This window comes from Pseudophryne corroboree, chromosome 5, assembly GCF_028390025.1.
Source record: "Pseudophryne corroboree isolate aPseCor3 chromosome 5, aPseCor3.hap2, whole genome shotgun sequence".
Lineage (NCBI taxonomy): Eukaryota > Metazoa > Chordata > Amphibia > Anura > Myobatrachidae > Pseudophryne > Pseudophryne corroboree.
In genome coordinates, this window is record NC_086448.1 from 793523251 (window position 1) to 793667429 (window position 144179).

Genomic DNA, 144179 nt, shown 5'->3' on the forward strand with positions numbered 1-144179 from the left:
CTGTTAGTCACCAAAATGCTGCACTGTAATACTATATACACTGCTCACAAAAATGCCGCACAGGTATGGAATGGATTCTTGCAGTGACACAGAGCTGCAAGATACAGCAATGGCCTACTGTACTGTACTACTAATTATTAATTATATAGATGACAGATATAAAGTTACATTGTTGGGGAATCCAGTATACGTTCTGTCACCAGGTACCAGTGAATGGCCACATCATGTATATAGGTGACAGATATAAAGTTACATTGTGAGGGAATCCAGTACACGTTCTGTCACAAGGTACCAGTGAATGGCCACATCATGTATATAGGTGACAGATATAAAGTTACATTGTGAGGGAATACAGTATACGTTCTGTCACCAGGTACCAGTGAATGGCCACATCATGTATATACTTATACTGGTGGTCCCCAGTTCCCACAATGCAGCACACTGATCAGATATTTGCAGCACACTGAGCACAGATATGGAGCATGTTCAGGCAGAGAACGTAGATATTTTCAGCACACTAAGCACAGATTATTTGCAGCACACTGAGCACAGATATTTGCAGCACACTGAGCACAGATTACGGAGCTTTTCAGGGAGAGAACGCTGCCACGTCCTCTCCGTTCAATCTCCAATGCACGAGTGAAAATGGCGGCGACGCGCGGCTCCTTATATAGAATACGAATCTCGCAAGAATCCGACAGCGGGATGATGACGTTCGGGCGCGTTCTGGTTAACCGAGCAAGGCGGGAAGATCCGAGGCTGACTCGTAACCGTGTAAAATGGGTGAAGTTCGGGGGGTTTGGATCCTGAGGAACCGAACCCGCTCATCTCTAATTTTATTGTTATTATCCTTTATTTATATGGCACCACAAGAGTTCCACAACGCCGAAATAAGTATACGCACATCTCTGAACATAGTGGCACAATGTTGCCCATACTCAGCTAAGGGTCATGCAAGTGAGAAAAGTCACAGTATCCGCCTGCAAAATGGACTTGCATGGAGCTCTGGATAAGCTACAGTAAGTCTCTCATTTTTGTTTTTCATTATATTATTTTTAGAGATGTGCACCGGAAATTTTTTGGGTTTTGTGTTTTGGTTTTGGATTCGGTTCCGCGGACGTGTTTTGGATTCGGACGCGTTTTGGCAAAACCTCCCTGAAATTTTTTTGTCGGATTCGGGTGGTTTTTTTTTCCGTGGTTAAGTGGACATTGGGTACAAATGCATTTTTTAGGACACTGGTGAGTCTTTTTGTGACGTCTGTGTACATTCTCGGTATCGCCTGCCTAGAGAAGTGGAACCTATATAGTATTTGGTACCGGGGACACACTACCTCAAGAAATTCTCTAAGTCCCTGTGAACTAACGCTGGATACCGGATGCACGTCTAACATCAACACAGCTGCCAAGGCCTGAGTCATCCGCTTTGCAACAGGATGACTGCTGTGATATTTCATCTTCCTCGCAAAGGACTGTTGGACAGTCGATTGCTTACTGGAAGTAGTACAAGTGGTCTTCCGACTTCCCTTCTGGGATGACGATCGACTCCCAGCGGCAACAAGAGCAGCGCCAGCAGCAGTAGGCATTACACTGAAGGATCTATCGGAGGAATCCCAGTTAGGAGAGTACTCGTCAGACTTGCCAGTGACATGGCCTGCAGGACTATTGGCGTTCCTGTCTAAGGAGGAAATTGACACTGAGGGAGTTGGTGGTGTGGTTTGCACTGGGAGCTTGGGTACAAGAGGAAGAAGGGATTTAGTTGTCAGTGGACTGCTTCCGCTGTCACCCAAAGTTTTTGAACTTGTCAATGACTTCTGATGAATGCGCTCCAGGTGACGTATAAGGGAGGATGTTCCAAGGTGGATAACGTACTTACCCCTACTTATTACAGCTTGACAAAGGTGTTGAAATAATTCCACACCGAAGAGGTGATTTTTTGGGTATTTTGACCAGGCATGTCAATGGCCTTAGTCATCCCACGGACAACAGGTGTCTCCCCGGGTACCTGACTTAAACAAACCACCTCACCATCAGAATCCTCCTTGTCAATTTCCTCCTCAGCGCCAGCAACACCCATATCCTCATCCTGGTGTACTTCAACAGAGACATCTTCAATTTGACTATCAGGGACTGGACTGTGGGTGCTCCTTCCAGCACTTCCAGGGGGCGTGTAAATGGTGGAAGAAGCCACCTCTTCCCGTCCAGTTTTGGGAAGGTCAGGCATCGCAACCGACACAATTGGACTCTCCTTGGGGATTTGTGATTTAGAAGAACGCACAGTTCTTTGCTGTGCTTTTGCCATCTTAACTCTTTTCAGTTTTCTACTGAGTACTGAGCTCCAGCTTCCGGCTACCGCTGTGCAGGGAGATGGGCGCCCGCTGGTAACACAATCTCAGCAGGCGCCCATTATCTCCCTGTGCGGCGCCGGGGGGACGGGGGAGGGACGGAGGCCACAAACGACAGGGGGGGGCACGGGCCCGAGTGCCCCCACCCTGGATCCGCCACTGACTGTACTGTACAACTATATACTGTTGGTCACCAAAATGTAGCACACTGAGCACAGATATTTGCAGCACACTGAGCACAGATATGGAGCTTTTCAGGCAGAGAACGTAGATTTTTGCAGCACACTGAGCACAGATATGGAGCTTCTCAGGCAGAGAACGTAGATATTTGCAGCACACTGAGCACAGATATTTGCAAGCACATGAGCACAGATATTTGCAGCACACTGAGCACAGATATGGAGCTTTTCAGGCAGAGAACGTAGATATTTGCAGCACACTGAGCACAGATACTTGCAGCACACTGAGCACAGATATTTGCAGCACACTGAGCACAGATATGGAGCTTTTCAGGCAGAGTACGTAGCCACGTCCTCTCCGTTCAATCTCCAATGCACGAGTGAAAATGGCGGCAACGCATGGCTCTTTATATAGAATACGAATGTCGCGAGAATCCGACAGCGGGATGATGACGTTCGGCAGCGTTCGGGTTAACCGAGCAAGGCGGGAAGATCCGAGGCTGCTTCGGACCCGTGTAAAATAGGTGAAGTTCGGGGGGTTCGGATCTCGACGAACCGAACCCGCTCATCTCTAATTATTTTACATCAGAGCTGTGTGGATCTGTATATACAGTATGTGGTTTCATGAAGGCTTATGTTGAATTTTGTTAACAGTGTATGGCTCTTACTGTAGGTTATTTTCAGCCCACTTTAACCTACAGTAACATTAAAGTTGATTACCAGTCAATCACATCATTGGCTTCGATATACTGAAGCCGTGCGTCTTCGTGACCTTTGGTTCTGAAGTAATCACGTGACACTCACATCCAATTATGTGCCTGCCTTTCTGGCCAGGAGTGAGTGCTGCTTCAGTGTCTCAGAAGCGATGGTATTCCTTGGGTGTTGACCAGCCACTTTAATAGCTGCTCTTCAGTGTCACACTGGGCATGAAAGGCCCACCAGAGAATACAGTGCTAGGGGTTAAAGCTTAATTGATGTGGCCAGGAACCAGAGGGATGTGGCCAGCCACCACAGAGGGACTTAGCCAACCATTAGTGAGGACATGTAAGAACTGGGCCCCTGTATAAAAGGGGACGTATGTGACAGGTCCACCCACTTGGATTGGCAGTAGGGATAATCTTGGTATAGTTTCTATAGAAGCAAACCAGGCACTCATGTTCATCCATGATCCTGCTCCACCAAGCTACTGACCCATAGAGGAGGGGGTGGGGCCCTCAGGCAGGGGGGCACACTAGGTAGTTCCCTTGAATACTTGTTGACCAGTCCAACACTTCTAGTAGTTGAATCTAAATTCTAAGGGGCTGATATATCACCGTCCGCATCTGAGTATGCAGATGTGAGGTGATAACATTGACCCAATCCACAATGCGATTATTGATTACATCGCATGTGATGCCACTTTGCAGCACTATCGGGGTATTTTTCGTGAAAAATACCCCGAGTGTGTGATGCGCATGCACCACCCCTGACATCGCCTCTATGCCGCCGCTTTGTCAACCCCTCATCGTGACCACTTCCCCACGCGTTGCTACTCCCTACCCTGCATACTTACCCATTGATTGTTGCTCCGGTAATGTAATCTCTGGCTCCAGCACTGTGACCAGGTCATCTGATGGTGCAAACGGGTATAGTAGGGTATGCCGGCGGTCGGGCTCCCGGCGGCCAGCATACCGGCGCCGGAATCCCGACCGCCGGCATACCAACAGCTGGGCGAGCACAAATTAGCTCCTTGCGGGCTCGCTACACGTGCCACGCTATCTATTCTCCCTCCAGGGGGGTCGTGGACCCCCAAGAGGGAGAAAATGTGTCAGTATGCCGGCTGTCCGGATTCCGGCGGTGGTATACTGTGCGCCGGGATCCCGACAGCCGGTAAACTGAAGACCACCCAGTGCATACTGCTACAGATGCTGATTTACAGCGTCAGATGATCGGAGTCACAGTGCAGGAGCCGGAGATCACATGACCAGAGCCGGAGGAGAGCACCAATCACCATGGAATGTAGGTATATATGTCCATCGGACACACATACCTGATCACCAGAGCCAGGTTGCCCCACAGCTTTCTCTGCTTAGGGGCAGAGAAAGCTGTGCATAGGCTGCATATCACATTCGGCCAGTAAATATGGCCAAATTTACTAAAAAATATTTCGTAAATTTAGCCATATCGCATTTCCTATGTGGTTACTATAAATATGAGAATTAAAGGGTTTGGAGCCGGTTTTTAGGAAAACTGCTCCAAAAACCCTTTAATACATTCAAGTGAAACTAAAATAATGTGTTTACTTTTTTACATTATTTGAGTAAATTTTTTTTTGATAGATAGGCCCATAAACCCTAAAAGTCTAGACAGAGACTCACAGGGCCGATTGAGCTGCACAGACTCTGGAATGAGTTGAGCATTAATGACCAGTGACAGGAAGGTGTTTATGTAGACGCACAAAGATACTCCATGTTATGGACGGGTTATGGGGTGCCTCGCAGGAGTGGTTCAGAACCCACGCGCTAATCGTTTATATTGAAGCCATACTCTAATGGAGATTCTGCACCCAACATTAGGCTGGTTCAGAGCTGGCCCTAATCAATATGATGCCCTAGGCAAGATTTTGTCTGGTGCCCCCTAGCACCGCTGCTAGTTCCACATCTGACCCTGCACCCCCTACCAATCACCATCACCCCTCAGTCATAGCAGTCCTCGTTTTGGTGCGCCTACCTCCTATATTATAAATAGGAACAGTGTGCACATTCGGCGCGCAGTCCAAAAAGGGGCGTGTTTTTTTTGGGAAGGGGCATGGCCACACAGTAGTACCCCCAATTCATATTACGCCACACAGTAGTGCAACTTTGTTTACATTATATCATGTAATAGTGTCCCTTCTTCATGATACATTACACAGTAGTACCACTTTAACTTACATACATTATTAATCACAGTAGTGCCCCTTATTCACATTACATCACACTGAATTGATCCTTATTCACATGACACCACACTACTGTATATTGCTCTTAATTCACATTAGACCACACTGTAGTGCCCTTTCTATACATTACGCTACACAGTAGTGCATCTTATACACATAATGCCACACATTAGTAATACATTTATACACATAGTACCACACAGTAATGCCCCTTACACATGACACACATTATTAATGTCCTTATAAACATAATGCACCTTATACATTATGCCAACCTTTATTAATGCCCTTATACACATAATGACACACGTAATGCCCCTTACACATATCCCGCACATTATTAATGCATTTATACATGACACACATAATGCCCCTTACACATATGCCAAATACTATTACACAACCAACCCTCCCACACACAGCAATCACACGGCCGCTAACACTGTGACCTCTGCCTCTGCTTGGATACAGATGTGTCCTCATACATCTTGCCTCAATATGCCATGCAGCTCCCGTCCAGCTCTGCTAACATTGGGCGCCTTTTTTGCAGAAAATGCATCTTATTTTCATTGTTATGTGATTAGGACGCACAAGCAGCTTCTGCTGATTAAAATGATAATTAATTAGCATGCCTATATTCTGTGTGCGACTGTGGCTGTATCTGCATACAAAAATGCTACATTACAGTGATTTCCAGGAATACTCTGTAACGTAGCATTTCATATGCAGATACAACCGCAGTCACACACAGAATATAGGCATGCCACATATCATTTTAATCAGCAGACTTTGCTTGTGCCCCTAGGCATTCCAAAAGTCCTGGCATCAGTTACTGGTACAAGTCCTGATGATGCTTCTGATGGTTACGACTGCAGCCGCTCAAAGTGGGCGTCCAACCCTTCCGCATTCAGTCGTGCGGCTGTACACTAGAGGAAGGGCTTATACAAGCATTAATATACAGTCATAACTACGGCAAAAGATGCTAACGGGTCTCTGTGGCCTCAGAATCAGCCCCTTAGTGAGACAGAAACAATTTTATTCCTCTAAGTGGAAGCTCATGTTTAAATATATTTGATCTTTTTTGAGGCCATTGCTTTATGTATGTAGGTATTTATTTAAGCGAAAAAATAGAACGTTATTGAGTCTTCCCATAGGATTTTGAATGGTTTAATATTGTCCCAGAAGCAATCAACAATAATTATTTATATGCCTCAATTAAGACCTTATTGTTCTTTTGTTTTGTTTTTTATGTACGTTACATTTGCGAGTAACTTTTTTTTTTCAAGTTCTCTGCCTTGCGGTGCTAGATAATATGGCACCTTTTCTGTTAAGAAATTTGAGAATGTTATGAATGCTGTAAATAATTCATGACCACCGAAGATCAGAGGGAAGCATTAAACACCAAAGCAATGTTAGATTATGCTTTGATAGGAGCTTCTGAATAATTCAGCTAAATGTAAATCATTACATTGCTGGCGTTACTAACAATTGATTTGTCCACACGGGCTAACAAAGCGATTAAGTGTTGAATTCACTTTAGAACATGCATTAACTCACGCAACGCCGAATGTGAGGCGCGTGATCGCGGGAAGGCATTGCATCTGAACAGTGCGAGCGTGAATGGGCTACATTCTCGTGTAGAGAATTCTTCTACAAGTCTACTTCTATATACATATGTCACAGGGGGTTTTAGGGCACCAAAGATCTGGTAAGGGGAGCAGGGGTCGCAACTGCCCCTGGAAAACTCTTCTCTTCACATTTAAAGGTGATACGAACAATTAGTTTATTCATCATAAGTCTATGCAGTGCTATTTTTGTAGGAAAATAGGTTCAGGAACTGTGGATGGGGCAGAAGTGGGCAATGATATGGGTGGAGTTACTAAAGGGGCGGGATATCAGTTGGTGGACAAACTTTTCTTTTTAAACACATAATGCCACCAGTAGTGCCGTATATACACATAATGCCCCCAGTCATGCCAGTTACACATTGCCCCCAGTAGTGCCAGTTACATTGTCCCCCAGTATTGCATTACAAACTGCACCCAAGTATTGCCAGTTACACATTGTCCCTAGTAATGCCAGTTACACATTGCCCTCAGTAGTGCCAGTTACACATTGCCCCCAGTAGTGCCAGTTACACATTGCCCCCAGTAGTGCCAGTTACACATTGCCCCATGTATTGCCAATTACACATTGTACCCAGTAGAGCCAGTTACACATTGCCCCCAGTAGTGCCAGTTACATTGTTCCCCAGTATTGCCAGTTACACACTGCACCCAAGTATTGCCAGTTACACATTGCCCCCAGTAGTGCCAGTTACACTTTGCCCCCCCCCCGTATTGCCAATTACACATTGTACCCAGTAATGCTAGTTTCACATTGTCCCCCAGTAATGGCAGTTGCACATTGTCCCCCACTATTGCCAGTTACACATTGCCCCCCAGTAATGCCAGTTACACATAGCACCCAGTAATGCCAGTTACACATTGCCCCCAGTAAATGCCAGTTACACATTGCCCCCAGTAGTGCCAGTTACACATTGTTCCCCAGTAAATGCCAGTTACACATTGCCCCCCAGTAGTGCCAGCTGCACATTGTCCCCAGTATTGCCAGTTACACATTGCCCCCCGTAGTGCCAGTTGCACATTGTCCCCAGTAATGCCAGTTACAAATTGCCCCCAGTAGTGTCAGTTGTACATTGTCCCCCAGTATTGCCAGTTACACATTGCCCCCCAGTAATGCCAGTTACACATTGCCCCCCAGTAGTGCCAGTTACACATTGTCCCCCAGTAGTTTCAGGTACACATTGCCCCCCAGTATTGCCAGTTACATTTTGTCCCCAGTAATGCCAGTTACACATTGCCCCAGTAGTGCCAGTTACACATTGTCCCCAGTAATGCCAGTTACACATTGCCCCAGTAGTGTCAGTTGTACATTGTCCCCCAGTAGTGCCAGTTACACATTGTCCCCAGTAATGCCAGTTACACATTGCTCCCCAGTAAAGCCAGTTACACATTGCCCCAGTAGTTCCAGTTGTACATTGTCCCCCAGTAGTGCCAGTTACACATTGTCCCCAGTAATGCCAGTTACACATTGTCCCCAGTAATGCCAGTTACACATTGCTCCCCAGTAATGCCAGTTACACATTGCCCCAGTAGTTCCAGTTGTACATTGTCCCCTAGTAGTGCCAGTTACACATTGCCCCCCAGTAGTGCCACTTACACATTGTCCCCAGTAATGCCAGTTACAAATTGCCCCCAGTAGTGTCAGTTACACATTGTCCCCAGTAATGCCAGTTACACATTGCCCCAGTAGTTCCAGTTGTACATTGCCCCCCAGTAGTGCCAGTTACACATTGCCCCCAGTAGTGCCAGTTACACATTGCCCCCCAGTAGTGCCAGTTACACATTGCCCCAGTAGTGCCAGTTACACATTGCCCCCCAGTAGTGCCAGTTACACATTGCCCCCCAGTAGTGCCAGTTACACATTGTCCCCAGTAATGCCAGTTACACATTGCCCCAGTAGTTCCAGTTGTACATTGCCCCCCAGTAGTGCCAGTTGCACGTTGCCCCCCCAGTAGTGCCAGTTACTGCTTTCATCCCCTCAGGCTCAGACAGGGGATGCGCAGCGCCAAAGCAGAGGCAGCAGCAAGCACAGGCCAGACAGGGCCGGGCCGCAGATGTTCCAGAACGCTGTTCCTGGTGATGTCATTTTAGAAAAGAGCCTCAAGAACGCTGTTCCGGCCCAGAAATAACCCTGACTCTATGTACATTTGATGGGGAGCAAAAGTCATAACTGCTCCTACAATATGTCTCTAGTCTTGTACTGTATAGATATTCCAATGGGCTTTTAACCACCACAGTTTTGAGCATGTCCAATAAGAGGCTAGAGGAGTGAGCCAATCATAACTTGCTACCAGCCTTTTATTGATTTGGTGAAACTGCCTTGCCAATACTGGCTTGCACCAAAACTCGCCATGCAACGACTTGTGCCATCATACCGCACATGGGTGTGGTATAGAAGGTCAACAGTAACTAGGCTGACAGTAACTAGGTCGACCACTATTGGTCGACAGTAACTAGGTCGACAGGGTCTCTAGGTCGACATGGTCTAGATCGACAGGTCAAAAGATCGACATGAGTTTTGTTTTTTTTTGGTGTAGTTTTCTCCGTATAGTGACCGGGAATCCCAATTAGTGCACCGTGTCCCCTTGCACAGGTTACTATTCCAAATCGTAGTCCGTGTGGATCGTTAAGTATGAAAAAGTTCAAAAAAAATAAAAAAATTGGGCAAAACTCATGTCGACCTTTTGACCTGTCGACCTAGAACATGTTGACCTAGAGACCCTGTCGACCTAGTACCTGTCGACCAATAGTGGTCAACCTAGTTACTGTTGACCTAGTTACTGTCGTCCTAGAGACCGGATCCCACCGCAAATGCACAAGTAAGTGGAGAATTCTGAAGATCCCTCTCCAGCAGAAATGTAGTCTTTAGGCTACAGCATCTAATGCAGGCATGTCCAAACTGCGGCCCTCCAGCTGTTGTGAAACTACATATCCCAGCATGCCCTGACACAGTTTTACTATCAGAGAATGCTAAAGCTGTGTCAGTGCATGCTGGGATGTGTAGTTTCTCAACAGCTGGAGGGCCGCAGTTTGGACATGCCTGATCTAATGCCATCTAAAGATGGATTTAGCTAATGGAGCCAATCACCGAATAGCTAACAGGCCCATAGTTCCCATAGAATGGTATGGGGACTGTTCATGCAGCCTCATAATAAATGGCGCTGATAGTTACATAATGTAGCAATTCTCCAAGAATGGCTGTTTTCAGAGGGTTTACTCCAAGCATGAATTAATAAATATTCCCCATAGTCACACAAAATGAAATGACGTTGAAGCAGTCTTACGACTAGATGCTGTTGTCATCCAGCGGGCATACAGTATAATCAGGGTAAATTAAATTACTGCCCCTCCAAAACGACACTTGTGAAGTAGAACTCTCCATTGAAGGGACATTTTTTTTATAGACTAAATAAATAACACTTAATACAGTACCTTATATAAAAAAAAAAAACACTTAGAAATTATTCCTTTAGAATGTTTTCCTTAAAAGTTCATTGGATGTGTGTTATTTCACTGAATTAATTTCACTGTGTAATTTCACAAGTTAATAAATGGATGACCCACAAACCTGATGTCTGGCTTGTCGCTGGCGTGACCAGTATGAGTAAGTCAGCCCTGGGATAAATATATTAAGTAACATCATATTGAAACGCTAATACATAAGCATGGAAAATAACCATAGCGACAGAAGAGACAGAGATTTGAGAATGGGTCAATGGTAGGGAAAACCAGTAATTAAAAAGGAAGGTGAAACCATAAATAACCTCTAAAGGGAAAATTAGGTAAAGCACGTTATGCCCCCCGCAACAACTGTAGCAAACAACTAACATCCAATGGCAGTAGCACCAGCAAGTAACTGTAAATGTTGACGATAACAACTTCCAGCAGCCAAGGGATGAAACTCAGCAACCTGCTTCCAATTCAAACGAATATGTCTGTAATCCACTAAATCCACCATTAAAATGCCTAAGCAGCAACTGAACACAGCCTCAAGCTGATTCATGGTTGCTGGACACCACGCAACGATTGCATGTACCATGTTGGCAGATGGGCAAATGTCCAGGACCACATGAGCAAAGACTGTAACCAAACACATCATGCCCAACTTATGAATTTTGCATAAAAGTTCATCTTGTTGGAACATAGTAGGCCAGTAGATACTGACCCTTTAGCACATGCCACCTGCTTGCTAACATGCACGAAGGCTATGACATGTGGAAGTTGGCAACTTCAAAATCCTATTAAGACACCTGGTCTACCACATCGATCAGAGCCCTCAAAAGCTTCAGATTGATGGGTCTACACCAATCATCGACCACAGCCCACTCAAGTTACTAGCCCTTTGAAGCCCTCTATATCACAAACAATTTTGTGGGGTCAAATTGACCATGTAACTGCAAAAAATATGAAATCCAGGGTAGCTGGAGTCACTACCTTGGAGTTACCATGTCGATAGCAATCCAAGACAAAGACCCATAGGTACTGCTACCACATGTGCCACATCGTGGAATAGAACCCCAAGGTAGAATACATTTTTCTCCAGTCCCTCTATACCAGCCCCATAATATTCCAGACATTAGAAGGACAATATAAGCCAACGTGTCAAGCACTATGCGTAAGCGCACAAAACTTGTCCCAAATATAGTGAGACAATTCATTGTCCAATATTGGCTTCAAAACAATGAAAGACCAAGTGCCATTAAAAACCCTAACACCACGGATGAGGATACCTTGTGATTTTTATGGCCTACACCACTCCCAAATTGTCACATCAGAAAACAATGTACTGGTTATTCAATCGCTACCTCAATCAGGAAAAGGTCCAAAAGCAGTAGATTTGCCATAAGCACTAGACCTAGGATCAGCATGGCACTCCGCATCGAGGTAAACACCCCAAAACCAAGCAAACATGCATAACTCATCAGGGAAAAGCTACATAAGAGGGCTGGGGACTGGAGCAGGAGGCCAGATCCTCTCTATGTTCAATCCCAAATGACAACCAAACTGATAGACCATCTTTGATCTCTACAGAGAAATTAAGCTTCTGATGGGTCACAAATCACCCAGCGGTTGCCCTCTCTAGCAGAAAACCCATGCTAAGGGAATTATTCAACATTCAATATAAAATGACTAGAACCCAAGAGTGATCTGATGTATAGGCACCTTCTTGATCTGCTCCATGAAATGCTGCACTTAGTAGAGGCAAATGGCAACATCCTGCCACCATGCAGTATCAATCTCAATGCTCAAGTGATATAAACAAGACAAAGTTCCCTCGGACTTGTCATGTGCAATGAGAATGCCAAAACTACAGAAGTGCTCCTGAATTGAGACCGGCAAATGCTGCAACTTCCTAGACCCAAGATATGGAATTCATTCAAGTAGTGGCCAGTAGCAAGCAAAAGGCTGACTCGATATCTGCTTTTACAAGCCCTTTTCTGCCATTTACTTTGCCTTTACCATGCTACGTTATAGTCTTATCCCAGAAACACTATATGCACATAAAAGGACCTAAAAATTGCCACCTGAGGGCCTCATGTTTTGATGTCCACATACCGTGCCTGATGAAAATCTGACTCATACAGGTGCGTAACTTGGTGCATGTTGCAAGACATGTGACTCGGCATAGGGGCGTAATTAGGCCTTATGGGTGGTGTCAGGCCCAAGGCATTTAGGAATTTCCTTTAGACATATCAGAGAGGGAAGACTGCGGTAATATAGTGTATGATGTATTAGATTTTTGGAAGGTACTTAGGTTCATTACAGTTGGTTGATTTCCTGGTATTAGTTGGAGCTGAAAAGCCAGATGGTAGATGCCTCATGCTTGGATAGGCTCAGTTTGTAGTGATTGCGTTTTACATTTCTGGGGTTTTTGGTATGTCATAAAAGTACAGAACGAGCCCAGAAGGGAATTCCGGCAAGTAAGTATGTAAATGCTCCTCGCTAGTTCCTCTCAAACACATTCCCAAAAAAATCTACTTTATCTCACAACAATTCTGTATGGAAAGTTCCATGGAAGTGTGTATTGAAGAGGCTGCAGAATTTCTGGCATTTTTTTATTTCGCTGGTATTATAAATAACAGACGAAGTCACAGCAGCCAAAACCAGAGTCCTGCGGAGACTTGTTACGTCTTTCGCACATAACTGTGATACTATATGCATAGGTTATGCCTCCCAATTTTGTTAGGATTACATAAGAAATCTCTACTATATACTACAGTGTATAGCTAAAACTTAATTAAAGGTAAAACGCTCCCCCAAAAAGTAGGTGTGTATGGGTGTTAGGAATTCCCATGTGACCATAGGGTCACCATGTACGTGGGTAATACCAGCCCCTCTGAAGAACCCCAGGCTCTCTCCAGCTATTGATTCTCCTGAGATCTGCATGGTGAAATTGCGCTGTAATACAGGAGTAGTTTGTAGTAAGGTGCTATAGACAGACAAGAGTAGTTGGGGGCGTGATTTTCACCAATTAATGCATTTGGGATATGATAATTATGGGCAAACTCTCAAAGCATCAATAAACATTGCCACATGCATTTATTAAAGTTGGGTGGCCCAGACAGAGCTTCTGAAAAAGCTTTCTCCCCGCAAAGGGACAAATATTACCATTATCACTTTGCTTCCGGGTTCGAACCCAGTGCATGTACTGCACATGTGTGGCTGTCAGCTGATGCATCAGTAGGGGCCACTAGAGAGGGATCTGGAGGAACCTTTTTCAAAAACAGAGGCATAAAAGTATAATATACAGTAGGCTAATTTGGGCTACTGCCATCTGAAGGTGGTGAAAGCTGCTGAGGCCAAGTTTGGTAATTCTGTTTAGAGGACTATGGGAGCTGCTTTTGCAGCCAGACCACCGCAGATATCTGCTGCCGTTTCACTTTGTTACATCCAGGAGATACTTAACTTACTTAACTTTTTATGGGAATTTCCCGCAAAATAACTTTGGTAAATATGCCCCCCTTTGTGGGTATGAATTCACTGTGCATCCACACACTGGGGCAGATGTATTAAGCCTGGAGAAGTTATAAAGCTGTGATAAGAGCAAGGTGATAACGCTCCAGCCAATCAGCTCCTAACTGTGCATTTACATATTGGAGCTGATTGGCTGGTGCGTTGTCACCTTGTACTTATCACTGCTTTATCACTTCTTTAATATCAGCCAATCAGCTCCAAAATGCAAATTTACAGTTAGTAGCTGATTGGCATTTGCGTTATCACCTTGCTTTATTACTTCTCCAATACCTACTTCTCAGCCCTTCATACACTTAGATTTTGTTTACTAAAAATAATAATTCTTACTTCCTGGCTAGACTGCAGTCCAGGTGCTCAGACGTCTGATGCAGAACACTGTTCAGGCTTCACTGCTACCCAGGTGCAAATAAAGAATTTAAAATATTAGGTTTCAGAACAATACAAAACAAAAATATTGTCACAATAAGCCAGAAACACTTTTTGCAATGATTTGTATGAGTAAGGTCCATAAATTATACACTTGCTTAGAGGCACTGTAAAATGTCTACATAAACACTTAAAATATAAATAATTGAAAAAAAAATTATAGAAAGCTTTAAAATGTCTTCTTCATATTGTTACTAACCTAAGAACTGAGAATATTTTTGTAAAGCGATCCTCGGGATCCCTCTAATGTCCCCTCACTGGCACATTCACCGGCCAACGGCAACAAATGCAGGGCCGAATTAAGCCTCGGGGGTGCCCGGGGCACTTAAGACAGGGGGGGCCCCGGTTGAAGGTGGGGGATGTATATTAGATTGTGCATAACTCCCAACATGTCCAATTTCAGGAGGGACAAAATGGACTTCCGTATTAATATATGATGTCACCTGTGTTGAACCATTTAATTGATAAGAAAGGTGTTTCAATACAAGTGCTTGCAATCTCAAATTAAGAAGGAATTCCAGGTAGAAAGCATTTTGTCGCTCCTGGAATGGTTCATGGTGGGAGGTATAGATTGTGTATATTAAATTTAAACCAATGGTGTATATTAGTTTTACAGTAATAGTTTAATAATGCCTGGGTACTCTTTATACAGTAGCTCCACTTAATTGAAACACAACTATTTTATAAAATGTTCTTGTAGTGGAACAAAGACAACTTAAACAACCCTAATATACACCTAGAAAAATAAAATCATTTATCTTGTCACATGCAAGAATAGCAGCAGCCTCTGTACTACTTACACACTGGAACAGGACTCAGGAGGTCTCTGTGTGTGTCTATCTCTAGACTCAAATGGTTTTGTTGCATAAAAGTTTACACAGGACTCAGACACCCAGGCACTGAGGAGGAGAAGCTGAGATCCCTGTGTCTCTCCACCCTCCTATCTCTCCTCTGGTCAGAAAGCTCTGTCGGTAGCTTATGAAACATGATGTTCCTGTGTCTCTGCCTGCACTACATACTGTCCTGCTCGAATTCTGGCTCTCACATTAAGCGGGAAAGCTAGTGATATCATTGTGCTTTGCCCGGGGGTCCCTGACAAAGGGGGGCCCGGGGTACAGTATGCCCTGCATCCCCCTTAGTCTGGCTATGCACAAATGTACAGTAAGCCCACAGATGCCCAGAGATGCTTTCACTCTGCTGCCAGGTCTTGACAGGGACAGGCTCTTATCGTAGCCCGATTCCTGGCAAGAATTTATTGGTAGGGATGACCATTGACCACCAATGTTTGCAAACCATCGATGGTTGACAGCTGATGTCAGATAGTTTTGACATCAATGGTGTAAACCCAATAGTTACACCATTGATGGTACAGAGCCCCACTCAGCAATATATATATATTTTTTTATTAATGCGTGACACAAAGCCTAGCTCTGCCCCTGACACACCCATGAATCTCCCGGTTCTGATTGGCCAGCAGCCCAGCACGTCCTAGAGCAGGAATGACCATCGGTGGGTATAACCATCCATGCTTTCCCTGTGATCGGGTATTTACCATCGATGCTAGCTGTAGATTGTACCATCGATGGTTGACTCACCAATGACCATCCCTACTTATTGGTAAATTCCTGTGAAAATATTTCATAGTGCGAATTTAGGCAAAAATATATATCACATGCTCATTAAAAATGTGGATTGTGATAAATATGCCCCTGAGTGGGCATCCATGCAACACACAAACACAATCACACACATAGAAGACAACTTATACCTGTTTCCAGTTTAAGAACAATGTACAATATCACTAACAGAGAATAAAGTAAAGAAATTGATGTTTTCTATTGATTGTGTATCTTAGTGAAGTGCAATTAAATCCTCCTCCAAATAACTCCGTCTCACAGGCAAAGCTCTATCCCTGCTTTCACCTTGGGACATATTGTTCTTTAACACCAAACCTCAGGGACAGACGGTGTCACCGGAGGGTGTAACAGCAGGATGCCGAGAACCTGATGAAATAGTTTTCATTTAATTAAGGTATGGCCCATGGCCTCTGCTGGTATGCCATATGTCTGTAAAAATGTTAATCCCTTCAGCTCAAATACCTTTTCTCATTGTCGCTGCTTAAAACACAGGGTTTGGTAAGTCTACGCTATCACACTTAGAAAAGAACAGAAAGAGCTGTTGGTGTTTTCACATGTATTATACATAATAATTAAAACCTAAGCGGCTGGGCTTAATTACACCTTGTGGAAACCATAGATATTTTATTTTTCAAGGAATCAGGGCACACAAAATAAAAGCGGAGTTCAACAACTACAGAACCAAAGTGGAACAAGTGAATAATTAATCACTGAGATAATTAAGATGGCAAACAAAACAATTGTTAGAATATGACTGAAGGCTCATTTCTCAAATCAATTGAAGCTTAAATATAGAACTCAGAGCCTCGCTGAAGGATCCGCGGTAGCAGCTTCCACTAATTGTGTCAATTATTGTGGTTGACGTGAATGGTAGTTAGTTAGTTACATGACATTTCTACACCGAAAAGAACATCCTGAAGTATACGTACTTGTTAGCAGGCTGTCTACTAATTAGACGCAACAACACATTATCTCTTTAGCCTATATCGCCCGTAACCTCTTGCTCCTAAATTGTTTCTATTTTTACTGTTCAGACCCAGGGGGAGATGTCTCAAAGCTTGGAGAGAGAGAAAGTGGAGGGCTGCGATTGAAAACGACAGTAGCTGATTGGCTGGTACTTTATCTCTGTTCACTTTATTATACCCCTTTCACATCGCACAAATAACCCGGTACCGACACGGCATATTGCCGTGTCGAACCGGGTCAGTGTGCGATGTGAAAGCACACTGACGGAATTAGCGGGTCGCCTGACCCGGTAAATCAACCCGGTAAAAAAGAAGGGTTTTACCCGGGTTGATTACCGGGTCAGGTGCGGTGTGAATGGGAGCCGTGTCGATGCGACACGGTTTCCATTCACAAGATAGGGAGAGGCGGCGCTGGAGATGAGCTCATCCCCCGGCGGCGCCTCCACCCCCGCCCCTGCTGCTGCTGCGCCCCCCCCCCGCTGCTATGGCAACCGACCCGGTATATTGCCGGGTCGGAAAGCCAACAGAGGGGAGCAAATGCCGGATCCCACCCGGTAAGGACACGTTTGTCTTACCGGGTAGGATCCGGCATTTGCAGTCTGAAAGCAGCATTAGTCTCCAAGCTTTGATAAATGCCCACCTTGCAACCTAGAATCCCATTTGAATATAGCACCTAACTACTACAGTACTTTAATTAAAGTTAGATTCCCCTATAAATAGACTTAAAGGGGTCTATGTACTAAGCTGTGGAGAGAGATAGATAAAGTACCAGCCAATCAGCTCCTAAGTACCATGTTACGGGCTATGGCCCTGATTTATCAAGCCTTGGAGAGTGATAAATTGCACGCAGATAAAGGATATGCGGTTAGCATATCGATCGTTGGGGTCCTGGCGGTTACAATACAGATGCCGGGATCCCGATGGGGGCACCATACCGCCGCCGGTATACCGGCGTTGCAGGTAATTCCTTCTCTATGGGTGTACACGACACCCATAGAGGGAGAATAGAACCTGCATCACGCCACCGAGCCCGCACCGACCCCACAAGGGGCTTAGTAGTGCTCGAGATGCTGATGTCGGTATACTGACATTTGGCATCCCGTGCAGCAGTAAATCATACCGAACCTAGATAAAGTACCAGCCAATCAGCTCCTGACTGCCATGTTACAGGCTGTGTTTGAAAAATGACAGCTAGGAGCTAGTTGGTTGGCACTTTGGGGGACATGTACTATTCAGTGATAAAAGTGGAGAAGTGAGCCAGTGGAGACGTTGCCATGGAAACCAATCAGCTGCTCTGTATAAATTTATAGTATGCAAATTCTACATGTTACGTCAATGCTGATTGGTTGCCATGAGCAACTTCTCCACTGGCTCACTTCTCCACTTTTATCACTGCTTAGTACATGTCCTCCTTTATCTCTCTCCACTTTAGCTCTTTCCAGGGCTAAGTACATCTCTCTATACTGTATATATGATAAGCACCAGAATTTTGAAGTGTACAACAGAAAAGTGATGCTTAATCATTTTAATTGCAATAAATAAAGAATAATGAATTTGTTTTATGTTCATGTGCAAAATTTTGAAATAGGATATCATATGCAGATCTGTAATCTTCACATAGAAAAATGAATGGGGAGGGGGGGGGAGGTTGAGTATCGTGCAGTTTCCCAGATATTCTAGGAGAGTAGGGAGCATACAGTACCACTATATGGTTGCACATCATGAAACGTGTTACTTGTTAAGTTATCAAACCTGATCTTGTTAGAGCATTACCTGTATCATCCCCCTGTTTCAATAGAACTCAGTGGGGGTAATTCAAATGTTTGAAAAGTCGGTTGGGGTCTGTTTTTTCCTGTGTATTAGACTGGAAAAAAACAGACACCCAACTGACTTTTCAAACAATTGAATACCCCCCAATATGTTTGCTGGTACTTGGTTTTCTCCATGGCAATCTTAAGTAGGGAACTGGAAGATTTGCCTTGAAGGAGTGTTGGAGAACTCTTCCAGTAGGCTCCTGGACTTCATAAGAGAATAGGCAGCAGGGTTATTAAAACTGATGTTAAGCTTAAGTTACCAACAGTGGTGGAATCTTGATTCCATGTATTGGAGCTAGGAATTAATATCAACATCATAAATAACGTTTTCTGCATGAAGAGAGATTTGTAAAGGGTGTCATTGTCATGATTTAGTCATGTTGGCTCCTAATGAATTATCAGACTGCATTATTGTGTTCCTAAGGGGAAGATGCATCAAGCCTTGGAGAGAGATAAAGCAACCAATTATCTTCTGTCATTTATCTAGTCCAGTTTTTGAAATGACATTTAGTTGCTGATTGGTTGCTTTGGGCAAATAATCCACTTTACCTCTCTCCAAGCTTGATACATCCCACCCTATATGATGTCAAAGTGTGATGATTGAGGCATTGGTAGTGTAAAATACATGATAACGGTTTGGAGTCTGTGTAAGCATGCACTATCATACAAAGCTAAGAGACTTTAGGTTTTTTTTACTAAGCTTTGGAGAGAGATAAAGTGGACGGAGCCAACCAGCTCCTGTAATTTTTCCATCACAGCCTGTAGCTTGGCAGTTAGGAGCTGATTGGCTCATATTTTATCTCTGTCCACTTGGTCTCTCTCTAAAGCTTAGTGCATAAATCCCTAAGACAGTGTAATTTGTGTAATTGGAAAAATAAAATTATAATATAGGTTAAAAGAAATGTCCCAACATTAGGCAAAAATTTCCGAGTAAAAAGATGAGAAAATACAAGCTGTTGCAGTAAAACTATAAACTGGCGAAGCCGGGCAATTTCTCTCTAACGTTGTCTGGAGTGAGAGCTGAGAATGTCTTCAGGGAATGTCGTTTTCTTGTCAACAATAAGAATGTCGATAAACATTATATGCGCTATGGAAGGCAGGCGCCAGGATGTCGGCAAGCGGGAAATGCCACTCACAGAGATTTACACCCAGTAGCGGATCTTGCCACAGGCAAGCAGGACTTTTGCCCGGGGCGCCGCCTTCCGGAGGGCGCCGCACCATGGCAAGATCCGCTGCTGCTGTGCCCCCCGCTGTCCACTCTGTCCCGCTGCCCGCTGTGAAGGGAAACTAGATGCTATGCGCAGGGCCGGCTCTTGGGCGCTGTGCGCCCCGGGCGACAATAGGGGGCGTGGCTACATACAGGGGGCGTGTTCATTTACACCCCCTGTACAGACCGAAATGATGTGCGGTGCGCGATGACGTCATCGCGCACAGCAAAGGTCCTCTCCACGAAGGGAAACTAGAAGCGTACGCGTCTAGTTTCTCTTCACAGCGTCAGCGGGGGGCACAGCAGCAGCGGATCTTGCCCTGGTGCGGCGCCCTCCGGATGGTGCCCTGCGCCCTCCGGAAGGCGGCACCCGGGCAAAAGTCTTGCTTGCCCGTGGCAAGATCCGCTACTGGCTACGCGTCTAGTTTCGCTTCGTGGAGAGGACCTTTACTGTGCGGTGCGCGATGACGTCATCGCGCCCCGCACATCATTTCAGCGGCGCTACTACTGTACAGGGGGTGTAACTGACCATGCCCCCTGTATGAAGCCACGCCCCTATTGCCACCCGGGGCGCAAAAAGCCCCTGAACCGGCCCTGTTTACACCCGCCAGCAGCACAACTGAAAACATGATGAACTACCATAATGCTTACAGCTGTAGTGTTGAGGGATGTAACATGCTTTAACCAGCCTTTCACACTTCCTCATGGTGCCCTTTCCTTCTGGGGTACCTAGAATGTTTGTGGACATGCCGACGTGTCGATGAACCAAATGTATCCCGTCTTCAGTTAGGAAGTGTGTGGAATCCGTAGCAAATCAAATCATTATATTGTTCACAGTACTACTACAAAGTATTTTAGGGAACAGTTTTATTGGTTATGTTGTAAGAGAATAAATTAGAGAGAAAATGAGAGAGAGAGAGAGAGAGAGAGAGAGAAGGCATACCTCCCAACATGGGGGGTCATTCCGAGTTGTTCGCTAGCAGAAAATGTTCGCTAGCAGCGATGATGCAAAAAAACAGCACTTCTGCGCATGCTAAAAGCCAATCCTGGGAATCCCGGGATTGGCCATTTTTCAATCCCGATACCCAGGATTGAAAAAATGGCCCGGGATTACCTTCCCTAGTTAGTACATTTAAAAATGCATTAAAATCCCCGAAAATGGGTTGTTTACAGTATTTTTCCTTTAGTACATACCAGCCAGAGAGAGAACAGGATGTACTAAAAGGAAAATGTGGTAATGTGGTAAATGGGGTAATGCTAGCTTTTGCTGGCGTTACCCCATAGAGTCCTATGAGCTTCTCTCCGCTGCGCTGGTGGGAGGGGTCCAATTGGATGCCCCGCGGCCGCTCCGTCACTCTGTGCCATAAACCTGGAAGTCCAGGGTCTGCCGGAGATAGCGAAGCACAGCTCTTATTGAAAGAGCTGTCCATTGCAATGCTAATATGTAATTGCATATGCAATTAGCATCGCGGCGATTGGCAGCAATGGCCATTAGTACATCCCACCCAGAAAGAGTGAAGAAAATATGAGAAAGAGAGAGAGAGAGAGAGAGAGAGAGAGAGAAGGAAAAGTGAAAGAGAAAGAAATATAATGGCGGAAATAGACAGAAAAAATAGGAAATTAGAGGTGGAGAGAAAGATTTGAGAAAATTAATGAGCGAATGAGAGGGAAATAATGAGAGAAAAAAGAGAAGAAAGAGAGAGAGAGAGAGAGAAAGTATTCCATAAACTTGTAACATAATGTAATATTTCCAATTATCCAGCTTAGTGGTCCTCGTCATTAGTGCAGATAATCGGAGATCCACTATTGTGATTCATTATTATAAATTAGGACAGTTCAGAATCTGTATTTTTAAGCACAGTTGAAGTACGTTACCCCATCAAGAACACGGATTTACTGTAAGGCTAATTGAGGGCAGATTGATGCTTTAAATATACTTATGACACAGGACTGTACATACCCAATGATTTGCAATTAGGGGGAATGGAAATATGAAACACCAGTAAGCTCATTTACTGGATTTGCAAACGTATGACTAATTTCATTCTGCTAACTGGAACTTTAGTAAAACATACAGAGGCAGGTGGAAAATGCAGTCTGTTCACAGGGAACCTGAAAATGCTTACACAACTGAAAGACAAGGGTAAAGAGCAGAAACCGAATTACTGTAAGAAATTGCATCCTGGAACAGAGTGCCCCCAAAGGGGTCTGGGACTCAGGGTCGATAGCACAAAGGTCGACACACTTTAGGTCGACGCCAGTTTGTCGACACACCTTAGGTCGACATGGTCAAAAGGTCGACATGGTCAAAAGGTCGACAGGAACAAGGTCGACATGGAAAAAGGTCGTTTTCTTCGTAGAGTGACCGGGAACCCGAATTAGTGCACCGCGTCCCCACGCATGGCTCGCTTCGCTCCCCATGCTTCGGGCATGGTGCCTTCGCTTCGCTCGGCACACTTTACCGTTCCAATCGTAGTCCACGTGGATCGTTAAGTATGAAAAGGTTCAAAAAAAGAAAAAAAATCATGAAAAACTCATGTTGACCTTTTTCCATGTCGACCTTGTTCCTGTCGACCTTTTGGCCATGTCGACCTTTTGTCCATGTCGACCTAAGGTGTGTCGACCAATTGGCGTTGACCTAAAGTGTGTCGACCTTTGTGCTGTCGACCTGGAGTCCGGATACCCCCCAAAGTGGGGACCCACGCAAACTACCAAATGTTCTGCATTTCAAATCAATAATGGTATTTTCCAAAGTTGGGGAGCGATAAAGTGGAGTGAGATAAAGTACTAACCAATTAGCAGTGCCGTAACTAGGCATTTTAGCGCTGTGTGCAAGAACTGACATTGGCGCCCCCCCCCCCCGTACAAGATAGGCGCAGTGCGCGCCGTAGGCGCGTGAAAAATATATAGGGGCGTGGCTTCACGGGAAGGGGCGTGGCAACAAAATAATAGCAATTCATACTACGGTGCACAGTAGTCTCCATTATTCAAATTACGCTGCACAGTAGCGCCACTACACCAGGTAGAGCCCCTTTTATACATTACAGCAGACAGCATCCCCCTTTTTACACATTGCGGCAGCCAGGACCCCTTTTTACACATTGCGGCAGCCAGTCCCCCTTTTTACACATTGCGGCAGCCAGTCCCCCTTTTTACACATTGCGGCAGCCTGGACCCCTTTTTACACATTACGGCAGCCAGTCCCCCTTTTTACACATTGCGGCAGCCAGGACCCCTTTTTACACATTACGGCAGCCAGTCCCCCTTTTTACACATTGCGGCAGCCAGGACCACTTTTTACACATTGCGGCAGACGGGACCCCTTTTTACACATTGCGGCAGACGGGACCCCTTTTTACGCATTGCGGCAGATGGGACCCCTTTTTACGCATTGCGGCAGATGGGACCCCTTTTTACACATTGCAGCAGATGGGACCCCTTTTTACACATTGCGGCAGATGGGACCCCTTTTTACACATTGCGGCAGATGGGACCCCTTTTTACACATTGCAGCAGATGGGACCCCTTTTTACACATTGCGGCAGCCGGACCCCCTTTATACACATTGCGGCAGATGGGACCCCTTTTTACACATTGCAGCAGATGGGACCCCTTTTTACACATTGCAGCAGATGGGACCCCTTTTTACACATTGCAGGAGAGAGAGAGAGAGAGAGAGAGAGAGAGAGAGAGAGGGAGGGAGGGAGGGAGGGAGGGACATACTTACCTTCTCCCCGCTGACAGGCTCCTCATGCAGCTCCCTCTCGGTGCAGTCGTGTGAAGTCAGTTGAGAGGGAGGAGGAGGGAGGGGGAGCAGAGAGCCGCAGCAGCGCTATTTGATTGGTAGTAAGCGCTGCTGCAGCATCCCCCTCTCCTTCTGTATTGGCTGCCTGGCGCTGCTAAGGATGCTGGGATGCATCCATAGCAGCGCCAGGCAGCCAATACAGAAGGAGAGGGGGATGCTGCAGCAGCGCTTACTACCAATCAAATAGCGCTGCTGCGGCTCTCTGCTCCCCCTCCCTCCTCCTCCGCTGCCCGGCGCTCCTGTCTTCTCTCCTCCAGCGCGGCGCACGGCGCACACAGAGGCGGCATGTAATGAGTCAATTTGACTCATTACATGCCGCTGGCCGTTGCGCCCCCAGGGCAACTGCGCTGTGTGCCAAGCCCCCTTGGCACACACGTAGTTACGGCCCTGCCAATTAGCTTCTAACTGCTATGTTACAGGCTGTGTTTGAAAACTGTAAGTTGTAGCTGAGTGGTTGGTGTTTTACCTCTCTCCACTTTATGTCTCTCGCTTTGATTTATATCCCCCCCTTTTTTTTTCCACAGTGGCAGTTATTATTGTAAATATAAGTTTTGAACGGCTTTTCTTACCTGTTATCTCCAAAAACGTGATGTATCAAGGCAGAGGCGTCACCAGGTGTGGTGACACCTGGTGCACACTCTGCATTACTACACCCCTCCACTCACCCCGCCGGAGCCGCGGCCGCCCGAAATGGGGGCATGGTCTAATTTAAAGGGGCATGGCCTCACGGATCTCCACCTCTTCACTCCGGGGGCGTGTCCAGCTTCCCCGGAGATGCTGGCTGCCCCCGGAGACTCTGCAGCGAGCAGTGCCGGCTCCTTATCTGTGACAGGAGCCGAGTGCTGCAGAGGATTATTACACTGCAGCACTGGGCTCCTGCCACTGCAGAAGAGCCGGCACTTTGGTGTCACCTCTTCCAAGGGTGACACCTGGGTGCGGGCTGCACCCCCCACACCCGCCTCCTGACGCCACTGTATCAAGGTCATTTTGTACTAAAACCTCAGAAGAATTTCAGTCTTTTGAAGTTCTACCACATCTGTACACATCCCCATATGTAAGAACAGAGATCCCAACATATTTCTCCCACGGCACATCAGTCCCCATAGAATTGTATGGGGCTGCGATGTGTGTGCCGCAACCTCCAGAAAACAAAACTTTCCGAAGCTTGTCCAACTGCTAATGTGAACAATGTATGGTGTTAGCTATTGCAGCCTAATGGCTACAATTCCACAAAGTGTTCCGCATGGGCATTACATTACTTTGGTCATGATCCTGGAAGTGATGACGTCACCGGGACAACTGATTATCATGGAATTCTACAGGCAAGAAGATAATCAGGTAAGTAGGCAATGATGTCCTTTGTAAATGCGATCATTTATACATCTTGCCCTCAGTGTCGGACTGGGGCATGAAGGGCCCACTGGGGGAATGCAGTGGTAGGGGCCCATGTTTAGAGGTATGGCAGTCTCCAAAAGGGGTGTGGCCAGCCACCACATAGGTTTGGCTAACCATTAGAGTGCACGGTCTTGGCCCCTTGATAAATATATATAGCAAATACTGCTAGTCTATGCATGATAAAGTACCAGATATATCACTGCATTGCCCAATACCATAGTCCTGTGCACCGTAAGGTAACATATGTATAATGTATAATTCAAGTGCACAGTCTGGAATCTGATCCCTAGAGGGGCAGGTGGACCCCCCCTCCCCAGGCAGTGGGGCCCACCGGGGGTTTCCCCTGTGGGCCAGTCCAATCCTGCTTGCCCTGGTGTCTTTGTTGCAATGCCTTATCCTGGCATCTACTGATATCTATATTACTGGTAGCCAGAGATGGACTGGGTATACAGGGGAAAACCCCAGTGGGCTCTACTACCTGAGGGCCCCACCTCCTCTTCTAGATGTCTGGTTACAGACTGTGCACTCAAATTATACATTGTTACTCTTTTAGAGAGGGTCCGTTATCTGGTAAAGCTGGACCACCGATGAACATGGGTGCTTGGTTCGTAGAAACTACACCAAGATGCGCCTAATGATTAGTCAAGCCTCTATGCTGGCTGGCCACACCCTCTCTGATGGATGACCACACCCCTTAAGCATGGGTCCCTGCCACTGCATTACCCCAGTGAAGCCCTTCATTCCCCAGTCCGACTGCGCTGATAGTAACTGGTATTTATTAGGGATGAGCGGGTTCGGTTCCTCGGAATCCGAACCCGCCCGAACTTCATGTTTTTTTACACGGGGCCGAGCGACTCGGATCTTCCCGCCTTGCTCGGTTAACCCGAGCGCGCCCGAACGTCATCATCCCGCTGTCGGATTCTCGCGAGGCTCGGATTCTATCGCGAGACTCGGATTCTATATAAGGAGCCGCGCGTCGCCGCCATTTTCACACGTGCATTGAGATTCATAGGGAGAGGACGTGGCTGGCGTCCTCTCCGTTTATAGAGAAGAGAGTGAGACAGTAGAGAGAGACACAGTAGTAATTTTGGGGAGCATTAGGAGGAGTACTAGTTACTTGCTGAAGTGATAGATAGTGTGACTGTATATTATCTGACTTGTGGGGGAGACACTGACAGTGGGGAGCAGTTAGAGTCTGAGAGCAGGACTCAGGAGTACATATAACGTACAGTGCACACTTTTGCTGCCAGAGTGCCACACTGCCATTGTGACCACACTGACCACCAGTATAATATATATTGTGATTGTCTGCTTAGGAGTACTACTTGCAAGTTGCTGATAGTGTGACCAGTGACCTGACCACCAGTCACCACCAGTTTAATATATATATATATATATATATATATATATATAATTGTATATAATATATATATAATATTGTATACCACCTACCCGTGGTTTTTTTTTTTTCTTTCTTCTTTATACATACTACTATAGTAGCTTACTGTAGCAGTCTGCGGTGCTGCTGAGCTGACTGTGTCCAGCAGGTCCGTCATCAGTCATTACATAATAAATATATATACCTGTCCGGCTGCAGTACTAGTGATATTATATATATATATATATATATATATATTGATTTCATCTCATTATCATCCAGTCTATATTAGCAGCAGACACAGTACGGTAGTCCACGGCTGTAGCTACCTCTGTGTCGGCAGTCGCTCGTCCATCCATAATTGTATACCACCTACCCGTGTTTTTTTTTTTTCTTTCTTCTTTATACATACTACTATAGTAGCTTACTGTAGCAGTCTGCGGTGCTGCTGAGCTGACAGTGTCCAGCAGGTCCGTCATCAGTCATTACATAATAAATATATATACCTGTCCGGCTGCAGTACTAGTGATATTATATATATATATATATATATATATATATATATTAATTTCATCTCCTTATCATCCAGTCTATATTAGCAACAGACACAGTACGGTAGTCCACGGCTGTAGCTAGCTCTGTGTCGGCAGTCGCTCGTCCATCCATAATTGTATACCACCTACCCGTGGTTTTTTTTCTTTCTTTCTTCTTTATACATACTACTATAGTAGCTTACTGTAGCAGTCTGCGGTGCTGCTGAGCTGACAGTGTCCAGCAGGTCCGTCATCAGTCATTACATAATAAATATATATACATGTCCGGATGCAGTACTAGTGTGATATAATATATATTGATTTCATCTCATTATCATCCAGTCTATATTAGCAGCAGACACAGTACGGTAGTCCACGGCTGTAGCTACCTCTGTGTCGGCAGTCGCTCGTCCATCCATAATTGTATACCACCTACCCGTGGTTTTTTTTTTTCTTTCTTCTTTATACATACTACTATAGTAGCTTACTGTAGCAGTCTGCGGTGCTGCTGAGCTGACAGTGTCCAGCAGGTCCGTCATCAGTCATTACATAATAAATATATATACCTGTCCGGCTGCAGTACTAGTGATATTATATATATATATATTGATTTCATCTCATTATCATCCAGTCTATATTAGCAGCAGACACAGTACGGTAGTCCACGGCTGTAGCTACCTCTGTGTCGGCAGTCGCTCGTCCATCCATAATTGTATACCACCTACCCGTGGTTTTTTTTTTTCTTTCTTCTTTATACATACTACTATAGTAGCTTACTGTAGCAGTCTGCGGTGCTGCTGAGCTGACAGTGTCCAGCAGGTCCGTCATCAGTCATTACATAATAAATATATCTACCTGTCCGGCTGCAGGACTAGTGTGATATAATATATATTGATTTCATCTCATTATCATCCAGTCTATATTAGCAGCAGACACAGTACGGTAGTCCACGGCTGTAGCTACCTCTGTGTCGGCAGTCGCTCGTCCATCCATAATTGTATACCACCTACCCGTGTTTTTTTTTTCTTTCTTCTTTATACATACTACTATAGTAGCTTACTGTAGCAGTCTGCGGTGCTGCTGAGCTGACAGTGTCCAGCAGGTCCGTCATCAGTCATTACATAATAAATATATATACCTGTCCGGCTGCAGTACTAGTGATATTATATATATATATATTGATTTCATCTCATTATCATCCAGTCTATATTAGCAGCAGACACAGTACGGTAGTCCACGGCTGTAGCTACCTCTGTGTCGGCAGTAGCTCGTCCATCCATAAGTATACTAGTATCCATCCATCTCCATTGTTTACCTGAGGTGCCTTTTAGTTGTGCCTATTAAAATATGGAGAACAAAAATGTTGAGGTTCCAAAATTAGGGAAAGATCAAGATCCACTTCCACCTCGTGCTGAAGCTGCTGCCACTAGTCATGGCCGAGACGATGAAATGCCAGCAACGTCGTCTGCCAAGGCCGATGCCCAATGTCATAGTACAGAGCATGTCAAATCCAAAACACCAAATATCAGTAAAAAAAGGACTCCAAAATCTAAAATAAAATTGTCGGAGGAGAAGCGTAAACTTGCCAATATGCCATTTACCACACGGAGTGGCAAGGAACGGCTGAGGCCCTGGCCTATGTTCATGGCTAGTGGTTCAGCTTCACATGAGGATGGAAGCACTCAGCCTCTCGCTAGAAAAATGAAAAGACTCAAGCTGGCAAAAGCACAGCAAAGAACTGTGCGTTCTTCGAAATCCCAAATCCACAAGGAGAGTCCAATTGTGTCGGTTGCGATGCCTGACCTTCCCAACACTGGACGTGAAGAGCATGCGCCTTCCACCATTTGCACGCCCCCTGCAAGTGCTGGAAGGAGCACCCGCAGTCCAGTTCCTGATAGTCAGATTGAAGATGTCAGTGTTGAAGTACACCAGGATGAGGAGGATATGGGTGTTGCTGGCGCTGGGGAGGAAATTGACAAGGAGGATTCTGATGGTGAGGTGGTTTGTTTAAGTCAGGCACCCGGGGAGACACCTGTTGTCCATGGGAGGAATAGGGCCGTTGACATGCCTGGTGAAAATACCAAAAAAATCAGCTCTTCGGTGTGGAAGTATTTCAACAGAAATGCGGACAACATTTGTCAAGCCGTGTGTTGCCTTTGTCAAGCTGTAATAAGTAGGGGTAAGGACGTTAACCACCTCGGAACATCCTCCCTTATACGTCACCTGCAGCGCATTCATAATAAGTCAGTGACAAGTTCAAAAACTTTGGGCGACAGCGGAAGCAGTCCACTGACCAGTAAATCCCTTCCTCTTGTAACCAAGCTCACGCAAACCACCCCACCAACTCCCTCAGTGTCAATTTCCTCCTTCCCCAGGAATGCCAATAGTCCTGCATGCCATGTCACTGGCAATTCTGACGAGTCCTCTCCTGCCTGGGATTCCTCCGATGCATCCTTGCGTGTAACGCCTACTGCTGCTGGCGCTGCTGTTGTTGCTGCTGGGAGTCGATGGTCATCCCAGAGGGGAAGTCGTAAGCCCACTTTTACTACTTCCACCAAGCAAATGACTGTCCAACAGTCCTTTGCGAGGAAGATGAAATATCACAGCAGTCATCCTGTTGCAAAGCGGATAACTGAGGCCTTGACAACTATGTTGGTGTTAGACGTGCGTCCGGTATCCGCCGTTAGTTCACAGGGAACTAGACAATTTCTTGAGGCAGTGTGCCCCCGTTACCAAATACCATCTAGGTTCCACTTCTCTAGGCAGGCGATACCGAGAATGTACACGGACGTGCAGAGCCGGCCATAGGCATAGGCAAACTAGGCAATTGCCTAGGGCATTTGAAATGCCTAGGGGCATCAGCAGCTTCTGCTGATTAAAATGATATGCGGCATGCCTATATTCTATGTGTAGCATTTCATATGCAGATACAGCCACAGTCTCACACAGTATATAAGCATGCTGCATATCAGTTTAATCAGCAGAAGCTGCTTGTGTATCCTAGCCACATAGCAATGCAAATAAGATGCATTTTCATAAAAAAAGGTGCCTGACGTTAGTATTGAGGCAAGATTTATGAGGACACATCTGTATCCAAGCAGAGGCAGAGGTCACAGTGTTAGTGGCAGTGTGAGTGCTGTGTGCATGTGAGTGGGTTGGTTGTGCAGTAGTGTTCGGAATATGTGTAAGGAGCATTATGTGTATCATGTAAAAATGCATTAATAATGTGCAACATATGTGTAAAGGGGCACTATGTGTGTCATTATGTGTATAAGGGCATTAATAATGTGCGGCATATGTGTAACAGGGTACTACTGTATGTGTGTCATTATGTGTATAGGGGCACTAATAATGTGCAGCAAATATGTAGGGGTCACTATGTGTGTCATTATGTGTATAAGGGCATTAATAATGTGTGGCATATGTGTAAGGGACATTATGTGTAAAAGGGCATTAACAAAGGTTGTCATAATGTGTAAGGTGCATTATGTTTATAAGGGCATTAATAATGTGTCTCATAAGTGTAAGGGGCATTACTGTGTGCAATTGTGTATACATGCATTACTAATATGTGGCATTATGTGTATAAGGTGCTCTATTATGTGGCGTTGCGTATAGAAAGGGCACTACTGTGTCGTCTAATGTGAATAAAGAGCAATAAGGTGTGGTGTAATGTGAATGAGGAGCAATTCAGTGTGATGTAATGTGAATAAAGGGCTCTACTGTGAGGAGTAACGTTTATAAGGAAAAGTGATACTACTGTGGGATGTAATATGAATTATGAACACTATCACATGATCAAATGTGAATAAAGTTGCAGTAATGTGTGGCATAATTGGAAGTGGGGTTACTATTGTGTGGCCATGCCCCTTGCCAGCAAAAACACACCCCTTTTTGGGCTGTGCGCCAAATGTGCGAACTGTTCCTATTTAAAATATAGGGGGTACAAAGTACAAACACCAAAATAATGACTGCTTTTGGTGAGGGGTGATGGTGCTGGGAAAGAGGTGCAAGGTCAGAGGCGGAACTAGCGGTGGTGCTAGGGGGCACCAGCCAAAATCTTGCCTAGGGCATCATATTGGCAAGGGCCGGCTCTGCGGACGTCAGAAAAAGACTCACCAGTGTCCTAAAAAATGCAGTTGTACCCAATGTCCACTTAACCACGGACATGTGGACAAGTGGAGCAGGGCAGGGTCAGGACTATATGACTGTGACAGCCCACTGGGTAGATGTATGGACTCCCGCCGCAAGAACAGCAGCGGCGGCACCAGTAGCAGCATCTCGCAAACGCCAACTCTTTCCTAGGCAGGCTACGCTTTGTATCACCGGTTTCCAGAATACGCACACAGCTGAAAACCTCTTACGGCAACTGAGGAAGATCATCGCGGAATGGCTTACCCCAATTGGACTCTCCTGTGGATTTGTGGCATCGGACAACGCCAGCAATATTGTGTGTGCATTAAATATGGGCAAATTCCAGCACGTCCCATGTTTTGCACATACCTTGAATTTGGTGGTGCAGAATTTTTAAAAAAACGACAGGGGCGTGCAAGAGATGCTGTCGGTGGCCAGAAGAATTGCGGGACACTTTCGGCGTACAGGCACCACGTACAGAAGACTGGAGCACCACCAAAAACGCCTGAACCTGCCCTGCCATCATCTGAAGCAAGAAGTGGTAACGAGGTGGAATTCAACCCTCTATATGCTTCAGAGGTTGGAGGAGCAGCAAAAGGCCATTCAAGCCTATACAATTGAGCACGATATAGGAGGTGGAATGTACCTGTCTCAAGCGCAGTGGAGAATGATTTCAACGTTGTGCAAGGTTCTGCAACCTTTTGAACTTGCCACACGTGAAGTCAGTTCAGACACTGCCAGCCTGAGTCAGGTCATTCCCCTCATCAGGCTTTTGCAGAAGAAGCTGGAGGCATTGAAGGAGGAGCTAAAAGGGAGCGATTCCGCTAGGCATGTGGGACTTGTGGATGGAGCCCTTAATTCGCTTAACAAGGATTCACGGGTAGTCAATATGTTGAAATCAGAGCACTACATTTTGGCCACCGTGCTCGATCCTAGATTTAAAACCTACCTTGGATCTCTCTTTCCGGCAGACACAAGTCTGCTGGGGTTCAAAGACCTGCTGGTGACAAAATTGTCAAGTCAAGCGGAACGCGACCTGTCAACATCTCCTCCTTCACATTCTCCCGCAACTGGGGGTGCGAGGAAAAGGCTCAGAATTCCGAGCCCACCCGCTGGCGGTGATGCAGGGCAGTCTGGAGCGACTGCTGATGCTGACATCTGGTCCGGACTGAAGGACCTGACAACGATTACGGACATGTCGTCTACTGTCACTGCATATGATTCTCTCACCATTGAAAGAATGGTGGAGGATTATATGAGTGACCGCATCCAAGTAGGCACGTCAGACAGTCCGTACTTATACTGGCAGGAAAAAGAGGCAATTTGGAGGCCCTTGCACAAACTGGCTTTATTCTACCTAAGTTGCCCTCCCACAAGTGTGTACTCCGAAAGAGTGTTTAGTGCCGCCGCTCACCTTGTCAGCAATCTGCTTACGAGGTTACTTCCAGAAAATGTGGAGAAGATGATGTTCATTAAAATGAATTATAATCAATTCCTCCGTGGAGACATTGACCAGCAGCAATTGCCTCCACAAAGTACACAGGGAGCTGAGATGGTGGATTCCAGTGGGGACGAATTGATAATCTGTGAGGAGCGGGATGTACACGGTGATATATCGGAGGATGATGATGAGGTGGACATCTTGCCTCTGTAGAGCCAGTTTGTGCAAGGAGAGATTAATTGCTTCTTTTTCGGTGGGGGTCCAAACCAACCCGTCATTTCAGTCACAGTCGTGTGGCAGACCCTGTCACTGAAATGATGGGTTGGTTAAAGTGTGCATGTCCTGTTTATACAACATAAGGGTGGGTGGGAGGGCCCAAGGACAATTCCATCTTGCACCTCTTTTTTCTTTCATTTTTATTTGCGTCATGTGCTGTTTGGGGAGTGTTTTTTGGAAGGGCCATCCTGCGTGACACTGCAGTGCCACTCCTAGATGGGCCAGGTGTTTGTGTCGGCCACTAGGGTCGCTTAGCTTACTCACACAGCTACCTCATTGCGCCTCTTTTTTTCTTCTTTGCGTCATGTGCTGTTTGGGGAGTGTTTTTTGGAAGGGCCATCCTGCGTGACACTGCAGTGCCACTCCTAGATGGGCCAGGTGTTTGTGTCGGCCACTAGGGTCGCTTATCTTACTCACACAGCTACCTCATTGCGCCTCTTTTTTTCTTCTTTGCGTCATGTGCTGTTTGGGGAGTGTTTTTTGGAAGGGCCATCCTGCGTGACACTGCAGTGCCACTCCTAGATGGGCCAGGTGTTTGTGTCGGCAACTAGGGTCGCTTAGCTTACTCACACAGCTACCTCATTGCGCCTCTTTTTTTCTTCTTTGCGTCATGTGCTGTTTGGGGAGTGTTTTTTGGAAGGGCCATCCTGCGTGACACTGCAGTGACACTCCTAGATGGGCCAGGTGTTTGTGTCGGCCACTAGGGTCGCTTAGCTTAGTCATCCAGCGACCTCGGTGCAAATTTTAGGACTAAAAATAATATTGTGAGGTGTGAGGTATTCAGAATAGACTGAAAATGAGTGGAAATTATGGTTTTTGAGGTTAATAATACTTTGGGATCAAAATGACCCCCAAATTCTATGATTTAAGCTGTTTTTTAGGGTTTTTTGAAAAAAACACCCGAATCCAAAACACACCCGAATCCGACAAAAAAAATTCGGTGAGGTTTTGCCAAAACGCGGTCGAACCCAAAACACGGCCGCGGAACCGAACCCAAAACCAAAACACAAAACCCGAAAAATTTCAAGTGCACATCCCTAGTATTTATATACATTCCCTGAATACTGGTATAGTATTTAGCATTGGTTGCTTTAAAACCACTTAACTGCCATGGTCAGATTTCATGCAACTGCGCCGTCCCATCCTGCCCTTCCCCCCACCCACTCCACCCCCCATTTTTGACGAGGAGATCCGTTCTGCAGATGTTTATAATATAAGGTTTAAATATTTTAAAAAATACTTTTTCCAGTTTTTTGGCCAAATTGACAGATAAGGACAAAACTAATGACCTGGATAAGTTCCTAAGGTTGAATCCAGGAAGGAGTCCTCCAACGTCCTTTTATACACATTTATCAAAAGAACTATTGATTGGGATACTACTCTTTTGGGGTTGGCTAAATGGTCCATGGACTTCCCGTCTATTCCGATCGCGACTATACTTACTACTTTTAACCATTTGAATAAATATCTTATATCAGCCTCATATGCTGAAATGAACTATCAAATTCTACATCGCTCATATATCACTCCGAAACTACGGTTTCAATTGGGTTTATCGACAGATTCCAAATGCTTTAAATGTGGAGCGGTGGACACAGATATCTATCATTGTCTGTGGAGCTGCCCAGAGGTTATTAAATTCTGGAGTTCTGTTCAGTCCTTTATTACGGAAAAGTTAGGTATAAATATTGATGTTTCTCCTGAGTGGGCTTTTTGGAACGTCTACCCTACTCCCCACGCCCCCAAAATACCACTGGGGCAACGCACCTTATTAGCTAAAGTTGCTGCTGCTGGGAAGAAATCTATTCTGTCACAATGGATATCCACAGACACTCTATCTTTAGCTTTATTATTACCCCGCTTCAGGGGTGTATCTAGGGGTCTGAGCACCCCTGGCAAAGTAGGGCACTGGCGCCCCCCCCCCCCCCACACACACACACATTTTTTAAATAGGGGCGTAGCCACGCAATACTTACTGTCGTCAGATATATATTTCTAAAGACAAAGATGAAAGGAGAATGCGCTCATAGTGGAGATTATTTTTATTATTATAAAAGCAATATTACAATATTTCATGACAGGCCAACAGTATTAGCATTATAGTATTAGTATTATATGCTATATCAGCTGGATGACACCGGAGGCATCATGTGAATAGGTGGAGTGCCGGTAACTGCTCGTTTTATATATATATATATATATATATAGGTAGGAAAAAATGCTGGCACTCACAGAGACTTGCAAAGATGACACAAATGCTGTAGTTTAAGGTCAACGTTTCAGGACCTTGCCCTTTTATCAAGACTGACTATACAGACAAAAAAACATAAATTTATACATTACCGAGGACACCACATGTGCAGACGACCGCCGCTCACCGGGAGACCCGCTGACGTCATGGGCGCGCGCTGGCGCCGGCGACCCGGCGTCTCCAGGGGGCGTGGAACAAAGATGTGTAACCCATCACCATGGGAACAGATATACGGGGGCTGGAAAGGGACATAAGAGATAAACTTGCAAAAAGCACTTGACGGAGAGGCAGCGATACTGTACAGCAAATACAGATAAATAGTCAGCATAATAAATATAAGTGGCAGTCAATGCAGGTATCACTTAAGGAAGAAAAAGATTAATACAAGCTATGCAAGGAAAAACTATAAGACAACATTACTCCATTTATAAAAAACAGGTATATGACAGCATATCATTAAGGCCAAATGGTTTAACAGTTTGAAGGGTTCCCAGACAATGCCAGAGGGGGAAATCGGGGTCGCCTGTTACTACAGAGAGAAGCTCGATGGATCCACACCCTTCAAACTGTTAAACCATTTGGCCTTAATGATATGCTGTCATATACCTGTTTTTTATAAATGGAGTAATGTTGTCTTATAGTTTTTCCTTGCATAGCTTGTATTAATCTTTTTCTTCCTTAAGTGATACCTGCATTGACTGCCACTTATATTTATTATGCTGACTATTTATCTGTATTTGCTGTACAGTATCGCTGCCTCTCCGTCAAGTGCTTTTTGCAAGTTTATCTCTTATGTCCCTTTCCAGCCCCCGTATATCTGTTCCCATGGTGATGGGTTACACATCTTTGTTCCACGCCCCCTGGAGACGCCGGGTCGCCGGCGCCAGCGCGCGCCCATGACGTCAGCGGGTCTCCCGGTGAGCGGCGGTCGTCTGCACATGTGGTGTCCTCGGTAATGTATAAATTTATGTTTTTTTGTCTGTATAGTCAGTCTTGATAAAAGGGCAAGGCCCTGAAACGTTGACCTTAAACTACAGCATTTGTGTCATCTTTGCAAGTCTCTGTGAGTGCCAGCATTTTTTCCTACCTATATCCTGCAGCTGTGGCTGTCGCAGGGCACCGGAGCAAACTGCACACGTTCACTGGGAGTGCCATACAGTACTGGACTATATATATATATATATATATATATATATATGTACAGTGGTCGAAGTGGAAATTTTAAAGTGGGGGTATGGAAAAGTCAAGGACGTATCACCCAAAAGGGGGCGTGTCCAGTGTAGTAGAACCTCTTATACTATCTAGTACTGGTGCCCCTTTCGCCTTATAGCACACGGTACGAGCTGAAATTCACATTATAGCACACTGAATGAGCCGAAACTCACATTGTAGCACACTGAATGAGCCAAAATTCACATTGTAGCACACTGAATGAGCCGAAATTCACATTGTAGCACACTGAATGAGCCGAAATTCACATTATAGCACACTGAATGAGCCAAAATTCACATTGTAGCACAGTGAATGAGCCGAAACTCACATTGTAGCACACTGAATGAGCCAAAACTCACATTGTGGCACACTGAATGAGCCGAAATTCACATTGTAGCACACTGAATGAGCCGACATTCAAATTGTAGCACACTGAATGAGCCGAAATTCACATTGTAGCACACTGAATGAGCCGAAATGCACATTATAGCACACTGAATGAGACGAAATGCACATTGTAGCACACTGAATGAGCTGAAATTCACATTGTAGCACACTGAATGAGCCGATATTCACATTGTAGCACACTGAATGAGCCGAAATTCACATTGTAGCACACTGAATGAGCCGAAATGCACATTATAGCACACTGAATGAGACGAAATGCACATTGTAGCACACTGAATGAGCTGAAATTCACATTATAGCACACTGAATGAGCCAAAATTCACATTGTAGCACAGTGAATGAGCCGAAAATCACATTGTAGCACACTGAATGAGCCAAAACTCACATTGTGGCACACTGAATGAGCCGAAACTCACATTGTAGCACACTGAATGAGCCGAAATTCACATTGTAGCACACTGAATGAGCCGAAATTCACATTGTAGCACACTGAATGAGCTGAAATTCACATTGTAGCACACTGAATGAGCCGAAATTCACATTATAGCACACTGAATGAGCTGAAATTCACATTGTAGCACACTGAATGAGCCGAAATTCACATTGTAGCACACTGAATGAGCCAAAATTCACATTATAGCACACTGAATGAGCCAAAATTCACATTGTAGCACAGTGAATGAGCCGAAACTCACATTGTAGCACACTGAATGAGCCAAAACTCCCATTGTGGCACACTGAATGAGCCGAAATTCACATTGTAGCACACTGAATGAGCCGACATTCACATTGTAGCACACTGAATAAGCCGACATTCACATTGTAGCACACTGAATAAGCCGACATTCACATTGTAGCACACTGAGTGAGCCGAAATTCACATTGTAGCACACTGAATGAGCCGAAATGCACATTATAGCACACTGAATGAGACGAAATGCACATTATAGCACACTGAATGAGACGAAATTCACATTGTAGCACACTGAATGAGCCGAAATGCACATTATAGCACACTGAATGAGACGAAATTCACATTATAGCACACTGAATGAGCTGAAATTCACATTGTAGCACACTGAATGAGCCGAAATTCACATTATAGCACACTGAATGAGCTGAAATTCACATTGTGGCACACTGAATGAGCCGAAATTCACATTGTAGCACACTGAATGAGCCAAAATTCACATTATAGCACACTGAATGAGCCAAAATTCACATTGTAGCACAGTGAATGAGCAGAAACTCACATTGTAGCACACTGAATGAGCCAAAACTCACATTGTGACACACTGAATGAGCCGAAATTCACATTGTAGCACACTGAATGAGCCGACATTCACATTGTAGCACACTGAATAAGCCGACATTCACATTGTAGCACACTGAATAAGCCGAAATTAACATTGTAGCACACTGAATGAGCCGAAATGCACATTGTAGCACACTGAATGAGACGAAATTCACATTGTAGCACACTGAATGATCCGAAATTGTGACAGCAGGGATAGCCAGAGTGACAGCAGGGACAGGGAGAGAGAGTGACGATAGGGAGAGAGAGTGATGACAGGGAGAGAGAGAGTGAGGACAGTGACAGCAGGGAGAGAGTGACAGCAGGGAGAGAGAGAGTGACGACAGTGACAGCAGGGAGAGCGAGAGTGACAGTGGGGACAGGGAGAGAGGGTGACAGCAGGGGACCATTACCTGACTGTGGTCGACGGAGGCACCCATGGGCAGCGGCGGTGAAGTCCCTCTGACCATCATTTGTTGCAGGTGGCGGCAGGTGGCGGCAGGTGGCTGGCGGCGGTGAGCGGCTGGCACCGGTGAGCGGCTGGCACCGGTGAGCGGCTGTGAGCTAGTACAGCGCTGTACACAGCCACCGAGCAGGGACGGGAGTACCATGTGCAGCAGGATGGCCACTTCCCTAGCCTCCTGCTGCACTTTAATTTCCGGGTCAGTGGAAGAAGTGGCGGTATACCGCACCACTTCGACCACTGTTTATATATATATATACATATATATATATATATATACATACATATATAATATATATATATATATAATATATATATATATATATATACATAATGTATACATATATATATATATCTACATATGTATACATATATAATATATACATATATATATATTTGTTGTTGTTTTTTTATTATTTTTTCTCCTGTCTTATCCCCCTCCAGGCAGTTGCTCATCAGCAGCGGCGGCGGCATCCACTGTTCCTGATGCCGGTGTCCGTCCAACACTGCACCGCACTACAATCAAAAAACTCTGCAAAAACTACAGCTCCCAGCAGCCTTTGCGGCCGGGAGCTCTCAGCAATAAGGGCTGCTGCTGGGAGCTGTCGTTTCTACACATATTCTTGATTGTAGTGCGGTGCAAGTGACGGACACCAGCATCAAGAACAGTGGCTGCTGCTGCCGTGGTCACTTACTTCACTGCGGGTGAGGAGAGGATGAAGAGCGGAAGGGAAGGGGAGGGGAGGGAGGGGAGGGGGGGGGGCGCGGCGGCAGCAGGCAGGTGATCACGCAGCCTCTGCACAGTGAATCTACCCAATGTGTTATATGCTGCCGTGGTCACTTACTTCACTGAGGGTGAGGAGAAGATGGAGAGCGGGAGGGGGGGGGGGAGGGCGCAGCGGCAGCAGGCAGGTGATCACGCAGCCTCTGCACAGTGAATCTACCCAATGGCCGCGGATGGAACAGCTGGGCGGCGCCCCTCCTTGGCTGGCGCCCTTGGCAAGTGCCATCCCGGCCAATGGGTAGATACGCCCCTGCCCCGCTTGTCATATCTTTTTCATATGGAATGGTTAGAGATGGCAGTAAATAAAGAAAAAAGAATAGAGGGGTTCTCTGAGGTTTGGCTTCCGTATGTCAAGACGTTACATGATTCCATAAAAGACTCTTATAGATGGGTGGTAACTCTCACCTCTTGGTATAATCTTTTAAAAGTTTGTTGATTGTGATTTCTTTGTTCCACATGTATGATATGCTATGTACCTTCTTATGACAATGTCTGATTTAATTGTTATGTCTGTAAGTTGAATATACTTGCAAATTTGTATTTAGCGGTTGTCCTATAAAGCATTTTGAAAAAAATATATATATATACTTTTTCAACTTTATTAAATAAAATAAATTTTAAAAAACAATGCTGTTAACGCTTTTGAAGGGAAAAATCATCAGTTAAGGTTAATAATATGGTTTAAACAATCTATAATAGACCTCTTTAGCCGTTAACTTAATATCACATCATCTACAATCTTGCAGAGCGGCTGTTCACAGCCCCACACCATATCATTTCATAAAGAACCAATGTTTCCGTTTTAAACATCACTTCAGTCTAAAATATTTATTTCTGATCAAATGTGTTTTCACACATACTATTTGTGTATGGAAACACATGCTGGAAATTATAAAATCATATTTTGCCTCTAAATGTATTTATTTATTAAAAATGGTTTTGTTTATTTTTTTTTAATGGCTGGGTTGCAAAGTGGCATGTAGAGCCAGGAGATACAGAGAAGAACAATAAGCAGGATACAAATAACTCCTGAATGTTTAAATGTATACACCACAGGCAACACTTAGCTCCGGGGCACATTGTATCACTACGGTTTGCTGTAACGCAGCATATTTTTGTTTGCTGAGCACTATATTATTCTGCTAGGGGTATACACAGGCAACTAATTATCTCCTGAGAACTTGCTATAATTTTAAGGGTTATGCACAAGATGTTAATTAATCACACAGCTCCCAGATATTTGCAACATGCAGCGTGGATGTGAAGACGCATTTAAATGAGAACAAGGCAGGAGTACAGATGCGATGTTTGGGAGTGCTGCACAATAAGCAAAATACTATATTATTTTAAGCATGGTTCATATGTTGTGTTACATATACACCAAAAAAATATAAATATATATATATGCAGTTTTTAAAGGCGATGAAGATACTTTACAAACGTACCGTGTTGGAGCACATCTGACCTGATTTACCGAATGGAATAAAAATGGAGTATATATATTATAACATTTAAGGAAAATTAGGCAGTGTTATGGTTAGATAAACACAGGGCTATTTCTCCGGCGGAATGGTCCGGAATGCCATTCCTGAAACTCTTTTGAAAAATGACTTCATCAGTTTCGGCATTCCAGAACCTAACAAAGAGCATGAAGCCCCTGGCAATGAGAGACCCCCTGCAATGAGCATGAGACCCCTGGCAATGAGCATAAGACTACTGGCATCGAGCAGAAAACCCCTGACAATGAGCATGAAACCCTTGGCAATGAGCAGGAGACCCTGGCAATGAGCATGAAACCCTTGGCAATGAGCAGGAGACCCCTGGCAATGAGCATGAAACCCTTGGCAATGAGCAGAAGAGTACTGGCATCAAGCAGAAACCCCTGACAATGAGAATGAAACCCTTGGCAATGAGCAGGAGACCCCTGGCAATGAGCAGGAAACCCTGGCAACATACATGAGATCCCTGGAAATGAGCATGACATGAGACCCCTGGAAATGAGAGACCCCGCAATGAGCATGAGACCCTTGCTAATGAGCAGAAGACTACTGGCATCGAGCAGGAAATCCGTAACAATGAGCATGAAACCCTTGGCAATGAGCAGGAGACCCCTGGCAATGAGCAGGAAACCCCTGGCAATGAACATGAGACCCCTGGAAACTAGCATGACATGAGACTCCTGGCAATGAGCTTGGAACCCAGAACATGTAACCCCTGGCAACAAGCATGAAACACTTGGTAATGAGCATGAAGCATGTTCTTATTGGGTCTCCTCACAGCGTCTGCGTACTCCATGCTGACTGTATGAGCGATGTTTGTCCCCTTTCCTATAGATGTGGCATGTTCCTCAGAGTCCTGTCACCACTGACATCACAGAGATGAGCTATTCAAATAAGGCTTTCCTATAAAGACACCAATCTGATTGCAGCAAGCGGACAGAATATTAGGCTCACTTCCTTGCTCCAGCTACAGTACTTTGTGACTTCTGATTGTGTATGCTTAGCCGTGACCTCCCCGTGTTCTGATCTTGGCTCTGTTTGTGACTCTTCTTTGCACTATCCCTGTGGATCATCCATAATCTCAAGTGCACTAGACCTTGGGCTGATGAATTGTCTCAATCCATTTTTTAGCAGGAAAATGAACTGATCACAAAGCTAAACAAACAATGGAGTAGCTGTCAAACAGAATGTCATATAATGGTCCAGTGAAGTCTCAGGTCTCAATGCAACTGAGAATATGTGGCACTGAGGTGGGATAAGAAGCTAACCTGCTAGGAATGAATATGAAGGCTAAGGCCGGTATTCAATTATCAATGATTGTGGGTAATTGTGTCGCTGGGGGGCTATCCAATTCGCCCTGATAAGCCAGCGTTAGCCGTAGGTTATTGGTGAAACAAAATCCCCAAAAGTCCCGTTTTCAGCTGCCCAGGGCCCCACAATTCTAGGGGCATTCAAACTCAGATGTACTAAGCCTTGAAAAGTGATAACTTGCACTGTGACTACTGTCTAATTTGTTTTGTATCTTCTTCCAGAACTGTCAGCATGTTGTACTGACATCCGAAGAGGATACCGCAGCATCTCAGCACAGTTATATCTGTCCCCCTCCCCCCCCCTTCCTGCAGTGCACATGGTTTTGCCCAACTGCTAACAAATGTGCTGCCGTGATCAACTCTGAATTTTACCACCTTGGTCTCATACTTAGGTGATGATCTCAGTGATGTTTCGGTAAAGAGATTTCACATCCAAAGTATAACTGTTTTGAACATAAATGCATACTTGCCTACCTGACCCTCTCCATGAGGGAGAAAATGCTCTGTTCCTGAACTTTCCTGGTAATGTATGATTGCCATCACCTGTGGTGAAACACCTTTCTTATCAATTAACTGGCTCACCACAGGTGATGGCAATCATACATTACCAGGAAAGTCCAGGAACAGAGCATTTTCTTCCTCATGGAGAGGGTCAGGTAGGCAAGTATGCATAAATGTCATTTGTCCGGACGAATATAAGAAAGCTGCTGACATTACATAGAAACTACCATTGGTTTCTTGATTGATAGCAGGTGCAGCCGTACTCACTGTTACACGTACACTGTTGATGGAGCGGAGTTTGAGCAGAGTGGCGTCTCATACAGCTGAGTGTATTCTGCAAATGAGTAGCAGTGCATCGATACTGGAACAGCTTTAGTATTTCTCTCATAGGAGCTAAGCAGGAGACACAGTAAAAGACAAGATGCCTCTGCACAAGCTCAGTGGTGATCTCAGCGACCATATTAGGATAGGGTATGAAGCCTCCCTGAATGACAGGAAGATTGGAGTGCGCTGTAAAGCACTCTTCTTTCAACAAAATCCTGTAAAATGACAATTAAAACCGTAATTTTAGAATACAAGTTTTTTTTTTTCAATGTTTTGGTTACAGATAGCTGTATGTAATAAGATGGCACCGCAAAAATCATCACCAAACGTGGCAAAAAAATAATAATTGCCAAACAATAGAGCCGTCTCTGGACGGTGAGATACATCAAATTACACTCATGTGGGCTATTGGCACACAGGAAAAAGCCTATTAACACCCAGGAACAATCCTATGAAAACCTGGCCACAGGCCCTTTCAATTTAACGTTAACTAATGTCCAACTAGGAAGGCATTCATTTAATTATGGCTAAGGAAATTAGGATTTTTTTTTTCTTCCAAAACACACTTCTTTTTAGTCTCACATTAAAACGATCAATTATATTCGACACGTGGAACATATAAACTAGCATTTTTATGTTAAGGAAACCCCTAATCACCCAACCCTAGAGAGTATAATCTCCTGTGCTCTTCCCCGGTCCTCACACTCTTCTGGGTGGTGGTGTGGTGACTTGGCATAGTGATGAGTTGGCATGTAGTTAATATCCTGGCAGTCCGGATCCTGGAGGTTAGAATACAGACGCCGGGAACCTGATCACCGAGAACGCCAACAGCTGCACCAGGGCTATTCCCAGTCGTGGGTGTCCACGACACCCATAGAGGGGGAATAGAACCTGTGGCAAGCACAGCAAGTCCGCAAAGGGGCTTTCTAGTGTTCACTCCGCTGCCGGCATTCTGGCGTCCAGGATCCCAGCGTCGGTGTTCTGACTGCCGGGATCCCATCCCCAACCTTGCCCATTTAGGATCAAGCCGTCAAAATTCCAGTATTTTGTGCTACACTCATTGATCATCTGATAGGTGATGGACTTAGGGGTCTATTTACTAAGCCTTGGATGGAGGTAAAGTGGACAGAGATAAAGTACCAGCCAATCAGCTCCTAACTGCCATGTTACAGGCTTTTTGAAAAATGACAGGAGCTAGTTGGTTGGTTTAGTTTATCTCCATACAAGTGGTGGGTCTTGGATTTGCTAGGAGACTGGGGGAGATGACTCAATCCTTGGAGAGTGCTAGAGCTGAGTAGTTCCCCAAAGCAATCACTCAACGTCTAACTGTCATTTCAAAGACTTTGTTAGAAACATGACAGGTATCAGTTGCTTTGGGCAATATCTCCGCTTTATCTCTCTCTAAACATCTCCTGTCAAGGCTTGACACACACCCTGATTGGTTGTTATGGGCAACTTCTCAACTTCAGATCTCTCCAAGGTTTGATACATTTCCCACATGGACTGCATTTCCTGCGCTTTCTCTTGTTCAGGGCATTTACCTTGAACAAAGATCAGTACCATATGATGCCCTGCTGTTGGTGAGGATCCGTGTCCTGCTCTGTACGTTCGATTGGTTCGGAATAGATAGGCGAGAGTCCTATAAAAGTAAACACAAGTGTAAGTATCATATTTTCCTACAAAACATATTACCAAGAACATGCCTATTGGAAGGTCACGGAAATGGTCTAATTTCTTACATTTCAGCAGCACTCCCAGGAGAGCAGTATTCCCACCTTGATCATACCTAGTTCCCAAGTTTCTTAGATAGATGGTGGCTTGAAGACGATAATCACTGTAGTTGTCTTAAATTAGAGCCCAGTCCCAGTTGAGTAAAGACATCAATCACGGCATTAGACAATACTGTTTGGGCTCATGATGATGGCACAGATACATGTTTTCATATGCTTTATTTGAGAAATGGACTACATCAGTATAGTTCTGAGATGATGATAGGAGGACAGTCATTGTCCTCCTGAAATATGCACTACATAGCTTCCTCCTTCACCATCAGCGATGGACACCACATCCTACTGTTGCTGATAATTAGGGGGAACCCCTAAGGCTCCAGATTTGTTGAACATTTCCCTTTGAGAACTAGATCAATACTAGGAATCCACTTCTGAGTGGCCACTTAAATAATATTGGGGTGTCTGATTTCAGTTGGATCTCCTGCACCAGGTATCAGGCTTGTGCAAGTGTATGCTGACCGTACAAATCCATCGCAGTGAAACCATACCTCCCAACATGACCCTCTCCAGGAGGGACACAATGCTCTACTTCTGGACTTTTCTCTTAATTTATGATTGCCGGCACCTGTTTGGTACAGGTTAATGGATAAGAAAGGTGTTTCAGCACAGGTGATGGCTATCATAAATTAAGAGGGAAGTCCAGGAGCAGAGCATTCTGTCCCTCCTGGAGAGGGTCATGTTGGGAGGTATGGGTGAAACCAGATGTACAGCATCAGAGCGATGTATATACACCACATTCCCTGTGTAATGACCCCGACTGCCAAGGTAGACAGAAAGATACTGTACTAGTATAGAGCCATTTCCTTGTGTTAGATCTCACTCTTTTGTATTAATTAGCACAATTAGTTAGCAGCTGAATGATGTAGATCCACACAGCGGTTACTTGTCATCCACTCTCCAATAAACCAATTTCTAAAGTCTTCATTCACACTGAACAAATTATCCTGATCAGCGGGTAAGGAGCCGTCAGTACCTGACAATGTCTCTGCCTCCTCTGTAATGCTGAAATAATCACTCAGGGAAATTGCAGTATTTTCAGAACTGCTACGAAATAGGGACTGGCCAGACTGGGAGGGTTTTTTCAACATAAACAGCATACTGTAGACTGTAGAATGAACATTTTATTCTAGTAAAATGTATAATTTATCACCTGAAAAACTGATTAAGAGGGACATTTACTAAGCAGTGATAAGAGCGGAGAAGTGAGCCAGTGGAGAAGTTGCCCATGGCAACCAATCAGCATTGAAGTAACATCTATAATTGGCATACTATAAAATTATACAGAGCTGCTGATTGGTTGATGGAGCAACTTCTCCACTGGCTCACTTGTCCGCTATTATCACTGCTTAGTAAATGTCCCCGTTAGTTCCCATTTATAAAGTAGGACACGTCAACACATTACAAATGAGAGTTATTCATTGGTTCAGAAGGGTCTGCCGGGGGATTTTTGTTTATGTATATAATAAGGGGTCTATTTACTAAGCCTTGGATGGAGATACAGTGAAAGGAGATAAAGTCGCAGCCAAGCGGCTCCTAACTGTAATTTTTCAAACCCAGCCTGTGGAATGGCAGTTAGGAGCTGATTGGCTGGTACTTTATCTCTCTCCACTTTTTCTCCATCCAAGGCTTAGTAAATAGACCCCTTTGCATGTGCAGTGGGAGGCGGGGTGCCCACCGCCCCTTTTACGGCTTCCACCAGAAGGCTGGACAAGACACAGCAGCAGAGCTGGGGAGACAGACCTGGAGGTGGAGCAATGGAATGAAAGGGGGCAGGAATTAGTGAGGGGGAGGGGCTGAGGGGGCAGAGTGAAGTGACATAGGGCCTAAATCAGACCTGATCGTAGCCGTGAAAATTTTTACTCAGACATGTGGGGGGACCGCCAGCACAGGGTTAGTCCACCCCGCATGTCTGGCTCTGCCCCCCCCCCCCCCCGCACAGGTACAAAAGCATCGCACGGCCCCTTGATGAAGTCTGATGGACGAAACGCGTTGGGCGTACCTCAATTGACTCTCCATTTTAAGATAAGCATTCTTCTGTTATCTTAAGAATTTTTACGCTTTTAAATATTGTGTATGTTTCCAGCTTTATTTATATATGATTCTTAGCAATATCTTATGTCTTAATTGTTTAGGCCCGCCCTTTTTTATATACCATTTTTATATAATATTTTTTTTTACATATATACCTTCTATTGTATAAATAAATATCTTATCCATTTTTTATAAATACGTATCCTTTTAATTCTTCATATTTATATTTATAATTCGTAGACATTGTTGGTCGCTAGTACCCCTACCCCTCCTTTATATTTCTAAATTGCTAGGCAGCTTATCCCTGCCATTTCTTTGGGGGTCAACTGACACCTTACATTTGTAAAGGAGTGTCTACATTTGGGTTATTTTTAACTCCTATATTTATTCTACTCACATACACCTGTGGCGCCATGCTCTTATTACTCTCTCTCTCTCTCTCTCTCTCTCTCTCTCTCTCTATATATATATATATATATATATATATATATTTATTTAGAGATGTGCACCGGACATTTTTCGGGTTTTGTGTTTTGGTTTTGGATTCGGTTCTGCGGTCGTGTTATGGATTCGGACGCGTTTTGGCAAAACCTCCCTTTTTTATCGGATTCGGGTGTGTTTTGGATTCAGGTGTTTTTTTTCAAAAACCCCTCAAAAACAGCTTAAATCATAGAATTTGGGGATCATTTTGATCCCATAGTATTATTAACCTCAATAACCATAATTTCCACTCATTTCCAGTCTATTCTGAACACCTCACACCTCACAATATTATTTTAAGTCCTAAAATTTGCACTGAGGTCGCTGGAGGACTAAGCTAAGCGACCCAAGTGGCTAGCACAAACACCTGGCCATTCTAAGAGTGGCACTGCAGTGTCAGACAGGATGGCACTTAAAAAAATGATGTAAAGATAAATTAAAGAAAAAAGAGGTGCAAGATGGAATTGTCCTTGGGCCCTCCCACCCACCCTTATGTTGTATAAACAGGACATGCACACTTTAACAAACCCATCATTTCAGCGACAGGGTCTGCCACACAACTGTGACTGAAATGACTGGTTGGTTTGGGCCCCCACCAAAAAAGAAGCAATCAATCTCTCCTTGCACAAACTGGCTCTACAGAGTCCACCTCCTCCTCATCGTCTGATTCCTCACCCCTTTCACTGTGTACATCCCCGTCCTCACAGAGTATTAATTCGTCCCCACTGGAATCCACCATCACAGGTCCCTGTGTACTTTCTGGAGCAAATTGATGGTAAATGTCTCCACGGAGGAATTGATTATAATTCATTTTGATGAACATCATCTTCTCCACATTTTCTGGAAGTAACCTCCTACGTCGATCGCTGACAAGGTTACCGGCTGCACTAAACACTCTTTTGGAGTACACACTGGAGGGGGGGCAACTTAGGTAAAATAAAGCCAGTTTGTGCAAGGGCCTCCAAATTGCCTCTTTTTCCTGCCAGTATACGTACGGACTGTCTGACGTGCCTACTTGGATGCGGTCACTCATATAATCCTCCACCATTCTTTCAATGGTGACAGAATCATATGCAGTGACAGTAGACGACATGTCAGTAATCGTTGGCAGGTCCTTCAGTCCGGACCAGATATCAGCACTCGCTCCAGACTGCCGTGCATCACCGCCAGTGGGTGGGCTCGGAATTCTTAGCCTTTCCTCGCAGCCCCAGTTGCAGGAGAATGTGAAGGAGGAGCTGTTGACGGGTCACGTTACGCTTGACTTGACAAGTGTCTCACCAGCAGGTCTTTGCACCTCTGCAGACTTGTGTCTGCCAGAAAGAGAGATACAACGTAGGCTTTAAACCTAGGATCGAGCACGGTGGCCAAAATGTAGTGCTCTGATTTCAACAGATTGACCACCCGTGAATCCTGGTTAAGCGAATTAAGGGCTCCATCCACAAGTCCCAGATGCCTAGCGGAATCGCTCCATTTTAGCTCCTCCTTCAATCTCTCCAGCTTCTTCTGCAAAAGCCTGATGAGGGGAATGACCTGACTCAGGCTGGCAGTGTCTGAACTGACTTCACGTGTGGCAAGTTCAAAGGGTTGCAGAACCTTGCACAACGTTGAAATCATTCTCCACTGCGCTTGAGTCAGGTGCATTCCCCCTCCTTTGCCTATATCGTAGGCAGATGTATAGGCTTGAATGGCCTTTTGCTGCTCCTCCATCCTCTGAAGCATATAGAGGGTTGAATTCCACCTCGCTACCACCTCTTGCTTCAGATGATGGCGGGGCAGGTTCAGGAGTGTTTGCTGGTGCTCCAGCCTTCGGCACGCGGTGGCTGAATGCTGAAAGTGGCCCGCAATTCTTCGGCCCACTGACAGCATCTCTTGCACACCCCTGTCGTTTTAAAAAAAATTCTGCACCACCAAATTCAATGTATGTGCAAAACATGAGACGTGCTGGAATTTGCCCACATGTAATGCACGCACAATATTGCTGGCGTTGTCCGATGTCACAAATCCCCAGGAGAGTCCAATTGGGGTAAGCCATTCTGCGATGATGTTCCTCAGTTTCCATAAGAGGTTTTCAGCTGTGTGCCTCTTATGGAAAGCGGTGATACAAAGCGTAGCCTGCCTAGGAACGAGTTGGCGTTTGCAAGATGCTGCTACTGGTGCCGCCGCTGCTGTTCTTGCTGCGGGAGGCAATACATCTACCCAGTGGGCTGTCACAGTCATATAGTCCTGAGTCTGCCCTGCTCCACTTGTCCACATGTCCGTGGTTAAGTGGACATTGGGTACAACTGCATTTTTTAGGACACTGGTGACTCTTTTTCTGATGTCTGTGTACATTCTCGGTATCGCCTGCCTAGAGAAATGGAACCTAGATGGTATTTGGTACCGGGGACACAGTACCTCAACCAATTCTCGAATTCCCTGTGAATTAACGGTGGATATCGGACACACGTTTAACACCACCGCAGCTGCCAAGACCTGAGTTATCCGCTTTGCAGCAGGATGACTGCTGTAATATTTCATCTTCGTCGCAATGGACTGTTGGACAGTCAATTGCTTACTGGAAGTAGTACAAGTGGTCTTTCGACTTCCCCTCTGGGATGACGATCGACTCCCAGCAGCAACAACAGCAGCGCCAACAGCAGTAGGCATTACACTCAAGGATGCATCGGAGGAATCCCAGTCAGGAGAGGACTCGTCAGACTTGCCAGTGACATGGCTTGCAGGACTATTGGCTTTCCTGTCTAAGGAGGAAATTGACACTGAGGGAGTTGGTGGTGTGGTTTGCAGGAGCTTGGTTACAAGAGGAAGGGATTTAGTTGTCAGTGGACTGCTTCCCCTGTCACCCAAAGTTTTTGAACTTGTCAATGACTTCTGATGAATGTGCTCCAGGTGACGTATAAGGGAGGATGTTCCTAGGTGAATAACATCCTTACCCCTACTTATTACAGCTTGACAAAGGCAACACACGGCTTGACACCTGTTGTCCGCATTTCTGTTAAAATAATTCCACACCGAAGAGGTGATTTTTTTTGTAATTTGACCAGGCATGTCAATGGCCTCCCTGGGTGCCTGACTTAAACAAACCACCTCACCATCAGAATCCTCCTTGTCAATTTCCTCCTCAGCGCCAGCAACACCCATATCCTCATCCTGGTGTACTTCAACAGTGACATCTTCAATTTGACTATCAGGAACTTGACTGCGGGTGCTCCTTCCAGCACTTGCAGGGGGCGTGCAAATGGTGGAAGGCGCCACCTCTTCCCGTCCAGTGTTGGGAAGGTCAGGCATCGCAACCGACACAATTGGACTCTCCTTGGGGATTTGTGATTTACTAGAACGTACAGTTCTTTGCTGTGCTTTTGCCAGCTTAAGTCTTTTCATTTTTCTAGTGGGAGGATGAGTGCTTCCATCCTCATGTGAAGCTGAACCACTAGCCATGAACATAGGCCAGGGCCTCAGCCGTTCCATGTCACTCCGTGTCGTAAATGGCATATTGGCAAGTTTACGCTTCTCATCAGACGCTTTTAATTTAGATTTTTGGGTCATTTTACGGAACTTTTGTTTTTTGGATTTTACATGCTCTCTACTATGACATTGGGCATCGGCCTTGGCAGACGACGTTGATGGCATTTCATTGTCTCGGCCATGACTAGTGGCAGAAGCTTCAGCACGAGGTGGAAGTGGATCTTGATCTTTCCCTATTTTACCCTCCACATTTTTGTTCTCCATTTTTTAATGTGTGGAATTATATGCCAGTAATATATCAATAGCAATGGCCTACTGTACTGTACTATATATGTGTACTGTTGGTCACCAAAATGCTGCACTGTAATACTAGAAGCTATAGAAAAGTATATATATTATTGTATATATCAGTACAGAGCGGTGTAACTGTGACCCATGTGTCCTGACAAGCAGTATAGAAGCTATAGAAAAGTATATATATTATTGTATATATCAGTACGGAGCGGTGTAACTGTGACACATGTGTCCTGACAAGCAGTATAGAAGGTATAGAATAGTATATATTACTGTATATATATATATATATATATCAGTACAGAGCAGTATAACTGTGAATCATGTGTCCTGACAAGCAGTATAGAAACTATAGAATAGTATATATATTACTGTATATATATATATCAGTACAGAGTGGTGTAACTGTGAAACATGTGTCCTGACAAGCAGTATAGAAGCTATAGAATAGTATATATATTACTGTATATATATCTATCTATCAGTACACAGAGCGGTGTAACTGTGACACATGTGTCCTGACAAGCAGTATAGAAGAAATAGAATAGTATATATATTACTGTATATATATATATCAGTACAGAGTGGTGTAACTGTGAAACATGTGTCCTGACAAGCAGTATAGAAGCTATAGAATAGTATATATATTACTGTATATATATCTATCTATCAGTACACAGAGCGGTGTAACTGTGACACATGTGTCCTGACAAGCAGTATAGAAGCTATAGAATAGTATATATATTACTGTATATATATATATATATATATATATATCAGTACAGAGCGGTGTAATTGTGACACATGTGTCCTGACAAGCAGTATAGAAGCTATAGAATAGTATATATATTACTGTATATATATATATATATATATCAGTACAGTGCGGTGTAACTGTGACACATGTGTCCTGACAAGCAGTATAGATGCTATAGAATAGTATATATATTACTGTATATATATATATATATATATATATATATCAGTACAGAGCGGTGTAACTGTGACACATGTGTCCTGACAAGCAGTATAGAAGCTATAGAATAGTATATATATTACTGTATATATATATATCAGTACAGAGCGGTGTAACTGTGAAACATGTGTCCTGACAAGCAGTATAGAAGCTATAGAATAGTATATATATCACTGTATATTAGAGATGAGCGGGTTCGGTTCCTCTGAATCCGAACCCGCCCGAACTTCATGTTTTTTTACACGGGTCCGAGCGACTCGATCTTCCCGCCTTGCTCGGTTAACCCGAGCGCGCCCGAACGTCATCATCACGCTGTCGGATTCTCGCGAGGCTCGGATTCTATCGCGAGACTCGGATTCTATATAAAGAGCCGCGCGTCGCCGCCATTTTCACACGTGCATTGAGATTGATAGGGAGAGGACGTGGCTGGCGTCCTCTCCGTTTAGAAATAGATAGGAGAGTGAGACACTTCATTTACTGGAGCTTAGGAGGAGTACTCAGAGAGTGCAGAATTTTGCTGATAGTAGTTAGTTAGTTATACTAGTGACTGACCAGTGAGACCACCAGTGCAGTTTTATTATTATTTAATATAATCCGTTCTCTGCCTGAAAAAAACGATACACAGTGACTCAGTCACATACCATATCTGTGCTCAGCCCAGTGTGCTGCATCATCTATGTATAATATCTGACTGTGCTCACACAGCTTAATTGTGGGGGAGACTGGGGAGCAGTTATAGGTTATAGCAGGAGCCAGGAGTACATATTAAACAGTGCACACTTTTGCTGCCAGAGTGCCACTGCCAGTGTGACTGACCAGTGACCTGACCACACTGACCACCAGTATATTGTGATTGTCTGCCTGAAAAAGTTAAACACTCGTCGTGTGACTTGTGTGGTGTTTTTTTATTCTATAAAAAACTCATTCTGCTGACAGACAGTGTCCAGCTGGTCCGTCATTATATAATATATACCTGTCCGGCTGCAGTAGTGATATATATATATTTTTTATATCATTATTTATCATCCAGTCTATACTAGCAGCAGACACAGTACGGTAGTTCACGGCTGTAGCTACCTCTGTGTCGGCACTCGGCAGTCCATCCATAATTGTATACCACCTACCCGTGGTTTTTTTTTTCTTTCTTCTTTATACATACTACATCTCATTATCATCCAGTCTATATTAGCAGCAGACACAGTACAGTACGGTAGTCCACGGCTGTAGCTATCTCTGTGTCGGCACTCGGCAGTCCATCCATAATTGTATACCACCACCTACCCGTGGTTTTTTTTTTCTTTCTTCTTTATACATACTACATCTCATTATCATCCAGTCTATATTAGCAGCAGACACAGTACGGTAGTCCACGGCTGTAGCTACCTCTGTGTCGGCACTCGGCAGTCCATCCATAATTGTATACCACCTACCCGTGGTTTTTTTTTTCTTTCTTCTTTATACATACTACATCTCATTATCAACCAGTCTATATTAGCAGCAGACACAGTACGGTAGTCCACGGCTGTAGCTACCTCTGTGTCGGCACTCGGCAGTCCATCCATAATTGTATACCACCTACCCGTGGTTTTTTTTTTTCTTTCTTCTTTATACATACTACATCTCATTATCATCCAGTCTATATTAGCAGCAGACACAGTACGGTAGTCCACGGCTGTAGCTACCTCTGTGTCGGCACTCGGCAGTCCATCCATAATTGTATACCACCTACCCGTGGTTTTTTTTTCTTTCTTCTTTATACATACTACATCTCATTATCATCCAGTCTATATTAGCAGCAGACACAGTACGGTAGTCCACGGCTGTAGCTACCTCTGTGTCGGCACTCGGCAGTCCATCCATAATTGTATACCACCTACCCGTGGTTTTTTTTTTCTTTCTTCTTTATACATACTACATCTCATTATCATCCAGTCTATATTAGCAGCAGACACAGTACGGTAGTCCACGGCTGTAGCTACCTCTGTGTTGGCACTCGGCAGTCCATCCATAATTGTATACCACCTACCCGTGGTTTTTTTTTTCTTTCTTCTTTATACATACTACATCCCATTATCAACCAGTCTATATTAGCAGCAGACACAGTACGGTAGTCCACGGCTGTAGCTACCTCTGTGTCGGCACTCGGCAGTCCATCCATAATTGTATATCACCTACCCGTGGTTTTTTTTTTCTTCTTTATACATACTACATCTCATTATCAACCAGTCTATATTAGCAGCAGACACAGTACGGTAGTCCACGGCTGTAGCTACCTCTGTGTCGGCACTCGGCAGTCCATCCATAATTGTATACCACCTACCCGTGGTTTTTTCTTTCTTTCTTCTTTATACATACTACATCTCATTATCAACCAGTCTATATTAGCAGCAGACACAGTATGGTAGTCCACGGCTGTAGCTACCTCTGTGTCGGCACTCGGCAGTCCATCCATAATTGTATACCACCTACCCGTGGTTTTTTTTTTCTTTCTTCTTTATACATACTACATCTCATTATCAACCAGTCTATATTAGCAGCAGACACAGTACGGTAGTCCACGGCTGTAGCTACCTCTGTGTCGGCACTCGGCAGTCCATCCATAATTGTATACCACCTACCCGTGGTTTTTTTTTTCTTTCTTCTTTATACATACTACATCTCATTATCAACCAGTCTATATTAGCAGCAGACACAGTACGGTAGTCCACGGCTGTAGCTACCTCTGTGTCGGCACTCGGCAGTCCATCCATAATTGTATACTAGTATCCATCCATCTCCATTGTTTACTTGAGGTGCCTTTTAGTTGTGCCTATTAAAATATGGAGAACAAAAATGTTGAGGTTCCAAAATTAGGGAAAGATCAAGATCCACTTCCACCTCGTGCTGAAGCTGCTGCCACTAGTCATGGCCGAGACGATGAAATGCCAGCAACATCGTCTGCCAAGGCCGATGCCCAATGTCATAGTACAGAGCATGTCAAATCCAAAACACCAAATATCAGTAAAAAAAGGACTCCAAAACCTAAAAGAAAATTTTCGGAGGAGAAGCGTAAACTTGCCAATATGCCATTTACCACACGGAGTGGCAAGGAACGGCTGAGGCCCTGGCCTATGTTCATGGCTAGTGGTTCAGCTTCACATGAGGATGGAAGCACTCAGCCTCTCGCAAGAAAAATGAAAAGACTCAAGCTGGCAAAAGCAGTAGCACCGCAAAGAACTGTGCGTTCTTCGAAATCCCAAATCCACAAGGAGAGTCCAATTGTGTCGGTTGCGATGCCTGACCTTCCCAACACTGGACGTGAAGAGCATGCGCCTTCCACCATTTGCACGCCCCCTGCAATTGCTGGAAGGAGCACCCGCAGTCCAGTTCCTGATAGTCAGATTGAAGATGTCAGTGTTGAAGTACACCAGCATGAGGAGGATATGGGTGTTGCTGGCGCTGGGGAGGAAATTGACCAGGAGGATTCTGATGGTGAGGTGGTTTGTTTAAGTCAGGCACCCGGGGAGACACCTGTTGTCCGTGGGAGGAATATGGCCACTGACATGCCTGGTGAAAATACCAAAAAAATCAGCTCTTCGGTGTGGAAGTATTTCAACAGAAATGCGGACAACAGGTGTCAAGCCGTGTGTTGCCTTTGTCAAGCTGTAATAAGTAGGGGTAAGGACGTTAACCACCTCGGAACATCCTCCCTTATACGTCACCTGCAGCGCATTCATAATAAGTCAGTGACAAGTTCAAAAACTTTGGGCGACAGCGGAAGCAGTCCACTGACCAGTAAATCCCTTCCTCTTGTAACCAAGCTCACGCAAACCACCCCACCAACTCCCTCAGTGTCAATTTCCTCCTTCCCCAGGAATGCCAATAGTCCTGCAGGCCATGTCACTGGCAATTCTGATGATTCCTCTCCTGCCTGGGATTCCTCCGATGCATCCTTGCGTGTAACGCCTACTGCTGCTGGCGCTGCTGTTGTTGCTGCTGGGAGTCGATGGTCATCCCAGAGGGGAAGTCGTAAGCCCACTTGTAATACTTCCAGTAAGCAATTGACTGTTCAACAGTCCTTTGCGAGGAAGATGAAATATCACAGCAGTCATCCTGCTGCAAAGCGGATAACTGAGGCCTTGACAACTATGTTGGTGTTAGACGTGCATCCGGTATCCGCCGTTAGTTCACAGGGAACTAGACAATTTATTGAGGCAGTGTGCCCCCGTTACCAAATACCATCTAGGTTCCACTTCTCTAGGCAGGCGATACCGAGAATGTACACGGACGTCAGAAAAAGACTCACCAGTGTCCTAAAAAATGCAGTTGTACCCAATGTCCACTTAACCACGGACATGTGGACAAGTGGAGCAGGGCAGGGTCAGGACTATATGACTGTGACAGCCCACTGGGTAGATGTATGGACTCCCGCCGCAAGAACAGCAGCGGCGGCACCAGTAGCAGCATCTCGCAAACGCCAACTCTTTCCTAGGCAGGCTACGCTTTGTATCACCGCTTTCCAGAATATGCACACAGCTGAAAACCTCTTACGCCAACTGAGGAAGATCATCGCGGAATGGCTTACCCCAATTGGACTCTCCTGTGGATTTGTGGCATCGGACAATGCCAGCAATATTGTGTGTGCATTAAATATGGGCAAATTCCAGCACGTCCCATGTTTTGCACATACCTTGAATTTGGTGGTGCAGAATTTTTTAAAAAACGACAGGGGCGTGCAAGAGATGCTGTCGGTGGCCAGAAGAATTGCGGGACACTTTCGGCGTACAGGCACCACGTACAGAAGACTGGAGCACCACCAAAAACTACTGAACCTGCCCTGCCATCATCTGAAGCAAGAAGTGGTAACGAGGTGGAATTCAACCCTCTACATGCTTCAGAGGTTGGAGGAGCAGCAAAAGGCCATTCAAGCCTATACAATTGAGCACGATATAGGAGGTGGAATGCACCTGTCTCAAGCGCAGTGGAGAATGATTTCAATGTTGTGCAAGGTTCTGATGCCCTTTGAACTTGCCACACGTGAAGTCAGTTCAGACACTGCCAGCCTGAGTCAGGTCATTCCCCTCATCAGGCTTTTGCAGAAGAAGCTGGAGACATTGAAGGAGGAGCTAACACGGAGCGATTCCGCTAGGCATGTGGGACTTGTGGATGGAGCCCTTAATTCGCTTAACAAGGATTCACGGGTGGTCAATCTGTTGAAATCAGAGCACTACATTTTGGCCACCGTGCTCGATCCTAGATTTAAAGCCTACCTTGGATCTCTCTTTCCGGCAGACACAAGTCTGCTGGGGTTGAAAGACCTGCTGGTGAGAAAATTGTCAAGTCAAGCGGAACGCGACCTGTCAACATCTCCTCCTTCACATTCTCCCGCAACTGGGGGTGCGAGGAAAAGGCTCAGAATTCCGAGCCCACCCGCTGGCGGTGATGCAGGGCAGTCTGGAGCGACTGCTGATGCTGACATCTGGTCCGGACTGAAGGACCTGACAACGATTACGGACATGTCGTCTACTGTCACTGCATATGATTCTCTCAACATTGAAAGAATGGTGGAGGATTATATGAGTGACCGCATCCAAGTAGGCACGTCACACAGTCCGTACTTATACTGGCAGGAAAAAGAGGCAATTTGGAGGCCCTTGCACAAACTGGCTTTATTCTACCTAAGTTGCCCTCCCACAAGTGTGTACTCTGAAAGAGTGTTTAGTGCCGCCGCTCACCTTGTCAGCAATCGGCGTACGAGGTTACATCCAGAAAATGTGGAGAAGATGATGTTCATTAAAATGAATTATAATCAATTCCTCCGCGGAGACATTGACCAGCAGCAATTGCCTCCACAAAGTACACAGGGAGCTGAGATGGTGGATTCCAGTGGGGACGAATTGATAATCTGTGAGGAGGGGGATGTACACGGTGATATATCGGAGGATGATGATGAGGTGGACATCTTGCCTCTGTAGAGCCAGTTTGTGCAAGGAGAGATTAATTGCTTCTTTTTTGGTGGGGGTCCAAACCAACCCGTCATATCAGTCACAGTCGTGTGGCAGACCCTGTCACTGAAATGATGGGTTGGTTAAAGTGTGCATGTCCTGTTTATACAACATAAGGGTGGGTGGGAGGGCCCAAGGGCAATTCCATCTTGCACCTCTTTTTTCTTCAATTTTTCTTTGCGTCATGTGCTGTTTGGGGAGTGTTTTTTTGAAGGGCCATCCTGCGTGACACTGCAGTGCCACTCCTAGATGGGCCCGGTGTTTGTGTCGGCCACTAGGGTCGCTTATCTTACTCACACAGCTACCTCATTGCGCCTCTTTTTTTCTTTGCGTCATGTGCTGTTTGGGGAGGGTTTTTTGGAAGGGACATCCTGCGTGACACTGCAGTGCCACTCCTAGATGGGCCCGGTGTTTGTGTCGGCCACTAGGGTCGCTTATCTTACTCACACAGCTACCTCATTGCGCCTCTTTTTTTCTTTGCGTCATGTGCTGTTTGGGGAGTGTTTTTTGGAAGGGCCATCCTGCGTGACACTGCAGTGCCACTCCTAGATGGGCCCGGTGTTTGTGTCGGCCACTAGGGTCGCTTATCTTACTCACACAGCTACCTCATTGCGCCTCTTTTTTTCTTTGCGTCATGTGCTGTTTGGGGAGGGTTTTTTGGAAGGGACATCCTGCGTGACACTGCAGTGCCACTCCTAGATGGGCCCGGTGTTTGTGTCGGCCACTAGGGTCGCTTATCTTACTCACACAGCTACCTCATTGCGCCTCTTTTTTTCTTTGCGTCATGTGCTGTTTGGGGAGGGTTTTTTGGAAGGGACATCCTGCGTGACACTGCAGTGCCACTCCTAGATGGGCCAGGTGTTTGTGTCGGCCACTAGGGTCGCTTAGCTTAGTCATCCAGCGACCTCGGTGCAAATTTTAGGACTAAAAATAATATTGTGAGGTGTGAGGTATTCAGAATAGACTGAAAATGAGTGGAAATGATGGTTTTTGAGGTTAATAATACTTTGGGATCAAAATGACCCCCAAATTCTATGATTTAAGCTGTTTTTTAGGTTTTTTGGAAAAAAACACCCGAATCCAAAACACACCCGAATCCGACAAAAAAAATTCGGTTAGGTTTTGCCAAAACGCGGTCGAACCCAAAACACGGCCGCGGAACCGAACCCAAAACCAAAACACAAAACCCGAAAAATTTCCGGCGCTCATCTCTACTGTATATATATATCAGTACAGAGCGGTGTAACTGTGACACATGTGTCCTGACAAGCAGTATAGAAGCTATAGAATAGTATATATATTACTGTATATATATCAGTACAGAGCCGTGTAACTGTGACACATGTGTCCTTACAAGCAGTATAGAAGCTATAGCATAGTATATATATTACTGTATATATATATCAGTACAGAGTGGTGTAACTGTGAAACATGTGTCCTGACAAGCAGTATAGAAGCTATAGAATAGTATATATATTACTGTTTATATATGTCAGTACAGAGCGGTGGTACTGTGACACGTGTCCTGACAAGCAGTATAGAAGCTATAGAATAGTATATATATCACTGTATATATATATATATATATCAGTACACAGAGCGGTTTAACTGTGACACATGTGTCCTGACAAGCAGTATAGAAGCTATAGATAGTATATACACTGCTCAAAAAAATAAAGGGAATACTTAAACAACACAATATAACTCCAAGTCAATCACACTTCTGTGAAATCAAACTGTCCACTTAGGAAGCAACACTGATTGACAATCAATTTCACATGCTGTTGTGCAAATGGAATAGACAACAGGTGGAAATTATAGGCAATTAGCAAGACAGCCCCAATAAAGGAGTTGTTCTGCAGGTGGTGACCACAGACCACTTCTCAGCTCCTATGCTTTCTGGCTGATGTTTTGGTCACTTTTGAAAGCTGGCGGTGCCTTCACTCTAGTGGTAGCATGAGACGGAGTCTACAACCCACACAAGTGGCTCAGGTAGTGCAGCTCATCCAGGATGGCACATCAATGCGAGCTGTGGCAAGAAGGTTTGCTGTGTCTGTCAGCGTAGTGTCCAGAGCATGGAGGTGCTACCAGCAGACAGGCCAGTACATCAGGAGACGTGGAGTAGGCCGTAGGAGGGCAACAACCCAGCACAAGGACCGCTACCACCGCCTTTGTGCAAGGAGGAACAGGAGGAGCACTGCCAGAGCCCTGCAAAATGACCTCCAGCAAGCCACAAATGTGCATGTGTCTACTCAAACAATCAGAAACAGACTCCATGAGGGTAGTATGAGGGCCCGACGTCCACAGGTGGGGGTTGTGCTTACAGCCCAACACCGCACAGGACGTTTGGCATTTGCCAGAGAACACCAAGATTGGCAAATTCGCCACTGGTGCCCTGTGCTCTTCACAGATGAAAGCAGGTTCTCACTGAGCACATGTGACAGATGTGACAGAGTCTGGAGACGCCAAGGAGAACGTTCTGCTGCCTGCAACATCCTCCAGCATGACCGGTTTGGCAGTAGGTCAGTAATGGTGTGGGGTGGCATTTCTTTGGGGGGCCGCACCGCCCTCCATGTGCTCGCCAGAGGTAGCCTGACTGCCATTAGGTACCGAGATGAGATCCTCAGACCCCTTGTGAAACCATATGCTGGTGCGGTTGGCCCTGGGTTCCTCCTAATGCAAGACAATGCTAGACCTCATGTGGCTGGAGTGTGTCAGCAGTTCCTGCAAGACGAAGGCATTGATGCTATGGACTGGCCCACCCGTTCCCCAGACCTGAGTCCAATTGAGCACATCTGGGATATCATGTCTCACTCCATCCACCAACGCCACGTTGCACCACAGACTGTCCAGGAGTTGGCAGGTGCTTTAGTCCAGGTCTTGGAGGAGATCCCTCAGGAGACCATCCGCCACCTCATCAGGAGCATGCCCAGGCGTTGTAGGGAGGTCATACAGGCACTTGGAGGCCACACACACTACTGAGCCTCATTTTGACTTGTTTTAAGGACATTACATCAAAGTTGGATCAGCCTGTAGTGTGTTTTTCCACTTTAATTTTGAGTGTGACTCCAAATCCAGACCTCCATGGGTTAATAAATTTGATTTCCATTGATAATTTTTGTGTGATTTTGTTGTCAGCACATTCAACTATGTAAAGAACAAAGTATTTAATAAGAATATTTCATTCATTCAGGTCTAGGATGTGTTATTTTAGTGTTCCCCTTATTTTTTTGAGCACTGTATATTACTGTATATATATATCAGTACAGAGCGGTGTAACTGTGACACATGTGTCCTGACAAGCAGTATAGAAGCTATAGAATAGTATATATATTACTGTATATATATATCAGTACAGAGCGGTGTAACTGTGACACGTGTCCTGACAAGCAGTATAGAAGCTACAGAATAGTATATATATTACATTTACTGTATATATATATCAGTACAGAGCCGTGTAACTGTGACACATGTGTCCTGACAAGAAGTATAGAAGCTATAGAATAGTATATATTACTGGTGGTCCCCAGTCCCCACAATGCAGCACACTGAGCACAGAGATTTGCAGCACACTGAGCACAGATATGGAGCGTTTTCAGGCAGAGAACGTAGATATTTTCAGCACACTGAGCACAGATTATTTGCAGCACACTGAGCACAGATATTTTCAGCACACTGAGCACGGATTACGGAGCTTTTCAGGGGAGAGAACGCTGCCACGTCCTCTCCGTTCAATCTCCAATGCACGAGTGAAAATGGCGGCGACGCGCGGCTCCTTATATAGAATACGAATCTCGCGAGAATCCGACAGCGGGATGATGACGTTCGGGCGCGTTCTGGTAAACCAAGCAAGGCGGGAAGATCCAAGGCTGCCTCGGAACCCTGTAAAATGGGTGAAGTTCGCGGGGGTTCGGATCTCAACGAACCGAACCCGCTTATCTCTAATATATATATATATATATATATATATATATATATATAAAATGAGGGGGGGGGGGGGGTCAGCCATTACACCAAAGGGCAGGTTAAACAGCACCTGGCCATAGGTTAGTGACAAGTCTATCAGAATATTAAGTTTGCCTTTCCAGTGAAATATTAAAATAGCAATTGTAATTTTAATTACCTAATAAAAACATTTCCTCATTTTACAGCAGCCCAGGCTAGCACAATATTTATACAGTATCTTTGCCTGCGGGGGAATGGAAGTGAATGGCATGTAATATAGGGATGATTGTTCTCTGTGCATAACTGTGCAGCCCACTCACAGATGTGTACATGAAGCATTTACTATGAAGCTGCAAGCATTTGCATTGCTTAGAGTGCAATGCGAGAAAATATCTCATGCAAGGTTGTGATTTATTGATAAACCGGTTTGTAGCAGAATAACAGGTGTTTTTTGAAAACGTATTTTTATTTACTTCTGAAATTTGGTTAATTCCTCCGGTTAGAACATAAAGTGATAGAACAATGCATCACATTGGAGGAGCAGATGTCTATGCAGTCACTATTGGTTTTGGGTTTCACTCTCAAAAACCTAGATTTATGCAATGGATATAGGGGATTATTCAAAGATGGTCGCAGTTCGCTGCATACGCCCGGCACAGGGCAAAGTCGCCCAGCATATGTGTGGCACCGCCTCGCGATGCGTCCACAATGTAATTGTGTACACATCAAATTAAGGTTGACTCCTGCCTGATCACATAACCCTTCACCCCCCCCCGCCCGCCACATAACACACCCGACCCCTTACCATGAGCACTTTGGGTAGCTACGACCTCCCCTCCTCCCTGGAGTCAAGCTCTCCAGCTACGCTTGTTCTTTCAGTCATCAGCATATACCTTTATACTTGCCAGTGTTATGGGTCCGGTTTTTGTGAAAAACAAACCCACCGAATTTTGCATTACCTCGGGTTTTCCCACCATGCCCAGATTTCAAAACAAGGAAAAATGTTATCTTGGCAGCATCAGATTTTGCGTCTTTTGGAGTCAATAAAAGTGCCTCCCTCATGGTTCAGGCACCATTTCACACAGGAAACCCGAGGGTTAGGGTGGGCTGTGGGCTGCAGCACACAGCAAAGGGCTGTGAGGTGCAACTTAGCACTGCTGTGGCAGACTGTGAAGGGCTGTGGGCAGAGCCGGCCATACCCATTATGATGCCCTAGGCAAGATTTTGGCTGATGCCCCCTAGCACCAACGCTGACCCTGCTCCCCTTTCCCAGCACCATCACCCCTCACCCGTAGCAGTCCTTATTTTGGTTTTCCTACCCCCTGTAATTTAAATAAGAACAGTGTGCACATTCGGCGCACAGCCCAAAAAGGTATGTGTATTTGCTGGCAACGGGCATGGTAACACAATAGTACCCCCAATTCAAATTATGCCTCACAGTAGTGCAACTTTATTCACAATTTATCATGTGATAGTGTCCCTTATTCACCTTACATCACACAGTAGTACCAATTTACCTTATATACGCTACTCCTCACAGTAGTGCCCCTCATTCACATAACATCATATTGAATTGCTCCTCATTCACATTACACCACACCATATTGCTCTTTATTCTCATTACACCACACAGTAGTGCCCTTTCTATACGTTATGCCACACAGGAGAGCACCTTATACACATTAAATAATGCCACACATTAGTAATGCATTTATACACATAATACCACACAGTAATGCCCCTTACACATATGACACACATTATTAATGTCCTTATACACATGACACACATAATGTCCCTTACACCTATGCCACACATTAATAGTGCCCTTATACACATAATGACACACATAGTGCCCCTTACACATGTCACACATTACTAATGCCCTTATACACATAATGACACACATAGTGCCCTTTACACATTTGCAGCACATTATTAATGCATTTATACACATGAAATGCATAATGCCCCTTACACTTATACTGAACACTATTGCACAACCAACCTACTTAAACACACACACACACACACACACACACACACACACACACAGCACTCACACGGCCGCTAACACTGTGACTTCAGCCTCTGCTTGTATACAGATGTGTCCTCATAAATCTTGCCTCCATACACCATGCAGCAGGAGATGCCTGGCGCGAGTCAACTGGCAGCTCTGCTAACGTTGGGAGCCTATTTTTTATGAAAATGTATCTTATTTGCATTGCTATGTGGCAAGGATGCACAATCAGCTTCCGCTGATTAAAATGATATGTGGCATGCCTATATACTGTGTGTGACTGTGGCTGTATCTGCATACGAAATGCTACACAAAGAATATAGGCATGCTGCATATAATTTTAATCAGCAGAAGCTGCTTGTGCCCCTAGGCATACCAGATGCCTTAGGCAATTGCCTAGTTTGCCTATGCCTAGGGCCGACTCTGGCTGTGGGCTGCCTGCAGCACAAAGAAGACTCAGTGAAGGGCTGGGAGGTGCAAGCACTACTGTGGCTGTGGCAGAATGAAGGGCTTTGGGCTGCAGCGCAGAGAACACTGTGTCAGTGGGGGGATGTGGGGTACAAGCGCTACTATGGCACTGTGGCTGTGTCAAACTGTGAAGGGCTGTTAAATAAACTAATATAAAACTGTCAAAAATAACATTCATTAGGTGCCAGTGTGCCACCATTACTAGAAGCTCAGTGAGTCGCAGCAGTGTGTAAACAAAATAAAAATATGTGTCACGATCCGGGTATCTGGACGCCATTTCTTACCTATCAGATGCCTCCTAAGGCTGGCTCAGCGCTCCATGACCGGATCCCATCTGTTATCCTGATGTGCACATTCCCGCTTCCTCTCCTGTCTCTCTGGACGCAGTCACAGTAACGCCTTATACATCTGGCATGGCGTCTCCCGCGGCCTCCGCCGCCGTCCCTGAGCTTCTGCATTCAGAGTGGCGATTACGTCAGCCGCGGCCTCCGCTGTGTCCGCGTGGTCGGATGTGCATCTGTCAGCCTGGCGTCTCCTGTCTCCGGTGGCCGGCGCCGCCATTACTGTTTTCCAGACCACATGGATTACAATCCAAACTTCCCTCCAAGTGTCTGCATGGGCGCAGCCATCTTGGATTCTGTCAGCTGATCATTCCTACCAATCCGTTGTCAGTATTATTAATTTGCATAATTGCCTAGCCAATGCCTTCCTTGCTGCAGGTATAAATAGGTTGTGCCTGAGCAAGGAAGGCGTCAGTGCTTTGGTTGTCAAACCTAGTTCCAGTTTGTCTCTCTTCTGTGAATGTCTTCCAGGTTCCAGCTCCTGTCTCCAGACTTCTGCTATAGAGACCCGCACCAGCATTCCATCTGCGGTGTAGCCTGACTCTCCGATCCATTCTGGACTCACCTGTTTCCAGCTACAACATCACCTGCTTCCAGCTTAGCTTCCAGCAGTGTACAGCTTCTCTTAAAGGGCCGGTGTCCTTTCTGCAGTTTACCACTCTCCACCGGTATTATTATTTCTCCGCTCTCAAATTCTACATTTCATCTACATTGCATCGCTCTCAAGCTTTATTTATTATTTAACTGGTTCCAGCCAGTATCCACTCCGTGCCAACACCTGTCTGGTTCTAACCAGTACCCACAGCAGCATTTTATCTACAGCAGTCCAGCTTTCCCTGGAACACCAGCTGGTACGACCCTGGGCTTTCCTCATTGCTACAGTTGAGCCTGGTAAGGACTTTCCAACTTGCAGATAATAAGAACTGTCTCATACCACCAGAGCTCTGTGGCCCCTGCCACCCTGTAGTACCCAGGAACTGTATTATTATTTCTCTGCTGATTTTTATGTTACTTTTTACTGCTACTGTGATGCATGGAGTTTGTCATAAATAAATATCATTGACTTTTACTCAAGTTGTCGTGGTCACGCCTTCGGGCGGTTTCTCTTCATGTTACTTACATGTCCAGGGGTCTGATACAACCTCCCAGGTTCCGGTACATCTCAGCCCCTACAACTGAGGCTGCCTTCCGTCAGCTCAGGCCCTCAGTTGTGATAGTAAGCACTGACCAAATGAATCCAGCCGGAGACCAGGATCAAGCGGCCAGGCCGATGCAAGAACTGGCAGCCCGACTTGAACATCAGGAGGCTGCACAGGGCCACATCATCCGCTGTCTCCAGGATCTCTCTACTTGGCTGGATGGGATTCAGACAACTCTCCGTGGATCAGGCGCATCTGGGGCGTCAACCACAGTGACTCCAACTATAACCCCACCCACCTTACCCGTTTCTGCTCCACGTCTTCATCTTCCAACGCCAGCAAAATTTGACGGATCTCCAAGATTCTGCAGGGGATTTCTCAACCAGTGTGAGATTCAGTTTGAGCTACAACCTGGCAATTTTCCCAGTGACCGTACAAAAATTGCCTACATCATCTCACTTCTCAGTGGCTCAGCCCTTGACAGGGCATCACCGTTATGGGAGAGGTCCGACACCCTGCTATCTTCTTACACTGCATTCGTGTCAACATTCAGGCGCATCTTCGACGAGCCAGGCCGGGTAACTTCAGCTTCGTCTGAGATTCTCCGTTTACGCCAGGGATCACATACTGTAGGACAATATCTTATACAGTTCCAGATCCTGGCATCTGAACTGGCATGGAACGACGAGGCCCTGTATGCTGCATTCTGGCATGGTTTATCCGAGCGTATTAAAGATGAGTTAGCTACCAGAGACTTACCCTCCAAGTTACAGTAGATGAGCTAATCTCACTTTGTACAAAAGTTGACTTACGTTTCAGAGAGAGAGCAACTGAGCGTGGAAGATCATCTGCTCCAAAATCTTCTGCTCCTCCTCCTCGCCAACTGTCACCAACTAAAGATGAACCCATGCAAATTGGCCGTTCCCGTTTAACTCCTGCTGAGCGCCGAAGACGTCTCTCCGAGTCTCTCTGTCTTTATTGTGCAGCTCCGTCTCACACCATTAATGCCTGTCCCAAACGTCCGGGACTCCAAGTCCTAGCTCGTCAAGGAGAGGGCCGGCTAGGAGTAATGATCTCCTCTCCATCTCCTCAAGATTGTAATCTCCCAGTCTCGCTTCAAGTTGCTCAACGTTATCAGAACGTCATTGCCCTCCTGGATTCCGGAGCAGCTGGGAACTTTATTACCGAAGCCTATGTTAAACGGTGGTCCCTACCCACCGAGAGACTTCCTTCCTCCTTTTCCTTAACTGCCGTGGATGGCAGTAAAATTTTTGATACAGTTATTGCTCTAAGGACTCTACCAGTTCGTCTGAGAGTGGGAGTTCTTCATTCCGAACTTATTTCACTTTTAGTGATTCCAAGAGCCACACATCCTGTGGTCCTGGGCCTTCCATGGCTCCGTCTTCACAATCCTACAATTGATTGGACGACTACGCAAATCATGGCATGGGGTCCCTCCTGTGCTGAGACATGTTTGTTTAAAGTGTTGCCTGTCTGTTCTTCCTCCCCCAGGTCGTCTGATGTTCCACCTCCTCCATATCAAGATTTCACGGATGTGTTCAGTAAAGCTTCTGCTGATATCCTTCCTCCTCATAGAGAATGGGACTGCCCGATTGATCTCGTTCCAGGGAAGGTTCCACCTCGAGGCCGAACTTATCCGTTGTCTCTGCCCGAGACGCATTCTATGGAGGAATACATTAAAGAGAACCTAGCAAAGGGGTTCATTCGACCTTCTTCTTCTCCAGCCGGCGCAGGCTTCTTTTTTGTAAAAAAGAAAGATGGTGGTCTGCGGCCGTGCATCGACTACAGAGGTTTGAACGACATTACCATTAAGAACCGCTATCCTTTACCCCTGATTACTGAGCTCTTTGACAGAGTTAGCGGAGCTACCATCTTTACAAAGCTGGACTTGAGAGGTGCATACAATCTCATCCGGATCCGTGAGGGTGACGAGTGGAAGACCGCATTTAACACCCGTGACGGTCATTATGAGTACCTCGTCATGCCCTTCGGATTGAGCAATGCTCCAGCTGTCTTCCAGCATTTCGTCAATGAGATCTTCAGAGACATTCTATACCGTCATGTCGTGGTCTATCTAGACGATATCCTCATTTTTGCCAACAATTTAGAGGAACATCGTTTTTGGGTAAAGGAGGTTCTGTCCCGTCTCTGTGTCAATCATCTCTATTGCAAATTAGAGAAATGCGTCTTTGAAGTCAAGTCCATTCCGTTTCTAGGGTACATTGTGTCCGGTTCCGGACTAGAGATGGATCCTGAGAAACTACAAGCAATCCAGAATTGGCCGGTACCCTTAACCCTCAAAGGGGTCCAGAGGTTCTTAGGGTTCGCCAATTATTACCGAAAGTTTATACGAGACTTTTCCACCATTGTGGCGCCTATTACTGCTTTCACCAAGAAGGGTGCTAACCCGTCCAAGTGGTCTGAAGAAGCCATGCAAGCTTTTCATCTTTTAAAACAGAGGTTCATCTCTGCGCCTGTCCTGAAACAGCCTGACATCGACTCTCCTTTCATCCTAGAGGTGGATGCCTCCTCCGTTGGAGTAGGAGCGGTGTTATCTCAGAGGGCTAAAGATGGCCATTTACATCCTTGCAGTTTCTTCTCACGGAAGTTCTCCCCAGCGGAGCGCAACTATGCCATTGGCGACCAGGAGTTGCTAGCCATCAAGCTCGCTCTAGAGGAGTGGAGATATCTGTTGGAGGGAGCTTCTCATTCAATCACCATCCTTACAGACCACAAGAACCTTCTATATCTGAAAGGCGCACAATGTCTCAACCCTCGTCAGGCCAGATGGGCACTTTTCTTTTCCAGGTTCGACTTTAAACTCCAGTTCTGTCCGGGCTCTCAGAATCGCAAGGCCGATGCCCTTTCCCGCTCATGGGAGCAAGAAAATGAGTCAGAGTCTTCAGACAAGCATCCTATTATAAATCCGTTGGCATTCTCCACGGTAGGGATGGACTCTACGCCCCCATCAGGGAAAAGTTTTGTGAAGCCGACACTAAGGAAGAAGCTCATGCATTGGGCCCATGCTTCCCGCTTTGCCGGACATACAGGTATCCAAAAAACCCTGGAGTTTATCTCTAGGTCTTATTGGTGGCCAACTCTGAAAAAGGACGTTTTGGAGTTTATTGCATCTTGCCCAAAGTGTGCTCAACATAAAGTATCCCGCCAGTCGCCTGCGGGGCAACTGGTTCCACTATCTGTTCCACGTCGACCATGGACCCATTTGTCGATGGATTTTATTACAGATTTGCCCATGTGCAACAAGTTTAATACCATCTGGGTGGTAGTTGACCGGTTCACCAAGATGGCACACTTCATTCCTCTCACCGGTCTTCCGTCAGCTTCCAAGTTGGCTCAAGTATTCATACAAGAGATCTTTCGACTCCACGGTCTTCCAGAAGAAATTATCTCAGATCGAGGAGTTCAATTCACAGCCAAATTCTGGCGAAGTTTATGTCAAGCCCTCCAAGTCAAGCTAAAGTTTTCCACGGCTTACCATCCTCAGACCAATGGTCAAACTGAGAGGGTGAATCAGGACTTGGAGTCCTTCCTCCGCATCTATGTGTCCTCCTCTCAAGATGACTGGGTTCAATTACTTCCCTGGGCCGAGTTCTGTCATAACAACCAGTATCATTCTTCATCTTCTTCAACACCATTCTTCACCAACTTTGGATTCCACCCTAACGTCCCTGAGTTCCAACCGCTTCCAGCAACTTCTGTTCCCGCAGTGGATATCACCTTGCATCAGTTTGCCAATATCTGGAAGAGCGTACGATCAGCTCTGCTCAAGGCATCGTTCAGGTACAAGAAGTTTGCGGATAAGAAGCGTCGAGCAGTTCCTGCTCTCAAGGTGGGTGATCGGGTATGGTTATCCACGAAGAATTTGAGGTTAAGAGTTCCCAGTATGAAGTTTGCACCTCGCTACATCTGTCCTTTTAAAATTGATCAAGTCATCAATCCTGTTGCTTACAGACTCCAGTTGCCTCCCTTCTTAAAGATACCCAGGACATTCCATGTTTCCCTGTTGAAACCGCTAATCTTGAATCGGTTTCATTCCTCACTTCCTCCAACTCCGAAAGTTCAAACTCAACGAGGCGTTGAGTATGAAGTAGCCAAGATCCTGGACTCACGTCACCGTTACGGTCAACTTCAGTATCTTATTGACTGGAAGGGTTATGGCCCTGAGGAACGTTCATGGACCAATGCTTCTGATGTCCATGCTCCTGCCTTGGTCCGGAGATTCCATTCCAAGTTTCCTCAAAAGCCAAAGAAGTGTCCTGGGGCCACTCCTAAAGGGGGGGGTGCTGTCACGATCCGGGTATCTGGACGCCATTTCTTACCTATCAGATGCCTCCTAAGGCTGGCTCAGCGCTCCAGGACCGGATCCCATCTGTTATCCTGATGTGCACATTCCCGCATCCTCTCCTGTCTCTCTGGACGCAGTCACAGTAACGCCTTATACATCTGGCATGGCGTCTCCCGCGGCCTCCGCCGCCGTCCCTGAGCTTCTGCATTCAGAGTGGCGATTACGTCAGCCGCGGCCTCCGCTGTGTCCGCGTGGTCGGATGTGCATCTGTCAGCCTGGCGTCTCCTGTCTCCGGTGGCCGGCGCCGCCATTACTGTTTTCCAGACCACATGGATTACAATCCAAACTTCCCTCCAAGTGTCTGCATGGGCGCAGCCATCTTGGATTCTGTCAGCTGATCATTCCTACCAATCCGTTGTCAGTATTATTAATTTGCATAATTGCCTAGCCAATGCCTTCCTTGCTGCAGGTATAAATAGGTTGTGCCTGAGCAAGGAAGGCGTCAGTGCTTTGGTTGTCAAACCTAGTTCCAGTTTGTCTCTCTTCTGTGAATGTCTTCCAGGTTCCAGCTCCTGTCTCCAGACTTCTGCTATAGAGACCCGCACCAGCATTCCATCTGCGGTGTAGCCTGACTCTCCGATCCATTCTGGACTCACCTGTTTCCAGCTACAACATCACCTGCTTCCAGCTTAGCTTCCAGCAGTGTACAGCTTCTCTTAAAGGGCCGGTGTCCTTTCTGCAGTTTACCACTTTCCACCGGTATTATTATTTCTCCGCTCTCAAATTCTACATTTCATCTACATTGCATCGCTCTCAAGCTTTATTTATTATTTAACTGGTTCCAGCCAGTATCCACTCCGTGCCAACACCTGTCTGGTTCTAACCAGTACCCACAGCAGCATTTTATCTACAGCAGTCCAGCTTTCCCTGGAACACCAGCTGGTACGACCCTGGGCTTTCCTCATTGCTACAGTTGAGCCTGGTAAGGACTTTCCAACTTGCAGATAATAAGAACTGTCTCATACCACCAGAGCTCTGTGGCCCCTGCCACCCTGTAGTACCCAGGAACTGTATTATTATTTCTCTGCTGATTTTTATGTTACTTTTTACTGCTACTGTGATGCATGGAGTTTGTCATAAATAAATATCATTGACTTTTACTCAAGTTGTCGTGGTCACGCCTTCGGGCGGTTTCTCTTCATGTTACTTACATGTCCAGGGGTCTGATACAACCTCCCAGGTTCCGGTACATCTCAGCCCCTACAACTGAGGCTGCCTTCCGTCAGCTCAGGCCCTCAGTTGTGACAATATGTATGTGGATCAGTCGACAAAAGAGCAGGAGCAGCAACTCAGTACTAGTGCTGCAGCTGTTGCCAGTCATGATAGTGCTAAACCTCCTAATAGCTGAGGATTGTCCTGTCAATGCATCAATGATAAACAATCCATACTGTACCTTAATAAAATAAAGACACGGAGATATAAATTTGGCAGAAATTGTGAGCTGTATATTTAAATGAGCACTATCCTTTACTAGCTGTAAGAAATAAAGGTAAGGTAAGGCACAGAAAGAATGGCTGAATCAGCCGAAACTCAAAAACACTAATACCCATCAATCAAAACAATCCAAGACAAACTAAAACCACAAACGTATCCATTCAACCTTCTACCTTGACAACCCACCCAGAAGGGCTATGATGCTGCCCCAAGCAAGGTCATCCAGCAGATATAAACAGTCAACGAAGGTGACTACACCAGAAAACTAAGAACCAATTCAACTCCAACTGAGATCCGCACCAAAACAGGTAATCTGCCATTCTTTCCAACCTACAAAAGCCGACAAAAAAAACAAAATGAAACACAACCATACAAAAAAGGGGAGAAAGGGTGGGAAGACAAGAACAAAAGAAGCTGGCCCAGCCCCCTAACAATCCCTAAGTTAAAACTAAATCCACACCCTCCCAGCCTGTAGGACAAACTCTATCACCTGATGCCCTCCACAGGCCTGACCACAGCATCTGAGGTTTAACGCACTCAGGGGCAGATGTATTAACCTGGAGAAGGCATAAGGAAGTGATAAACCAGTGATAAGGGCAAGGGGATAAACGCACCAGCCAATCAACTCCAATATGCAAATTGACAGTTAGGAGCTGACTGTCATTTCGCTTCTACTTCAACATCTATCAAAGATATTCCAGGGGAAATAAAGCTTAAGAAAGGGCACCTGAAATCTATATATTCAATAATATTAAGGAAAACCACCTCTAATAATAAAGAGAATGTTTACTGCCAACATGCCATACACCCAGAGGTGTAGCCTGGAGACATGACACCTGGAGAAGGGTTATGTCACGGTGCCGATTCACACCCATATAGGCACAGACATACATAAACACACACTTATACAGATATATACACAGACATATACACATAAACACACACATATACACACACATAGGCCCTCATTCCGAGTTGATCGCTCGCTAGCTACTTTTTGCAGCCGTGCTAATGTATAGTCGCCGCCCACGGGGGAGTGTATTTTCGCTTAGCAAGTGTGCTATCGCATGAGCAGGCGAGCGGGACGAAAAAGTTTTTCGCAGTTTCTGAGTAGCTCTGAACTTACTCAGCCCTTACGATCACTTCAGCCTGTCCGGTCCCAGAATTGACGTCAGACACCCGCCCTGCAAACACCCGGACACGCCTGCGTTTTCACTACCACTCCCAGAAAACGGTCAGTTGACACCCACATATACCCTCTTTCTGTCAATCTCCTTGCGAACGGCTGTGCGAATGGAATCGTCGCTAGAAGCATTGCACAGCAACAATGCTGTTTGTACCTGTACGACGCGCGTGCGCATTGTGGTGCATATGCATGCACAGTAGTATCCTGATCGCTGCACTGCGAAAATCGGCAGCGTGTGATCAACTCGGAATGACCCCCATAAACACATACATATACACACAGATATACACAAACATACACATATACACACAGACATACATAAACACACACATATACTCACACATACTGTATACAAAGAAATATATACATAAACACAAATACACACAGACATAAATAAGCACACACATATATACAGACATACACATATACACATAAACACACACATATGCACACAGACATATACACACATATAAACACATTTACACACACAAACACACACATACATATACACATACATATACACATACATATACACATAAACACATATTATACACAGACATAAACACACAGTATTACACACACATATACACACAGTATACACACATAAATTCTCACCAAGAAGAGGGCAGCAGCTAGCTAGCATGGAGGGGTGGAGCTTCTATGTGATTGACAGGCTGGGCCTCTGTAGTTAAGAGGAAAGGACTGAGGAAAGGGAAGGGGTGGCCACCACACTGCCTGCATGTTCCAGATCACTGAATGCAGATACAGTACCTGACAGCTAGGAAGGTTCTTCTGACAAGCCTACAAACCTCCCCTCTTGCTTAACAACACGCCACACTGCACTGCACTTGATTCTCTGCATTGCAATCAGTGACATGGAACATGCAGGCAGTATGGTGGCCACCCCTTGCCTCTCTTCTAGTCATCTCCTCCTACCCTGAGTCCCGGCTCCCAGCTCTGTTTTTTACAATGTGCATATTACATATAAAACCACCACAAATACATTAAAATCTTTATTATACATAATAACTGGACTTAGATTAAGCTCACCTCCATTGTCACTGCACGTGGAAACCCCTTAATCACAATTACAAGCAACAACTAAAGTTGATGTTCTCATTTAATCCCCTTGGGGACACAATTTAAAGATCCACTGTGCCTCTCTTCTCAAGAGAATTTTATCACGATCACCCCCCCCCCCCCCTCATTAACACAGGGACGTGATCTATTAACAATCATACATCTCAACATAGCCACTGAATGTTTTTTCTGCAAAAAGTGTCTCGCCACAGGTTTATCACTGGATACCTCCTGTAATGCCTCCCTTATAGACCGTCTGTGATTTGCCATGTGTTCACAAAAATTCCTAATGGTCTTACCTACATAATAAAGTCCACAAAGACATAATAATATATAGATAACATAACTGGAAGTGCACGAGAGCCAGTGTTTAATCGGAATCTTGACCCCTGTGTGTGGGCGGAAAAATTCTTTACCTGCCAGCATGCAACTACACGTTGTGCATCCTGCGCATCAAAAGCATCCCACATTTCTCTTCCTTAACCATGATTTGGTCGTCTGTTTATCAAAATTCTTTGTAGGGCACATTAAAAGCTGTTTCAAATTTGGCCCCCTCTTAAAGGCCACCAATGTGCGTTTACTTAACCCCTCTAAGCTTTTATCCCCACTCACAATCGGCCAATGGTGGTCATTCCGAGTTAATCGCACCCAGCTACTTTTTGCTGCTGCGATCAACTAGTACACGCCTATGGGGGAGTGTATTTTAACTTAGCAGGCAGCGATCGTTTGTGCAGCCCTGCTAAGCTAAAAAAAATTCAAGCAGAACAAGCGATGCTGGGGCCGGCTTTGACGTCAGACATCCGCCCTCCGTTCTCCTGAACACGCCTGCGTTTTCTTCACCACTCCCCAAAAACGGCTGCCAACGGTCCGGTGACGCCCAGAAACACCTTTCTGTCAATCTTTTTGCGGTTGTTTCTGCGACCGCTTTCTTCGTTGTCCGCAACATAACCCAGTGACCCCTGCCGCCGGGCAATGATGCGCGTGTGCAGTGCGGCCGCCGCGCAAGTAAATTCCGGACACGTTCACACCGCAGCGACAAACCGATGCGTGCGAACAGGTCGGAATGACCCCCCCATGTTTCCTTACAGAATCAGCAAACACCATGGCTCTGGTATTAAACTGAGTGGTCACCACAAATGGTGTTCCTATCTTTGAATCTTTCATAATTTTTTCACTGTGGCAAATCTTCTGTGCCTTCACCAGGCAACGGTTCATCACCCTTGCAGTAAAACCGCTCTCAAGGAATCGCTCCCTCATTTCCTCAATCTGAATCAGTGCTAGATCGGATTCTGAATTGTTACGAATGACTCTAACAAACTGGGAGACTGGGAGACCCTCGACCAGAGCCCTAGGGTGATGACTTGTTTCAAATAACAATGTGTTCCTATCTGTCAATTTTCTAAAAAGGGTAGTACCAAGGGACTGTCCCTTCTTAAAAAGTATTATGTCCAAAAACTCTATTCTCTCACTCTGTAGGTTACTGGTGAATCCAAAAATATACTGGTAGGTTAATTGGCTCCCAACAAAATTAACCCCAACATGAATGTGTCTGTGTATACATGTGATAGGGAATATAGATTGTAAGCTCCACTGGGGCAGGGACAGATATGAATGAGCAAATATTCTCTGTAAAGCGCTGCGGAATATGTGTGCGCTATTTAAATAACTGGTAATACATTATAATGTCCTGATGAAAATGTTTTATCTATAACATTGAAACGTTGACTTTCTCCGTGACTCGGTCTCGTTTTATTCCCCGCTGAGGGAGCCGTGAGTGCCGCCGACTGTGTGTTTTATATATATATATATATATATATATATATATATATATGTATCTTGGACCATGCATACATCTACCACTACATTTCTGTTCGGCTGAATTCATCCTAAAATGTGAAATATTATGTGCTATAGACCTTCATCATTTCCTTGTGTGTGCCACAGTGTTTAATAATACCATACTGTCAATTTGTGGTTTGTAGAAGGATTAAAGATGCTGCACCTTTAGAATGAACCATGAAATGAAGTTTGCATAGCCTTAATATGAACCTATTCAACAGCTGAAGGAAGAATTCGAAGTAATTAGGTTTATCTACTAAGTGATTCATTTATTACTTTATAAGCAGCAAGATGAAATCTTTGGGGAGAAATATTTAAACTTGTAGATTGTCCTTAAATAACAGGTCACTACACTGAATTTACAAGGAATAAAGGAGAAATATAATGGTAATGCCTAGTTACATATAAAAGGAAAAAACAAATCTTTCTATCTAGAACCAATATTACAATATAGGACTGAATAATTTCCTTAGTGGTTTACAGAGTAATCGCAATATGAATGACAATGTAGGTTTCAGTAGGTCTCCCATAACCAAAGTGCTTGGGACCAGAAGTATTTTGGATTTTGGATTGTTCCATATTTTGTAATATTTGCAAGATATCTTGTGGATAAACACATTGCATTTATGTTTCATATACACCTTATACACATAGGACCTAATTCAGACAGGGCCGGTTCTGGGGCTCTGTGCCCCCCCCCGGCGCCAATACGGGGCGTGGCTTCGTACAGGGGGCGTGGTCATTTACGCCCCCTGTACAGACTACTGTAGCGCTGAAATGTGCGGTGCGCGATGACGTCATCGCGCACCGCACAGCAAAGGTCCTCTCCACGAAGGGAAACTAGACGCGTAGCGTCTAGTTTCCTTCGTGGAGTGGACCTTTGCTGTGCAGTGCGCGCTGACGTCATCGCGCACCGCACAGTAAAGGACCTCTCCACGAAGGGAAACTAGACGCGTACGCGTCTAGTTTCCCTTCACAGCGGCGGGCAGCGGGCAGCGGGGGGCACAGCAGCAGCGGATCTTGCCCTGGTGTGGCGCCCTCCGGATGGCGCCCTGCGCCCTCCGGGAGGCGGCGCCCCGGGCAAAAGTCCTGCTTGCCCGTAGCAAGATCCGCTACTGAATTCAGACCTGATCGCAGATGTGCTACGATCAGTCTTCAGACATGTGGGGGGACGCCCAGCATAGGACTAGTACCCCCCGCATGTCAGGCCCGACCCCCTCCCCCCAAGTACAAAAACATCGCACTCCGGTGATGCTTTTATACTGGAAGAGTAGCTCCCTGCCAGCACAGCTGGCAGGGAGCTAGTCGTCGCTGCCCGGGTCACAGCGGCTGCATGTGACATCACGCAGCCAGCACAGCCCGCCCCCCCAACGGTCTGGGCACACTTGCATTGCCCGGACTGCGCCCCCTAAATGGCGGACAAACGCCGCAGGAACGCCCCCTCCCACCCCGCAACCACCTCTGCCTGTCAATCAGGCAGAGGCAATCGCAGGGCTAAGACAGCCGTCGGCTGTCTGGCATGCGCCGGTGCACTGCGGCACTGGTGCATGCACAGTTAAGACCTGATCGTTACTGAAATAGCCCCGTAGGTTGAAGGTACTGTAATTGCATACAATATTTTGAATAATTTTGTGCATGTGTGATACCCTGAAACTGCAGCCCAAATCAACTGTGGCACTACAGGTGCCAGCATGACTTTAAAAAAAGTAAAATGTTTGCTGGAGTTACATAGCACTGTGCCAGCAGCCTACAGCTTGCAGCACAGAAGGAGTTAACAGCACAGCTCATAGCAATACAGATCAGTCTGCAAAATGCAAAGTGCATGACTCACCCATTTGCAGACTAAGAGCGGGAAATCCCAGATAGAATGTGTTCCTGGGAATGCAAAGTTATAAAAAGGTTGTCCTGCAGCAGCCTGCAGAACAGTGAGCTGAGGAGAGTGAGCAGGCAGTGAGGAGACTGAGAGAACAGTGAGCTGAGGAGATCGGGGCAGAGGCGGGAAGACAGAGAGAGAGGACCGCGGTGTGAGGGGAACGAAGAGAGCGCGCCCACATGCTGGAATCGCTGCTGCCTGCCACGGCCGGAGAGAAGGAACAACACCGCCGCGTGGACAAGAGAGGGAGGTGGCTCAGGTCACGGAGGCTTCCTGACACCTGCCCAACATCAAAGACGCCGCTGCACAAGGGCTCGAGATCCGGAAGGGGGGAAATCGCGTGGGAAGAGGATTCCCCTAATAACAGTCATACGGGAGAGGCTGCAGTGATTGGGAGCACGGCTGCAGACAGCAGGAGCAACGAATATACCGCAGGTACTCTCACTTATCCCCAATATCCCAGCTATCCGGGTTACAGGAACCCCAAGTACAGAAGTACTGTACCTGGGTCTTCATAGATGTTTCCACGTAAAGTAGAGGGTTATCATTAACTGCCGCCTGTCAGAAAGGGGGACGCCCCTAACCCTAAACAGCTCCGTCAAAGACTCTCCCTATGTAATAGCGCCTCCTAACGGGTCCATGTTATGACCTTCACACTTATACTGCACCCGGTTGTTACAACACAGTTCAACAAAAGGTAACAGGACTGTGCAAACCCCTGTTCTTACTGTGCAAGCCAGAACTGGTCTGTTTACTAGTTTATATCACTGGATGATAACTGACTTACCTTTCTGTGGATACAAATGCGGTTGGTACCGTGAGACATTACTGCTGTTCTGTATTATGGAGAAAGTGGTTTTGCATGCCTGTTTACAACTGTTTACCTTGCGTCCACTGACGCCTCCTTAGAAGTCCTCTGTTTCAGTATAAGCAGTCTATTAGAGAGACATTGGCTGCAAACGCCCCCCTCGTGGACAGTTTAGGGAGGGCTCCCGCGTTACTGCCAGGACAGACTTTACCCTAATAGGACATTATTCTCCAAAGGATTGGTAGTACGGGTGAAGTATTTGATTGTTTGATTTGGTCAAAGTTATACCTTCGAGGTGTTAAAACTGTGAATGCTGTTATAAGACAGGGAAAGACTCAGGATATTGTAATAATGTTCAACCAATGCAACTGTGTTTAATGAAAATTGAGTTACAGCGGTGACTGATATCGTCAGTGCAATAAATGGTTGTCAACGTCTCCATGTGTCGTGGTCCTTGAGCACATTGGGTTTGGGTTGCCCTTCCGGGGTTCTCCTGGTCCTTCTGCCCCAGCCTTACAGGTGAGGAGAAGAATAGACGCTGGCCAAGACATCGTTGAAGAGTGGATACGGCCGATTACGAGACCGACAGAGTTTCAGGTACGAACCCTTTTATAGAGATATTACACTTGGCGTCACGAACAGGATCGTTTCAAGATGTCGAACCCAGATGTTCCGGAGTCGTCCTCGGCACAGGGACAACCACCAGCGGCACCCGGAAATCCGACAGGGACAACGGCATCACCGATCACCATGCCATATTACTTTGGGGCCTCATGGTTGCCGACATATGCAGGAAAACAAGTCCCTGGCTCAAGTACTTTCAAGGCATTCAAAGACAAAATGCTCTCCATGTTCCGCCTATATACGCTCACGGAAGAACAAAAAGTAGAGATCCTGAAAGGGCAATTAACCGGCCCAGCACTGAGGGAGGTAGAAGCATGGGAGGATACGGAGAAGAAGAGTGCAGATTGTATACTCCAGAAATTGAGAAACATATTTGAATGCAGAACGGTAGCAGAACTAAAGAGCCGTCTGTACGCAAGAAAGCAACGACCAGGCGAATCTCTACGGGAGTTTGCACTAGGCCTACAGGAAGCCTTGAGGGCTGTACGAACACTAGATCCACTGGATGCCGGACTGACCGATGACACCCTAATTAATTTATTTATGGAAGGAGCACAAGGTGAAGCGATTCGGTCACAATTACGAATGTGGAAACGCCAAAAACCGGACAGTTCCTTCTCTGCATTTAAAGAAGATGTTCTACAGATCTTAGGAATGAATCAGGGCAACGAGGCTGAAGACGACGAGACACCAAGGAAAGTGGATGAAGAAAGCCTCCAGAGCATCCCTTCGTACAAAAATGTAGACACCACTACCCGAGCGGGGGCAGTCCTTCAGCAGGCACAGGCCCCAACAGGGCCAGACCCTATCGAAACCCTTAACCGACAGATGTCAGAAGTGACGCTCAGCCTGTCTCGGATGAGCCAGAAGCTGGAAGAACTCGGCAAAGAACCAAGTGGAAGCCGACGCAGAGAACGGCGTCAAGAACGCGGTGGAAGACGCCACCCTCGATGGGAGGTCACGAGGGAGTCAGGCCGAAGGCCTACCGATCGGTTTGACCCACAGGGTCGACCGATTTGTAGGGGATGTCACCAGAGCGGACACATCGAACGGAACTGCCCACTTGACCCTTTAAACAGGGGGACCCCGAGGCGAGGGACCGACCCTCGGAGGAGAACCACTGACAGGTCCGTCATCGCAGTATTGGTGGCCCCAGTATGTAGGAGAGTGCCCTCACCTGAACATCCGCATCAATGGGATCGAAATACCAGCTCTCTTAGATACGGGCTCACAAGTCTCTACAATCCGATTCACGGAGTTCCTCCAACACTGGGACGAAGCTACCATTGTGTCCCCACCCACTACATGGCTCCACTTGCTAGCCAGCAATGGACAACCCATCGCCTTCCAAGGCTACTGGGAAGCCGACGTGGAAGTAGGAAACGCCGCCTTGACCCGCCAAGGATACCTCATCACCACTGCGCCCAATGCACACTTGCCACCCGTGATCCTAGGTTTGAACATTCTGCGAAACTGTCCAGAGGAACTAGTAGAAGCCCTGCGACACGAGATGAAGACCGTGACCCCTAAGGAGCGAAAGGCCCTGCAACAGACCGTCAAAGTACTAGAGGGCCAAAGGAAATTCATTAATGGTCAGGGTGAGATTGGAAAAGCCTGAATCACCGACCGCCAACCTGTTCTGTTGAAACCGAATTCGGAGCAAGTGGTGTGGTGCAAAACGAGAATTGGTCTGGGGGGAAGAAACTACGAGGCTCTGGTGGAACCCTGTGACCGGGACGGACAACAGCCGTTCGCTGTGGCGAGGACACTAGCCAAGGTGGTACACGGGAGGGTACCAGTCCGTCTTCTGAACCCACACTCGTATGCCATCAGACTCTACAAGTATTGTCCGGTGGCGAAGGTCAGTTGGATCGACTTCCAAGACATCGTGAGACAGGGGGTAACCATGGCTCAATCAGGAGCGGCAGACGGCGAAAAGTCGGCGGCTGAGGAAGAACCCCCATGGTGGGCCGAGATCCAGATTGGCGATGTTGACACCCCCACTGACCAAAGAGATGGAATATTACAGCTGGTGCGACGCAATGTTGCTGCATTCAGCCAACACCCTTCGGATTTTGGTCAAGCGGATGAAGTGTATCATCACATTCCCACCGGGACAACCCCTCCTATCAAGGAACGCCACCGGCCCCTCCCCCCGACTATGTACCAGCCAGTGAGGAACATGATTGCGGAAATGAAAGAGGCTGGAGTCATCCGCGAAAGCCACAGCCCATGGGCCGCTCCACTGGTGATAGTGAAGAAGAAGGACGGTAGCCTGCGCTTCTGCGTAGATTATCGCAGGCTCAATGCTGCAACTCACAAGGACGCCTATCCGCTTCCCCGTATCGAAGAATCTCTGACAGCCTTGAAGACGGCGGCATATTTCTCCACACTGGACCTCACCAGCGGCTACTGGCAGGTCCAAATGGCCCCTGAAGACATTGAGAAGACGGCCTTCACTACGCCAATGGGCTTATTCGAATTCTTAAGTATGCCATTTGGACTCTGCAACGCCCCGGCCACCTTCCAACGTGTCATGGAGCATTGTCTCGGACACCGCAACTTCGAGATGGTCCTGCTGTACCTCGACGATGTGATAATCTTCTCCAGAAACTACGAGGACTATCTGCGACATTTGGAAGAAGTGTTCCAACAGTTGATCCACTGCGGCCTGAAGCTTAAACCGAGCAAATGTCACCTGCTCAAGCCCAAGGTCCAGTATCTGGGGCATGTCGTCAGCGCTGAGGGCGTGATGCCCGATCCGGAGAAGATCAGAGTCGTTCCGGACTGGCCAGTCCCCAAGACCGTCAGAGATGTCCGAAGCTATTTGGGATTTGTGGGGTACTATCGACGCTTCATTGAACAATTTGCCGCAGTGGCAGCCCCGTTGCACGAATTACTCAGAGGCCAATCGGGTCATGAGCGAAGAGGGTCGTCCCTGGTATGTTGGGGAGAGGAACAGCAGCGAGCCTTTCATCGGTTGAAGACGTCCTTAATCGAAGCCCCGTTGTTGGCCTATCCCGATTATGAACAACCATTTCAAGTTTACACAGACGCTAGTCACCGGGGTTTAGGGGCCGTACTCTCCCAGGTGCAGGACGGGCGGGAAAGAGTGATTGCATACGCCAGCCGGGGCCTCCGCAAGACCGAGCGTAACTGTGAGAATTACAGCGCATTTAAGCTAGAGTTACTCGCCCTCATCTGGGCCGTCACCGAGAAGTTTAAACACTATCTGGCCGCCACGCCGTTCGTCATCATGACGGACAATAACCCGCTGGCACATCTGTCCACTGCTAAGCTCGGAGCCCTGGAACAGAGATGGGTATCCCGATTAGCAAATTTCCAGTACACCGTATCCTACCGAAGTGGGAAGTCCAACGGGAACGCTGATGCCCTCTCCCGATTACCCACTGTGGACATTACAGAGGAAGATAGAGATGTGGATGAGGATGTCGAAACCCCGGTGTTTAAAGTCTCTCGAAAGGGACGAACGGTCACGTCAGACCCCCTATCCGTCACCGGACCTACACGAGTGGAGAATGCCCTACTGCAGTGGTTCTCAAACTCGGTCCTCAGGACCCCACACAGTGCATGTTTTGCAGGTAACCCAGCAGGTGCACAGGTGTATTAATTACTCACTGACACATTTTAAAAGGTCCAAAGGTGGAGCTAATTATTTCACTTGCGATTCTGTGAGGAGACCTGGAAAACATGCACTGTGTGGGGTCCTGAGGACCGAGTTTGAGAACCTGTGCCCTACTGGATGCTCCCACAGTCGACTGGCGCGAGAAGCAGCGGAAGAATCCAGTGCTGAGGGAACTTGTGGCCTTGTTGCACCAGCGGCGCCCATTGACCCGGCTCCAACGGGATAAAGCCGACCCGGAATTGATAAAGTTACTACGGCATAGGGACCGCATTCACTTGGAGGAGGGGATCCTAGTGCGTACCAGCATAGATCCAAGTACCCACCAACCAGTCACTCAGGTGGTTGTATCCAAAGATCAAGCTGCTCTTCTGCTCACGGCCTAAAATGACAAGTCCGGGCACTTCGGCACACAAAAGACTGAAGCTATCCTACGCACTCGGTATTTCTGGGTGGGCATGCGAGAAGATGTAGAAAGATGGTGCCGCGACTGTGTTCCATGCACAAGGAAAAGGCAGGCCGACATTACCCAAAAGGATCCTCTGCATCCCATTAAGAGTCAACATCCACTGCAAATTGTTGCCCTGGACCACGTGAAATTGGAGCCGAGCACCAATGGATATCTGTATGCCCTTACAATAACGGACCATTACAGTAAATTCCTAGTTGCCGTCCTGGCTAAAGACCTCACTGCAAAAACTACTGCTGAACTGTTTTTGAAGCACTTTGCCAGGCCCTATGGGTATCCAGACTGCATCTTGACCGACCAAGGCCCTGCCTTTGAGTCGCAGTTGTTTCACGAACTGTGTTCCTACTACGGCTGTCGGAAAGCTCGGACCACAGCCTATCACCCACAGGGGAATGGATTGTGCGAAAGAGCTAACCAGACCCTCATCGGGATGCTCCGGAGCCTGGTGGCAGAAGATCGCACCAAGTGGCCGACCGTACTCCCCGAATTAACCTATCTTTACAACAACACCGAACATTGCTCTACCGGCTTCACACCGTACTACCTCATGTTCGGCCGACGAGGCAAATTACCCCAGGACCTGGAATTGGCCCCTGCTGTGGTCCCTCCCATCGACCCAAAGACCGACTGGGTCCGTGAGCACCAGCGGAGGATAGAAGCTGCCCGAGAAATTGTAATAAAAAGAATTGAGCATGCCCAGCAGCGCCAAGAGATAAACTACAATGCCCACATCCGACCGGAGGCACTGAAGACTGGGGACCTTGTCTGGAAGAAACGGAATCACCGTACCAGCAAGCTTGACGCTATGTGGGAAAGTTGCCCGTACGTCGTGATCAGTGTTCCTGAGGGCGACCGACACACCTACAAGATCCGTAAGGGCCCGGAAGGTCCAGTCAGCGTGGTACCAAGGGACCAACTCAAGCTCTGCACCGTAGAGTTACCAATGAGAAGCGCAGATCCACCTGTGGCAGAGGGACGGGAGACCCTAGGGGGCATACCCTTACACGATCCCATGGAGCTCTTAGTGTTTATGGGTGAACTACCACCACCGCATTCAGCCCCACCCATAACGCCAAACCCGGTGTTCAATGGGCCTGTTGAAGACCAGGATCGGCCTAGCCTAATTACCGCTCCTGACGAGAGCGACATCCCTGGGGTTGAGACCAGAAGGTCGGGACGCAGCACCCAGGGCGTCCCGCCTTTAAGGTATAGGGAGTAAACTGTTAACCGTTTCCACTGTATACTTATTTCCGATTTGTTTACACCTGTTTATTGTTATGCTTAAATTGAGATTTATATTAGAGACTTTGGCCTGCTGCCATAGGCGTGAGGACACGCAAGATTTTAGCTGGGGTGCATGTGATACCCTGAAACTGCAGCCCAAATCAACTGTGGCACTACAGGTGCCAGCATGACTTTAAAAAAAGTAAAATGTTTGCTGGAGTTGCATAGCACTGTGCCAGCAGCCTACAGCTTGCAGCACAGAAGGAGTTAACAGCACAGCTCATAGCAATACAGATCAGTCTGCAAAATGCAAAGTGCATGACTCACCCATTTGCAGACTAAGAGCGGGAAATCCCAGATAGAATGTGTTCCTGGGAATGCAAAGTTATAAAAAGGTTGTCCTGCAGCAGCCTGCAGAACAGTGAGCTGAGGAGAGTGAGCAGGCAGTGAGGAGACTGAGAGAACAGTGAGCTGAAGAGATCGGGGCAGAGGCGGGAAGACGGAGAGAGAGAGGACCGCGGTGTGAGGGGAACGAAGAGAGCGCCCACCCGCTGGAATCGCTGCTGCCTGCCACGGCCGGAGAGAAGGAACAACACCGCCGCGTGGACAAGAGAGGGAGGTGGCTCAGGTCACGGAGGCTTCCTGACACCTGCCCAACATCAAAGACGCCGCGGCACAAGGGCTCGAGATCCGGAAAGGGGGAAATCGCGTGGGAAGAGGATTCCCCTAATAACAGTCATACGGGAGAGGCTGCAGTGATTGGGAGCACGGCTGCAGACAGCAGGAGCAACGAATATACCGCAGGTACTCTCACTTATCCCCAATATCCCAGCTATCCGGGTTACAGGAACCCCAAGTACAGAAGTACTGTACCTGGGTCTTCATAGATGTTTCCACGTAAAGTAGAGGGTTATCATTAACTGCCGCCTGTCAGAAAGGGGGACGCCCCTAACCCTAAACAGCTCCGTCAAAGACTCTCCCTATGTAATAGCGCCTCCTAACGTGTCCATGTTATGACCTTCACACTTATACTGCACCCGGTTGTTACAACACAGTTCAACAAAAGGTAACAGGACTGTGCAAACCCCTGTTCTTACTGTGCAAGCCAGAACTGGTCTGTTTACTAGTTTATATCACTGGATGATAACTGACTTACCTTTCTGTGGATACAAATGCGGTTGGTACCGTGAGACATTACTGCTGTTCTGTATTATGGAGAAAGTGGTTTTGCATGCCTGTTTACAACTGTTTACCTTGCGTCCACTGACGCCTCCTTAGAAGTCCTCTGTTTCAGTATAAGCAGTCTATTAGAGAGACATTGGCTGCAAACGCCCCCCTCGTGGACAGTTTAGGGAGGGCTCCCGCGTTACTGCCAGGACAGACTTTACCCTAATAGGACATTATTCTCCAAAGGATTGGTAGTACAGGTGAAGTATTTGATTGTTTGATTTGGTCAAAGTTATACCTTCGAGGTGTTAAAACTGTGAATGCTGTTATAAGACAGGGAAAGACTCAGGATATTGTAATAATGTTCAACCAATGCAACTGTGTTTAATGAAAATTGAGTTACAGCGGTGACTGATATCGTCAGTGCAATAAATGGTTGTCACCGTCTCCATGTGTCGTGGTCCTTGAGCACATTGGGTTTGGGTTGCCCTTCCGGGGTTCTCCTGGTCCTTCTGCCCCAGCCTTACAGGTGAGGAGAAGAATAGACGCTGGCCAAGACATCGTTGAAACATGGATACGGCCGATTACGAGACCGACAGAGTTTCAGGTACGAACCCTTTTATAGAGATATTACACATGAAACAAAGTTTATGTACTCTGAACCATCAGAAAGCAAATGTGTTACTATCCCAGTCGCGCTCCAAAAAATTAGAATTTTGGAATATTTTGAATATCGGAAACTTACACTGTGAATTTTTTTATGTGATTTTATTTTTAACAGTTTTACAATCAGTCAGCACTAAATACAAATACTTCTTAATGTTTTTATTAGAGATGTGCGGTTTGCGTCTTTAGAAATCCGAACTCACCTAAAAATTTTAAATCCAAACCAAACCAAGTCCCAGTTCGGATCTTCCCACGATCGGAATTCGGATTTTTAAATTCAAATTTCGCGTTTTTATCCATTTTCAAGAAATCCAAATCCCAAATTTCAGATTTTAAATCTGAATTCCGAAACAAAACACTTGAGCAACGGCGGCTGCAGCCCCTCAGCCACATAGTACAAGTACATGTTATGATGTATGTAATATATGTAATATATGTGCTGGCTGGTTCTTATGGGGATTGGCAGTGCTGTGTGACCATGGCTACATATGTATACGTTCATGTGATAGGAAATATATATGGTAAGATTTACTGCGGCAGGGACTGGTGTCTGGGGGTAATTCCAAGTTGATCGCAGCAGGAATTCTGTTAGCAATTGGGCAAAACCATGTGCACTGCAGGGGAGGCAGATATAACATGTGCAGAGAGAGTTAGATTTGGGTGTGGTGTGTTCAATCTGCAATCTAAATTGCAGTGTAAAATAAAGCAGCCAGTATTTACCCTGCACAGAAATAAAATAACCCACCCAAATCTAACTCTCTCTGCACATGTTATATCTGCCACACCTGCAGTGCACATGGTTTTGCCCAACTGCTAAAAAATTTCCTGCTGCGATCAACTTGGAATTACCCCCTCTGTAAAGCGCTCCTCTAATTGCTCATCCTGCCAGATGTAGCCCATGCAGTGCTCCCAACATGGCTGCCTCGGATGATTCTTTTTGAACCGTTGTGAACAACACGTGGATCTTTTCAAACAGTGCATATCATATTACAGGCATTCCAGTCACCCGTATATGTTTTATTTCCTCGTATGGCTTATCTCACACATTGTAACCTTTATAGCGTGCCCAAGATGGCTTCCTCTCGATGACAAATACTTAATCATTATGTAAGGGCTCTGTCTCTAGCTATAGTACATTGCAACTTCCCCACTTTGTGTATTATCTTCTAGGCATTGCCTGTTCTACCCAGGGTACTGTAACTTACATGTAGCACTCACAAAATTGCTTCCTCATCTGACACCTTTCGTGTGTGGGTTTTGTAACCTGTGGAACTTAATAATCAAAATGGCTGCATTATGCTCACTGTGCCCATTATGTTCACTATTTTTCGGTTTGCTTAGTTCATGTTGTAATGGTGTGGATCATTGGGTTGACCTGAAAAAGAATGACAGTGTCAAGGTCGACTCCAACAGGTTGACATGCACAAGTTCGACATAGGAAAAGTCCAAAACGGAAAAGGTTGAGACAGGAAAAGGTCAACCTCATTTTTATTTTTTTTAATTGGTGTCGTTTACTCTGTAAAATGACCGGGAACCCCAATTAGTGCACCACGTCCCCTCGCATGGTTCACTTTGTTATTCACAATTGTAGTCCACGTGGATAGTAAAATCTGAAAAAGTGGAAAATGAAAAAAAAAAAAAGTCAATTTTTTCCTGCTGGAAAAAAGCTCTATATAAATAAAATTATCATTATTATCCTGCATTATGGGGGTCATTCCGAGTTGATCGCTCGCTGACGTTTTTGGCTGCGCTGCAATCAGCTCAAAACTCAGCAAAACAGCGCATGCGTATGCACTGCAATGCGCAGGCGCATCGTACGGGTACAAAGCGTATCGTTGCTGAGCGATGGATTTAACGAAGAATCCATTCGCACAGCCGATCGCAAGGAGATTGACAGAAAGAGGGCGCTTATGGGTGTCAACCGACCGTTTTCTGGGAGTGGTAGGGAAAACGCAGGCGTGTCCAGGCGTTTGCAGGGCGGGTGTCTGACGTCAATTCCAGGACCGGACAGGCTGAAGTGATCGCAAGGGCTGAGTAAGTCCAGAGCTACTCAGAAACTGCACAAACTGTTTTTGCACAGCTCGGCTGCAAAGCCGTTCGCACACTTGCAAAGCAAAAATACACTCCCCCGTGGGCGGCGACTATGCGTTTGCACGGCTGCTAAAAGTAGCTAGCGAGCGATCAACTCGGAATGATGGCCTATGTTTATTGTTTTTATTTCTGTGTGGTTTCCTACTGCCCGTAACACTAAACCCTGTGTGTACTATGTGCTATGTTTTTGATTTCTGCAAAACGACTTTGATTCCTGCTGGAGAATAGCACTATATAAGTAAAATTATAATTATAGTATCAAATTTGTTAGGTTTTGCACCACAGGTAAGTCGCTCACATTTGTTGTTATTCCTACTGTATCATCTACTGTACCTAAACAGGAGATTAAACCTCATATAGTCTGAGGATTGTCCGTAACATAAACCATAACATCTTAACACTTAATTATAATAAATAAAGACACGGAGACTTGAATTTGGCAGAAAATGTTAGCTATTTATTTAAGTGAACCATTAACTGTGAATAATTAAACTAAAGTATGGTGGCCAGAAAGAACGGCTAAACAACCCTATCCCATAAACAAACTATCTTATAAAAAAGAACTGACGTAAACCTTCCAACAAACAATAGGTATCCGCTCAACCTCCATCCTGACTACCCACCCGTGAATGTGATGAGGCTGCCACCCGAGAAGGCGGTCCAGCAGATGTAAAACCAGTCAGCGAAGGAGAGCTCACCTAAAAATCAACCACCAAACAACCTCCAATCCACTCTTTAATACAACAAATGTTAACTTGCCGTTCTTTCCCGCCACAACCAAACCGTGACAACCCACATCACGAAAATAGCCAACGCAACAGCATAAAACAAACACCACCAGTAGGGAGGGAGGGTGGGACGACAAAAGCAGAAGAGGCTGACCCAGCCTCTTTCCCAGGCTTAAGAACCCATTCCACCTATCCCCAACATTCATTCCTATTGGCTAACCATAAAACTCCCATAATGCCTTACCGTCCTGCCCCCAGACTAGCTGAGTTTTAACCCACTCCTCTCCTATTCTGTCAATTCGTTCTCCAAATAGGAGAGACATTCTGTGAAATACCACGTTTAACTGCTGCAGGTGAAAGGTAGAGGGGCCGCATGTGGCCCTAGAACCGCCGGTTGCCCAGTCACTTCTATACAGTTTATGATACACTTTAGAAGGTAACAATTACAAATAATACATAATATTAAGACAAGAACTGCAACCAGAGATTCTGTAAAATATTGGATTTTAAGTATTTCCCTGAATAGCTTGCAAGATAAATTATGGAGATTGCGTGTAAAGTGTAGCAAAAAAATAATAATAAACAACACAAACACAAATACGTTAAACAGCAAAAATCATTAGAATTCTTTTTTGCTTTTTATATACAGTATTCCTACAAAAATAATCTCCGTGGGATCCAATCCGCTCTACAAATGAAGCCAACTACTATGTTATTCTAGAGTTTTTCGTTATACCCGAAAATCATCACTTATCCTTGGATAATCTAAAAATACAACTTCCAATGAGTATTCAACCCAATTATAGTATAATAGCCTAGCACCCTAGTGAAAAATAGTTCCCTCTCCTGCTGACAAAAATTATAATAATCACAGATGTTTAATGAACAGAATGAACAGAATTAATAATATCTTAAAAGATTTGAAGAGGGAAAAATTCTATAAATCTTTGATTTGCAGTTCTTTATTTTTATGTCTCTTGGCTAAGGGGGTAATTCAGACCTGATCGTTGTTCAATGCGCACGCAAGCGGCGGTCGCACGCGTGCGAACGCAGCGCAAAAGTGCGATCAGGCAGAAAAACACACCAACCACGCACGAGTGCACAAAAGAGGTGTTTACTATTTTGCTTGTCATGGGAGCGATGCGTTCGCAAGGTTGCTACTCACATCGCGAGCAACATGGAGCTTGTCATACATGTGCGCTACATTCGCTAGTTTGCAAATAAACGCACAATGGGTTTTTTATTTTATATAAATATTTGAAAAAAACAATTACCCTAAGGAATTGTGATGTGATTGAACAATTATGTGATCAAACACTGCTAAATGTAGAGTTTGTCAACCTAATTGTCCAATAACATTCAGCAATTAAGGCAACAAACATCAGTTTAATATATTTGTTGTCCTATTTGCACAATTCCCTAAATTGAATAAAATGTAAACTTGTTTTGACTAAAAAAAGAAAGGTTTAATATGTTATGTATTATGAGTTTGACTAAGCAGTGAATGACATACATTATATACTTATTATGTTCTGTTGCATATATGATTCATCTATTTGTAAGCGTTTAAAAGGGGGGTTAGGTTTGTTTTGTGGTTACTTGAGCACTCTCCATTTGATCACTTACAAACTGATGCTACATCAATACATGTTTGATAATTGCCTTTAAAAAGAAAAACAACACACAAATTAATTTGTACAAAATTTTACTGAAAAATATTGATTATAAACATTAAAAAAACAAATCAATTAAAAAACATTTAACAAAAAATAAATTTCATCTAGTATGCCCTGCGCGTGGGCCGCCACCCTCTGCAGGGACAAACGTATGGGACGATTTGGATCTCCAACATCAGCATCTGTAAAGAATGTTTAAACAATTATTACAAAATAATTTCATACATTATCCAATATAGAAGCAATGTACCAAACACACTTCAACAGCTCACTGTCTAGGTCAGGCATGGTGAATGATTGGCCCTTCAGCTGATGTTGAATGACACATCCCAGCATGCCCTCCAACAATTTTAGCATGGACAAATGCAAAAACTGTCCCAGGACATGCTTGGCTGTGTAGTTCCACAGCAGCTGAATAGCCAAAGTTTGTAGACACATGTTGAAGTATCTGTTTAAAGGTCAATGTAAATAAAAAAAATCAAATAAAAAAATAAATAAAAATAACTTACACTCCTCCATAGGCGCATACTCCTCCTCCTCTTCTTCAACACTGGGGGGTGGTGCCACTATGTCCGTATTGTGAACTCCAAACTCAGCATCTGAAAAAGATGTTTACTACTTTACAGTAAATAATATTTCACTCATTATGGAATATAGAATAAATGTACAAAGTACACTTCAACAACTCAATCTCTAGATCCAGCTGACGTGAAACTACACAGCCCCGCATGCCCTTCAAGAGTTGGGCAATTTGGCCATGCAAAAACTGTAGTAGGGCATGCTGGGATGTTTTGTTCAACAACAGCTGGAGGACCAAAGTTTCTCCATCACTGGTCTAGGTCCAGGGTCAGCAAACTGTGGCTATCCTTCTGTTGTTTAACTACACATCCCAGCATGCCCTGCAAAAGTTTACACATTCCTTAATTGCACAACTGTTGAGGGGGACAGGGTGGTTGAATGGGGGAGGGTGGTTGAGGGGGACAGGGTGGTTGAATGGGGGAGGGTGGTTGAGGGGGAGAGGGAGTTTGAATGAGGGAGGGTGGTTGAGGGGGAGAGGGAGTTTGAGAGGGTGGGGGAGGTTGCTGTTGTCGGGCACTTCTTCTTTCGGCTCTTCCTAAGGAGAGAGGAACACAGTTTATGTGTTTTAAAAAACATTTGGTAAAAAATAACAATCCCTACTACTCAATAATCAAGATAAAATCTACATTATTATTTTTGTTTAAGAAACAACAACAAACTTTATTATACTACAAATAAACACAAAATTATTACTGGTATGCTAATGTTTGTACATTACTCAACATACAACCCACACATACTCTATACATCCATACAAACATCTATGCATACCAACATAAATTTTAAAGATCTCCAGGCTAAACAACACACACACACTTATTGATGCAAATATTACACAACTTTAAACTGCAAACACACTCATGCGCGCACAAATGCTACAGTATGCATTACTCACGGTCGCGTATTTGAGGGCGTAATTCAGCAAGCAGCCGTGGCTGCCTTCGGCGCAGGTCGGACCACCACCTTTCTAATTGGACGATGGTCTGCCTGCTGCAGAGCTTCACCCACAGCTTTTGGCGTACCTCCGCGAAGGCAGAACGCTTATAGGCATTTGATATATAAGGGCCCGTGCGGCCTAAACGGCAGTCCATCACCAACGTTAGGAGAAGCAGCTCCCTGATGCTGAATGCAGCAGCTCGCATGATGCCAATGGCATATTAATCTAAATTGCTAATATTTATACTGTCTGCCTGCTGTTGATTGGTCGACAGCTGTGATGCTCATAAATACAAATAAGCTTTTTTGCTATTAATACACATTAACAGTATGGTCCGTGCTCTCGGTTGTGGACGCAATTGCGAGTATATGGTACTTTAAGTGTTGAGTTCGCAAAATACTTACAAAACAGCTCTGTTCTTCAATCAACTGAAAATTGCAGGATTGTTGTGTTCGGTTTGTTTATATGTGGTTTTTTTTTATGGAAACAAAAAAAACTTAAAAAAACACTTAAGACTCATCAATGCATCACAAACAAAAAAAACATATGAAGCAACATTTAAATAATTAAAAAAAACATGGTAATGTGTAAAGAAACACATAGCCTCATTGTTTTAAAAAAAATATATATATGTGGCCAACACAACATTACTTGTACAATGATGTTGTGCATTGATATGCTTATTTTGTAATTTAACAACATTACAATATGTTTTATGTGCAGCTACTAACATTGCTGTAAATAGGAATACTTTTCACACAAATGCAGTACTATTGTTTTTAGACACTTACAAACTTCCATCAAATTTGTGTGGAAATAATTTTTTTGAGAGTGACAAAATATTTAAAATAAAACAAACCAAAATAAAAAAACCACCAATAAACAGATGTCTGACGTGCTCATAACTCAAACATACCTGATATATTGTTCCACTATTCTGGCCCTAAGGGCATGGCCATGCTGTCTCTGAGCCCCACCTCCATGTACGGCCAACCACTGGCTCCTCATACTCTGAGCCTAAAACCTAATTTTTGGTCAGCTCCACACGCCTCATCACAGCAATATTGTGCAGTATTGCACACAGGACCACTATCTTACTAACCATTTTCGGCGAATACATGAGGTCGCCACCAGTGAGGTGGAGCACCCGAAAACGCCCTTTTAAAACTCCAATCGTATGCTCCACCAGCTGTCTAGTGGCTGTAAGAGTGGAATTAAATGCCGATTATGGTCCTAGTGTTGGTGTGTTGTAAGGAGTTATGAGCCAGGGGGTGCAAGATTATCCACGATATCCAGCAAAAACACACAAAAATATATTACAAAAATATGGCTAACATTTAAACACCCACAAAACTGAACCTTTACTACATGCTGTGGTTCTAACTCACCCAAGATGCACGCGTCTTGGCCTTCCAACCTTGATCATTTTTGGCATATCCCTGATTGCCTAATCACGTGTGAATCATGGGCGCTTCCTGGGTACCAGGCATTCAGGGAAAGGATCTGGAGAGATGGTTCACAAACAACCATCACATTCAAAGAGTGGAACATTTTTCTGTTCCTAAAGATTATTTCGTTATGTGTTGGTGCCACAAGTGGAACATGTCTACCATCCACTACCCCAATAACGTGTGGGAAGCAACCCTCTTCACAGAATTGCCGCTTCAACACAGCTAGGGACTCCACATCCAATGGCATTGATATGAACTACTTAGTTCTTTTCAGGAATGCAGCAAGTACACGCCTCAGGATCCTTGAGAATGAGGACTGAGAGACACCTCCTAGGACTCCAACTATATGTTGATAGGACACTGAGGCGCAAAAATGTAAGATAGCAATGAACTGTGTCAGTGGTGGAATTGCTGTAGGAATGTGAATTTAACTCTTTAGATTACTCTCTATTATTGAGAGAGTTTCTAGGATGACATGAAGGGGCAGCCTATAGCGCTGTACCACCTCGTCATCAGGCATTCCAAAAAAAGGCTGACACGGGTTCGAAAGATACGAGGCCTTGCAAGCCTCCTTGAAAAATTAGCATTGTTTACACTTCCCAAACAAAACCAGACAAGTACTGTAAAGAGCAAACAGACTACACACACACACACACACACACACACACACACACACACACACACACACACACACACACACACACACTAAACCACCACAAAGAGCATGCATATACTTACCAAAGGAAATCACACACCAACAAAATCAGCAAAAAGCTGATTGAAAAAATTATAACTCAAATTTGGAAACCAAAAAAAACCCTCGAGAAGAAAAAAACACAACAAAAAAAATATTAAGAAAACTAAGAGAAAACATCACCACTCCACACAAAGCACACCAACACTAAAAACATGCATATACTTACCAGCAGATATATAGAGAATAGATATATAAGGCAAAAGGCCTTAGATAAATAACCAAAAATAAGACTAATTTGCTAAAAAACAATTAAAAAATTATGTGATCTTGAGAATAAATGACAGAAGAAAACAAAAACAAATAAAAAATTACTATATCAGTCAAATCATCCACAATACGAACATACTTAAAGTCAAACAGACAACCCCATTATCAAAAACAAATACAACATGCAGTATTTGTCCTACACGCTATGTGACCACAATACACCACATAAACACTAATCATTCCAAAATCAAACTACACAAGGACGTGGTGCAAACACATGCTGTGCGGATGCACACATCCATTGCCATGCCACATACTTACCAGAAAACACACAATACCACAAATATCAGCACAACTCTGCATAATACAATAATACATAATTAGCCAAACTAAATTAAAAAATGAAAACATATGTAGCACAAAATAAAGAACTTACCTACAAAAAACTCCCTTTCTCTCTGTCTCTCTCTCTCTCTCTCTCTCTCTCTCTCTCTCTCTCGACTTCCCAACCTCCATACACCAACAAACCACGGATGCCCAGAACATGCTTAAATAGTGTCAACAATCAAAGCAATTGTGTATGCATCACCTGTGCTAATTACCGCTAGCGATGTGCACCGGAAATTTTTCGGGTTTTGTGTTTTCGTTTTGGATTCGGTTCTGCAGCCGTGTTTTGGATTCGGACGCGTTTTGGCAAAACCTTCCTAAAAATTTTTTGTCGGATTCGGGTGTGTTTTGGATTCGGGTGTTTTTTTTACAAAAAACCCTCAAAAACAGCTTAAATCATAGAATTTGGGGGTCATTTTGATCCCATAGAATTATTAACCTCAAAAACCATAATTTCCACTCATTTTCAGTCTATTCTGAACACATCACACCTCACAATATTATTTTTAGTCCTAAACTTTGCACCGAGGTCGCTGGATGACTAAGCTAAGCGACCCAAGTGGCCGACACAAACACCTGGCCCATCTAGGAGTGGCACTGCAGTGTCAGACAGGATGGCACTTCAAAAAAATAGTCCCCAAACAGCACACGATTCAAAGAAAAAAAGAGGCGCAATGAGGTAGCTGTGTGACTAAGCTAAGCGACCCAAGTGGCCGACACAAACACCTGGCCCATCTATGAGTGGCACTGCAGTGTCAGACAGACAGGATGGCACTTCAAAAAAATAGTCCCCAAACAGCACATGATGCAAAGAAAAAAAGAGGCGCAATGAGGTAGCTGTGTGACTAAGCTAAGCGACCCAAGTGGCCGACACAAACACCTGGCCCATCTAGGAGTGGCACTGCAGTGTCAGACAGGATGGCACTTCAAAAAAATAGTCCCCAAACAGCACATGATGCAAAGAAAAAAAGAGGCGCTATGAGGTAGCTGTGTGACTAAGCTAAGCGACCCAAGTGGCCGACACAAACACCTGGCCCATCTAGGAGTGGCACTGCAGTGTCAGACAGGATGGCAGATTAAAAAAATAGTCCCCAAACAGTACATGATGCAAAGAAAAAAAAGAGGTGCAAGATGGAAGCTGTGTGACTAAGCTAAGCGACACAAGTGGCCGACACAAACACCTGGCCCATCTAGGAGTGGCACTGCAGTGTCAGACAGGATGGCACTTCCAAAAAATAGTCCCCAAACAGCACATGATGCAAAGAAAAAAAGAGGCGCAAAGAGGTAGCTGTGTGACTAAGCTAAGCGACCCAAGTGGCCGACACAAACACCTGGCCCACCTAGGAGTGGCACTGCAGTGTCAGACAGACAGGACGGCACTTCAAAAAAATAGTCCCCAAACAGCACATGATGCAAAGAAAAAAAGAGGCGCAATGAGGTAGCTGTGTGACTAAGCTAAGCGACCCAAGTGGCCGACACAAACACCTGGCCCATCTAGGAGTGGCACTGCAGTGTCAGACAGGATGGCACTTCAAAAAAATAGTCCCCAAACAGCACATGATGCAAAGAAAAAAAGAGGTGCAATGAGGTCGCTGTGTGACTAAGCTAAGCGACCCAAGTGGCCGACACAAACACCTGGCCCATCTAGGAGTGGCACTGCAGTGTCAGACAGGATGGCAGATTAAAAAAAATAGTCCCCAAACAGCACATGATGCAAAGAAAAAAAGAGGTGCAAGATGGAAGCTGTGTGACTAAGCTAAGTGACACAAGTGGCCGACACAAACACCTGGCCCATCTAGGAGTGGCACTGCAGTGTCAGACATGATGGCACTTCAAAAAAATAGTCCTCAAACAGCACATGATGCAAAGAAAAAAAGAGGCGCAATGAGGTAGCTGTGTGACTAAGCTAAGCGACACAAGTGGCCGACACAAACACCTGACCCATCTAGGAGTGGCACTGCAGTGTCAGACAGGATGGCACTTCAAAAAAAATAGTCCCCAAACAGCACATGAAGCAAAGAAAAAAAGAGGCGCAATGAGGTAGCTGTGTGACTAAGCTAAGCGACCCAAGTGGCCGACACAAACACCTGGCCCATCTAGGAGTGGCACTGCAGTGTCAGACAGGATGGCACTTCCAAAAATAGTCCCCAAACAGCACATGATGCAAAGAAAAATGAAAGAAAAAAGAGGTGCAGGCATCGCAACCGACACAATTGGACTCTCCTTGGGGATTTGTGATTTAGAAGAACGCACAATTCTTTGCTGTGCTTTTGCCATCTTAACTCTTTTAAGTTTTCTAGGAGGAGGATGAGTGCTTCCATCCTCATGTGAAGCTGAACCATTAGCCTTGAACATAGGCCAGGCCCTCAGCCGTTCCTTGCCACTCCGTGACGTAAATGGCACATTGGCAAGTTTACGCTTCTCCTCAGACGATTTTGATTTAGATTTTTGTGTCATTTTACTGAGCTTTATTTTTTTGGATTTTACATGCTCTCTACTATGACATTGGGCATCGGCCTTGGCAGACGACGTTGATGGCATTTCATCGTCTCGACCATGACTAGTGGCAGCAGCTTCAGCACGAGGTGGAATTGGATCTTGATCTTTCCCTATTTTACGCTCCACATTTTTGTTCTCCATTTTTTAATGTGTGGAATTATATGCCAGTAATATATCAATAGCAATGGCCTACTACTATATATACTGCACACAACTGAAATGCACCACAGGTATGGATGGATAGTATACTTGACGACACAAAGGTAGGTAGAGCAGTGGCCTACTGTACCGTACTGCTATATATTATATACTGGTGGTCAGCAAACTGTGCAAAACTGAAATGCACCACAGGTATGGATGGATAGTATACTTGACGACACAGAGGTAAAGAGCAGTGGCCTACTATACCGTACTGCTATATATTATATACTGGTGGTCAGCAAACTGTGCAAAACTGAAATGCCCCACAGGTATGGATGGATAGTATACTTGACGACACAGAGGTAGGTAGAGCAGTGGCCTACTGTACCGTACTGCTATATAGTATATACTGGTGGTCAGCAAACTGTGCAAAACTGAAATGCACCACAGGTATGGATGGATAGTATACTTGACGACACAGAGGTAGGTAGAGCAGTGGACTACTGTACCGTACTGCTATATAGATATAGTTATACTGGTGGTCAGCAAAATTCTGTACTGTCCTCCTACTATATACTACAATGCAGCACAGATATGGAGCGTTTTTCAGGCAGAGAACGTAGATATTTGCACTTGCAGCACACTGAGCACAGATATTTGCAGCACACTGAGCACAGATATTTGCAGCACACTGAGCACAGATATTTGCAGCACAATTTGCAGCCCACTGAACATAGAAACTGAGAGGACGCCAGCCACGTCCTCTCACGATCATCTCCAATGCACGAGTGAAAAATGGCGGCGACGCGCGGCTCCATATAAAGAATACGAATCTCGCGAGAATCCGACCGTGGGATGATGACGTTCGGGCACGCTCGGGCTAACCGAGCAAGGCGGGAGGATCCGAGTCTGCCTCGGACCCATGTAAAATGGGTGAAGTTCGGGGGGGTTCGGATCCCGAGGATCCGAACCCGCTCATTACTAATGACCGCTAAGCATGCGTATGCAGGTATAAAACAACACCCCCCTGAACCACACGCACATGCTACCTGCATCATGTCTTCAGATAGTGATACAGCACATGAGCTTCAAAAGCTAAGAGCAGAATATGAAGCTATCAGACAAAAACAAAGGAAAGAAAGACGACGCCAAATGACACAGCAACAAGCACCTGGCTGTGCAGAGGAGAGAGCAGCAGGACCCATTAGTGAAGTACCCCCATCTTCTGTGCAAACACTGGTCACAGTGCCCTGGCTGTGGGAGATGTGGGCCAAACTGAAGAAGAATCTGTGCCTACTACTCAAACACAACAAACAGGGCCACAAACTGAAGCGGAAGGTGTTCCAAGTCACAGCCAGAGAAAGAAAAGAGAAGATGGCAACCCCCATTTGGCAGGAGGGAGTTGGACATTCTTGTCCCACAAGCCATAGACCACATTCATTTTGACAATAAGAACATAGGCGCAGCGACCAAGGAGTGTATCTGGAGAGACATCTACAACACGGTGAATGAGGTTGCCCCAATTGTCCGCACACCCCAAGAAGTAGGGAGACGGTAAGTACATACTGAATAACACTCAAGAACACTATTGTGTACATTTACTAAGATGGAAGTACATTTTTTGCTGTGTTGTTGCCTATAGCAACCAACACTATTACATATATAACCTTGTAGAAGGTGCTAAATAAATTAGCAGTTTAATGTTTGTTTGCTATATGCAAAAAACTATCTTGAAGTAAAAATGACATCTTACATTATTTACTGCTATGTGTGTGTTCAAGTAGAAGTTGACCAAAGTAATGTAGCGTATGATATTTCTGATTGTATGATGTATTCAATTGCAACAATAACTATAAAAACAAAAACAAAAAAATATTTACAATGCCTACAATGTAATAATGCAATGCTTTTTAGTGTAATTTATTTTTCCAACATGTGTAGATGGGCTGACTTCAAGTGTCGGCTGAAGAACAAGATGTCTGCGCGGTGGAGATCTGCGAGGATGACAGGGGGAGGGCGAATCCCTGAAAGTCTTGAATACACAGCCTTGGAGGAGAAAGCCTTGGTCAGTGTGATGGATGAGGAGGTAACAGGTGTGATCGAAATGGACACAGACATGCCTGCCCTTGAATCTCCACATGTCTTGCCAGGTAAATTTAGATAATGATTGGATATTAAGATTTTTTTTTTTAACATTTTGTCTCCTTTTCCAATCACAGCACAGGAAGTGCAGCTCACTGAGGCTGGGGATGGTGCTAACGATGACAGCTCCAGTGTGGGGCCAGAAAGCCCATCATCCTGCCAACACACTGGGGCATTTCCCCCCTTCCCCCCCACCAACCCAGTCTACAGGAGCTTCTGCTTCAAGTGCAACAACAGAGATAATGTCTACTTTCAAGAACAGATGCTCCTGGAGGTCCGTGAGCTGTCCTCCATTATGCGGCAAGGCATGTGTGAGATCTCCTCAGTTTGCGAAGCCATGCCTGACATATCCACCACTATTGGCCAAAGCATGCAGACCATCACAGCCCTCCTTGGCCAGACTTTCAGGGAGGCTTCAACACCTGCCCCATCCCCTAGCCCTGCCCAGGAACAAGATCTCACTAGGTACATTTACAGAGGAGAAGGTCCTAACAGAACTCTCAAAGCTGAAAGTGGACAAATCTATGGGGCCAGATGGGATACATCCAAGGATACTAAAAGAACTTAAAGAGGTGCTGGTAGCACCATTGACAGAATTATTCAACCAGTCATTAGCTACAGGAGTAATTCCAGGGGACTGGAAAAGAGCAAACGTAGTCCCACTGCACAAAAGTGGAAGCAAGGAAGAGGCAAACAACTACAGACCAGTGAGTCTTGCATCTGTAGTAGGGAAATTGATGGAAACACTCTTAAAAGAAAGAGTTGTAGATTATCTCAAATCCGGCAATTTACTGGATCCCAAACAGCATGGATTCACTGGGGGGAGATCATGTCAAACAAATCTTATTGATTTTTTTGATTGTGTGACTAAAGTGATGGATAAAGGTGGAGCCATGGATATAGCTTATCTAGACTTTAGTAAGGCTTTTGACACAGTTCCACATCGCAGACTGCTAAATAAACTTGAAAGTTTGGGATTGGATATTAGGATTATTGAATGGATAAGATCTTGGTTGAAGGATAGAAAACAGAGAGTTGTGGTAAATGGAGTGCATTCACAGGAGGGAAATGTTACCAGTGGAGTACCCCAGGGATCTGTACTTGGACCAGTGCTTTTTAATATCTTTATTGGTGACATTGCAAATGGCATTAAAGGGAAAGTATGCCTTTTTGCAGATGACACAAAGGTATGCAACAGGGTAGACACACCAGGTGGGGTAAAACAAATGATTGAGGATCTAGGTAGACTAGAGGAATGATCAAGAGTCTGGCAATTACTGTTTAATGCCAAAAAATGTAAAATCATGCACTTGGGTCTCAAAAATCCTAAAGCTAAATACAGTATTAATGGCACTATACTGGAAACTACTGAGGAGGAAAGGGATCTAGGAGTCACTATTTCAGATGACTTAAAGGCAGGTAAGCAATGTAACAAGGCAATGAGGAAGGCTAGTCAGATGCTTGGCTGCATTGGGAGAGGAATCAGCAGCAGAAAGAAAGAAGTAATAATGCCACTGTATAGGTCATTGGTACGGCCTCATCTAGAATACTGTATTCAGTTCTGGAGGCCATATCTTCAAAAGGATATTAATACATTAGAAACTGTACAAAGGAGGGCAACTAAAATGGTGCATGGCCTACATCACAAAACATACCCAGAAAGACTAAGAAATCTCAATATGTATAGTTTGGAGCAGAGAAGGGAAAGGGGGGACATGATAGAAACTTTCAAATATATCAAGGGTTTTAACAAAGTCCAGGAGGGAAACATTCTCCAAATGAAGAGAAGCAATAGGACACGAGGACATGCACTGAGACTGGAGGGGGGGAGGTTCAGGGGAAATTTGCGGAAAAATTATTTCACAGAAAGGGTAGTGGACAAGTGGAATAGCCTCCCATCAGAGGTGGTAGAGGCTAAGACAGTAGAGCAATTTAAACATGCATGGGATAGACATAAGGATATCCTTACAAAGAAATAAGGATCAAATAAGGTTAGAGATAAAAATAATATTAAAAAAAAAAAGGGGCAGACTAGATGGGCCAAGTGGTTCTTATCTGCCGACAAATTCTATGTTTCTATGTTTCTAAGGCCCTTTGCAGATCCACGCGCAGAACCCACTCTGAAGAACCACCCCTTCAGTCGGACAAAAAAAAGAGCTAGACGGTGAGTTCTCTCCAGATGCCCTCCTTGGTTCCAGCACATATCTTTTTGGTGACATACAGTAAGTGAATTGTGTCAATGGCTTGCAGGACGAGAATGAACAACTCCCTCCTGCCAAATGTGGTTTGATGTTTTGTCTTCCCTTTCTCTGCCTGCAATGCAGTAGCCTGAGAACTTGAGTCAGCTTCCTCTTCAGTTTGTGGGCCTGATAGTTGTTTCTGGGTACTGGGACCAGATTCTTCTTCTGTTTGCCTCACATATTCCTCAGCCAGGGTAGTGAGACCAGCTTCTTGTTGTGTTTGTTGCAGAGATGGATGCAACTGACTACTGGGTACTGTAATCCTCCTTTCTGCACAGCCAGGTGCTTGTTGCTGTGCCATTTGGCATAGTCTTTCTTTTGGTTGACTTTGTGTTTGTACTACAGTATGTTTTTGTATTTTTTGATTTATGATTATACATTTTTGCACCCCTTACACTGTGTCAACAAGAAGTGTTTTTTCGATTGTGATGCATGTTAATGGCTGATTTTGTTTAACAAACATAGGGGGTCATTCCGAGTTGATCGCTCGCTAGCAGTTTTTAGCAGCCATGCAAACGCTATGCCGCCGCCCACTGGGGAGTGTATTTTCGCTTTGCAGAAGTGAGAACAAAGGGATCGCAGAGCGGCTACTAGAAAATTTTGTGCAGTTTCAGAGTAGCTTCAAACCTACTCAACGCTTGCGATCACTTCAGACCATTCAGTTCCTGTTTTGACGTCACAAACACGCTCTACGTTCGCCCAGCCACGCCTGCGTTTTTTCTGGCACGCCTGTGTTTTTCCGAACACTCCCTGAAAACGGTCAGTTGACACCCAGAAACGCCCTCTTCCTGTCAATCACTCTGCGGCTGCCTGTGCGACTGAAAAGCATCGCTAGACCCTGTGTGAAACGACATCGTTCGTTATAATAGTACGCCGCGCGTGTGAATTGCGCCACATACGCATGCGCAGAAGTGCTTTTTTTTGCCTCATTGCTGCACAGCGAACGAATGCAGCTAGCGAGCAACTCAGAATGACCACCATAATGATATGTTTTTTATTTTATTTTAAAACAAAAAAAAAACATACTATTAATGCAGTACCTAAAGCATCATTACTGGACATCCTATGTAAACGTGCAGTATGGTGGTAATGTTGTAAAATGAGTCACACAACTCATGTATTCCTCCAGAAAACATGGCATGTATGTGGGTGAGATGAATAAAGTGGGGTATATTTACTAAGGTCCCGATTTTGACCGAGATGCCGTTTTTTCTTCAAAGTGTCATCTCGGTAATTTACTAAGCAAAAATCACGGCAGTGATGAGGGCATTCGTAATATTTTGGAAGTCCTAGGAAAAAATCACGAATCAATACACCATCGGTCAAATACGCCTGCAATTTGGTAGAAATCGGGAATTTACTAAAAAGTGCAAATCACAAACACTGCCGACAATAGCCAAACACTGCCGTGCAGAAATACAATTCGTAAAAAAGTGCTAAAAAAAACCAGACCTGCTTTTTTATCCCGTGTTTGGATAGGCATGCAGGGATCCATGAGATCCGTGCATGTTTATCAGTGGGAAGGGGATGGGAAAGTGTTCATTTTTTGTAAAAAAATTGCGTGGGGTCCCCCTCCTAAGCAAAACCAGCCTCGGGCTCTTTGAGCCGGTCCTGGTTGCAAAAATATGGGAAAAAAATTGACAGGGGTTCCCCCATATTTAAGCAACCAGCACCGGGCTCTGCGCCTGGTCCTGGTTCCAAAAATATGGGGGACAAAAAGCGTAGGGGTCCCCTGTATTTTTGAAACCAGCACCGGGCTCCACTAGCTGGACAGATAATGCCACAGCCGGGGATCACTTTTATACAGCGCCCTGCGGCCGTGGCATTAAATACCCAACTAGTCACCCCTGGCCGGGGTACCCTGGAGGAGTGGGAACCCCTTCAATCAAGGGGTGTCCCCCCCCTCCAGCCACCCAAGGGCCAGGGGTAAAGCCCGAGGCTGTCCCCCCCATCCAATGGGCTGCGGATGGGGGGCTGATAGCCTTTGTTGTAAGTTATGAATATTGTTTTTAGTAGCAGTACTACAAGTCCCAGCAAGCCTCCCCCGCAAGCTGGTACTTGGAGAACCACAAGTACCAGCATGCGGCGGAAAACCGGGCCCGCTGGTACCTGTAGTACTACTACTAAAAAAAATACCCCAATAAAGACATAACACACACACACCTTGAAAGTATAACTTTAATGCATACATACACACCACCATATACACATACTTACCTTATGTTCACACGAGGGTCGGTCCTCTTCTCCATGTAGAATCCATGGTGTACCTGTTGTAAAAATTCTACTCACCAAATCCAGTGTAGAGGGCTCCTCGGGTAATCCATTTGTAATCCACGTACTTGTAATAATAAAAAAACGGACACCCGATCACGAACTGAAAGGGGCCCCATGTTTTCACATGGGTCCCCTTTCCCCGAATGCCAGAAACCCCCTCTGACTGATGTCTAAGTGGGTTTCTTCAGCCAATCAGGGAGCGCCACGTTGTAGCACCCTCCTGATCGGCTGTGTGCTCCTGTACTGTCTGACAGGCGGCACACGGCAGTGTTACAATGTAGCACCTATGCGCTCCATTGTAACCAATGGTGGGAACTTTGTGGTCAGTGGTGAGGTTACTTTCGGTCACCCGCTGACCACTGCCACTAACACTGTGACCTCTGCCTCTGCTTGGATACAGATGTGTCCTCATAAATCTTGCCTCAATGCTAATGTCGGCTCCTTTTTTTTATGAAAATGCATCTTATTTGCATTGCTATGTGGCTAGGATGCACAAGCAGCTTCTGCTGATTAAAATGATATGTAGCATGCCTATATACTGTGTGAGACTGTGGCTGTATCTGCATATTAAATGCTACACACAGAATATAGGCATGCCGCATATCATTTTAATCAGCAGAAGCTGCTGATGCCCCTAGGCATATCAAATGCCCTAGGCAATTGCCTAGTTTGCCTATGCCTATGGCCGGCTCTGCTCCGCCGCTACACGCCCATCTTCACGTACCTTTTCGCTAGCCTGCGAAGCCTTGCCCCCACAACGCCTTGCCTCTTTTAGCGTTTGGTTGCTGGCTTTGTAGTGAGGCCAAAAGAATTGGAAAGGGGATTGTGCATGGAACTCCCACTATTATTTTTCTGGGCTTCGCATTAATGGCTACATTAGTGTCATAACATTATTCTTATTAGTATTATTATTATTATTATTATTACAATAATCTTTTACTAGCTGGTGTGTCCCTGGTATTGCTCTCTGTTTCTCTCTATTACTCAATCTCTTTTTTCCTGCATCCTCTATCCTTCGCTCTGTGGAGTATCTCCCAGAGACATTGGAGGCACTGGCCGCCGGGCTTCAGCTGTCAGAGGGGCACCAATAAAGAAGATTTGAGGGGGCTGCTGAACTATGACAGATCTTTCCGCTCATTTCATAGTGATTTGCTACAGTCACTGCTAACTGCTTTCCAAGTTCACAAACCCCCTTTGCAGCACCTTTGAGCTGGCGAGTCTTAGAATGTGACTGTGTTATATAACAGAACCACCTTCTATTATGAACTTATGCTCCTGCCTTCCCCCTCTATCTGTTCCTCTTTGTCTCTTTCTTTTCCTTTTATTCCATCGTTCTTGTCACGCAATATTTCTCTTCCCCCTTCAGGGCCGTAGCTAGGGGTGTGTAAGCAATGGGGCTCTGTGGGTGGCACCATTGCTGCCTCAGGTCCCCACATCTGGTTAGCAGTGTACCTAGAACAGCACGCTACAGTCAGTATCTCTGCGGCAGCACTGGCTGGGGTGTCCTTTGTATGCCCAGACACCCAGCAGTCTGTGCAGCCCCCGTAGCATCATGAGAACACCGCGGGCAGAGCAGCACTTACCGGGACTTGGGGCTCCGCCCCCTTGGCCTGACGCCATGATGTCATCTGTGAGGGACATGGCCGACACATGGTGCAGTGCAGCCCTGGTACTGCTCTGCCCCCCTCTTTATTTTTTCCCCTGTCTCTCTCTGCCCCTTTTCCTGCCCTCTCTCACCTGGGTATGGTTCATTACAGTGACAGCAAAAAGGTTGACACGATCTAGGCCGACCCAAAATGTCAACTTGCACAAGTCGCCATGAGAAATAGGTCAACACATGAAAATGGTTGACCTGAAAATGGTCGACACATGAAAAGGTCTGCATTAATTTTTTATAGGTTTTTGGGGTGTCAACTTTTAACTTTTAGCACATGGACCCCTAATTAGTGTGCTGCGTCCCCTCACCATGCTTCGGGCTGCGCTCAGCACAGGTTACTGTTACCAATCGTAGTCCAGGTGGATGGTAAAGTATGATAAAGTTATAAAAAATAATTTGTGGAAAACTCATGTTGACCACATGCTGTGTCAATCATTGTCACATCGACCTTTTGACCATGTAGACCTAATGCATGTCAATAAATAGTGGTCAACCTAAAGACTGGATACCCTTTCTCCTTCCCTCACTGGCCCTCATTCCGAGTTGTTCGCTCGCTAGCTGCTTTTAGCAGCAGTGCACATGCTAGGCCGCCGCCCCTCTTTGGGAGTGTATCTTATCTTAGCAGAATAGCGAACGAAAGATGATCAGAATTGCTATTAAATATTTTCTAGCAGTTTCTGAGGAGCTCCAGACCTACTCCTAGATTGCGATCACCTCAGTCCGTTTAGTTCCTGGTTTGACGTCACAAACACGCTCTGCATTCGGCCAGCCACTCCTGCGTTTTTCCCTGGCACGCCTGCGTTTTTTAGCACACTCCCGGAAAACGCTCAGTTGCCACCCAGAAACGCCCCTTTCATGTCAATCACTCACCGATCAGCAGTGCGACTGAAAAGCGCCGCACGAGCAACAGCAAAACTGCTAAGTTTTTAGTTAAACAACTTAGCTCATGTGCGCTGCATACCATGCGCATGCGCATTTTGCACCAAATTGCAGCATAGCGAAAATCGGCAACGAGCGAACAACTCGGAATGACCACCACTGTTTGTTTCTCTTTCTCTCTCTGATGGGTATATTTACTAAAGTGCGTGTTTTTAGAAGTGGAGATGTTGCCCATAGCAACCTGTCAGATTCTAGCTATTATCTTCTAGAAGGTGCTAGATAAATGATAAGTAGCATCTGATTGGTTGCTATGGGAAACACCTCCACTTCTAAAAACCTGCACCTTAGTAAATATACCCCAGACACTCTTCTCCTTTCTTCTCTTTCCTTTCTGTCTATTTCTATTCCCTTCTTACTTTCTCTATACCCCCATTTCACTTACTCTCCTCTGTATCATTGTTTCCACCTGTCAGTCTGCTGCCTCTCTCTTACCCACCTGCCCCCAGTCTCTCTCTCTCTCTCTCTCTCTCTCTCTCTCTCTCCCCCTCTCTCTCTCTCTCTCTCCCTCTCTCCCTCTCTCTCTCGGCTGGCCTACTGTAATTATTCTCCCCTCTCACTTATTTTTACTTTAAGTGCCTATTAACCTTTACTTTAGTTCCAAATCTTCATCCATTGCCATACTGGTCAGACTGCCATTGGGTTAGGGGACCTTTGGCAATGTGTATGCCTGCATGGCCACAGATTGTTTGTAGCTGTGGCGAGGCATGGCGAAAGTGTGCTGATGGGGAAAATACATAACTGGGGAGGGGTCTCAGTGGTGCATAAGGGGTGAAAATTAAAGTTTGGAGACAGATGCAGGTCATACACATTAAGTTGATTAACAGCGCCGTAGATAGTGGATGGAACCCACAGCAAATTAACATAGTACATGGGAGAACAAACAGGACAGTTATACACAAGGTCACCACTTTACAGATATACCAATATACATAATAACATAATTGTAATTCACAGATTGCATACTTACATAATGACCAAGTGGCACGAGGGCCCTGCTCGCAAGAGTTTCCATTCTATGACTGCACTGGCAGGAGCACTAAGAAGAGGTGTGGTAGGCTTGGTGAAGAGATGAGGACACATTTCTAGCCTAGGAAGGTCTTATAGTATGTGGGAAGACATAGCAGAGGACAGGAGCATCATGGGGCTTGTGAGAAGGAGATCAGGGAGGAGATTAGGTGGCAGTCTTTGGCAATGTGAAGTGGGCAGGTGGAGTGTCTGTGGGAATAAGGCTGGAGATGTAGGGAAGGGGCAGTGCTGTAAGCAAATCAGATGAGTTTAAATTTGATTCTGAGTGGTACTGTATATGTATAATAAAGAAAGTTTTTTCTCAAATAAGCGCAGACACATACATATCCTATTAGTCTTTGATCCTTCTTCAATGGAGGAAAAGATGACACCACGGTTTAGCTTCAATATATTAGGAAACTTTCAGGCAATAGTTGTTTCTTATGATGCCCAAGCCGTTTTAAATGATGTCCTCAAGCTGGAGAAGGTGATGGATCTCAAATAGAAAGAAAGATCATAGTGCAATATTGCCAAAAATAAAACCGAAGTATTTATTTCCACTATACACTCACAATATTTAAAACAAGTAACAGCAAAAAACCATAACATATGGTGGACGTGATTCTTAGCCTGGGGACAATGCAGCTAGCATGGAAACCCTCTAAATGGAACAGATCCGGACTATTCCACAGAAAGATATCGTTTGCAGCTCACCCGACCGGTCCACCGTAACAGCTCACACAGCCTTTTTTTCTCATAGCTGCACCACTGTTCATTTTTTGCGCAATTAGGAAAATCATTAGTTTGTTTGGTACTGTATATGGACACTTTGCAGCTACTGGCAGAGGGGGGTGGACAGAGATGGAGTGGCGAGAGAGTCAATGAGGTGGGTAACAGAGTTAAGGATAGACATAAGGGGGTAGAGGCTGGAGATCGGTAGGTTGGTGAGGTGTAGAGTACAGTAAACAATGTGAGAAATAATAAGGGCGTGGATGAGGGTTTTAGTGGCTTAACGGGTGAGGAATGACCTAATCCTGGAAATATTGCAAGGACAGTATGTAAACAAGGGGGTACTAGATTGGTGGCGAAAGAGAGGGCCGGATCAAGGATAGCACCTAGACATTGGACTTGGATAATGAGAAAGGGAGGTATTTCCACGTTGGCAATACCTCCTTTTCTCATTAACCAAGAGGGCGAATGGGAAAAAGAGAAGGGGCCTTGGCACGTGGAAAGACGATAGCTTCAGTTTTAGAGATGTTGAGCTTTAAGAAGCAGAAAGACAGAAGAGGGCAGGAGGGCATATCATGCTTCACGTGTGCCAAACATAAAACGCATTATAAAGGTTCCACTCGCACTAACTGCTGCTTTCCAGTAAGCAGTGGAATTAGTCAGAGAAAGTGAAAAAAATAAAGTGACAACGGGTGTGAGATGTATCGAGCCCTGGAGCGAGATAAAGTGGAGAAGCTGCCCAAAGCTCATGTTCATGCTCCTCTACTGACCCAATTCAGACTGCAGATGTTCCTCTTCTGCTGCAGCCATGTATGGTCTGTCCTGTCTCCCTCACAGTGGGAGACCATTGCAGGGAAGGCACGCAAAGTTGAGAAGATGGGACAGACTTTCTGAAATCATCATCCTCATTATTATTATTTTATTATAATAGTTTTTCTTTCTGCAGCATGGTCAGCTGGAACAAAAACTGGAATAGTAAACGCAGAACCCCCTCCCCATCCTCCGCCCCAAAAAAGTCTAACCATTACCTTATTACCCCAGCTTCTGTTACTTCCCCATTATCTTTTGAGCTTACACGTTTGAATATCCCACAGGCTCATTTACTAATTTATATTTCCTTTCTCCTTCCACACCACCCACTCCTTTTCCACTATTAAAATTTACAATTTTATTCTATTTAAGCTAGGCAGCATAGACAAGGATGCAGCGATTGGGGTGGCAGGTGGAAATATTTATCAAGATAAGTATAGCAGCCACCAGTGTAGTCACTAGACATTTGTGGGCTCAATAGCATCTGGCTGTAAGGTCCCTTATGTTACACCCAATGGTGAAAAATCTATATACAGTAATACATGGAACTTTAACAGAGAAGATGGGCTCCCCTCAGCTCCTACACCTAGGTTGGCTGCCTCTCAGGGGAATTCTGCATAAAGAATATGCAGGCTTCTATGTGCAATGCCATCTATAGATGGTGTTGCCTATCAGGTACAAGTTCGGGTGCAAGCTTGATACATATGGGGAATGGGCCAAACCTCCAAAAACTGCAGTTTTCAGAGTTTCGCCTACATTTCACTCTAAGCATATCTCGCCCCCAAGCTTGTAACCTAAAATCAAGTGTCCTGATTTTTGTGAGGACCTGTACGTACGTTTATGCTTTAAATCACTCACAAATACCATTCAATAGGCTGGAGGGACAGCACCTTTGATTTGCTAGTTATAAACATAGGGGTCAATTCAATTAAGAGTGAAAGGTACAAGTTGCTGTTGCAATGGTGCAGAAATGCCGGCAATGGCAGTGGAATTCGCCTTCAGCTTTGCAACCCAATTTTGCCCCTATGGGGCTGAGAACAAAAATCCATGGGTCTGGCGGTAGCATGAGTGTGGCATACAGTGGGGCAAAAAAGTATTTGGACAGCCACCGATTGTGCAAGTTGACCCGCTTAAAAAGATGAGAGAGGTCTGTAATTTCCATCAAAGGTACGCTTCAACTGTGATAGACAGAATCTGGAAAAAAAAACTAGGAAATCACATTGTATGATTTTTAAACAATTTATTTGTATATTCTTGCGGAAAATAGATATTTGGACAATCAAAAAGTTTAACTCAATACTTTGTAATATAACCTCGGTTGGAAATTACAGAGGTCAAACGTTTCCTGTAGTTCTTGACCAGGTTTGCACACACTGTAGCAGGTATTTTGGCCCACTCTTCCATGCAGATCTTCTCTAGATCTGTCATGTTTTGGGGCTGTCGCCGGGCAACACAGACTTTCAACTCCCTCCACATATTTTCTATTGGGTTGAGGTCTGGAGACTGGCTAGGCCACTCCAGGACCTTGAAATGCTTCTTACGGAGCCACTCCTTTGTTGCCCGGGCGGTGTGTTTGGGGTCATTATCATGCTGGAAGACCTAGCCACGTTCCATCTTCAATGCTCTTACTGAGAGAAGGAGGTTTTTGCCCAAAATCTCATGATACATGGCCCCATTCATCCGCTCCTTAATACGGATCAGTCATCCTGTCCCCTTTGCAGAAAATCAGCCACAAAGCATGATGTTTCCACCCCCATGCTTCACAGTGGGTATGATGTTCTTGGGATGCCATTTATCATTCTTCTCCCTCCAAACACGGCGAGTGGAGTTTATACCAAAAAGTTTGATTTTGCTCTCACCACATTACATTCTCCCAATCCTCCTCTGGATCCAGATGGTCAATGGCAAACTTTAGACGGGCCTGGACATGTGCTGGCTTAAGCAGAGGGACCTTTCGGGCGCTGGAGGATTTCAATCCATGACGACGTAGTGTGTTACTAATGGTAACCTTTGTGACTGTGGTCCCAGCTCTCTTGAGATCATTGACCAGGTCCCCCCGTGTAGTTCTGGGCTGATTCCTCACCGTTCTCAAGATCATTGATACCCCACGGGGTGAGATCTTGCATGGAGCCCCAGGTCGAGGGAGATTGTCAGCGATCTTGTATTTCTTCCATTTTTTAATAATTGCGCCAACAGTTGATCTCTTCTCACCAAGCTGCTTGCCTATTGTCAAGTAGCTCAACCCAGTCTTGTGCAGCTCTACAATTTTGTCCTTGGTGTCCTTAGACAGCTCTCTGGTCTTGGCCATGGTGGAGAGGTAGCAGTCTGACTGTTTGAGGGTGTGGACAGGTGTCTTTTATACAGATAACCAGTTCAAACAGGTGCCATTAATACAGGTTAACGAGTGGAGGATAGAAGAGCTTCTCAAAGAAGAAGTAACAGGTCTGTGAGAGCCAGAAATCTTGCTGCTTGGTAGGTGTCCAAATATTTGTTTTCCACAAGAATATACAAGTAAATTGTTTAAAAATCATACAATGTGATTTCATGTTTATTTTTTCCAGATTCTGTCTCTCTCAGTTGAAGTGTACCTATGATGGAAATTACAGACCTCTCTCATCTTTTTAAGTGGGTCACCTTGCACAATCGGTGGCTGTCCAAATACTTTTTTGCCCCACTGTATATATCCACCTTTACTCACGGGCATAATGTATCCGTGCCTAATTGAATTGAGCCCATAGATTTAGTTGAAGAGTACACTGGAAGATAGAAATGTTTAGTATTTAAAACAGAGGTGCAGATTCAGGTGCAGACGCAATGCCGACGCAGCACAGATCTTTGTTAGTGACGGAACTGCTAGGCAATGCAAGTGTAGCAGCCACCCCCAAGTGAGCAGAGACGTCCACTTAAGCCATCACAACTTGTTAAGCAACTGCGTATGCCATCGCAACCACGACACAAATGCTAGGTACTTCAACTTCCTGAGTGCGTCCACGACAGCATTTTACGTGTACAAGACTGCAGTCGCACGCCGAGACACTTTTTTTCTTTACAGACACTCCACAGCTTCTTCCTGTCAATCACAATTCTCGCTGCGAGCAGCATTGCAACGGTACCTTGGCGCATGTGCACTGTGGCCATGACACATGCGCAGTCTGCCGATAATTACTTAGTTGCGACACCATCGAAGTTGTGACTGCATATGAATCAGGCCTAGTGATCACCAATTCCTGCAGTGGTAAGTGGTTACAACTCCTATATAATAGCCCAGATCTGTGACTTTGTGCCTCATTTGCTAACGCTGGGCGGAGTCAACACACTGGGCGGAGTTAGTCAAATGAGTCACAGATCTGGCCAAATCTATAGGAGACTAGGAGCAGTAGTGGATCTTGCCACGGACAAGCAGGACTTTTGCCCGGGGTGCCACCTTCCGGAGGGCGCCGGCACCATCCGGAGGGCGCCGCACCATGGCAAGATCCGCTGCTGCTGTGGTGCCCCCCGCTGCCGCGGCCCGCTGTCCGTTGTGAAGGGAAACTAGACGCTAAGGATCTAATTTCCCTTCCTGGAGAGGACCTTCACTGTAATGATGTGCGGTGCGCGTTGACGTCATCGCGCACCGCACAGTAAAGGTCCTCTCCACGAAGGGAACTAAACGCTTAGTGTCTAGTTTACCTTCGTGGAGAGGACCTTTGCTGTGCGGTGCGCGATGACGTCATCGCGCACCGCACATCCTACAACAGTACAGGGGGCGTAACTGACCACGCCCCCTGTACGAAGCCACACACCCTAATGCCGCTCGGGGCGCCAGAAGCCCCGGAACCGGCCCTGATTAGGAGCAGAAGCAGATGGTATGGGCATGGCACAAGCAGGGGTGCATATCTCCCAGCTTTCTTCAGGCAGAAGGAGGGACACATGCACTGCGAAAAGGGGGCGTGGCCAACGAAAAGGGGCGTGGTTTCCCATTTCCGTCAATGAGGGGTCATGCCCAGCACTCTGTGAGCTGCTGGCATGACCCCAGGGGCGGATTATGAGTCCGGGGGACCCAGGGCACTTGAGACAGGGGGGCCCTATCTCATTGCTGTGCCTGCTGTGGGTTTGGGGCGTGGCCTAATTGCGGGACGCGTGGCCACGCCCTCTTATGCAAATTCATTTATTATTTTTTTATGGGATTTTGGCCTCTCAACTAGGGGTAAATCCAGAGGGGGTGGTCGCTCCCCCCTATACACCCGCACAGGCAGAAGAAAGCCTCCCTGCAACACCACAGACCTGCCAACACGCTGCAGCGTGTGCTGACTATAGCACAATGCTGCTGCTGTTGCTGGCAGGACGGGGGAGCTTCAGAGCTGGGACAGAGCTACTCCAGCTGGGGGGGGCCCTAAAACTGTGGGGCCCGCGGTGTGTACCCCCTGGGCCCCCCCCCCCCCCCTTAATCCGGCTCTGCTGCTGGACCCCCCCCCCCCCTTAATCCGTACCCCCTGATGCCCCCTCTCCCTCTGTCTCCACTAAATAGGCGCTGCTAAGCAGAACAGCGAGTACAGGAGCTTCCCAACTGCCCCCACCCACCGCGGGACACTGCGGCCCGCGGGTGGGACAGCGGGACAGACCCAAAAAAATGGGACTGTCCCACGAAAATCGGGACAGTTGGGAGGTATGGGGGGGGGTGAGGGGGGGGGGTATGCTGTACAGACAGCCGGGCACCGGCTCACTGTGTGCTTGACCCCCCACATCAGCATACTAAGCAGAGGCTCTCTGGCGCGGAGGAGCGTCACTTTCTGGCACACTCCACGCTTCTTAGCTGCAGTTTTGTGGGGCACCTGCCGCTGTGCAGGTTCCGTACTGCCTCTGTTATCTCCAGCCCTTGCAACCCCACCGCTAGCTGCAGCGCTGCCGCCCATAGTGAGATGCGCCCAGCTCCTTCACACACTTTAGCTGCGGCCAGTGCTGCAGAAGTCCACGCTGCGTGCAGGCTCCGACCCCCTCTTCCCTCCAGCCGCAGCGTCTCCTAGGGGCTAACCAGTCACTCCCAGTCTCCCCTTACCACAGTGCCCGGCAGCCGCAAGGTCTGCGCCGCGTGCATGCTATGACCCCCTCCTCCCTCCAGCCGCAGCGTCTCCTGGGGGCTAACCAAGATAAGTTTTTGAAGGGAAACAGGATTTATGAATTATTTCTATAAATACAAATATCATCTGTATGTAATGTATTCCACTTGCATTAATCGCCTTCAAATTATTTTTCTTATAACCCTAAAATACAAGCTATCAGGGGATCTTGTTCCAATTTAAGAATCGCACCTCTGCAAAGTACTGTAGTTCTCTATGTTCTCTCTCTTTCCTCCTCCTCCTCTCTCTCTCTTCCTCTGTCTCTCTCTTTCTCTCTTCCTCATTCTCTCTCTTTCTCTCTTCCTCTCTCTTTCCCTATCTTACGCTCTTCTCTCTCTCGCTCTCTCTCTCCCTTTTTCTCTTCTCTCTAACTTTTTTCTCTCATACTCTCCCTCTTCCTCGCTCTCTCTTCCTCTCTTTCCCTATATTTCTCTCTTCCTCTCTCTCTCCCTCACTTTCTTTCTCTCTTCCTCTCTTTCTCTCTTCTCTCTATATCTTTCTCTCTTCCTCTATCTCTCTTCTTCTCTCTTTCCTTATCTTTCTTGCTTCTCTCTCTCTCTTCCTCTCTCTTTCTTTCTTTCTTTCTCTTTCTTTCTCTCTCTCTTCTCTCTCTTTCTCTCTTCTCTCTATATCTTTCTCTCTGCCTCTCTCTCTCTTCTTCACTTTTTCCTTATCTTTCTCTCTTCCTCTCTCTCTTTCTCGCTTCTCTCTCTCTCTTCCTCTCTCTTTCTTTCTTTCTTTCTTTCTTTCTTTCTTTCTCTCTTTCTTTCTTTCTTTCTTTCTTTCTCTCTTCCTCTCTCTCTTCTCTCTATGGGGGTAATTACAAGTTGATCGCAGCAGGATTTTTTTTTAGCAGTTGAGCAAAACCATGTGCACTGCAGGTGGGGCAGATATAACATGTGCAGAAAGAGTTAGATATGGGAGGGTTATTTTATTTCTGTGCAGGGTAAATACTGGCTGCTTTATTTTTACACTGCAAATTAAATTGCAGATTGAACACACCACACCCAAATCTAACTCTCTCTGCACATGTTAAATCTGCCTCCCCTGCAGTGCACATGGTTTTGCCCAACTGCTTAAAAATTTCCTGCTGTGATCAACTTGGAATTACCCCCTATATCTTTCTCTCTGCCTCTCTCTTCTTCACTCTTTCCTTATCTTTCTCTCTTCCTCTCTCTCTCTTTCTCGCTTCTCTCTCTTCCTCTCTCTTTCTTTCTTTCTTTCTTTCTCTCTTTCTCTCTTCTCTCTATATCTTTCTCTCTGCCTCTCTCTCTTCTTCACTCTTTCCTTATCTTTCTCTCTTCCTCTCTCTCTTCCTCTTTCTTTCTTTCTTTCTTTCTCTCTTCCTCTCTCTCTCTTCTCTCTATATCTTTCTCTCTTCCTCTCTCTCTTTCTCGCTTCTCTCTCTCTCTTCCTCTTTCTTTTCCTTCTTTCTTTCTTTCTTTCTTTCTTTCTTTCTTTCTTTCTTTCTTTCTTTCTTTCTTTCTTTCTTTCTCTCTTCCTCTCTCTCTTTCTCTCTTCTCTCTATATCTTTCTCTCTGCCTCTCTCTCTTCTTCACTCTTTCCTTATCTTTCTCTCTTCCTCTCTCTCTTCCTCTCTCTCTTTCTCGATTCTCTCTCTCTTTTCCTCTTTTTCTTTCTCTTTCTTTCTTTCTTTCTTTCTTTCTTTCTTTCTTTCTTTCTTTCTTTCTCTTTCTTTCTTTCTCTCTTCTCTCTATATCTTTCTGCCTCTCTCTCTCTTCTTCTCTCTTTCCTTATCTTTCTCTCTTCCTCTCTCTCTTTCTTGCTTCTCTCTCTCTCTTCCTCTCTCTATCTTTCTCTCTTCCTCTTCCCCTCTCTCTCTCTCTCTTCCACTAAATGAGGGAGTTTCTGCTGCTGAAGAGCACCCAATAAGTACCATAGATGAGATATTCCCTGAAATATCTAAATATGTTAGCGTATGTGCTCCCTTTGTTGTCTGCTACTGTACTATTCAGCTGTGTGCTAAGGAAATATTAAAATTAGAAGAATACTGGAATACCCTAAACATAATAAAGACATACTGTCGCCAAGCTCTGGATCCAGATGGTCAATGGCAAACTTTAGACGGGCCTGGACATGTGCTGGCTTAAGCAGAGGGACCTTTCGGGCGCTGGAGGATTTCAATCCATGACGACGTAGTGTGTTACTAATGGTAACCTTTGTGACTGTGGTCCCAGCTCTCTTGAGATCATTGACCAGGTCCCCCCGTGTAGTTCTGGGCTGATTCCTCACCGCTCTCAAGATCATTGATACCCCACGGGGTGAGATCTTGCATGGAGCCCCAGGTCGAGGGAGATTGTCAGCGATCTTGTATTTCTTCCATTTTTTAATAATTGCGCCAACAGTTGATCTCTTCTCACCAAGCTGCTTGCCTATTGTCAAGTAGCTCAACCCAGTCTTGTGCAGCTCTACAATTTTGTCCTTGGTGTCCTTAGACAGCTCTCTGGTCTTGGCCATGGTGGAGAGGTAGCAGTCTGACTGTTTGAGGGTGTGGACAGGTGTCTTTTATACAGATAACCAGTTCAAACAGGTGCCATTAATACAGGTTAACGAGTGGAGGATAGAAGAGCTTCTCAAAGAAGAAGTAACAGGTCTGTGAGAGCCAGAAATCTTGCTGCTTGGTAGGTGTCCAAATATTTGTTTTCCACAAGAATATACAAATAAATTGTTTAAAAATCATACAATGTGATTTCATGTTTATTTTTTCCAGATTCTGTCTCTCTCAGTTGAAGTGTACCTATAATGGAAATTACAGACCTCTCTCATCTTTTTAAGTGGGTCACCTTGCACAATCGTTGGCTGTCCAAATACTTTTTTGCCCCACTGTATATATCCACCTTTACTCACGGGCATAATGTAACCGTGCCTAATTGAATTGAGCCCATAGATTTAGTTGAAGAGTACACTGGAAGATAGAAATGTTTAGTATTTAAAACAGAGGTGCAGATTCAGGTGCAGACGCAATGCCGACGCAGCACAGATCTTTGTTAGTGACGGAACTGCTAGGCAATGCAAGTGTAGCAGCCACCCCCAAGTGAGCAGAGACGTCCACTTAAGCCATCACAACTTGTTAAGCAACTGCGTATGCCATCGCAACCACGACACAAATGCTAGGTACTTCAACTTCCTGAGTGCGTCCACGACAGCATTTTACGTGTACAAGACTGCAGTCGCACGCCGAGACACTTTTTTTCTTTACAGACACTCCACAGCTTCTTCCTGTCAATCACAATTCTCGCTGCGAGCAGCATTGCAACGGTACCTTGGCGCATGTGCACTGTGGCCATGACACATGCGCAGTCTGCCGATAATTACTTAGTTGCGACACCATCGAAGTTGTGACTGCATATGAATCAGGCCTAGTGATCACCAATTCCTGCAGTGGTAAGTGGTTACAACTCCTATATAATAGCCCAGATCTGTGACTTTGTGCCTCATTTGCTAACGCTGGGCGGAGTCAACACACTGGGCGGAGTTAGTCAAATGAGTCACAGATCTGGCCAAATCTATAGGAGACTAGGAGCAGTAGTGGATCTTGCCACGGACAAGCAGGACTTTTGCCCGGGGTGCCACCTTCCGGAGGGCGCCGGCACCATCCGGAGGGCGCCGCACCATGGCAAGATCCGCTGCTGCTGTGGTGCCCCCCGCTGCCGCGGCCCGCTGTCCGTTGTGAAGGGAAACTAGACGCTAAGGATCTAATTTCCCTTCCTGGAGAGGACCTTCACTGTAATGATGTGCGGTGCGCGTTGACGTCATCGCGCACCGCACAGTAAAGGTCCTCTCCACGAAGGGAACTAGACGCTTAGTGTCTAGTTTACCTTCGTGGAGAGGACCTTTGCTGTGCGGTGCGCGATGACGTCATCGCGCACCGCACATCCTACAACAGTACAGGGGGCGTAACTGACCACGCCCCCTGTACGAAGCCACACACCCTAATGCCGCCCGGGGCGCCAGAAGCCCCGGAACCGGCCCTGATTAGGAGCAGAAGCAGATGGTATGGGCATGGCACAAGCAGGGGTGCATATCTCCCAGCTTTCTTCAGGCAGAAGGAGGGACACATGCACGGCGAAAAGGGGGCGTGGCCAACGAAAAGGGGCGTGGTTTCCCATTTCCGTCAATGAGGGGTCATGCCCAGCACTCTGTGAGCTGCTGGCATGACCCCAGGGGCGGATTATGAGTCCGGGGGACCCAGGGCACTTGAGACAGGGGGGCCCTATCTCATTGCTGTGCCTGCTGTGGGTTTGGGGCGTGGCCTAATTGCGGGACGCGTGGCCACGCCCTCTTATGCAAATTCATTTATTATTTTTTAATGGGATTTTGGCCTCTCAACTAGGGGTAAATCCAGAGGGGGTGGTCGCTCCCCCTATACACCCGCACAGGCAGAAGAAAGCCTCCCTGCAACACCACAGACCTGCCAACACGCAGCAGCGTGTGCTGACTATAGCACAATGCTGCTGCTGTTACTGGCAGGACGGGGGAGATTCAGAGCTGGGACAGAGCTACTCCAGCTGGGGGGGGGGGCCCTAAAACTGTGGGGCCCGCGGTGTGTACCCCCTGGGCCCACCCCCCTTAATCCGGCTCTGCTGCTGGACCCCCCCCCCCTTAATCCGTACCCCCTGATGCCCCCTCTCCCTCTGTCTCCACTAAATAGACGCTGCTAAGCAGAACAGCGAGTACAGGAGCTTCCCAACTGCCCCCACCCACCGCGGGACACTGCGGCCCGCGGGTGGGACAGCGGGACAGACCCAAAAAAATGGGACTGTCCCGCGAAAATCGGGACAGTTTGGAGGTATGGGGGGGTGTGAGGGGGGGGTATGCTGTACAGACAGCCGGGCACCGGCTCACTGTGTGCTTGACCCCCCACATCAGCATACTAAGCAGAGGCTCTCTGGCGCGGAGGAGCGTCACTTTCTGGCACACTCCACGCTTCTTAGCTGCAGTTTTGTGGGGCACCTGCCGCTGTGCAGGTTACGTACTGCCTCTGTTATCTCCAGCCCTTGCAACCCCACCGCTAGCTGCAGCGCTGCCGCCCATAGTGAGGTGCGCCCAGCTCCTTCACACACTTTAGCTGCGGCCAGTGCTGCAGAAGTCCACGCTGCTTGCAGGCTCCGACCTCCTCTTCCCTCCAGCCGCAGCGTCTCCTAGGGGCTAACCAGTCACTCCCAGTCTCCCCTTACCACAGTGCCCGGCAGCCGCAAGGTCTGCGCCGCGTGCATGCTATGACCCCCTCCTCCCTCCAGCCGCAGCGTCTCCTGGGGGCTAACCAAGATAAGTTTTTGAAGGGAAACAGGATTTATGAATTATTTCTATAAATACAAATATCATCTGTATGTAATGTATTCCACTTGCATTAATCGCCTTCAAATTATTTTTCTTATAACCCTAAAATACAAGCTGTCAGGGGATCTTGTTCCAATTTAAGAATCGCACCTCTGCAAAGTACTGTAGTTCTCTATGTTCTCTCTCTTTCCTCCTCCTCCTCTCTCTCTCTTCCTCTGTCTTTCTCTTTCTCTCTTCCTCATTCTCTCTCTTTCTCTCTTCCTCTCTCTTTCCCTATCTTACGCTCTTCTCTCTCTCGCTCTCTCTCTCCCTTTTTCTCTTCTCTCTAACTTTTTTCTCTCATACTCTCCCTCTTCCTCGCTCTCTCTTCCTCTCTTTCCCTATATTTCTCTCTTCCTCTCTCTCTCTCCCTCACTTTCTTTCTCTCTTCCTCTCTTTCTCTCTTCTCTCTATATCTTTCTCTCTTCCTCTATCTCTCTTCTTCTCTCTTTCCTTATCTTTCTTGCTTCTCTCTCTCTCTTCCTCTCTCTCTCTTTCTTTCTTTCTTTCTTTCTTTCTTTCTTTCTTTCTTTCTTTCTCTCTCTCTCTCTTCTCTCTCTTTCTCTCTTCTCTCTATATCTTTCTCTCTGCCTCTCTCTCTCTTCTTCACTCTTTCCTTATTTTTCTCTCTTCCTCTCTCTCGTTCTCGCTTCTCTCTCTCTTCCTCTTTCTTTCTTTCTTTCTTTCTTTCTTTCTTTCTTTCTTTCTTTCTTTCTTTCTTTCTTTCTTTCTTTCTTTCTTTCTTTCTTTCTCTCTTCCTCTCTCTCTTCTCTCTATGGGGGTAATTACAAGTTGATCGCAGCAGGATTTTTTTTTAGCAGTTGAGCAAAACCATGTGCACTGCAGGTGGGGCAGATATAACATGTGCAGAAAGAGTTAGATATGGGAGGGTTATTTTATTTCTGTGCAGGGTAAATACTGGCTGCTTTATTTTTACACTGCAAATTAAATTGCAGATTGAACACACCACACCCAAATCTAACTCTCTCTGCACATGTTAAATCTGCCTCCCCTGCAGTGCACATGGTTTTGCCCAACTGCTTAAAAATTTCCTGCTGCGATCAACTTGGAATTACCCCCTATATCTTTCTCTCTGCCTCTCTCTTCTTCACTCTTTCCTTATCTTTCTCTCTTCCTCTCTCTCTCTTTCTCGCTTCTCTCTCTCTCTTCCTCTCTCTTTCTTTCTTTCTTTCTTTCTCTCTTCCGCTCTCTCTCTTTCTCTCTTCTCTCTATATCTTTCTCTCTGCCTCTCTCTCTTCTTCACTCTTTCCTTATCTTTCTCTCTTCCTCTCTCTCTTCCTCTTTCTTTCTTTCTTTCTTTCTCTCTTCCTCTCTCTCTCTTCTCTCTATATCTTTCTCTCTTCCTCTCTCTCTTTCTCGCTTCTCTCTCTCTCTCTTCCTCTTTCTTTCTTTCTTTCTTTCTTTCTTTCTTTCTTTCTTTCTTTCTTTCTTTCTTTCTTTCTTTCTCTCTTCCTCTCTCTCTTTCTCTCTTCTCTCTATATCTTTCTCTCTGCCTCTCTCTCTTCTTCACTCTTTCCTTATCTTTCTCTCTTCCTCTCTCTCTTCCTCTCTCTCTTTCTCAATTCTCTCTCTCTTTTCCTCTCTTTCTTTCTTTCTTTCTTTCTTTCTCTTTCTTTCTTTCTTTCTTTCTTTCTTTCTTTCTTTCTCTCTTCTCTCTATATCTTTCTGCCTCTCTCTCTCTTCTTCTCTCTTTCCTTATCTTTCTCTCTTCCTCTCTCTCTTTCTTGCTTCTCTCTCTCTCTTCCTCTCTCTATCTTTCTCTCTTCCTCTTCCCCTCTCTCTCTCTCTCTCTTCCACTAAATGAGGGAGTTTCTGCTGCTGAAGAGCACCCAATAAGTACCATAGATGAGATATTCCCTGAAATATCTAAATATGTTAGCGTATGTGCTCCCTTTGTTGTCTGCTACTGTACTATTCAGCTGTGTGCTAAGGAAATATTAAAATTAGAAGAATACTGGAATACCCTAAACATAATAAAGACATACTGTCGCCAAGTGTCTGGTAATTAAACTAATTGGCTAATGTATTCAAAATGCATGTAGGAACAAAAAGCCATTATTATCAATTGGAAACAGAAATAGCTCTCATGTTTACAGGGAAAGAGCTAAATCCACAATATTCTGCAGCAGTAAAAAAGTATATTAATGGAAGAGAGCACAAAGTACAAATACGACATCCCTGTGCACACGATAAATGGAAAGTTTAAGTACAGCTCAAAAGCTCTTTGGTTTAATGTATAAAAACATGTTTTTGAAACCCTTCGGAGGCTGAGTGCATGCAGACTATGACTCATGGCTGCAGCCTCCACTGCTGCCTTCAGAGATGAGGCTGCAGTACAATGAGGACAGAGAGAGTCAGCGCTCACCGTCAGTGGCATATCAGACTCTGTAATGTTACATGGGTTTTAAGGATTCTTCAGTGTTGACTGACGCATGTGTTCAGTCAGGGCCGGCTCTAAAGTGCAGAACTTAGTGGAGGGGCAATTTGCAGGGGCTGAATCAGTAGGTGGGATGTACTAATAACTAAAAGGAAAACGTGGCCGCATTTCCCATATGTACCAAGCTCCAGAATTTATTTATTATTATTATTTATTTATTAACAGTTATATATATATATATATATATATATATATAGCACAGCACTGTACAGAGAATATTTGCCCATTCACATCTGTACCTGCCACGAGTGAAGCTTACAATCTATATTCCCTACCACATGTACACGCAGACACATTCACGCTAGAGTTAATTTTGTTGGGAGCCAATTAACCTACCAGTATATTTTTGGATTGTGAGAGGAAACCGGAGTACCCGGAGGAAACACACGCAAGCACGGGGAGAATATACAAACTCCACACATTTAGGGCAATGGTGGGAATCGAACCCATGACCTCAGTGCTGTGAGGCGGTAATGCTAACCATTACACCATCCGTACTATAAATTCTGGAGCTGTTACCCAGTGAGTAAGACCGCCTTTATGTGGCGGTACACAGTAGATGCTTATGGTCTTCTGTAGGCAAAAAAAATGTGTTCCCTAATGCACACCGAGTGAAAAATATTACTACATAATAGTCAGATAATACGGAGATCTTAGTTGCGTATATCTGCAGATATAGGGTTAAGCCCCCAGGCCGATCGACAAGGCTTCTCCGTCACTGGGGGTCCCTAATACTAGGTATGGGTCCGGGGTGCAGGACCCCATAACGTCGGCACAGGTCGGCTACCCCAGGTCAGCACACAGGTGAGAATTAATAAGGGTTAATAAGAATCACAGAAGTGCTATGTAAGTGGTGTGATTAAAATAATACAAAAATATATACAAAGTGATAGGGAAAATCATAAGTGTTAATAAAGTGTTAGGGTGTGCCGACCTGAAGCAGCCCAGCCATACCGACACAGGGGCAACCGCACCCTACACCCACCCCATAAATAATTACAAATATGTCTGGGTTAAATTCCCAGTGTAAGGCCACATGGTAATGGCTCCTACAGCATCTGAGAGCCAGCTTACCTGGAGATACCCCTAGCTTCTCCTATGGCACTCTGGAGTCAGCAATCCCTCCTAATGCTGACCCATCCATGCCTCTCTAAATACAATGCACAAAATGGTAAGCTGCTCAATCAGATTGTGATGTCACTCAGGTGCTAAAAGGGGAGGGGTAATTCTGTGTAGGAAAAAACAATGTGTTCCCTAATGCACACCGAGTGAAAAATATTACTACATAATAGTCAGATAATACGGAGATCTTAGTTGCGTATATCTGCAGATATAGGGTTAAGCCCCCAGGCCGATCGACAAGGCTTCTCCGTCACTGGGGGTCCCTAATACTAGGTATGGGTCTGGGGTGCAGGACCCCATAGCGTTGGCACAGGTCGGCTACCCCAGGTCAGCGCACAGGTGAGAATTAATAAGGGTTAATAAGAAGCACAGAAGTGCTATGTAAGTGGTGTGATTAAAATAATACAAAAATATATACAAAGTGATAGGGAAAATCATAAGTGTTAATAAAGTGTTAGGGTGTGCCGACCTGAAGCAGCCCAGCCATACCGACACAGGGGCAATCGCACCCCACACCCACCCCATAAATAATTACAAATATGTCTGGGTTAAATTCCCAGTGTAAGGCCACATGGTAATGGCTCCTACAGCATCTGAGAGCCAGCTTACCTGGAGATACCCCTAGCTTCTCCTATGGCACTCTGGAGTCAGCAATCCCTCCTAATGCTGACCCATCCATGCCTCTCTAAATACAATGCACAAAATGGTAAGCTGCTCAATCAGATTGTGATGTCTCTCAGGTGCTAAAAGGGGAGGGGTAATTCTGTGTAGGAAAAAACAATGTGTTCCCTAATGCACACCGAGTGAAAAATATTACTACATAATAGTCAGATAATACGGAGATCTTAGTTGCGTATATCTGCAGATATAGGGTTAAGCCCCCAGGCCGATCGACAAGGATTCTCCGTCACTGGGGGTCCCTAATACCTGGTATGGGTCCGGGGTGCAGGACCCCATAACGTCGGCACAGGTCGGCTACCCCAGGTCAGCACACAGGTGAGAATTAATAAGGGTTAATAAGAAGCACAGAAGTGCTATGTAAGTGGTGTGATTAAAATAATACAAAAATATATACAAAGTGATAGGGAAAATCATAAGTGTTAATAAAGTGTTAGGGTGTGCCGACCTGAAGCAGCCCAGCCATACCGACACAGGCGCAACCGCACCCCACACCCACCCCTAGTATTAGGGACCCCCAGTGACGGTGAAGCCTTGTCGATCGGCCTGGGGGCTTAACCCTATATCTGCAGATATACGCAACTAAGATCTCCGTATTATCTGACTATTATGTAGTAATATTTTTCACTCGGTGTGCATTAGGGAACACATTGTTTTTTCTTACACAGAATTACCCCTCCCCTTTTAGCACCTGAGTGACATCACAATCTGATTGAGCAGCTTACCATTTTGTGCATTGTATTTAGAGAGGCATGGATGGGTCAGCATTAGGAGGGATTGCTGACTCCAGAGTGCCATAGGAGAAGCTAGGGGTATCTCCAGGTAAGCTGGCTCTCAGATGCTGTAGGAGCCATTACCATGTGGCCTTACACTGGGAATTTAACCCAGACATATTTGTAATTATTTATGGGGTGGGTGTGGGGTGCGGTTGCCCCTGTGTCGGTATGGCTGGGCTGCTTCAGGTCGGCACACCCTAACACTTTATTAACACTTGTGATTTTCCCTATCACTTTGTATATATTTTTGTATTATTTTAATCACACCACTTACATAGCACTTCTGTGCTTCTTATTAACCCTTGTTAATTCTCACCTGTGTGCTGACCTGGGGTAGCCGACCTGTGCCGATGTTATGGGGTCCTGCACCCCGGACCCATACCTAGTATTAGGGACCCCCAGTGACGGAGAAGCCTTGTCGATCGGCCTGGGGGCTTAACCCTATATCTGCAGATATACGCAACTAAGATCTCCGTATTATCTGACTATTATGTAGTAATATTTTTCACTTGGTGTGCATTAGGGAACACATTGTTTTTTCCTACACAGAATTACCCCTCCCCTTTTAGCACCTGAGTGACATCACAATCTGATTGAGCAGCTTACCATTTTGTGCTTATGGTCTTCTCTTCGCGTTTCTCCTTGAGAGGGATCCAATCTCTACCAGCATCTCCGGCGGCTGCCGTGTCACACAGCGCATGCGTTGTACGCCCGGATCCAAAACCTGCTCTTATCATGGAGCTGTCCTTGCACATTTCTAGGTAAATAACAGCATTATCAACACTGGTATGTACCTGATAAAGGGGCGGGATCTCTGGGCCTGATTCTGTGATGGTCACAATGTCGATGTCGGATGCAGTGGAGCTTTTTCCTTTTTTTCCCACTGCGCATGTTAACCTTTTTGCGGTGCCGACCTTTTGTCAGTGTTGACGTAATGCATATCAACTATATGGGGTCGACCTATTCATTGTCAACCTAGACATTGTCTATCTAAATATTGGAACCCAGAGGCAACAGCAGCAGGAATGTCAAAAAGAGTTTGTATATAATATCCAGAAAGGAAGTTGGGTCAAGGAATGCTTATCTATGTAGTAATATTAATGCGCTATGCACTATCTGAGACTATACTCCCACACACACATGCGCACACACACGCGCGCACACACACACTGCTGCAATGGGCAGAACAGTTCTTAACGGATAACACAGGGTAAGTAACAGCAGTTTGTGGGCAGACCTGATGTAAAACTGATCCAAAACTTATTAGTATCTTCACACGACAAGGAAACCTGCTGTAAAGTAAATGAGGAACAACAGCCAGCTCTAATAATAATAATAATAATAATTGATTTGTTAATTCTCTATTAAGTTTTGTAATACTCTCAATGTGGGTTGGCCTCCGACAAACCAATGTGATCCTCTCTGAGTGCACCACGTTGTGCATCGTGCTGGATTGCAAGAAGGGCATTTACCTTTTGGCCTTTAAGACTACCAAAACCTTTTCTCTCTGTAGGCAATGCCAACACCATAAGAGACAAGCAAAGTGTTGCAGTCATATTAGGAATTGGACTAACATGTCCAGTTAGAGACATTTCTCTAAATGAGTAAATGCTAAATTGTGGACCGGTAAAAATGTTGACCCAAACACTGTCTCTAACTACCGTCCCATCTCTCAGCTCTCATGTCTCTCCAAGCTGCTTGAGAGACTTGCCTACACTTGCCTTACACACTTTCTTAACTCCCACAACTTACTGGACCCACTTCAGTCAGGCTTTTGTTCTCAACACTCCACAGAGACAGCACTGACCAAAGTAGAGAATGATCTGGTTACTGCTAGATCGAAAGGCCATTACACACTTCTTATTCTTCTAGATCTCGATGCTGCTTTTGACACTGTTGACCACTCTGTTCTCATACAAACACTAAGGGGTCTATTTACTAATCCTTAGATTGGGGATGCGGTCAACATCCCGCTGGACGGAATCCCGGCGGTCGAAATACCGACGCCGGAATCCCGACCGCCACAATTCCGACATATTCTCCCTTCGTGGGTGTCCACGACACCCATAGAGGGAGAATATAATAGTGTGCCGAGCGTAGCGAGGCACCGTGTCCGCAGCGTGGCAAGCAAAGCGAGCCCGCAGGGGGCTGCGTTCCGCTCGCCACCTCTGTCGGGATTGTGTGGTCGGGATTCCGGCGTCGGTATTTCGACCGCCGGGATCCCGTCCAGCGGGATTACGTACTGATCCCTTAGATGGAGGTAATGTGCACAGAGATAAAGTACCAGTCAACCAGCTCCTAACTATTTTTGTTATTTTTCAAACCTAGCCTATGACATGGCAGTTAAGAGCTGATTGGCTGGTACTTTATCTCAGTCCACTTTATCTCCATTCAAGATTTAGTAAATAGACCCCTAAAATCCCTGGGTGTTCAGGATACAACCCTTACTTGGTTCTCATCCTACCTATCTAATCGCTCTTTCAGTGTTCACTTCTCTGATTCTACCTCTTCTTCTCTACCTCTATCAGTTGGAGTAGCGCAAGGCTCAGTCTTAAGGCCCATACACACTTGACGATAAAATGAACGACGTTGTTCATTTCAGCCCTCATCAACGACGTCGCTCGTTATATCGTCAAGTGTGTATGCATCCGACGACCACCGATGCGCGGCCCAGCGGGACGTTAACGACCCTCGCTTATCTGTGGAGCATGTATGCTCAATTTCCACTATGGTCGTTACCGACCAGAGACGTCGTTGAATGTATATGGTGTGAAAGACCAACGACCAAGCCACTGTTCACCAGCCCTGTTCCCAGCTCATTATTTTAATATACTGTTCAGCTTGGATGCTTCAACGATGAATGGTCTATGGTCTTTGGTCTTTCGTCTTTGGTCGTTGGTAGTGTGTATGCTCATGTCGTTTGCTCAGCTGTTCAAGGGAAGTTCAAGGGAAGTCGTTAACGACGGTCGTTAACGATGTGTGCATCGTCAAGTGTGTATGGGCCTTTAGGTCCTCTGCTTTTCTCAATCTATACCTCATCTCGTAGTAAACCAGCTCCTTCGGATTTCAGTATCATTTGTACGCTGATGATACTCAAATCTACTTATCCTCCCCAGATTTATCACTGTCTGTATTGGTCCGTGTCACTGAATGCCTGTCTGCCATTTCATCTTGGACGTCCTCTCGCCACCACAAACTCAACATTTCCAAAACAGAATTAATTATTTTCCCACCAGCCAAGAGTAGATACCAACTTTATATCTCCATAACTGTTGACAATGTGACTATCCACCCAACCCCACAAGCTCGCTGCCTAGGTGTCATCCTTGACTCTGAACTGTCCTTTGTTCAACACATTCAATCTGTCTCTAAATCATATTACATGCATCTAAAAAACATATCCAAAATACGTCCTTATCTTACACAAGACACTGCAAAAACTCTAATCCATGCACTCATCATCTCCCGCACTGATTATTGCAATAGTCTCCTTACTGATTTTCACAAACATAGACTCTCACCACTACAATCTAGTGTTAACGCTAGGTGTCTTTCACAGGCCGCTGCGCCCTGCGCCTTTTTTAGACAGCTGAATCCCGTCCTGCTCGTTTTTGTGTGCCCTGCCACCCCGCCGTTTGCTGCCCACCGGACCCTGCCACACCACCGTACCCAGCCGTGTGCCGCCGGACCCAGTAAGCACACTATCTCCCTGCATGAGAGTCCCCCCGCGGCCCGCCCCGCCCGTCCGTAGCTGTCAGCCGTCGCTGTCTCAGCCTTGCGCTGACATAGTGACTGACAGCAGCTCCCCTCCTCTGCGAGCAGACTAAAGGTTTGCTCATGGTCTGGTGTGACAGGAGGGCTGGTTTGCCTCCCCCGCCGAGGCAAACCCAGCCCTCCTGTGTATGAATGTTTAAAAGAACTCGGAGACGCCAGGGAGGATCAACATGTCGCCATCTTTAATGCAGCTCTGAAAGTGTGGCGGTGATCAGCGCTCCCCCTCTATGTCCTGGGCTAAATTTACCTTGTAAGTACTGCAGCTGAAAACTTCAATCTCAGTGCTCTCTACCTAGTACAATGTGTCTCAGTGCTCTCTACCTGGTGCAATGTGTCTCAGTGCTCTCTACCTAGTACAATGTGTCTCAGTGCTCTCTACCTGGTGCAATGTGTCTCAGTGCTCTCTACCTGGTGCAATGTGTCTCAGTGCTCTCTACTTGGTGCAGTGTGTCTCAGTGCTCTCTACCTGGTGCAATGTGTCTCAGTGCTCTCTACTTGGTGCAGTGTGTCTCCGTGATCTCTACCTGGTGCAGTGTGTCTCAGTGCTCTCTACCTGGTGCAGTGTGTCTCAGTGCTCTCTACCTGGTGCAGTGTGTCTCAGTGCTCTCTACCTGGTGCAGTGTGTCTCAGTGCTCTCTACCTGGTGCAGTGTGTCTCCGTGCTCTCTACCTGGTGCAATGTGTCTCAGTGCTCTCTACCTGGTGCAATGTGTCTCAGTGCTCTCTACCTGGTGCAATGTGTCTCAGTGTTCTCTACCTGGTGCAATGTGCCTCAGTGCTCTCTACCTGGTGCAATGTGCCTCAGTGCTCTCTACCTGGTGCAGTGTGTCTCAGTGCTCTCTACCTGGTGCAATGTGTCTCAGCGCTCTCTACCTGGTGCAATGTGCCTCAGTGCTCTCTACCTGGTGCAGTGTGTCTCAGTGCTCTCTACCTGGTGCAATGTGTCTCAGTGCTCTCTACCTGGTGCAATGTGTCTCAGTGCTCTCTACCTGGTGCAATGTGTCTCAGTGCTCTCTACTTGGTGCAGTGTGTCTCAGTGCTCTCTACCTGGTGCAGTGTGTCTCAGTGCTCTCTACCTGGTGCAGTGTGTCTCCGTGCTCTCTACCTGGTGCAATGTGTCTCAGTGCTCTCTACCTGGTGCAATGTGTCTCAGTGCTCTCTACCTGGTGCAGTGTGTTTCAGTGCTCTCTACCTGGTGCAGTGTGCCTCAGTGCTCTCTACCTGGTGCAGTGTGTCTCAGTGCTCTCTACCTGGTACAGTGTGTCTCAGTGCTCTCTACCTGGCGCAGTGTGCCTCAGTGCTCTCTACCTGGTGCAATGTGCCTCAGTGCTCTCTACCTGGTGCAATGTGCCTCAATGCTCTCTACCTGGTGCAGTGTGTCTCAGTGCTCTGCCTGGTGCAATGTGTATAACGTACTCTACCTGTCGCAGTGTGTATAGGAGGTTCTGCCTGGTACAATGTGTATTAGGTGCACTACTGTGTTGTGTAATGTGAATTGCCACTATTATGTGGCCACGCCCCTTCCCCACAAAACAACATTATGCTATGCACCAAGCATTATAGTATGTACCTAATTTTGCCCTTCTAACTTAAAAATGTGCCCTCCCGAATGAAAAATGTGCCCTCCCGAATGAAAAATGTGCCCTCCCCGTGATCAGCACCCTGCCCTAAAAAAATCCTAGAGTGAACACTAACAATCTTCCTCGCTAGATGTTCATCGTCTGCAAATCCGCTTTGTCAGTCCCTCCATTTGTTACCGGTATTATACCGTGTTACATATAAAATACTTTTACTTACATACAAGGCTATTAACCAAACTGCACCATCATACATCTCTTCACTTATCTCAAAATATCTCCCTACCCGACCTCTCCGCTCTGCACAAGATCTGCGTCTCTCATCCACACGCATTACTTATTCCCACTCAAAATTACAAGACTTTATCCGGGCTTCACCCACTCTGTGGAATGCCCTCCCACGCACAATAAGACTCACCTCTAGTCTCCAAACCTTTAAATGTTCCCTGAAAACTCACCTCTTCAGACAAGCCTATCAAATTCCAGACCCACACACATAACCTTCAGTGCTTCCCTATCTAATTACATCCTCTCTGTACAGTATACATAATCTCACATATTTTGTCTTCCAACATTGCTGGGTGATCATATCATACAACCCATTAAGAACCTAGCAGTCTGGTGGACCATTGTGCAATAGGTAGCATCTATCCTTGTGTGTGTCAATGCCTATTTCCCTATAGATTGTAAGCTTGCGAGCAGGGCCTTCCTGCCTCTATGTCTGTCTGGTTTTGTTCTATTACTGTTGTTCTAATTGTAAAGCGCTATATAAAAACTGGTTAATAAAAAGTAATAAATAAATTTCAGTTGGCCAATAGAAAATCATATGCTTGCCATAAACTATTGAAATGAATTGGGTTGTTATTTGCCATTTAACTGCAAAGAGCCAATTCAAAAGCAGAGCCTCTGGTCACAGAGCGAGTTCTGTCTGTAGTCACTGTCAATGGTTTAAGTGGTTGTCCACATTTACAAAATCCACCTGTGTTTCACTTGCCTCCTCCATGTAACATATAGTAGATGATTCTCCTACAAGTCTAGATCTCAGTCATATTGAGCTGCGCACTTGCAACATGGGAAGTCTTAAATTCTTTAGTCCTCTTCAGCATCACTGGAAAGGTCACTTCTATGAGGGGTGTACAATAAGTTTGTGGACGTGCAGTCATAGGTAGAGTAGACACAATCTGACTGTCTGGTTGTCAACTGTAATCTCTGACTAAAGTTCTTGTGATATGTCAAGGTACAGCAGAACCGTATATAAGCGGCAGTGCACACCAAAGAAGACAGCATTTTCACTTCCTTCACAAACTCAATATGGAGCTCAACAGAGGCCACTGGAGAGCCATGATCTTCTATGACTACAGTGTGTTTTGTGACAGCATGAGAGTGTTGACTAACTGCAAGCTATTTTTGGGGAGGAAACACCATCCCAAACTACTCCATCCCAAACCACTGTGTTTGAGTGGTTTGCAGTATTTCGACACAGGAGACGGTCCCTGGAAGACGAGGGGCACTGTGGCCGACCTGTCTCTGCCATCACTAAGGACAATATTGCTGCCTTGCAGGTCATAGTTGAGGTGGTGACCATTGTCCAGTTAGAGAAGGAGATAGGCTTCTCATCGGGATCCATTCACTTGATACTCCATGAAAAGCTTGGCTTGAGCAAGGTTTCTACACACTGGGTGCCCCATCAGCTGACTCAAGAGCAGAAGGAGACTTGGGTGATGTGTTGCCGCAACATGCTGACCAGGCTTGATGGCGGTTGCTCAAACTGTCTGGGAGATCATCAGTGGTGATGAATACTGGATCTACAGTTTGGAACCTGAGACCAACATCAGGTAGCCCTGTGGACCCCAGTTCAGTCAACCCAGTGGACCCCAGTTGGAGGTGGCATTCCAAAGATGGTGGCTGTTTTTGTGGTCAAGAGTGGTCATGTACAGTAACTACCATACCACTTGTGCAGTAGTGCACCATCACTGGGGAATGCTACACCAACCAATGACTGCTGGAAGTGCTGGAAGACATTTCCAGTCATCGTCCAAGAACTTGCACTCATGGAGCTCTTCTCCATCATGACAATGCATCTGCCCACAAGTCCAGAAAAATTGTGGATTTTCTGGCGCATGAATGCATCCAGGAGCATGGCCATCCACCAAACAGTCCAGACCTGGCCCCCTGCGACTTCTTTGTGTTCCCACAAATCAAATGCAAGATGCACGGGATTCATTTTGAGTCACCAAAAGCTGCAGTGGAGCCCTTCATCCAGCATGTAGAAGACATACCTGCTTCAGACTGGTCCAGCTGCTTAACTTAGTGGTTTGAGCGCATGCAACTTTGCATAAATTCCTCTGGCAAATGCTTTTTTTAAAAATGAAATGTTCACTTTGTTTGTAAATAGTTTTCGTGCATCCAGAAACTTATTGCACACTCCATGTATGCTGGATATCTTATGGAGTACAGGGTATATTAAGCCATCTTGTTCTTGGGATACAAACTCTCTTTGGCTTCCTACGTCAGGCAATGTTAGGAGACCAGGAGGAGAATCTTCTACTGCAAGCTACATTATCGTAATCAAATCCACTGATCTATAGGGCCACTATACCACCAAATTACATGTTTCAGATCTAAAACCATGAAGGTACAGAACAAATTTCTATTAAAAAGGATGACCTCTCCATTTCATTACAGGCAACTGAAGTTCCCCCCACACCTATAGATCAGTATCCTTATAGGGTCTGAGACAAGTTCCAAAAGCTGAGACTGCAGCCATTTGACTTGCTGTCTCATCACCAGCCCCGACCCTCTACTAAATCAACATAGGGCATTTCTGTAAAGCAAGTCTATTAGACTGTCAGTCACTCTCTATTTGCTGTGTTCGATAAGGTCCAGCCTCCTAACATGGCAAACAGAGGGGTGACGGAGAGTATGGTGACCCTATTTTCTTAAGTACAGATACTATTTGTACATTTATTTGGTCTGTATTAGTTCAGTTATATATAGCATTTGCAATATATTAATGTCAAGTAATGGAAGTATCTGCTCTTTAAGTACCTTGTTCTAGTCTAGGGGTACAAGGGATTACAGCCTCCGATGTACTGGCGCAGTCACTTTTATATATGATTTTATCTCTTGGTTTAAACAAACTTGATGCGTTTTACAACTAATCATCATAAAAGCAAGATATTTATAGCTTGCACGATCTTTATGGATGAGCACTTTCGCCTGTCCTGCGATAACATTTTAACACGAGTTAGCATAAATTATTTATGTTTTTATTCAGTGTTTATGTTGATATGTTAAGTATCATTCACAGTGATATGTAGTGACAGGACCAAATGTGCGCTGGCTGAGATTCAATATAAAAATTAGGAGCTGTTGATTTTATTACCACTTTGTCAATATATTTGATGTAGTGTTAATGTCTATGAATAGCCTAATGATGCGCCGGGAGCGAGCCTGCCCTCGTTTTAAGCACCGTCTGCTTTGATCTCCAAGATTTGAAGAAAAAAAATAGAATGCTGATTCAGTTAATTTTTAACCTGCTCATTCCAAAGTAGTCATGGAATAAACATTCAGCGATCAAACATTTTAATGTACTTCTCTTGTACAGAAGTAGAGTGCCTTAAATCACGCCAGACTGCTCTTCCCTGACCATCCCCTCTGACAGGCTGCGTTACTGAGGGATAGCGTATGTTAATGCAGATCCTTACATCACTGTGAAGGTAAGGTCAAAGCACAATGGGGGACCATCATATCTGTCAGCCATATGTACCCGCCTTATTGACCTATTTGCAAAACACACAGTATATTATGAAGAAAGATTAGGTTTCTCTTGCAGTGCCTTTTACGCTCCTTCCGCCTTTTATTTTTGTTTTATTAATGTCAGCGTTGGTGATCTAATTTCTGTTGTCGTTTATAAAGTAATTAAATACATGAATAATAGAAACAAACAAGCACCATGAGAACTATCTGCATTTATATAAACGGCAATGGCTGCTTTTATATGTATCATCTTCTACAGGGGCGTTTAAAAAGCTGTGCAGTGGGAAACCCACCTCACTATCACTGTCCAGGGGGTTCTGATGGAGACATCGCTCCAGTGATATATTTGGAAAGATGACACATGTGAAGACTCTTTGCTAGCTCCTTTGCAGTAGGGATATCCTTCCCTGGTGTACACCCGTGTGTCCGGATGTGGAAGGACTCAGATGCCCACTGGCAGTCAGTGGTGCCGAGAGACGGGGGGAGGGAGAGTACAAATTACCCGGGCCCAGGTCTGATGGAGGGGCCCAGTGAGGGTCCAGTAGGGTTCCAGGCCCCCTCCCCCTTACCTGATAGCAGCAGCTGCAGCTCTTCTCCTCAGCCCAGCACACGCCGCTGTGTACTTGGCTGCAGTGTGGCCATGGAGGTGCTTAAAATACATTTTTTCTGTATTTTTTTCTAAAGGTACATGACCACACCTCCTGTGATTCGGCCACACCCCTTGAAAAGTACCTGGGTCCCAGCCCGGCTCTCGACTGCCCTGCTGGCAGTATCCATAGAAATACCGATTAGTCAGTCGCACCATTGGTACTTGCATCAGCCTAGTGGCCAACACAGTTCCTCTATCCGAGTATGGCCTCATAATATGCAAGCGGGTGAGCATCGCTCACACCCGCAACACTAGCATAACACGCCATAGGAGGGACCATCTCTGTGCCTGCTCTAAGCCATCTCCTAGTCACCGCCCAGGAACACCCACCACATTCTCAATCGACTTTTCCGTGTCTGCCCTTGAAATCAGAACTGTGCCCATGAACACAATTGGGAGGCATGCGAGCAGCGGCTTAGACCCATGTGCAGAAGAAGTAAAATCGCTCCACAACGACCGGCAACATCGGGAAAATTGCCTTGTTATGGGACCGGGCTCCATCCCTTTTGGGGCACAACCGTTTTTTAAACAAGATATCCTGCACCATCTGCAAAATAGTTATGGCTGCTAGGTGCTGCTATTACTCCCAGTCCACGCCCTGCAGCACTGGCTTCCAGAAACATCTGTTTGAAGAACCAAATCACGACATCTTCGAGGCCACGTCTGAACCTGCGACAGTTGTAGAGATCAGAGATGCTCCCGGTGGCATTGCTATCATTTCCCATGCCGCTGAGTGCGGGATCGCAGTAGCGACAGTATTTGCGACCACCTCTAAGTCAGGCCCTTAGTTTACTTCATCTTCTTATTATCATATTTGGCTTTTCTATTCTTTTAAAATGAGTTTGTTAGACGCACTCAGGGCCATTGGCGTTACTATAGTGGGTGCAATGGGCCCACCCTCGGTCCAGGGTGGGCCCACACTGCAAACACTGGACTTATATTTTAATACTTACCTTTCCGGAGTCCCGCACTGATCGCTGCAGCCACGGCAAAAATCACAGCCAAAATGGCTGCCGCGCATGTGCAGTAGTGAAATTGGTCTCCGGAACAAGTCAGGCGCAGTAGACTCCGGCATAATGTTGGAGACCAATGCGCCGTGCAGAGGAGGGGGCCAACGCAGAATCTGCATAGGGTCCCACTCCTCTGTTAAAATGCCCCTGCTCAGGGCAATGTAGTGTTGATTGCAAGTCCTACATAATTGCTCCTGCATCCCATGTATAGTATAAGGCCCAGATTTATCAAGCCTCAGAGAGTGATAAATTGCACGGTGATAAAGTACCAACCAACCAGCTCCCAACTGTAATTTTTCAAATCCAGCCTAGAAAATGACAGTTAGGAGCTGATAGTCCAGCGCTGGAATTACTAAACGAGTAAATATTATTAGAATAGGGATTAAAGGGAAGTCACATACATTTAGTGTATAGAGACAATTTACATGTTTGGGCTGAAAACCCTTTTAATTATATTGAGCATAGCCTGTCAATTTGTGAAATACACATTTCTTGCTGTGTGATATGCACATTTTTGAGATTCAATCCACTGAAATGCCCCAAAATGTTGCTTAAATGCCAATTTATTTGTAGTTTGATGCATTCTGTAAAGTGGGATAATTTTAATAGCGCACGGAACATACAGTGGAGGCGACTCAGAGATGTACGCAGCGGCCATGTCCATCTGGTCTGCACATGCGCACCGGCCGCAGGGCGCATGGGCGACTCTTCTCCTTGCCACTTAATCCTGAAGGGGTGAGCCCGCAAGGTGACTGACAGCGGCAGGTGTTCGGGGGGTGGCATTTCGGCATTGCGGGAGAGGGTTGCGAGTGTTTTTGGGGTGGCTGCACGACGTCACACATGCAGTTGTTCCGATTTAAGAAATGGCGGCGGACCGCCTGCCAGCATAGCCAGGCTGCACTGGCAGGGGTCAACCTCTAATTGATGCGTCCAAAATTAAATTACGAACGCATCGTTAGGCGGCGCCACACATGCTGGGCGGCTTTGCCCTGTGCTGGGCGGCCCCCAGTATGTGAGGAGATGGACGCAGATCTTGCTGCAGATGCAATAATGCATTCATCTCTGAATAACCCCCAAAGGCCGCTTCTCACCTTCCCCCTCCCATATGGGAATTATGCACTTCCTGGGGTGCCACTATGTAGTATGGGAAAAGGGTATCCGGACTCTGGGTCAACAACACTTAGGTCGACACCCATTAGGTTGACACCCATTGGTCGACAGTGAATAGGTCAACACTAGAAATAGGTCGACACGACCATTAGGTCAACATGCAAAAAGGTAGACGTGAGTTTGTTTTTTTTAAATCTTTTTTTAAAACTTTTTCATACTTTACAATCCACGCGGACTACGATTGGGAACGGTAACGGTAGCCCAAAGCATGGCGAGTGAAGTGAACCATGCAAGGGTACACGGTGCACTAATTGGGGTTCCCGGTCACTTTACGAAGAAAACGACACACAAAAAACATGAAAAACTCACGTCGACCTATTTCTAGTGTCAATGTCAACCAAGCCACTGTCAACCAATGGGTTTCGACCTAGACACTGTCCACCATGAGGAAGAAGTACCATCCAAGGTCCACTATCTCAATAGTTTAGGATTTCAACTAACGTAGCTGAACGATGCAATGAAAATAGGGCTCCGATTGCCATAAGACATAAATCTATGTACTGTTTGTGCAGTTATCTCTCCACTTTGATGTGAATAAAGGTATATTTTGATTTATGTGTAGTATATGTGCCTTGTAGACTGTTTATTCCATTTATTTATTTATTTGAAACATTCAAATTAATTAAAAAGGAATTTGAGATGAACAGTAACTGAAAACATTTTTCCCATTTGATCTGAAGCGTGATATGGAAATACAGGCTGGATTCCTGATCAAACACCTTCATTCCTTCGCACCTGTTCCTTTATTCTTGTTTATCAAAGCATCCTGTCATTTTACACAAATATATTCTCTTCAGTAATGCCGGTTACATATTGTATAAATAAATAGATTTAATCCGAATTACAGATATGGCGAATTTCATGCAGCTTTTATTTATCCATGTGCACGTTCTCCTCTGGTAAAGCTCCGTTACTTTCATCCTATGCCAATGTGCAGCATACTTTGGGGGCTGATTCTTTGTGGCCGCATCTCGGGTGGGATGCATCAAGCATCGCATTTTGCGTGAGATGCATGCCGCCACTCTTCTCAAGTATAACGGCGTTTAGTATCCTTGAAACAAAATCACAAAGGACGTCTCTCTTGTTAAGAGCGGTCCCTTGTGATGATAGGACTTCCGGGTTTATGGGGAGTTCCACCTGCGCATGCGTAGGATGATGTACACACCGCAGGAAGAACTGGGAGCGATCTGATTAGATGCAGGCTTCTATAAGGACACACCATCTACGGATGACGTTGCCTACCAGGTCCAAAAAATGGAATGTATCACATTCTGGAGCTTGGATGTATTGGCGTTTTTTATAATGGGTGTGCCCCCCCCCCGCCCCCCCGAACCATGGACCCCTGTGCACCGCACACACCGCACACACACTGCACTCATGATATATAAATATTTAGCTTTCCGGAGACCTGCAACGAGCGCTACAGATGCGGTAAAAATCCCACCAAAAATGGCCGTCGTGCATGTACAGTTCAAAATTTGTCAGGCGCCACGTTTCCAGAGATCTACGCATGTGCAGTAGACTCCGGCACAATGTCAGAGCCTACAGCGCCATGGAGAGGAGGGGGCACACCCGGAATCTGCACACGGGCCCCCTCCTCTCTTAAAACGCCCCTGCTTGGATGCATCACATTCTGGATGCGGACAAGCCTTCGGGGGTTTTACCGCAAAATGACCTTTAGTGCATCCTGCCCCTAGTGATTTTTAACAGACTGCACATGCATAGTATCTCAGCAGGTTATGTCATACACATCTCAGTCTTTTCTCTGTGGCCGCAACAAATCAAACACACGTAAAGTAACCACTTTGTACATATGCAAAGAGGACACCAAATTTGGAAGGATCTCCTGCACCCACCATGTGGTACATGTAAGTGCTGGCGAAAATGATATGACGACTAATCTTGCGGACGGAAGACAGGAGGCGTTATTGCACGGAAGTCAGAATATGCACTTATGGGGGGTATTCAATTGAGGTCGGAAACTGCCGTCTTGTTGGAAAGACGGCAGTTTCCGACTTTTTTAGGTCAGAAGGGGTTCTGACCTATTCAATCCTTTCTGACAAGTCGGCAATTCCGACTTGTCGGAAAGCACATAGTTTGGTGGGTTAGCCGCAGATCCACGTGTTTTGGCGGATTCCGCAGCCAAATCTGACAGGTTTTGGCCCCGACAAGGGTTCAGATTGGTTCTGACAATGTCGATCCGACTTTAAAAAATTGGCATTGTCGTGAATGGCCAAAACCTGTCGGATTTGGCCGCTCATTGAATACTCAGATGTCGGATCCTTTCCGTCGGAAAGGATCCAACATATATTGAATACATCCCTATGTCACATTAGCCTTCCGCTCACAGCAGGAGTTCAGAATTGCGTTTGGATTACATACAACTCAGAATACGAACTCTCTACATAAATAGTGATGGAGAAACCATACACAGAACAGGCATTGCACGGAGTAATAGGACCAAGTCACTCCCGTGCAGCGAATATAGGGGCCTAATTACCATATACAGATTGTGGGATATCACTGAATGACCGCAGCTGTTAATTGCGGAGATAAGACATTATAAGCATTGGTTCTAAAACCCAATAAGTGATAAATATCCAGATTAACCATCTCATCTGAAGTGCTGCCACAGCAGTTTGAGTTTTATTTTATCAAGTCACAAATGTTTTCTTTCTGGATCAAACAAAAAAAAGTAATTTAAAATAGTTTTTTAAGATATAAAGGTGTTTCTTAATTAATTTTGTGTTAGTTTTCACCAAATCAAGTTCAGCTATTATGTTTCTCAAACAAATAATCAAACTCATGAGTAAACCACATGGCCTGGATGTAATTAAGTCCGAATTCGGAGGCCTTGCGGGATGCCAGGCCAACTCAGGCATTTTTTTTTAAAGGGGCAATCATGTATGAAAAAAATGGTCCATGTGTTTCGGCACATAAATTAATTTCAGACCCCCAATCCTATATGATAAAAGGCTAACGCTGCTCCTCACCTCTATGGGAAGAATTCTAATGTTTTGCGCGCTTGCGGCCACCAGATGGCGCCGGATGGAGCAATTGAAGTGCCGTTGCTGGCGGTTACATTGCTGTTATGTTGTTCCATCATTTTGACGGGCTGGTAACTAGTACATCTATAATTAATTCTGATCTCTAATTAACTGTTTTATAAAAAATAGGGTGTAGGAAAGGTCCATTTTTAGTTACACTAATTACAGTATATCTACTGTAGGTGTTCGCCCTTAATTAGCTAAATTCACAAATGCTATGGCTGAATGTATAATTTTTCTAAATGAAATAATTTCCATTAAAGAAACCTAACTTTAAACTTATTAAGATACAGTATATTGGGCCTAATTCAGACCCGATCGCACACTAGCTTTTTTTTGCTCCACAATGCGCAGATGCGTCGGCCGCCGGCGACGGGGATCGCCAGACAGCGACGGATCTAACGAAGAAAGCGATCGCAGCGGCGATCACAAAAAGATTAACAGGAAGAGGCCGTTTGTGGGTGTCAACTGACCGTTTTTAAGGAGCGTCCGGATGAACACAGGCATGTCCAGCCGTTTCAAGGGAGGGTTACTGACATCAGCACCGACCCGGATCGTCGCAGCGGCTGAGTAAGTCCTGGGCTGTGCAGAAACGTGCAGCTCTCTGCACAGTTGTTCGCACCCCTGCACAGCGATTACCCCCTCCCCTGTAGGCGGCGATTACGTGGTCGCAGCAGTGCAAAAAACCGCCTGCGTGCTACCAGGTCTGAATTAGGCCCATTGTGAATGTTGGATCGAGAAGCAAGGCCAGATAAAGTGCAACTGCAACAACGTCAAAATAGTCTGAGGGCCAAATGTAATAGTTTAAGATTTGAGAAAAGTGAACATTTGGGGGGCAATTCTAGTTTAAAGGGGTTTGTTTAGTCTTTTCAAATTTCACTCCTTTAGCGCAGCACATGTAGAGGGAGCTGGGACTCTGCTGGGACCAGTAAGCTGAGTTTCCTGTGGGACCAAAGGATGCACATGGCAGCTCTGAGGTAAATCTGCAGGATGCAAGCCAAATATAGGTGTCCTGGGCAACAGCATCAATCATACACCCTTAGCTACAGCCCTGCCTATATGGCGGAAAAGCGACAAAGTTGGTGAACAGTTTGGCCATGTTCAACTTGTTGGAATGTACTCTTTGTAGATTGATGGATTGTTTACTATGAGGGCAGTCCTCGACGTTATATATGGGTCTATTGTTACTTACTGTATTGTTGATGGTGGATTCTGGTGTGTTGACTTTAGCAGACCATGGTAGAGGGGGGTACTTTAGCGTCACTTTACACCGGAGAGGGTACTTTGGCTTTGGGAGGGCTACTCCGTGAAACCTGTTGAAGAGAAAAAGGATTCATTTCAAGGTATTATAAAGCGTGTCATCCATCCTGTAAAAGAAGAACAACAGGTACCAGCAACATTGCACAAACACACTGGTTACACCGACAAGAGGGAGGTTGGGTCCCTGCAGCTCACCTGAGGGGTGTCTTTGTAACATGGCGGTGGGGAAGGGCCACATAACAAGTAGGCCGTCCATGGTAGAGGGGGGTACTTTAGCGTCACTTTACACCGGAGAGGGTACTTTGGCTTTGGGAGGGCTACTCCGTGAAACCTGCGGAAGAGTGACTTTGAAAAAGTGTAACCGGAGTAAAACTGTGAAATCCTGGGTACATTTCTTCCCTCAGCCTAGTACAGAAAAAAATATTCAGAGGAAAAATCAAAGTATAATAATGTAGGTCATAAATACAAAAAACAATTAGATAATTACTTCAAATATAAATATACAGTATATGCTATTAGAAATTAAAAAAAAAAACACCAAAAAATTAAAGTATTTAAAATTTCTTGTCAGCGAACGACATGAAAACTTGGCGCAATGAAATTGTCGAAAGTCATGTTGAAAAGCACTAATACCGATTGGACAATCTTCAATTGAATATTCTTTTGTCGAAATCCCGGCTTTTTAACATTACAGATGTTCGACTGTCGAAAAGTCAAAAGTCGAAATGTATTCGACAGCTTTTTTGACAAAAATTGCTGTATTGAATTGTCGAATCCAATTCGACATGGGTTTTTTGTCGAAAAATCCCCGCTTTTCGACAGAATAAGGGATTCGACACCAATTGAATATACCCCTAGGAGCAGCTTGGTGGGAAAGTATTGCTCTTCAGGACCACAGGTGGCCCTTAGAGGGGGTTGTTAAGAACAATTCCATTAAAGAGAGGCATGTTTTTTGTCACAGTTGCATTGTAGGCATACGCCTGCCTTATGGCTTTAATGGCTAGAGTTGATTGGGTACAACTGCTTTCTGGGCCAAATCTTTTTTTTTTTTTTTTCTGTGATCAAAATATGAAAAGGTGTGACTTCTTTTGTATGAATAATGAATCCTGATCTTTATTTTATCTGAAAGTTAAGTGAAAGTTTAATGGGACATTTTTGTAGCTAAAAACTTGTATAATAAGTTATTTTTCACCACGCTTTTATATGTACCCTGATTGTGCCACCATGCCAGCTGCGTACTTGCCTAATTTTCTCTAAGTCTCCCATGCATGATGTGTGACCACTTGTCTTCTCTCTCTGGCTACCCTGGCTTCAAGTCTTTCCTGTTTATCTATCCAAAAGCCACTGAAATGCCTAATGTCTGCCACCATACCCCTGCACCTGTTGTTTTCTTATAGCTCCATGCTCGATCCCTCTGTTGCCCAATCCCTGCATGGTCCTAGTGTTTGGGAAAGGCTCCGGAGTGTATCACCCCTGCTCACAGTTCCAGGGTGGTCACTCCTCCGCAGGGGATGTTCAAGTAAGCATGTGCTGAGCTACCCCCAATCAGGGCTCAGCACAGACTTATCTTGCCCCAGGCACTCAGATACACATAAATGAACCTGAGCAAGTAGAGACAATCAGTAACCATAGTAGGGTTGGCCCACTCGTTAGCCCGATCCTCCCTTTTCTCCACTGACTTTCTAAGACTAATTTATTTATTTAATTAAAAAGTTTCTTAATTAGGGATGGTCATCAGGAGGGGGCCATGAAATATCGGCAGTGTTGCCACCATCACAACGTGCCTTGTGAAGGCCTTTACCATCGCTGGTATGAATGCATAGCGGGCAGCTGAATTTTGCACCCATGCAAAGAATCTCTGCAGCAAACCCACTGATATTTTCCTGGTGTATGCAGCGGGAGTGACGTCAACAGCTATTGAGGCTGCCATCATAAAGAAGCATTGCAGCAGCCATTGCAATCCGGGAAATTTATTGGAGAAAATATTTCTATTGGATCAGGAAGATCTATGGTTGGCAACCATCGTTTTCTGATGGCCATACCTATTCTTCATTCACACGGCAGCCAAGTTATGCGACTAATAGGATTACCTGGTTCGGAGGGCCCCTTGAGTGAGGAGGGCCCAGGTGTGTGTCCTTTGTGACCCCCCCTTCTTAATCCAGCTCTGCATATAAAATACTATATATGCTGGATACTTCAATGCATAATAATTGTCAGTTTAGATTGCAGTTCACTTATCATTGTGCTTGTCCTGTGGACCTGACACTGCGTCTATGGTTAATCATTTGAAGTGTGTTGACTTGAGAAATCACTTAATACTCACTGATACAGTAGCTCAGCAGTTCTCCGAGGGGCTGGTGCTGGAAATGACTCACAGCTGTCTGTGGAGAGGTTATTGGCAGCTGTATTCCGAATGTATATCTCATAAAGTAGGTTGCGGTAATCTGCACTGTACACAATACTAATGACTCCACTGGTGCTGGTGTGTAATGCGTCCTTATAATGACCCATAATCAAAGGTCAGAGTGGTGCTTTATACTTTTTACATTCACAGTCACATTTGAGACATGGCAAAATGTTGCTGCCGAGTAACACTGGTGATGCACTACGCATTGTGGGGGAAATTTACTAAGCTCCCGATTTTGACCGAGATGCCGTTTTTTCATCAAAGTGTCATCTCGGTAATTTACTAAGCAATAATCACGGCAGTGATGAGGGCATTCGTAATTTTTTGCAAGTCCAAGAAAAAAATTACGAATGAATACACCATCGGTCAAAACGCGG